The 126,294-nt window shown below is 44.2% G+C and overlaps 7 protein-coding genes across 12 annotated transcripts in view; 4 read left to right on the top strand and 3 right to left on the bottom strand.

Annotated features, from left to right (window-relative positions):
* Positions 1–7,610: 7,610 nt before the first annotated feature.
* LOC129817796 (gephyrin-like) lies at positions 7,611–17,152 on the top strand. The gene is made up of 12 exons (XM_055873362.1): positions 7,611–7,721; positions 8,120–8,175; positions 9,040–9,159; positions 9,602–9,660; positions 9,917–10,070; positions 11,905–12,026; positions 12,238–12,325; positions 13,420–13,493; positions 13,596–13,663; positions 13,812–13,915; positions 15,184–15,280; positions 15,757–17,152. The coding sequence occupies exons 1-12, from the start codon at positions 7,634–7,636 to the stop codon at positions 15,888–15,890; spliced, it is 1,164 nt and encodes a 387-aa protein (XP_055729337.1). The 5' UTR covers positions 7,611–7,633; the 3' UTR covers positions 15,891–17,152.
* A 997-nt stretch (positions 17,153–18,149) lies between these two features.
* Positions 18,150–44,809, top strand: LOC129817792 (protein PALS1-like). The gene is made up of 14 exons (XM_055873353.1): positions 18,150–18,332; positions 21,893–22,470; positions 23,995–24,206; positions 29,457–29,534; positions 35,053–35,181; positions 35,685–35,846; positions 36,124–36,201; positions 36,316–36,499; positions 37,016–37,084; positions 37,421–37,492; positions 37,971–38,138; positions 39,261–39,463; positions 42,060–42,170; positions 43,059–44,809. The coding sequence occupies exons 2-14, from the start codon at positions 22,059–22,061 to the stop codon at positions 43,233–43,235; spliced, it is 2,055 nt and encodes a 684-aa protein (XP_055729328.1). The 5' UTR covers positions 18,150–18,332; positions 21,893–22,058; the 3' UTR covers positions 43,236–44,809.
* Positions 44,810–45,210: 401 nt separating this feature from the next.
* Positions 45,211–51,474, bottom strand: LOC129817795 (V-type proton ATPase subunit D). Its single transcript, XM_055873361.1, has 9 exons — positions 51,229–51,474; positions 50,475–50,592; positions 50,095–50,174; positions 49,911–49,978; positions 49,775–49,819; positions 46,694–46,797; positions 46,543–46,609; positions 46,344–46,422; positions 45,211–46,203 (listed from the first exon to the last, which is right to left on the bottom strand). Exons 1-9 carry the CDS (start codon positions 51,267–51,269, stop codon positions 46,059–46,061), a joined length of 747 nt encoding a protein of 248 aa, XP_055729336.1. The 5' UTR covers positions 51,270–51,474; the 3' UTR covers positions 45,211–46,058.
* On the top strand, positions 51,043–59,698 carry LOC129817794 (eukaryotic translation initiation factor 2 subunit 1). 2 transcript variants are annotated; one of them, XM_055873360.1, is made up of 8 exons: positions 51,043–51,114; positions 52,438–52,680; positions 52,800–52,879; positions 53,323–53,474; positions 55,471–55,577; positions 56,235–56,332; positions 56,477–56,620; positions 59,102–59,698. In XM_055873360.1, exons 2-8 carry the CDS (start codon positions 52,440–52,442, stop codon positions 59,225–59,227), a joined length of 948 nt encoding a protein of 315 aa, XP_055729335.1. In that variant the 5' UTR covers positions 51,043–51,114; positions 52,438–52,439; the 3' UTR covers positions 59,228–59,698. The 2 variants fall into 2 exon arrangements, with proteins under 2 accessions (XP_055729335.1, XP_055729334.1); XM_055873359.1 differs by lacking the exon at positions 51,043–51,114 and adding an exon at positions 51,540–51,685.
* A 232-nt stretch (positions 59,699–59,930) lies between these two features.
* On the bottom strand, positions 59,931–75,795 carry LOC129817791 (RNA-binding protein 25-like). Of its 2 annotated transcripts, none has more exons than XM_055873351.1 (17): positions 75,647–75,795; positions 74,953–75,046; positions 70,199–70,404; positions 69,826–69,898; positions 69,329–69,498; positions 68,692–68,874; positions 67,606–67,692; positions 64,132–64,415; positions 63,942–64,053; positions 63,771–63,860; positions 63,453–63,526; positions 63,027–63,177; positions 62,136–62,790; positions 61,484–61,794; positions 61,074–61,172; positions 60,935–60,982; positions 59,931–60,770 (listed from the first exon to the last, which is right to left on the bottom strand). In XM_055873351.1, the coding sequence occupies exons 2-17, from the start codon at positions 75,026–75,028 to the stop codon at positions 60,678–60,680; spliced, it is 2,712 nt and encodes a 903-aa protein (XP_055729326.1). In that variant the 5' UTR covers positions 75,029–75,046; positions 75,647–75,795; the 3' UTR covers positions 59,931–60,677. The 2 variants fall into 2 exon arrangements, with proteins under 2 accessions (XP_055729326.1, XP_055729327.1); XM_055873352.1 differs by having other exon boundaries at positions 69,841–69,898.
* A 575-nt stretch (positions 75,796–76,370) lies between these two features.
* LOC129817793 (breast cancer metastasis-suppressor 1-like protein-A) lies at positions 76,371–85,642 on the top strand. Of its 4 annotated transcripts, none has more exons than XM_055873356.1 (11): positions 76,371–76,628; positions 76,905–76,995; positions 77,140–77,267; positions 77,398–77,421; positions 77,608–77,687; positions 80,335–80,431; positions 80,653–80,742; positions 80,860–80,924; positions 81,014–81,053; positions 83,464–83,590; positions 83,804–85,642. In XM_055873356.1, the coding sequence occupies exons 1-11, from the start codon at positions 76,493–76,495 to the stop codon at positions 83,919–83,921; spliced, it is 996 nt and encodes a 331-aa protein (XP_055729331.1). In that variant the 5' UTR covers positions 76,371–76,492; the 3' UTR covers positions 83,922–85,642. The 4 variants fall into 4 exon arrangements, with proteins under 4 accessions (XP_055729331.1, XP_055729329.1, XP_055729333.1 ...); XM_055873354.1 differs by having other exon boundaries at positions 76,372–76,628; positions 80,860–80,925; positions 81,006–81,053; XM_055873358.1 differs by lacking the exon at positions 77,398–77,421 and having other exon boundaries at positions 76,373–76,628.
* Positions 85,643–112,301: 26,659 nt separating this feature from the next.
* The window catches only part of LOC129817789 (calmodulin-1), a 16,733-nt gene continuing 2,740 nt past the window's right edge, over positions 112,302–126,294 (bottom strand). Inside the window, exons 2-6 of the mRNA XM_055873350.1 lie at positions 124,140–124,170; positions 123,193–123,336; positions 116,922–117,028; positions 116,244–116,379; positions 112,302–113,346 (exon numbers count right to left, since the gene is read on the bottom strand). Coding sequence (XP_055729325.1) covers positions 113,318–113,346; positions 116,244–116,379; positions 116,922–117,028; positions 123,193–123,336; positions 124,140–124,170 — 447 coding nt within the window. The 3' untranslated portion in view covers positions 112,302–113,317. The remainder of the gene's footprint in view (positions 113,347–116,243; positions 116,380–116,921; positions 117,029–123,192; positions 123,337–124,139; positions 124,171–126,294) is intronic.

Raw genomic sequence — 126,294 nt, 5'->3', positions numbered from 1 at the left:
TAGGCCTTAGCAGCTGCCAGGCCCTCAACACCGCAGAGTAAAGATCAGAGAGACCTGCTGTACTCAGCCTCTCCAGCCTCATGCGGAACAACTGCCGGTCCAACCCTAATCTGCCAGCTCTCCTCAGCAGCGTGCATGCTGGTTCCCTCCAGCCGACATCAGTATGGGTACAGCAATCTCTGCACCGCCTTTAGTCAGAATGCAGCCACCCTGCTCTCCAGTTCCCCCAGGCCCTGTCCTCCTTCGTGGACGGACATGTACAACACTGCCGCCTTCAGCCAGTGATGGCCGAACCAGAAAAAATCCACCAGCTTGCGTTGCGAGTCTGCGAGCAAACCGGTGGGGGGATTGAGGACAGCCAGTTTATTCCACAGGGAGGTTGTTGTTGATTTTCAGCACCGTCCCTCTAGATGACACTTGGGACAGGAGCCACCACCACCTGGCCAGTCTTGACACCACTGCCTGTAGCAGCCCCTCCCAGTTCTTCCTGACCCACCTCTCCGAGCCCAGGTACACCCCCAACATTTTAAGCCCTTCACAACCCCACTGCAAACCCCCTGGAAGCATAGGGGGGCCCTATTGCTCCATGACCCACATAACAGAGCTTTGCTCTTGCCCCAGTTCACCTTAGCTGACGAAGCTCCTTCGTACACCTTCAGACTAGTCTCTAGTGCCGGAATATCCTGCCGGCCCCTGACCATCACAGAAACGTCATCTGCATACGCCGACACAGCTATGCCTGTCAACACATCCATGCCTGGCCATGCACACTCCCTGTAGTCTTCTGCGTAGCAGGCCCAAAAAAGGCTCAATGGCTAGTGTATATAACTGCCCCGATAAAGGGCATCCTTTTCTAATGCCCCGTCTCACCCAGACTGGCCTACTGAGCCCCCCTCCAACCTTGACCATACATGACACCCCAGCATACAACATCTTCACACAAGTCAAAAACCTTTCCCCAAAAAACAGACATCACATTAAACAGGTACTCATGGTCCACTCTAATAAAAGCCTTCTCTTGATCTAAAGAGACCAGTCCAAAGTTCACATTAGAAACTCTCGACAAGTCCAACATGTCCCGGATTAAGAACAAGTTGTGCGTGATTGAGCATCTTGTACACAATATGTCTGGTCCTTGTGTACTATAGAGTCCAGATGAGACTTCAGTCTGTTAGCGAGGACTTTGGCAAATATCTTGTAGTCCGCACAGAGCAATGCCATAGGCCTCCAGTTCTTAAGTTCACACAAGTCCCCTTTTTTGGGCAGGAGAGTGAGAGCCGCCCGACGGCAGCTCATCGGCAACTCCTACCCCGACGTCCAATCCAATTATTCCCCCGAATTTTTTATAAAACTCCACTGGGAGTCCATCGACCCCCGGTGCATGGCCGGGGGACATCTGGGTTACGGCCTCTGACAGCTCATGGGACAACAGGGGAATCCCATTTCATCCCTCTGTGCCAGAGAGAACTTAGGAAGTTCTGCAAATAAAACCTGAGCACACATAGGATCACACAGTTCTGGCCTATACAACTCAGTATAAAACTCCACAGTCCGCTCACGCATCTCCCCCACCACAGAGGTCACCTGCCCATCCGACAGCTGCAAACAATGCATACCCTTGGCTTCACCGCTCTGTCTTTCCAAACCACAGAAGAAGGAGCTGGGAGCATCCATCTCCTTAACTTCTTTGTGATAGGGGGCAGCATTTTCACTTTTGGATGAATTGCGTGCCCATAGTGAACTGCCTCCTACTCTGTCCCAGATGCTAATATATGCATATTATTATTACTATTGGATATAAAACACTCAGAAGTTTCTAAAACTGTTTGAATGATGTCTGTGAGTATAACAGAACTCATATGGCAGGCAAAAACCTGAGAAAAAATCCAAACAGGAAGTGAGAATTCTGAGACTGGTCAATGTTCAACTCATCGACTATTCAATTCCCTGTAAGATATGGATCTGTTTGCACTTCCTACGCCTTCCAATAGATGTCAACAGTCTGTAGAACTTGGAATGAAGCCTCTACTGTGATGTTGAACCGGATGGGAGGTGTTTCAGTCATTGGTCTGGCAAAATGGCTGTTTTTCTGTGGCTATGTACTGAGCTAACATAATCATGTGGTGTGCTTTCGCCGTAAATCCTTTTTGAAATCAGACATGTTGGCTGGATTCACAACATGTGTAGCGTCCCACTTGGCCAAAAGCCAGAAAAAATGTAGCGCGCCAAATTCAAATATATTACTCTAAAAATCAATCTTTCATGAAATCACACATGAAAGACACCAAATTAAAGCTACACATGTTGTGAATCCAGCCAACGTGTCTGATTTCAAAAAGGATTTACGGCGAAAGCACACCAAACGATTATGTTAGCTCAGTACAGAAAAACACAGCCATTTTCCCAGCAAAAGATAGTAGTCACAAAAAGCAGAAATAGAGATAAAAGGAATCACTAACCTTTGATGATCTTCATCAGATGACACTCATAGGACATCATGTTACACAATACATTTATGTTTTGTTCGATAATGTGCATATTTATATCCACAAATCTCGGTTTACATTGACGCATACATTTACGTCATAAACTTTGATGAAAGATACATGTTTTACATAGAATTAAAGATACACTTGATCTTAATGCAACCGCTGTGTCAGATTTCAAAAAAACTTTACGTAAAAAGCACACCATGCAATAATCTGAGACGGTGCTCAAAAATAACAACATTTCTCCTCCATTTTGGAGTCAACAGAAATACGAAATTACATCATAAATATTCCCTTACCTTTGATCATCTTCATCAGAATATACTCCCAGGAATCCTAGTTCCAGAATAAATTGTTGTGTTGTTCGATAATGTCCATTACTTATGTCTAAGTAGCTACTTTTGCTAGCATGTTTAGTGCATATGTACAAACGCTCGCGCAGATGCAGGCGAACTCGGACGAAAACTTCATCTACACCACCATCTATAGCATAACTAGACCCAGCCTCATCTACACCACCATCTATAGCATAACTAGACCCAGCCTCAGCTACACCACCATCTATAGCATGACTAGACCCAGCCTCATCTACACCACCATCTATAGCATGACTAGACCCAGCCTCAGCTACACCACCATCTATAGCATGACTAGACCCAGCCTCATCTACCCCACCATCTATAGCATGACTAGACCCAGCCTCTGCTACCCTACCATCTATAGCATGACTAGACCCAGCCTCAGCTACCCCACCATCTATAGCATGACTAGACCCAGCCTCAGCTACACCACCATCTATAGCATGACTAGACCCAGCCTCAGCTACCCCACCATCTATAGCATGACTAGACCCAGCCTCAGCTACACCACCATCTATAGCATGACTAGACCCAGCCTCTGCTACCCTACCATCTATAGCATGACTAGACCCAGCCTCATCTACACCACCATCTATAGCATGACTAGACCCAGCCTCAGCTACCCCACCATCTATAGCATGACTAGACCCAGCCTCTGCTACCCTACCATCTATAGCATGACTAGACCCAGCCTCTGCTACCCCACCATCTATAGCATGACTAGACCCAGCCTCATCTACACCACCATCTATAGCCTGACTAGACCCAGCCTCAGCTACCCCACCATCTATAGCATGACTAGACCCAGCCTCTGCTACCCTACCATCTATAGCATGACTAGACCCAGCCTCTGCTACCCTACCATCTATAGCATGACTAGACCCAGCCTCTGCTACCCCACCATCTATAGCATGACTAGACCCAGCCTCAGCTACACCACCATCTATAGCATGACTAGACCCAGCCTCATCTACACCACCATCTATAGCATGACTAGACCCAGCCTCAGCTACCCCACCATCTATAGCATGACTAGACCCAGCCTCAGCTACCCCACCATCTATAGCATGACTAGACCCAGCCTCAGCTACCCCACCATCTATAGCATGACTAGACCCAGCCTCAGCTACACCACCATCTATAGCATGACTAGACCCAGCCTCTGCTACCCTACCATCTATAGCATGACTAGACCCAGACTCATCTACACCACCATCTATAGCATGACTAGACCCAGCCTCAGCTACCCCACCATCTATAGCATGACTAGACCCAGCCTCAGCTACCCCACCATCTATAGCATGACTAGACCCAGCCTCATCTACACCACCATCTATAGCATGACTAGACCCAGCCTCATCTACCCCACCATCTATAGCATGACTAGACCCAGCCTCAGCTACACCACCATCTATAGCATGACTAGACCCAGCCTCTGCTACCCTACCATCTATAGCATGACTAGACCCAGCCTCATCTACACCACCATCTATAGCATGACTAGACCCAGCCTCATCTACCCCACCATCTATAGCATGACTAGACCCAGCCTCAGCTACACCACCATCTATAGCATGACTAGACCCAGCCTCAGCTACCCCACCATCTATAGCATGACTAGACCCAGCCTCATCTACACCACCATCTATAGCATGACTAGACCCAGCCTCATCTACCCCACCATCTATAGCATGACTAGACCCAGCCTCAGCTACACCACCATCTATAGTATGACTAGACCCAGCCTCTGCTACCCTACCATCTATAGCATGACTAGACCCAGCCTCATCTACACCACCATCTATAGCATGACTAGACCCAGACTCATCTACACCACCATCTATAGCATGACTAGACCCAGCCTCAGCTACCCCACCATCTATAGCATGACTAGACCCAGCCTCAGCTACCCCACCATCTATAGCATGACTAGACCCAGCCTCATCTACCCCACCATCTATAGCATGACTAGACCCAGCCTCATCTACACCACCATCTATAGCATGACTAGACCCAGCCTCATCTACCCCACCATCTATAGCATGACTAGACCCAGCCTCATCTACACCACCATCTATAGCATGACTAGACCCAGCCTCATCTACCCCACCATCTATAGCATGACTAGACCCAGCCTCAGCTACCCCACCATCTATAGCATGACTAGACCCAGCCTCTGATACCTATGTCTCATGGCACCCTGCACGTTGACCTCGAATTCCCCCACTGGCGCTTCTTTCCTCACCTTGTCTATGGCCTTTGTGTGCATGCAAAGCTCTTATTCCCCAAACCCCCCCACTCAAAGCACCCTACCCGAGCATCACTTTAAAATACACATTTAACTGTTACTCATTGTAATTCAGAAACAAGAAGTCTTGAACGAAACAACCAAATGGCATCTGCCTGAAAGCCTGCCGACAGTACACGAAAACCGATAGCAAACTTACCAAACCGACTCAGCTCTTTCCGGATTTGATCATCCATAATAAACAGAGGTAGATTCACAACTACCACCCTAGTCGAAGGAGTCGAAACAGGGAGACCCAGAGACTCACAGACATAAAGTGAGTGACCATTACCTCACTTAGCACTACATGATCAGTAGTGTGGTCCTAGGATGGTGGGTTTGACTCCCGGGACCAACCGTATGTAAAATTGGATAAAAGCGTCTGCTAAATAACATTATTCATATTACAATAGAATGTCGGTGGTACAGAACAGACTTGTAGCACCGTGTCAGGCTCAACCACCTCACTGACAATATGAACTACACGTGACAGGGTTTAAACTGACTCTGGCTCTTGTCTGCAGGCTTAGATGTTACACACATACTCGGAATGTCAAGTTACAGTGTAGAGACACATCCAGAGGAGTACAAACACACTGGTCCTGGAGCATGTCTGTCCCCCTAGCTCTTCCTAGGGCACTGCCCTCAGGGCCTTTGTCAGAGTGCCTTAGGGCCGTGGTCACCCCCCTGGCTGTGTGACATCAGTGTGGTGGTGGTGACACAGACCTGACATGGGGGCAGGGCACACGACACACATTTACACACTCACACACTTCTGATTCAGCTCTGTGCTCATCATGACTAATAGAACAGCTATGGTGGTGTGTTCTCTCTCTTTTCTCCTAGTAAAGTGATGTTTCATGTTGTTTTGGGGGAGGGTGTTTCAGGATTGAACAGCTCCCGTGCTGGTGGGGGGAGGGGTGTGTGGTGGGGGGAGGGGATGGAGAGGGGGGTGTGGTGGGGGAGGGGAGGGGAGGGAGAGAGATAGGTGTGTGGTGGGGGGGGGGGGGGGGGGGGGGGGGCATGGTCCGTGTGTGTGCTTGATGGAGCTTGTCTTAGCTTGTCTAAGCTTGCCTGGCACAATACTATCAATTCATTGAATAGTCCCAAAAGTGCAAATCCACTCACGTCCCAACATCTGGCACTCCAGGCTCATTCAAATGCTTGAAGTAACATTATTTGAACATACTCTTATGTGTGTGCGTGCATATGTGCGTGCTTGTGCGTGTGTGTCCCAATCCTCAGCTCTCCATCTCATGTAAGTCATTGATATCATAGCTCAGATTTCACATTAACACCCACTTAATAATCACAGAAAGACACACACATTCACACACACACAAGAGTGTGTGGGCAAGAGTGTTTGTGTGTGTCTGTGTATGTTTGTTCCGGTGTGTGTGTGTTTGTTTGGATGTGTGTGTTTTTTAGGTTCGGGTGTGTGTGTGCATGTGTGCGTGTGTGTGTGTTTTTCTGGTCAGGTGGTGAGTCACCCACAGAGATCCTGATGAGAGGTGTCACACTCTCTCTCTAACACACACACCTCTGGCACATATGTCTCTCCGTGTCTTCATCTGAAACAGATGCCCTCTCTCCCTCTTCTCTCTCTCCCTCTCTCCCTCCATCTGTCCCTCTCTCCCTCTGTCTCTCACACCCTCTCTCTCCCTCTCTCTCCTTCTCCCTCTCTCTCTCCCTCCCTCTCTCTGCCTCTCTCCCTCTCTCCCTCCATCTGTCCCTCCTCTCCCTCCCTCTCTTCATCTCTCCCTCTGTCTCTCCCTCACTCTCTCTCCCTCTCTCTCCTTCTCCCTCTCCCTCTCTCCCTCTCTCTCTCTCTCTCCCTCTCTCCCTCTCTCCCTCTCTCTCTCCTTCTCTCTCTCTCTCCCTCTCTCCCTCTCTCAATTCCATTCAATCCCTCTCTCCTTCTCCCTCTCCCTCTCTCCCTCCCTCTCTCTCTCCTCTCCTTTTCTCCCTTCCTCTCTCTCTCTCTCTCCTCTCCCTTTCTCCCTTCCTCTCTCTCCCTCTCTCTCCCTCTCTCTCCTTCTCCCTCTCCCTCTCTCCCTCTCTCTCTCTCTCTCTCTCCCTCTCTCCCTCTCTCAATTCCATTCAATCCCTCTCTCTCTCCTCTCCCTTTCTCCCTTCCTCCCTCTCCCTCCCTCTCCCTCTCTCCTTCTCACTCTCTCCCTCCCTCTCCTCTCCCTTTCTCCCTTCCTCTCTCTTCCTCCCTCTCTCTCTCCTTCTCCCTCTCCCTCTCTCCCTCCCTCTCTCTCTCCTCTCCCTTTCTCCCTTCCTCTCTCTCATGCCCTCTCTCTCTCCCTCTACATTTTTTAACTTTCTTTCTTTTTTCTTTTCCCCTTCGTCTCTCCCTTCCTACCTCTCTCTCTCTCTCTCTCTCTCTCTCTCTCTCTCTCTCTCTCTCTCTCTCTCTCTCTCTCTCTCTCTCCCTGTCCCCCTTCTCCCACTCTCTTCTCCTCCTCCATCCTCTCTCTTTCTCTCTAGATGGGATGGGTCGAGTCCTGGCTCAGGACGTTTATGCCAAAGACAACCTGCCCCCGTTCCCCGCCTCTGTCAAGGATGGTTATGCTGTAAGAGGTATGTATTCAACTGTAATATATTGCAATGTAGCCTACACAACCACACACTACACAACACACACACACACACACACACACACACACACACACACACACACACACTGATATATACTGTATACCACTCTTATGTCATATTGTACTGTACTGCTGAATATTACACAGTACAGTATCCCTCTCTCTGTGCTGATATGCCCTTTCTGTTTGTGAAGTCAGGTGGCACTACCCACTGAAACACGAGTCAGCTAAATGACACTCCTCCACAGTCACGCACTCACACACACATATCGTAGATACACACACACGGCATAGACACACATTGATAAACACGCAGCAGCATATACACACAATCATGCAAACATACACACAGATGTATTACATTTTATTTCATTTTTTTAGCGGCTGACGGTCCAGGCGACCGTTTCATCATCGGAGAGTCCCAGGCTGGAGAACAGGTTCGCCCCCTTACACACACACACACACACACACACACACACACACACACACACACACACACACACACACACACACACACACACACACACACACACACACACACACACACACACACACACACACCTACAGACAAACACACACACACACACCCTTACACTTTACCCTTTCTATAACGTGACTACACACACAGCTACAAGCAACTGGCTGGAAACCCCCTTCATGTAGAGAAATATCGAAACACACACACACACACATACAAAGTTCTACAGAGCAGAAGTGTGTGTGTGTGTGTGTGTGTGTGTGTGTGTGTGTGTGTGTGTGTGTGTGTGTGTGTGTGTGTGTGTGTGTGTGTGTGTGTGTGTGTGTGTGTGTGTGTGTGTGTGTGTGTGTGTGTGTGTGTGTGTGTGTGTGTGTGGGTGGGTGCGTGTGTGTGCGTGCGAGGAACATGCCCCCGTAGCGTAGGGATACAGTACTGACTCAGCATACTGAATTACCCAGCAACCCACTCACTCGCAGGTGGGCCGCCTGCCTGGCCTCATTATACACGGTATCACACACACACACTGATGCATGACACGAGATCACACACACAAACACACTGACACATCAATACACCTCCTGCATGTCTGATGCGATATGTTGTTGTGCTGTTGCTATGTGCCTGCCTGTGACTGGGAAACACAATAATACGTTACGCTTAGACACATACCAATGTTTTAGGATTCTAAGAGAGCCTAGGGGGACATTCTACAGATACGTTTGGAATGTCTGTGTATGTCCGAGTGTGTGTCCGTTCATTTGCATGTGTGTGTGTGTGTGTGTGTGTGTGTATTTGACACCAGTCTCTTTCTCTCTCCCTGCAGCCCACCCACACAGTGATGCCAGGCCAGGTGATGAGGGTGACGACGGGGGCTCCTATCCCCTGTGGGGCAGATGCTGTGGTGCAGGTGGAGGACACAGAGCTGCTCCGCGAGTCTGAGGACGTGAGTCTCACCTTTGACCCCTAGCTTCTTCTAAGGGACTAGCAGTGTCTGTCTAGTACCTGGGTATAAGGTCTAGATCCGGGGCAATATAGTAGAAACTTACTAGGCCAGGGTCTAGGTCTGGGACAATATAGTAGAAACTTACTAGGCCAGGGTCTAGGTCTGGGACAATATAGTAGAAACTTACTAGAACAGGGTCTAGGTCTGAGACAATAGGGCCTAACTACTTCCAACAAAAGACTTGGGCTAGTACCAGGATATAGTGTCTAGATCCAGGGGTGGGTTAGACAAAGGTTAGACAAAGCCTAGTATCAGGTAGAGTGTCTAGCTGCTGAAGGCTGATTCCCCAGGAACAGAGAATAGTGTTTCGTAGGGAGTCTTCTAGATTAGGGGACAGTTGTAGATGGTTGTGATGATGGCTCCTTACAGAATGTTTTCTCAGGGCACCGAGGAGCTGGAGGTGCGAATCCTCGTCCAGGCCCGCCCAGGACAAGACATCAGGTGTGTGTGTGTGTACGCGTGTGCGTCAGTGGAGGCTGGTGGGAGGAGCTATAGGAGGGTGGGCTCATAGTAATGGCTGAAATGGAATGAATGGAACGGGATCAAACCCATTACACATATGGAGACCACACGTGTATGTGTCTTTCTGTATGAAGTGTGGGAGTGTCTGTAGTTATTTGTCTGTAAAATGTGTCAACATATGTTTCAATGGTGTCCCTCTGAATCCTATCCCCTCGCTGTCTCCGCTTCTCTCCAGGCCCATAGGTCATGACATCAAGCGTGGGGAATGTGTCCTGTCCAAGGGAACTCACATGGGCCCCTCTGAGATTGGCTTGCTGGCCACCGTAGGGGTCACCGAGGTGGAGGTGCAGAAGTTCCCCGTGGTGGCTGTCATGTCCACAGGCAACGAGGTGAGACAGACAGACAGACAGACAGACAGACAGACAGACAGACAGACAGACAGACAGACAGACAGACAGACAGACAGACAGACAGACAGACACACTCACACACACACACACACACACACACACACACACACACACATACACACACACATTGGCTGTGTTCCAAATCTCTTCAATAGCACCCTCTACTCGATGCCTTTTCTGTTGGATCACTAAGCAGAGGCATGTCTAAGTGGGGTGTCCTCCATCGGTCTTTCACTTCTTTATCCAGCAATAGCACCCTTTTTCCCAACCATGTGACCTGACCAGGAAAAACTCTTGGCCTCAAGTTTTTTCCTGGTCAGGCCCTGTGGTCAGCCCAACATCCAGGCCCTAATCATAGATGGAATGACATGAGGAAAGGAAGCTGTTCAAGGTATTGTATTCAGGCAGTCAACTTTGCCCAGGCATAACAGTACATGAGTGTGCTGACCTGCACCAACCCAGGCTCCTGTTTTAAAGGCCGAGTGCAGTCAAAATTATGTTTTTCCTTTTTTGTATCAACAGCTGATGAAACTAACACTATAAAAGTGTGAAAACATTTAATCAGGGTTATTCCCTAATAGATGCTGGTTGAAAATAAAATGTACACAGGACTTTCTAATCAGCAGGTTTTGCATGGGGGGAGTTTTGACTTGCCTGGTGACACCAGGGTAGGGTTGATTGGCGGGAACCCGGCATTTACTGATATATAACTGGATAAATAACTGTGTGAACGCAGTACATTATAATACATTATTTATATCAACAGCAGTAGCCTATATATCATAATGTATATGTATTGGATAACGGCACAATCATTTGGGCTTTTTTGGGCTTGGGCTCATAATGTATGGCTCATGAAAATGTATTTAATATATGGCTTATCAGGGTCAGGTAGCATCAGGCTTGAATTTTCGATCAAAGCTCTTATCAAATCTGTTTGATAAGAGGGGGCTCCCGAGTGGCACTGCAGTCTAGGGCACAACATCTCAGTGCTAGAGGCGTCAACACAGACCCTGGTTCAATTCCAGGCTGTATCACAACCGGAAGTGATTTGGAGTCCCATAGGGCAGCGCACAATTGGCCCAGCGTCATCCGGGTTTGGCCGGGGTAGGCCGTCATTGTAAATAAGAATTTGTTCTTAACTGACTTTATTTATTTATACATTTTTATTTAACCTTTATTTAACTAGGCAAGTCAGTTAAGAACAAATTCTTATTTAATATTACGGCCTACCCTGGCCAAACCTGGCATGCTTTTGAATGACACTTCCGGTTTTGGAAATACCAGGTTACCAGGGAGAAAGTGATTTATTGTCAGGATGGAACATTTGTAAAATAGCTGGAAAATATTCAACCTAAACCAGGGGGTATATGTTAATAGACAAATAAGAGAGTTCCAAACCTCTCTGCTAATAACAGCTAGTTTTCAGGTCACATATCCCTCCTATTAGGCCCCTCCGCTCTAGTGGATTGATCCCCGCACCACAATCCTGTGGTTAGTGCATCACTTTGGTGACCTTCCTCGCTCCACTCTGATCACTCCCAGACAGTCCTAGCAAAAATCCTGCTAGAGAAATAGTTTTTGCTAAAAAGCTAATTTTGTTCACTTTTGACCATTTAAAAAATTACAGCAAGTTACTTAATTGCTACCCCAAATGATTTGATATTGAGATCAAAACAGCCGCACTGGGTCTTTATTAAAACAGAAACCGACAATGAGTGTTTCTTATTGGACAAATCCAGGTTGTCCCTTCCTGTTGCAGTTCGTTTTTTTCCAATTGGTGCCTAATGAACACGTCCCCTGGTGTCTCTAGCTGTTGAACCCAGAGGACGACCTCCATCCAGGGAAGATCAGGGATAGTAACCGCTCCACACTGCTCGCTACCATCCAGGAGCACGGATATCCCACCATCAACCTGGGCATCGTGGGAGACAAGTAGGACTTCACACTCCTCTTCCTGTTCTTGATGCTCCTCCTCCTTCTGTTCCTTTTCCTTTTCCTCCTCCTCCTATCCCTTCTCTTCTTCTCTGTCTACTCTCCTTCCTGTTCCTAGTCCTCTTCCTCCCACTACTTTTTCTCCTCTCTTCTCCTCTTCTGTGGTGTTTGATGGTAACTGGTAACTGTTCTCTGTCTATCGGCCCCACAGCCCAGACGATCTCCTGAACGCCCTGAACGAGGGCATCAGCCGTGCTGACGTCATCATCACCTCTGGAGGGGTGTCTATGGGAGAGAAGGTATGTGAGCAAATAGTGAGTATGAATGGTCATTGGTTATGACATTGCACTATGCTGACACCTTGTGGTTGGGATGGGGAACTGTTTAAAAATATATAGTAGATAATATTTCAGCCTGGTCTCATAGACTAGATGTAACAAATTAGTATGATATGTTATGTTTGGTAAGACATAGTTATTGAAGGCAAAAAAAATAAGTAGGATGGATGGATGGGAGTATAAGGCAAACGTCTAGCAACCCAAAGGTTGTGAGTTTGTATCTCATTACGGACAACTTTAGCATTTTAGCATTTTAGCAAGTTTTAGGTATTTTTTTTATTTTAGCTAACCTTTCCCCTAACCTTAACCCTTTAAACTAACTTCTACACTTAACCCTACCCTTAACGCTAACCCCTAGCCTAGATAACGTTAGCCAACTAGCTAACGTTAGCCACCTTGTGCAAATTCGTAACATACATTACATTTTGTTAATTCGTAACATATAGTACGTTTTGCAAATTCGTAACACATAGTACATTTTGCTAATTCGTAACATATAGTACGTTTTGCAAATTTGTAACATATAATACAAATTGTCATTCGTCATCTATCATACGAAATGGGTGATGGACATCCACGAATTAATACATACCATACGAAACGTAACATATCATACTGAATGTGAAATCTCAAATTTACTTACAAAATGATACAAAACGCTCTGAGACCAGGTTCTTAATTTGCACATCCCTCTTTGGAGGACATAATTGTTCTTTTTTACAGCTATTTCATTACCTATACATTCGACATAAATGTTACATACATACATGTAATTGTGGTGTTACTATTATGTGGAGAAATGTAGAATTTCCCACAGCACAGGGTCGTATTCATTAGGGCCCAAAACGAAAACAATTTTGTGATGAAACATTTCTATCTAAGTACTCCCTTCCTGTTTCAGTCAGTTGTCTTCCGTTTTGTGCCTGCTGAATATACCCCAGTGGTGCACAAGACTTATCTGGGTTTTAAGTACAGCTGAATGTACAGCTGAATGTTTTTGTCTAATGTTTATATGTACCTTTGAAGACTCCAAAATGTGTGATCCTCTTTTTCAGGACTATCTGAAACAGGTGCTGGATATTGATCTGCATGCTCAGATCCACTTTGGACGAGTCTTCATGAAACCAGGGTATGATGGATGGATGGGTGAATGGCTGGCTGGCTAGGTGGATGTGTGGATGGTTGGTTCCTTGAACAACCATGTTGTTCTTCTCTTCTCCCATCGTTTCAGTCTCCCGACAACATTCGCCACGTTGGACATGGACGGTGCTCGCAAACTCATCTTTGCCCTCCCAGGTAGTGTGTAAAGTAAAGAGAAAGAGGGAATCAGACAATCGTTTCCAGACTGGTTTCTAACACACTCTTCTTTTCTCTCCCCCCCCCCCCCCCCCCCCCCGAACCCCCCCCCCCCCACCCCCCACCCAACCCCCCACCCCCCCGGGCCCAGGTAATCCCGTGTCTGCTGTGGTGACATGTAACCTCTTTGTTATCCCCGCCTTAAGGAAGATGCAGGGGATCCTGGACCCACGGCCCACCATCATCAAAGCCAGGGTAAGAAGGCACAGGACTCCATGAATCTTTCTCAATTTGTCTTACCTCAATTGCTTGCGTTCTCTATCTTGCCTTCCTTTCCAAATTCATTGGAGGAGAAGGTCAGAGTGGAGGAATCTGTGATCTTCTCCTCCAATGCGTTTTGAGAAGGAATCGAGAAAGAGCCCGCGTACCTCGAAGTAGGATCAGTTCCATGCAAACTTTATACTCTGCGTATGCACATTTTGTAGTGGTTGATGTATTGTATTGCAAGCAGGTAAGTAAGTATTTTGTGCATAGAGGGGATATGATGACATGCTTATTCTTATTCTGATTTATTTTTTTAACAGGAGCCATTTGACGTTAGTGATAAGAGTGGATATCTCAGTGTTTTATTTTTAGAAAGTAAAATAATTTGACATAGAAATCTATTTCCGATATTTATTTTATTTTCATAAACATTGCAGAATAAATTCCTCACCTCTTCTGGCTGTGATGGGTTCATATTCCCGAAGAAGTCATACAACAACATACCATGCCCAAATCTAATTTAATTGGGCCTAGTAGCCTAGTAAATAGATAGGCTGTGTATTTAGGCAGTGTGGTTTATAATAGGTTACACAGTCGAATTTCAAAGACCAACGCTTTATCTTTTACATTGAAGTATGCTACTGTATTTTTTGTTGTTGAGTAGTCCTAGACAATACAATGTTTCAGTCCAGCATATTTAGGTTGGGGGAAAAGTCGATGCAAAACATTGTTGAATTCAAACGTTCTGCTGACAGGTCCACAACAATTTGCCATTTCAGAAACTCACATTCCTTTGCCAAATACAGCATAAGTTACTGCAAAAGATTAAAAGATTCTGCCATCTCCAAAAACATTATAACATTTGCCATTGCTCTTTCTTTTAGAAACTGCCATTGCCTAATTCCAATAGTTCCAAATTTTACAGCAAAATTGTGTTATTTTCACCATGAAAGCTGAATGGAGGGTGTTTTCCAGGCGCCGTTATAATGCTTGTTCAGGTGCACACAGTTTGACGACAGGTCTGATTTACAACGGGAAGCATGCGTATGTATGGCGTGTGCAAAGTTTGAAATATCTATATTTTTGGGCACAAGTACTCTTTTCAGAAATGGTGCACTCAGATATTTAGTATGAAATGTATGCAACAGTTATAAATGAGGTAGCTGGGCCCTACCTATGAGCGCTTACATTTTTGCATCCCAATAATCTGTCCTTACTCCTGAAGTGTACACTAGTTTACTTCCATTCATGTCTCGTAGTTGTCATGTGACGTAAAGTTGGATCCTCGCCCTGAGTACCACCGCTGCATTCTGACATGGCACCACCAGGAGCCTCTGCCATGGGCCCAGAGCACAGGTAATAATAGAATGCCGTTCTATTCTGTTCTGTTTTATTGTGCACTGCGATACGGAGCAATACGCTGCTATACTACACTGCATGTGTAGTCACAGGCTCTATAACGGACTATCAATGGACTGTTCATTGATTTTGTTCATGGGCAATTGTAGAGGGGTTAGCTACAGTCCTCTAATCTAACAAAGCCTCCCGCTGTGACTATTTTTACTGTTTTGTATTCCATGTAGTGCCTAATTGATTCAGTGTACTGTAGAGCTCAAGAGCATATAGAGCTACAATTAGATTGTGTGGTATTAGTAGCCTCTCACCCCATTGCATGGTGTGGTACCGAGGTCATCCTGACTGTCATGGGTTAGATCCTCCTTGGACTTGTGTGGTTGGTTAGGGCCTAAAGTGCATGTATTCTCACCATCCATCTCTTTCTCTCTCCTCATTTCCCCCCTCCTTTCCTCCCTATCCTTTCCTCCATCCTGTAGGTAACCAGGTGAGCAGCAGGCTGATGAGCATGCGCAGCGCCAACGGTCTCCTGATGCTACCTCCAAAAACAGAGCAATATGTGGAGCTGCACAAGGGAGAGGTGGTCGACGTCATGGTCATCGGCCGGCTATGATGTCATCAAAGGGGGACGTTGAGATGGCTTCATAGAGAGAGAGGGTTCAAATGGGTGTTTCACGGTGCATGTCCACATATCATTGACTATTCTGTAATATGCAACGGCACAGCTAGTTTTTATTGATTTGGATAACGTTGAGGTATAGTCAACATCTCGATCACAAACCTAGGTACATATGATACAAAAAAATATAATTACTTTAAAAAGATTATAATAGTATTTCAGACAAAGAAAAATATAACTTTTAAAGAAAAAAATCTAATTATCAAAAGAGATTTATTCTGTAATATATTATTATGATTATTCCGTATTATTGTTATCATTATTCTTCTTATTATCATTATTATATTATAAGTCAACTTTATTCCTTTCATTGCAATTGCTTTGTGTGTTCAATGCTAGATCTTATCGATATCGGTAGCATTTTAATAGAGCTGTAGGTGCCTGCCAGGACAAAAAAAGAAATATATATATATATATATTATTTTCTCATCTTTAGTGGGGGGAAACTTTTTCTTTTTTTAAAATATAAAGAAAAACAATGAGGAAGACTCCAGATTTCCCACGGTGCTCGGCTAAGAGGAAGGAGGGAGGGCATAATCTAGGTCTACTTCCTCTGTGGTGTGACGCTTTAACGGTGACGCCACACACTTCTATTTTTCTCTCGTTAGTATGCATCATAATGGCTTCACAAAGAGCTTTGCTTGTTGTTTATCTTGTGAGTCTTGTTTATGTGCGCAGTGCCAAATGCCTGGGCAGGGACGATGGGAGGGAGGGGGGGCGGACAGTCACCCACCAACCTGCCCAGACCCTGAAGCTTCCTTATTTATCATCTGACCAGGTGCAACTCTGCGCCAGACCCCCTGGGGGCGTGGTCACCCGTGAAAAACAAAACCTTTTATTTGATCGACTAAGAGTAAGGGGGGGGAAAAAACATGAAATAAAAGAAACAGCTTCTTTAAGTGCTGACAGCCTTTTTAACTGACTTCACAAAAAAATGTACAGATTAAAAAAATGCGAAGAAGATGAACCATATTGTACAGATATATGTGACCAGCACTCCTAATGAAATTATTATTATTAAGCAATGAAGAGACATTGAACAACGCTGTACTATAATACATTTTCTGTAATGATATGAAACTGATGAAAGAGACTACGATAATAAAAATCCTTGATCATTATGTAAAAAAAGAAAATTACAAAAATTGTTGGGTTTCCTTTTTTCAATAAAACCTATTCAAAGAAAAAAAAAGTGTTCTTCTTTGATGCGTGCAGTGACACCTAGTTTTAGGGTGGACCATTAACATGATCACGTTGATCAAGTTTATTAGCAGTTCCGGGGCCTGTAGAGTAGGAGTGCTTATTCAGGATTCGTTTTGCAATTCAGATTATATTCCTAGTTCAGCACTGCTACACTGAGACGCTATTTGAATAAATTCTGCATCCTGACGTAGCCTATGAAGAAGCCTAGGCCATTGAAAGGTTGATTAAATACACGTGTCACTGAGAGATGAGTGCAGATTACCCTCATAGAAAATACAGTGGAAATACTTCTGAAGCTGTGTTTGGGCAGACAGATACAGTGCAGGTGCCGTTGACTGACCCTACCTAGAATCATCAATTGCTTCCTTTTTCGGTCCCACGTTCAACTAAGTACAACTTTAAAAGCTTTATATAGCATACGTTAAACGCTTCATAAGCACTACATAAATGCTTCACAAATAATATATAAATGGTGTATAAGCGTACATAGTGCATTACGTCGCATTTGGCAATTCGCCCTAAAGTGGGAATGGTTATGCCACACTTTATAAACCATGTATAGTATTACATACTCTTAAAGAAGATCTGTGATGCAGTTATGTAGTGTTTATGAAGCCTTTATATATCCTATGTAAAGCCTTTATAAATTGACGGCTACTTCATTTAAAGTGGGACCCCTTTTTCATTGACTTCATGCACACTGCCACGTGATATTACAATATAATTCTACTAGTCATATATGATCGTGAGGTGCACAGTCTATTCTCCATAACTCCACTAATTCTGACCAAACTCTTCTTATTGTAAAATGTAGCCTTTATGTATGTATGGTGCTAAAAGTAACCTAATGCATTGCTTGAGGAATAGGATGTCAAGGTATTTCAGGCTGTTGACAGGTGAACACTTTGGCGCATGACCATTTAAATGGGCAACACAACGCTGTGGATTTGCCTGGGAGATGCCCAAACACCATGCGCAGTTGCACCACAATGATGTGAGCTGACCCAACTCGCCACAGACCCGCTAAGTACGATCATGAGAGACCAGGCCGAAGAATAAAGACGTTAAAGCTACGCATCTTGGAAATGTTATGTACGCAATAGAACCGACATTTCAGAACCATCGCATGTTAAGGGATTACGGGATTACTTCTTCTGTAAAGACTTGGAAGCGGTGAGTAGATTTCTCTGTGTAGTGAGAGTTGAGTGCGATCGATTGACTACTCTAGAAACATTCATTGAATACCAACTTCACCAACAGGATCAGCGCACTCTTGAGTATGCGTGTAGAATGCAATGACTGTATGGTGTGGAATGTTGGCCACCCAACGGTATTCCAACTATTCAGTAAAGAAAATCACAAATTACAAGCCTACAAATGCATCAATTTAACTTGTATAAAATGTTGCTGTATTTCACAATTTAAGTGGCTGTTTATCACAATTAAAACGGTACATGACAGATCGGCACTCCAAATGTAATGCTATAATTGTTGCATTAACGGTGTTACTATGTAACAGCTATGTAGTGCCATTATGAAACAATAACTGCGTGCTCCCAGTATTGGCCCCACTACTAGACATTTAATAGGTTTTGCTGTTGGCAGCAGTGAAACAAACCTCTAAACTACCTAATCTAAGTAGGTCTAACAATAACTTACTTTTAAGCAAGCATAGCTGTCCTGTCCTGCTTCTATACATTTGGAACCCTTTTGACTTATGAGTCCACGTGACATTTAAAAGACATTTAAAACAGAGTTGTACAATATACTCCCGGGCGTAGTCCTGTGAACAGAAGCCCACATTTTTTAGACCGGTTTAGACAACCAAGACACACATTATGATCTGATTATGATCAGATAATCCTGCCCACCTCCAGAGGAAGTCAGACACGCATTGTGTCTGGATATCTTACAAGTGTAGACAGATCTGGACAAAAAAAAACTGTTTATACCTGCTGTTAGCATGTGTCCTTCATCCTGATCTTGTCTGTTTACACTTTTAAGATCTGATCACAAAGCATCTTTTAATCTTCTACACTTGTCAAAAATGTGGGCAAAATCAAAATGTGGACAAGATCAGCACAAAGGCTGCATGTTAGAACACAGGTATAAACACAGGACTAAACAGTGCTAAATCATCATTATTCCGCCCTCTAAAATCACTGACAGGTAGCAAGCACCATTATGTCTTACAATACATAACTAAATACATATTATTTAGAAAGAATAGCTGTGAAATAATTGGCATACAGGAAGGGACCAGGAAATGTGGTCACAATGCAGACACCGTGGATGGATAACAGACACATTTTAACACCATGTGTAGACACATTTCTGGTCATCTGGTCACAATCAGAATGTGGACAAGATCAAGACAACGGACCCATGTTAGCACCAGGGATAAATAGGGCTATAGACAGTGCTGCATCCCAAATGGCACCCTATTCCCTATTTGTGCACTGCTTTTGAGCAGAGTCCATAATGCTGGTCAAAGGTAGTTCACTATATAGGGAAAAGGGCGCCATTTTGATACACAAGCAGTCACTCTGACAAGTAGTCTAGCCACCAGCTGTAAGGAACAGTATTTAATTAGCCACCAATTTGTACCTGTTTACCCAGAGGGGCACCTCTTATCAATGTCCTCCTCAATGAATCAATTAGCTATGATCTAGTGTAGTTAAAGCTAGATGACCCTTGAGCCCTACTGTCTACTGTAAAGCTTACAGTTAGTGAATTGATTTTATACACTTCTAAGTTATACAAGTGAAGATAATCCTACTTAGGCCTAAATTTGGATAAAGTTACCCCTACAAAGTGTGTGTGTGTACATTCATAGTTGAATTTACATACAGTCGTCTCATCAGAACCAATGCCAGCTCCCAGATCTCTCCTCAGTCTCACGCTGCTGACAGAGATGAAGCCTGGAGGAGTATAGTAAGCCAGATCTCTCCTCAGTCTCACGCTGCTGACAGAGATGAAGCCTGGAGGAGTATAGTAAACCAGATCTCTCCTCAGTCTCACGCTGCTGACAGAGATGACGCCTGGAGGAGTATAGTAAACCAGATCTCTCCTCAGTCTCACGCTGCTGACAGAGATGAAGCCTGGAGGAGTATAGTAAACCAGATCTCTCCTCAGTCTCACGCTGCTGACAGAGATGAAGCCTGGAGGAGTATAGTAAACCAGATCTCTCCTCAGTCTCACGCTGCTGACAGAGATGAAGCCTGGAGGAGTATAGTAAGCCAGATCTCTCCTCAGTCTCACGCTGCTGACAGAGATGAAGCCTGGAGGAGTATAGTAAACCAGATCTCTCCTCAGTCTCACGCTGCTGACAAATGAAGCCTGGAGGAGTATAGTAAACCAGATCCCTCCTCAGTCTCACGCTGCTGACAGAGATGAAGCCTGGAGGAGTATAGGAAGCCAGATCTCTCCTCAGTCTCACGCTGCTGACAGAGATGAAGCCTGGAGTAGTATAGTAAACTAGCAGATCCCTTTTCCCAAGGCTTAACCAACCCCACAGGAGAGGAACAGAGGAACAGATGGCCTTGGTGGCTGACTGTGACTGTCTGTACTGTTTGTCAGCCTCACCGCGCTCTAAACGGGGCTAAATGAGAGTAGACCTGCCAAACATGATTAGCTGGTGAGGGGGATAGGGAGGTTTACCATGTGGGACGTGTTGTGGGTGGCTGCATCTCTGACAGGATCCTTCCAGGTTTCTGTCCAAGAAAATGCAGAGAAAATGTCCAAGATAATCTTTCGTTATTACATTGATGACGTTCTCTTGTTATTTCCTGTTATTCCCTTTCACTGGGTTTTCCTTTTTTCTCATGTTAGTTCGAGATAATTACATTGTTTGCGTCATTTTCATGAGGTTTTCTCCAGTTTCCCACAGCATCAGGTCTAACTGGGTCTTGACTGGGTGGACATTTTGAGAGCCAGCTGATTTTTATAGTGAAGTGCCCCAAACACTACCTGAGTAATGGTCCTAGCTTTCTGCTTCTCCATTCTACTACATCCTGAAATACTGTACTTCCGTCCCTCACACACAAAGCGCTTTCTCCTCATCCATTCTCATCTCTTTCTGAAGAAAAAAATACTCACATTTGGCCCTGTAAAAAGAACTTGAAGTTCAGTTGTCTATTTCCCAAGAGAGTGAACATCTAATAGTCATACAATCATATAGTTGGCTAATCCAGATTAATACTGGGTAACATCCTTAAAATAGATTGTAATCCACAGCAGCAATAGCAGATCAGGTTGGTTGTATACCCGTAGTAGAACAGTACTGGTTGAGTGCAATATCCTATACTTATTGTCTCATTTTGTATCCCTTTTATGGCTGTAGATGGATAAGATCAGCCTGAAGGACCCAGAGAGCAAAGAGTTATGTGCTAAGCGGGTATTATATGAAGAATAGATACTCAGAAGGAGAGATACTCAGGCTAGGACAGGTGGGGACAGAGTGACAGACAAGGGTGGATGAACCTGCTGGACTCAAGGGATTGCAGCAGGCAAAGTGAGGGCAGGCCAGGGAGGTTGCCATGTTAGGAGTAAGATTAGCTCTTCCTGTGATTGGAAACCTGTGAGGAGGAAGGAGAAAATGGTGGTTCTTGTAGTAAGGTAGGTGATTAACAAAGATCAGGGTGAAGCAACCAGGTTGGCTATTATTGTCGCATATGGCTCACAAGACTAAAACAGTGGTAACCTTGCTGCTCTATCCTGATTATCTGTTTCAGGACCTGCTGCCCCACTGAAGACAGATAAGAGCCGTTCCCAACTGAAGTGCTATGGCCCCTGCTGCAGTGAGGAGTCCTAGCCTCAGGCCTTCCTAGTGGACATTGAGCTATCATCGCACACGTGTGTAGGCCAGGGCCAGGCCAGGGTCAGACTCCCGGAGCTGGGATGATCACCTCCCACATGAACGGAGGACCCGGATATGTAATAGAGGACCCAATGGGGCCTGTGAGTGGCACAGAGGGTCCTGGGAGTGGAGCCAAGCTGCAGCAGAGGGAGAGGGCTGTGGACTGCCCCCCTGGGGACAAGGTGGTGGGGACTGGGAGCAGCGTTGTGCAGGGTTCCCGGTGCAGCGCCCAGATGGAGAGGATCCAGCGGTACCAGGAAGAGCTGAGGAGGAAGAGGGAGGCGGACGCCAACAAAGGGAAGCATGAGATCGATCTCAACGCCTCGCTCAGGCTCAAGAAGTTGGCCCAGAACCCAGCCAAGACGGGTATCGACAACCCTACGTTCGAAGCGCCTAAGGCGGGCAAGGAGACCAAGGATGGGAGCCCCCCGCTTGGCAGGGACACGGTTGTGGGTGAGTAGGGTCATGTGGGACTGAAGGGAGGAAGTGGGGGAGGTGGAGGCGAGGGGTAGCTCTGAGAAGAAGAATAGGAGAGTTGGGAACTTTCGTGACAATTCTGTGAAACAAAGAGTGAGTGTTTTTAGGGAGGGGGCTGAGCGAGGGGTATTGGTGGAGAATGGGGGATCAGAAGTGAATGTCAATGCAGAGGCTCTCTCCATTTAGTCACATTAAAGTCACTCACTCCCCCTCACCTCTGGATTCATTTGGAGTTAAAACACTTCGTTTTTTTTGTCGGAGGTGTTCTCATTCCTGCATAGGCGATCTTAATATGATTTGTGACGTGAAAATGAGTTAATTTAAATAAATAAAAATTCAGAGTATTAGCTTTCGTGTCAGTTGGATAGATTTAGAGACAGTAGGCTGTAGAAAATGTTGTTGCTGCTGACCAGTTTTAGCAGACTCTTGTGAGCATAAAACTCAAGTCTGCCTCAAGTGCCTAAAATATAAAGGCCATTAATAAAATATAATCTTATATCTGCACAGACCTTTCAAAACACACACACACACTCAACATGGGCATACACTCCCCTACTTATTTGGACAGTGAAGCTAAAATGTTTTATTTGGCTTTGCACGCCAGCATTTTGGATTTGAGATTTAAAAAAATAATAATATGAGGTGACAGTAGAGAATGTACTTTTATTAGAGAGTATTTTCATACATATGTTTTACCGTTTAGAAATGAAAGCACTTTATGTATCTAGTCCCCCGTTTGAAGGTGTCATAAGTAATTCAGACACATTCACTTATATGTGTATTAAAGTAGTAAAAAGTTGAGCATTTGGTCCCATATTCCTAGCACTCAATGACTACATCAAGTTACCAAATGGCCCACACACACACACACACACACACGTACATACTGTGCACCCTCCCTGCTTCTTCTTATCTCAGGTATACCCCCTGATGAGATCACTATCTTGATAACATTAATCAGGTCGTAATCAGTAATCAATACACCTGGTCACTTAAACAGACCAGCTTCTGGTTCATAACAATAGATTGGGCTGTGTAAGAAAGGTTTTACCCTCCCTTTCCCCTGGTGCTGTGTCTCTGTGCTCCTCAGAGTTGCTATGTGTAGGTGGTACCCTCATGCCAAACTTGATGCACATGCCAAATCCTATCTGGGAAGTGCAGAATCCCACGGTTGCGCAACCTAAACCGACTTTGGCATGACAATATCCAATTAGTAGCATGGTTTTCACATAAACACACTGTCTCCATGCAAGCCAGTGCCTTCTAGCGCCAGAGAGGTTTGCGATTACCTTCAGATAAAAACCTTCCCATTGACGGTAGTCTGAATCTTTAGGGTCACGAGCGTTACAGGAAGTAAATGTATGTTGAGTCTCTCGGTTTTAAGCCTCTCTCTATGGCACTAGTAAGCAAGGGCTCGCATGGAGATCGAGTGTTCCTGGAAATTAGGCAATTGAACCTAACCAACCTCTTTGTCTCTCCCCCTCCCTCTCCCCTCCCCAGAGCTGGAGGAGCTGCTGGAGGCCCTGCGGCGGGTGCAGAGCTGCCTGGTGGATGCCCAGTCGCAGGCCGACGTGGCTCTGGTGCTGGGCCTGCTGCACAAGGAGGACTTCCAGAGCGCCTTCGCCATCCACAGCGCCGTGGCCCAGCAGATGCAGCCGCGTGGCAGCCCGGCCTTGCCCCTCACCGCCCAGGCCCGCAGCCTTTATCAGGAGGTAGAGTGAAGTAGAAAATAAACTACAGCAGACTAGTGATCTTGATGGATCTAGAAATTGAATGGATCTTTTTTTCACCAATGTATCGGTCAAGAGGTAGGGGGGAGATAAGAGGAGAACGAAGGGATGGTGTTAGGCAGAAGGTGGAGAAGTGTTGGGAGAAGGGAGAAGAGGATTTTGGGGATGAACAGATGGAGATAAGAATATGGAAAGGAAGAACGGTACAGCAAGGTAGGGAAGAGAAGTGGAGAGAGGTGGATGGAAGGAGATAAGGATGAGAGGATGGTGACAGAGAAACTTAAAGAAAGGAGGGTAAATGGGGCCAGGGACGAATATATCCTTGGCACTGGCCTTAGTGTGTTGGAACTGGATTAGAGTTTTGGCTGGATGGAGTGCAGCTACAGACTGAAGTGACTTTAAGTAGCAAGTAAGGAGAACTAACGCAGCAGGATAATGTCGCAGGTTAGGATAGTTCGGTTAAGGTTAGGGTTAGCTTAAACGCTACAGTTGTCCCCGACGCAACTCGAACATGCGACTTCTGGACCATAGCTTTATTCTATCTAGCCACAATCCTGAATTCCACCTCTCACTTGTCGTTTCTTGCGTCCGTGACGTCACCATTGAACACCTCACGACATTTCCCTGCTGGGAGTGGTGCTACTCACTGTGCCAAGATGACAGATGCAACATGAACTCAGATGTGGACATGCACCCTGAGCTATCTGAAGACGGGTGTATGGCTCCACTGGACCTTCCCACACATTCCATGCAACAACATCATTCACTGGGTTTATAAATCCACGCAGTCTGTCATATAGCCAGCCATGCTGCAGTCTTGAGAGAAGGAGTTGATCTAGCTACACTGTAATATATTTGATGGGATCCTCCCACAATATACAAGTTCTCGGGATTGATGTCAAGAACTAATATGACATGATGGAATTTAACACACGCTGGTCAATATTGATCAGCGTTCGAATAGTATTAACTTTTCTTCCAAATCTTTCAGCTGCGCTTGATGGAGCTTGCCTGGCGCATTGGAATCAATGGAATAGTCCCAAAAGCAAACTTCTCCCATTTGGCACTCCGCGGCAGGCTCAATAACACACTTAAGAGTTTGAATGAAAACAAATACTATTTGGACCCAGGTCTTGATTTCTATAGGAAAGCTGCCTGTCAAACAGTTACAATCACGCTCACGCTCAGCCCCGCTCAAGGTCCTAAACGATATTATAAGCGCCGTCGATAAGAGACATTACTGTGCAGCCGTATTCATCGACCTGGCCAAGGCTTTCGACTCTGTCAATCACCACATTCCTATCGGCAGACTCAATAGCTTGGGTTTCTCAAATGACTGCCTCGCCTGGTTCACCAACTACTTCTCTGATAGAATTCAGTGTGGCAAATCGGAGGGCCTGATGTCTGGACATCTGTCAGTTTCTATGGGGGTGCCACAGGGTTCAATTCTCGGGCCGACTCTCTTCTCTGTATACATCAATGATGTCGCTCTTGCTGCTGGTGATTTTCTGATCCACCTCTACGCAGACGACACCATTCTGTATACTTCTGCCCCTTCTTTGGACACTGTGTTAACTAACCTCCAGACGAGCTTCAATGCCATACAACTCTCCTTCCGTTGCCTCCAACTGCTCTTAAATGCAAGTAAAACTAAATGCATGCTCTTCAACCGATCGCTGCCCGCACCTGCCCACCCGTCCAGCATCACTAGTCGGACAGTTCTGACTTAGAATATGTGGACAATTACAAATACCTAGGTGTATGGTTAGACTGTAAACTCTCCTTCCAGACTCACATTAAGCATCTCCAATCCAAAATTAAATCTAGAATCGGCTATTTCGCAACAAAGCATCTTCACTCATGCTGCCAAACATACCCTCGTAAAACTGACCATCCTACCGATCCTCGACTTCGGCGATGTCATTTACAAAATAGCCTCCAACACTCTACTCAACAAATTGGATGCAGTCTATCACAGTGCCACCCATTTTGTCACCAAAGCCCCATATACTACCCACCATTGCGACCTGTACACTCTCGTTGGCTGGCCCTCGCTTCATACTTGTCGCCAAACCCACTCGCTCCAGGTCATCTACAAGTCTCTGCTAGTCAAAGCCCCGCCTTATCTCAGCTCACTGGTCACCATAGCAGCACCCACCCGTAGCACGAGCTCCAGCACTAGTCACCCCCAGAGCCAATTCCTCCTTTGGCCGCCTTTACTTCCAGTTCTCTGCTGCCAATGACTGGAACGAACTGCAAAAATCACTGAAGCTGGAGACTCATATCTCCCTCACTAGCTTTAAGCACCAGCTGTCAGAGCAGCTCACAGATCACTGCACCTGTACATAGCCCATCTGTAAATAGCCCATCCAACTACCTCATCCCCATACTGTATTTATTTATTTATCTTGCTCCTTTGCACCCCAGTATCTCTACTTGCACATTCATCTTCTGCACATCTATCACTCCAGTGTTTAATTGCTATATTGTAATTACTTCGCCACCATGGCCTATTTATTGCCTTAACTCCCTTATCTTACCTCATTTGTACACACTGTATATAGACTTTTTCTACTGTATTATTGACTGTATGTTTGTTTATTCCATGTGTAACTCTGTGACGTTGTTTGTGTCGCACTGCTTTGCTTTATTCTTGGCCAGGTCGCAGTTGTAAATGAGAACTTGTTCTCAACTAGCCTACCTGGTTAAATAAAGGTGAAATAAATGTTAAAAAGCAATAGGATAACTGACAAAGAGACTGCTTTAGGCTGGTAGGGTTAGTTTGAAGAGAACTGTGTGACATTAAGAAAGAGGTCGTAAGCTACAGTTGAGGGCCTCGATCAGTGCGATGATGATCTCTCTCACACACACACACCATCTCTGTGCGTACAGTAAATAGATGTATACATTTGCGCCAGGAGATACTTAGCAATGTGGTAATAGTTTGAGCCGGTGAACTGTGTCTAAACTAAGTGGCTGTTACCGTGGGACTTCCTGATTGGCCTTCAGGGCGAGGTAATCTCCCTGCTGCCCCTGGGCCTGGCAGGAAGTGGCTGGGGATCTGAACTGCCGTGGCCAGAAAAAGAAACTCCAGCGGCTTACAGGCTAGAGGGGCAAGGGCTGGAGGGAGCGAGGAGAGGAGGGCTGGAGGGAGGGAGGAGAGGAGTGCTGGAGGGAGGGAGGAGAGGGGACTGGAGGGAGCGAGGAGAGGAGGGCTGGAGGGAGGGAGGAGAGGAGGGCTGGAGGGAGGGAGGAGAGGAGGGCTGGGAGAGGAGGGTGGAGAGTAGGGCTGGAGGGAGGGCTGGAGGGAGGGAGGAGAGGAGGGCTGGAGGGAGCGAGGAGAGGAGGGCTGGAGGGAGCGAGGAGAGGAGCGCTTGAGGGAGGGAGGAGAGGAGGGCTGGAGGGAGCGAGGAGAGGAGGGCTGGAGGAAGGGAGGGAGGGTGGAGGAGAGGAAGGCTGGGAGAGGAGGGTGGAGAGTAGGGCTGGAGGGAGGAGGAGAGGACGGCTGGGAGAGGAGGAATGGAGGGATGGAGGAGAGGAGGAGAGGAGGGCTGGGAGAGGAGGGGGAGAGGGGAAAGTGCGTCACCTCGTTACCGACACCTTTGATTAGTTGAATGGATGAGCTAAGCTAGAGCCAGGGACCCGGATTTAGGGAGACGGAGTAGAGGGGGAGGAGGGAGGATACAAGGGTGGAGAGAAGGAGAGGATTGGGATTCTCATTTTGAAATGTGAAGTTTTTTTTATGGTGAAGTAGTTTGTGGATGTTGATAGTTGTGGGTGCTATGGAGTTGTTAAAGACATGCTATAGAAACACCAACGTGATGACAGCACAACCAACTTTTCATGCTTCTATTGGACCTCACATGTTGAGAGCTTCATTCAGTGTCTTTATTTTCCAACGCAACAGCCAGTGAGCAGAATAAGTGTCCGTCTCAAGTGACAACCTATCCCCTATATAGTGCACAACTTTTGACCAGAGCCCTATGGGCCCTATGGGCCCTAGTCAAAGGTAGTATACTAGGGGATAGGGTGCCATTTGGAATGGAGACTGTTATAGTAGTGTGACTTCCCTGTCTGGAATGTGAAACCCCACTGTGACTCATTGGAGAGCTGCCAACTCTCTCTCTGTGTGTGCGTGTGTGTGTGTGTGTGTGTGTGTGTGTGTGTGTGTGTGTGTGCGTGTGTGTCTGTCTGTGTGGAGGTATCCAATCGATTATGTTAAACAGCAGAATGGCGTATGACATGACCTTCACGTAAGAACAAATTATTTGCAGACTGAGACTACATCAATTATGAGGCAAACATATTTACTGTTATGGCCTTCATATGAGGACAAAATACCTCTGATATCATGAGCCCTCAGTCATAACGCATGCACTACACGATGACAAGCATAGCAGGATGAACCATCAGTGGTTTTAACAATAATATACTAAGAAGTCGTTTCTGAGTAATGACTAAAGCCTTGGCTATATTGAGGACGGGGTGATTCTTCAACCCATGACTTGTGTTCAGGAAGTTGTATGATTCAACTGCGATGTTAAATCACACGTAGAGTCTCAAGGAGTATTCAAGATGGCCATGTCCCTACTGGTTCCTGGCTGGTGATGTTATTAACTCATGCACACTTTGAACTGTATGACGATTCCAGATGACCAATGCTGCTTACTTAGTGGTACTTATACAGCTCACGATAACCTGACCCCTTCTCTTGCTCTCTCTCTTTTCCTTACCATCCCTTCACCTCCTGTCTCCGACTCTCTCCCCCTCTTTCTGTCATTCCCTCCCCTCTCTCTCTCTCTTTCCATCCTCTTCCCTCTCCCCGTTCTCTCTCCCCCTTCCTTCCCTCCTGATCTCTCCCTACTCTCCCCCCTCCTGATCTCTCCCTACTCTCCCCCCTCCTTCTCTCCTGATCTCTCCCTACTCTCCCCCCTCCCCATCTCTCCCTACTTTCCCCCCTTCCTTCCCTCCTGATCTCTCCCTACTCTCCCCCCTCCCCATCTCTCCCTACTCTCCCCCCTTCCTTCCCTCCTGATCTTTCCCTACTCTCCCCCCTCCCCATCTCTCCCTACTCTCCCCCCTTCCTTCCCTCCTGATCTCTCCCTACTCTCCCCCCTCCTTCCCTCCTGATCTCTCGCTACTCTCCCCCCTTCCTTCCCTCCTGATCTCTCCCTACTCCCCCCCCTCCTTCCCTCCTGATCTCTCCCTACTCTCCCCCCTATCTTTTTCAAGGTGCAATGCATCCTACAGTCCAGTCACCAGGAGGAAGGTGTAGAGCTCAGGAACCTACTCACCACCCCCCACTTCCAGGTAAGAGACCTGAGACACACCAGAACATAACCTGTAACCTTCAAACAACAATTAGAAAACATCAGAATAACCTCTAATAACATCTAGAAAACATTATTTGGTTTGCGGGGTGTCCATGTCCCCCACAATCTGTCAGTGTTCCTGAGCTGGCCACCTGAGACGTACTATGGATAAAACCCCAATTTCCAAAACCCCAATTGTCACTTAGATATCTGTGAATATGCTCCATATACCTTGTCCATAGATTCCATATACTGTATGTCTATGCAAGACCCTGAGTCATCCTCATGTGTCCGACTGTATCCAATCCTGACTTCAGCCTCAGAGGGGCTTAGGAAAGTCACTTAGTGGGTTTTAAGTGGCTTGGCACTATAAGGGCCTTGAACTTTACTCTGTGTCTTGACTAAAGGTACACATGACTATCCTCGATGAAAGGTGGCTATCGGGTAGGGGAGGACACTTCTATTTGCCTACGAACAAATTGGCACGGTTTTCAGGTCACGGATGAGAGAGGACAGAGGAGAGAGGGTGGAGAACGGACTTTTTCCCAAATGAGAAAAGGCCATTGTATAGGTGATATTACAGGGCATCGTGGGTTTTGGAATTTGGAAGGTTAACATGATACATACAATTAGGATGATACTTACAGTGTATGCATCTCGGACACTGAAATTTCTTTAGGTTTATAGCCGAGCATGTCATCGACAAATCCTTAGATCTACGAAGTAGCCTAAGAGTTGCCCTTTGACACTTGACCCAAGCTTCTTTGCTGGTCAGTGTCCAACTCAATGGCATGCCCATATGCGTGCCACACAGGTACAGAGAGGTCACTCAATATAGATGGCTTACCGCTGACGTTTACATGATTGACCCCAGGGCTACGTGCCAGCCTGGTGTTGGCACCGCTGAGATGTGCTCTCTAAAGCCTGTCGCATGCTTCCCAGTCAAAACAGTTTGCGTATATATTAGGACTACATTTTGTGACGTTTTGTTCGTTTCGGTGTTCGGCAGCGTTTGTTTGTCTGTTCGCGCACACTAAATGTTTTCTTGGGCCACGTCAAAGTTCGGTAGCCGTAGTCTACGCCTCTTTGTCAGTGAACAGTACTACCCCTAGTGGCAGTGGGATTTATGGACAGGATTCTTCAATAAAGTGTTTGTTGTCATTCAACGAGAGACTAGTTAGATGTTAAATTGCGTGACTAACCCTCCTCTGCAAAAATGTACAAATGTATTACAAATGACTTGATTTATCTTAGATTTATTCAGACTATTTTGAGGAAGTGGCTGTTGCTGTTGCTGCAGCGTATCAAGAGGGACAAACAGCAACATTGCTGCTTTTTTCTAGCTTTTCAAGCGAATGTCTTTTAAGGGAGTGTGCGAGGCACATACGTTTGCTTCGCCTAGCCAAGTTCTGCTAGGAGCAAACCTAACCTTCTTTTTCTTCTTGTTCTCTGGTATTATGGCGGTCTGCAAACAAACGTTAAAGGTGCATGCCGCCACCTACTGTACAGGAGGCCACCCCATTGCGAGAAATGGGAAAAACCCAACATCATACACAATTAAAAAACAAAACAAAAAAAACGTTCCCCACCCTTCAGATATAGTCCAAATCACATCCCTATACAGCCGCAGGGGTCTGTGAGGACGGAACATTCGTCCACAGAATTCCTTGTAATGCCTGTGCTGTAAAATCCCTCACAACGATGCCTATTTCCTTCTATTTCCACTTTGTTTATAACCAATGCAATAAATTATACAAAGTCCACCTTTTTATCATGCGACATGTCAGGATACTGTCGGCGAGTAACATTTACTGGGGTCTCTTACCCAACTACCATGGTTTCTTCAACGTTAACCCCTTATTCCACTCTCCTTGACGCCTCCAGATAGGAGACAGGCTGGACAGCCTCTCACCTGGTATCTCACTTAACCCAAAATACACTGTACAAAACATTAAGCCCCCCCCCCTCCTTTTGCATTCAGAACAGCCTCAATTCGCTGGGGCATGGACTCTACAAGGTGTCGAATGCTGGCCCATGTTGACTCCAATGCTTCCCACAGTTGTGTCAAGTTGGCTGTATGTCCTTTGGGTGGTGGACCATTCTTGATACAGACGGGAAACTGTTGAACGTGAAAAACCCAGCCGCGTTGCAGTTCTTGACACGAACCGGTGCACCTGACACCTACTACCATGCCCTGTTCAAATGCATTTAAATCTTTTGTCTTGCCCATTCACCCTCTGAATGGCACACATACACAATCCATGTCTTAATTGTCTCAAGGCTTTAAAATCATTATTTAACCTGTCTGCTCACCTTCATCTACACTGATTGAAGTGACATCAATAAGGGATCACCTGGCTTTCACCTGGATTCACCTGGTCAGTCTATGTCGTGGAAAGAGCAGGTGACCTTAATGTTTTATACAACCGGTGGGTCTAATCCTGAATGCTGATTGGTTAAAAGCGTACATGCGAAGGGAGAGACTCTTCTTCAAAGAACAAAATAACACGGGCGTGCACCAACCGTGGAATCTATACTGAACAGAAATATAAACTCAACATGCAATCATTTCATTGATTTTACTGAGTTACAGTTCATATGAGGAAATCAGTCAACTGAAATAAATAAATGAGGCCTTAATCTATGGAGTTCACATTACTGGGAATACAGATATGCATTTGTTGGTCACATATACCTTTAAAAAAAATGGGCCTCACAATGGGCATCAGGATCTCGTCACGGTATTTTAGTGCATTCAAATTGCCATCTATAAAATGCAATTGTGTTTGTTGTCCGCAGTTTATGCCTACCCTACCATAACCATAACCTACCCTACCATAACCTACCCTACCCTACCATCTCCCAGATAACGCCATTGGTCCAAAACCCTCACTCCAACAACAGCAACAAAAGAGTCAGAACACTTAGATTTACTAGATTCCACGACTACTTTACTTCTCTTGTTTCCATTCTCGTTCGCCACTGTAATCCATTCCTTCTCACGCTCATCTTCGCTCAACGTGCCATCAGTTTCAAACAAAAAATCCCCGCCTTCGCCATCTTCCTCCTGCTTCACCTTTTGATGTCAAGCTTACAATCTCATGCCATTCGAAAACCGAACCTCGTATGCGGGTGCCTTAATTAACAAGCTCCAATTGAACAGTGTTCCCTTAACTAGGGTGTGGCAGCCTTCTAATTGACTGCCTAAAGACTTTAAAGGCCCAGTGTGGTCAAAAAGGATTTTGCTGTGTTTTATATATACAGTTGAAGTCGGAAGTTTACATACACCTTAGCCAAATACAATTAAACTCACTTTTTCACAATTCCTGACATTTAATCCTAGTAAACATTCCCTGTCTTAGGTCAGTTAGGATCACCACTTTATTTTAAGAATATGAAATGTCAGAATAATAGTAGAGAGAATAATTTATTTCAGCTTTTCTTTCTTTCATCACATTCCCAGTGGGTCAGAAGTTTACATACACTCAATTAGTATTTGGTAGCAATGCCTTTAAATTGTTTAACTTGGGTCAAATGTTTCGGTAGCCTTCCACAAGCTTCCCACAATAACTTGGGTGCATTTTGGCCAATTCCTCCTGACAGAGCTGGTGTAACTGAGTCAGGTTTGTTGGCCTCCTTGCTCGCACACGCTTTTTCAGTTCTGCCCACAAATGTTCTATGTCATTGAGGTCAGGGCTTTGTGATGGCCACTCCAATAGCTTGACATTGTTGTCCTTAAGCCATTTTGCCACAACTTTGGAAGTATGCTTGGAGTCATTGTCCATTTGGAAGACCCATCTGCGACCAAGCTTTAACTTCCTGACTGATGTCTTGGGATGTTGCTTCAATGTATCAACAAAATTTTCCTTTCTCATGTTGCCATCTATTTTGTGAAGTGCACCAGTCCCTCCTGCAGCAAAGCACCCCCACAACATGATGCTGTCATCCCTGTGCTTCACGGTTGGGATGGTGTTCTTCGGCTTGCAAGCATTTTCCCTCTAAACATAACGATGGTCATTATGGCCAAACAGTTCTATTTTTGTTTCATCAGACCAGAGGACATTTCTCCAAAAAGTACAATCTTTGTCACCATGTGCAGTTGCAAACCGTAGTCTGGCTTTTTTTATGGCGGTTTTAGAGCAGTGGCTTCTTCCTTGCTGAGCGGCCTTTCAGGTTATGTCGATATAGAACTCGTTTTACTGTGGATATAGATACTTTTGTACCTGTTTCCTCCAGCATCTTCACAAGGTCCTTTGCTGTTCTGGGATTGATTTGCAATTTTCGCACCAAAGTACATTCATCTCTGGGAGACAGAACCCGTCTCCTTACTGAGCGGTATGATGGCTGCGTGGTCCCATGTTGTTTATACTTGCGTACTATTGTTTGTACAGATGAACGTGGTACCTTCCGGCGTTTGGAAATTGCTCCCAAGGATGAACCAGACTTGTGGAGGTCTATAATTTATTTTCTGAGGTCTTGGCTGATTTCTTTTGATTTTCCCATGATGTCAAGCAAAGAAGCACTGAGTTTAAAGGTAGGCCTTGAAATACATCCACAGGTACACCTCCAATTGACTCAAATGATGTCAATTAGCCTAACAGAAGCTTCTAAAGCCATGACATCATTTTCTGGAATTTTCCAAGCTGTTTAAAGGCACAGTCAACTTAGTGTATGTAAACTTCTGACCCACTGGAATTGTGATACAGTGAACTATGAGTGAAATAATCTGTCTGTAAACAATTATTTGAAAAATTACTTGTGTCATGCACAAAGTAGATGTCCTAACCGACTTGCCAAAACTAGAGTTTGTTTACAAGAAATGTGTGTAGTGGTTGAAAAACGAGTTTTCATGACTCCAACCTAAGTCTATGTAAACTTCCGACAGAGGTCACAAAACTGCCTCCCTCTCTCCCTCTTCCCCTTTTTCCTTCCTCGTCTCCCTGCCAACTTCCTTCCTTCCGGGGAATGCCGAGATCGAGGTGTTTTGATGATTGATGGAGGGGAATCCTGCCTCCTAAATGCAAGGCAGATTAAGACGGATTGTGTGTACGCTGGAAGCTTAGCCAGCCCTCCTCTCTGGCTCCTCAAGTCTCTTTGCTGCAGGATAGAGACACTAATTTGGCTCGACGGTTATTAATTGAGTACGGAGCGCCTGTCACCTTAAATGAAGTGGGGGAGTAATCTTTGTATTCTTGTTGGCTTAGAGGTGGAGACTGCTGACGGCTTGTGTTAAGGAGGGAAGAAGGGAGAGAGAGAGACACAGGGTGGGCTTTGGGTAACAGGTGCATGTTTAAGCATGGGTTGGGAGCAGAGTTTAACTTTCCCCCTTGACCTTTTACAATAACTGGTGAATATGAAAGGATATGCGTGTGGCTCAAGATCAAGAAGCTCCAATTCACCTTAGTCATTAATACAACAATCTAATTCAAACAAATTCGCATACACACACTTCCCAGTTCTCATGGCACACACACTACCTCTCATCCATGTGCCTGTGTGTGTTGTGTCCATCCCAGGCTCTGATGCAGGCCCATGACAGTGTGGCGGAGCAGGAGTTGGAGCCGGACCCAGAAGAGAGATTGATTCAGTACCTGGGTGAGACCGTCAAACTGGTGCGGCTGGAGAAGGCCAGCGACATTCCTCTGGTGAGCCACTCCCCCACCCCCACTCACACACGCACCCATCTCTTCTGATACTCCAAGACATTCTAATTGCTATCCCTCACAAACGACCGGTTACCGGTTGCTGAATCCCCGAGCTGACTGGGAGGAAGTCTGCAAGGAGTGAGCCAGCAGCTGGAGCGTTACCGGCTTCAATATCCTATATACTACAGTACATGCTGTTGTTGTGCACTTGATCAAGGCACCCTAATTGTTCCAGGGGTGCTCGTGTGCTGCCTGTGCTACTCCCAGCCTTTGATGTGTGTTTTGAGTCAGGTTGGGTACTGCGACAGCAATATATATATATATCTACTGTATATATATATACTGTATATCAATATCAATTTCTGTAGACCAATAAAGCATGTCATGTATTGTATTGTGTGTCCCCGATGCAGACTTGTCTTTGTGGTGGATCTTTGTGTCTTTGTGTCAAGTACGTGTAGGTGGTTTGCACTGATAAGCATGTCTGACTGGTATTTGCCCAGGGCGCCACGGTTCGTAACGAGATGGACAGCGTGGTGGTGAGTCGTGTGGTAAAGGGCGGGACAGCCGAGCGGAGCGGTCTCCTGGCTGAGGGAGATGAGATCCTGGAGATCAACGGCGTGCCTGTCCGTGGGAAGAACGTCAACGAGGTCCACGACCTTCTGGTGAGGAACGGGTTAACAAGTCAGGAACGCTCACACTGGATATCACATCTGTCATATTTCAATTGACTGGTGTTAGTGGCACATTGATGCCGTCAGATATAATGGATAACATTTTACATAGGCCGCTCCCATCTTACCTCAAGCCATTCTTGAACCAGAATATGTGTTGAGGTCTGGTCCCTCGAGACTTATTGTGTGATTATTACTTCATTTCAATCAAGCTGATTCCATGTAGATTCTACTCACTGTGTGTTACCGTGTTCTCCTCTCTCCTCAGGTGGAGATGCAGGGTACTCTGACCTTCCTCCTTATCCCCAGTTCTCAGAACAAAATACCCTCACACAGGCAGACTGTGGTAAGGTTTTCCTTCAGAGTGTGTACGTGTGTGCACAGAATGTGTGTTCGATTATTCAATTCTAATCAGTTAATAAACTCTTTGGAGAGATGATGATGTCACCCATGTCTTCAGATGCACGTGAGGGCTTACTTTAACTACGACCCGTCTGATGACCCGTACGTGCCGTGCAGGGAGCTGGGCCTGTCCTTCCAAAAGGGAGACATCCTCCACATCATCAGCCAGGATGACCCCAGCTGGTGGCAGGCCTACAGGGACGGGGATGAGGACAACCAGCCCCTAGCCGGGCTAGTACCAGGTACACAACCCTAACCACCCTAACCCCAACCCTAACCCCAAAACTAACCTTAACCACCCTAACTCCAACCCTAACCACCCCAACACTAACCTTAACCACCCTAACCCCAACCCTAACCACCCTTACCCCAACACTAACCCTACCACCCTAACCCCAACACTAACCTTAACCACCCTAACCCCAACCCTAACCACCCTTACCACCCTAACCCCAACACTAACCTTAACCACCCTAACCCCAACCCTAACCACCCGTACCACCCTAACCCCAACCATAACCCCAACCCCTACCCTGACCCCAGCTGGTGGCAGGTCTACAGGGACAGGGATGAAGACAACCAGTCCCTGGAAAGACTTGTCCCTGATATGAGGCTTATCAACCTCCTCCTTGGAGAACTATAAACTATGACAGTCTATGGGTTAGTCATAGTGCAGAGTTAGGCTACATCAACACTTTCATTGAAATACACTTTTTTCCCCCAAGTAAATGTTTCTGTCTCCCTTCTCCCTCTCCCAGGGAAGAGCTTCCAGCAGCAGAGAGAAGCTATGAAGAAAACCATTGTGGACAGGAATCCTGACAGCCCAGGTAAGGGTTTATATACTCCCTGCACAGTTACACACTCCGGCCGCCATCACAAGTGTCTTAACACACACACACACGCACACACACACACACACACACACACACACACACACACACACACACACACACACACACACACACACACACACACACACACACACACACACACACACACACACACACACACACACACACACACACACACTCAACATGGGCATATGATCGCTGTCATTATGATCTGATAAGCTGCATTGTTAGTTAGGGGCTTGTAGGTAAGTGATTTGATTTGATAGGCTCCAAATCAGCCTTTGATAACATTCCACATCTAATTTTCTCCAGGGAAGCTTTGGTGTGCAAAGAAGAACAAGAAGCAGAGGAAGAAAACCATGTACAACCCCAATAGGAACGTTGGTAAGGCTAGTTCTTTTTCCCAGCTCTTTTTGGTCCAATCCCAAATCGACCCCGAGACCCCTATGCATTTGTGGAGATTTGATAGGTATGAGCAATATGGTGAAACTTCCACCTAGCCTATCAGAGGACAAGGTGGCACTTACACCTGTCAAGTCCTCTCGGATATTCACAAAATAGATTGGGCATAGGTCATAGACATACTACATAGGCATAGGAGTTGATTTGTCCCTATGTACATTCTAAAACTTGATAAGCCTGCTGGTTCCTGAGCCAGACTTGCTGTTGGTGTGACATGTACCCAGGAATCATGCCTGCTCTATCCATTAAATTTCTATCGGCAACATTTACCCTCAGCTCAATATTCAGATAGGCATATCTGTTCGACATGACATATTTCTATCTGATAGAGTAACATTTCTATGACAACATTTCACCTCCAGTACACCCCCACCTCTCTACCTACCTCTGTCTTGCCCAGACTACTACGCCGATGAAATCCTGACCTATGAGGAGATGGCACTCTACCACCAGCCGGCCAATCGCAAGCGACCTATCGCCCTGATTGGTCCGCCCAACAGCGGGCAGGACGAGCTGCGGCAAAGGCTGCTGTCCATCGAGCCGGACAGGTTCGCCGGCGCCGTGCCACGTAAGTAGACCAATGAGAGGAGGGGATTGGGGAATAGAGGGCGGGGCAAGACTTGAGATGGGTCTAGGCTACACAGTTATTGTGTGATGTTAAGTTAGTGGCCTGTTAGGTATGATTTTCAATATATTTTATTGTGTCCATTTTCTATAAAGTGTTGTGATTATTCAATGCACTTTAAATCAAGTTTGATGGAGTTTGATAGCTTGGAGCATTGACAAATTACCACAGGAATTCAATCAGGCAGGTTAAATGTTACCAATACATACAGCTTAGCTTCTACCAATTTCTCATGTATTATTTTATGTTAAACTGTTTATTATAATAGACTAGACACAAACCTCCAGGCTGTGGAAGGGCTATTTGACCAAGAAGGAGAGTGATGGAGTGCTGCATTAGATGACCTGGCCTCCACAATCACCCGACCTCAACCCAATTGAGATGGTTTGGGATGATTCGGACCGCAGAGTGAAGAAAAAGCAGCCAACAAGTGCTCAGCATATGTGGGAACATATGTGGGTTGAGAGAATGCCAAGAGTGTGCAAAGCTGTCATCAAGGCAAAGGGTGGCTACTTTGAAGAATCTAAACATATAAAACTATTTTTTGGTTACAACATGATTCCATATGTGTTATTTCGTAGTTTTGATGACTTCACTATTATTCTACAATGTAGAAAATAGTAAAAATAAAGAAAAACCCTTGAATGAGTAGGTGTGTCCAAACTTTTGACTGGTACTGTATAATTTAGTTTATGTCTAGTCTATTATAATAAACAGTTAACATAATATAATACATGAGAAATTGGTAGAAGCTAAGCTGTATGTATTGGTAACGTTTAACCTACCTGATTGAATTCCTGTGGTAATTTGTCAATGCTCCAAGCTATCAAACTCCATCAAACTTGAAGTGCATTGAATAATCACACACTTTATAGAAAATGGACACAATAAAAGACATTGAAAATCATACCTAACAGTCCACTAACTTAATATCACACAATAACTGTGTAGCCTAGACCCATCTCAAGTCTTGCCCCGTTGGAATGAGTAACTGTGTCCAAACATTTGACTGGTACTGTACATTTTAAAATACCAAATTCTCATTTCACAATAATTATCACTCAGATACAACTAGAAACCCACGCATACATGAGAAGAACGGGAGGGAATACCACTTTGTAAATCAGCTGGCGTTTGAGGCGGATGTGGCAGCGGGGAAGTTCATTGAGTCTGGGGAGTACGAAAGGAACCTGTACGGCACCAGCAGTGACTCGGTTCGACAGGTCATAAACTCAGGCAGGATCGGTCTGCTGTGCCTGCACACTAAGGTAGGAAAATACAGATCTTTAAGCACTGCATAGAACTTCATAAGCACTACATATAACTTCTTTAGTGCTACATAGAACTTCATAAGCACTACATATAACTTCTTTAGCGCTGCATAGAACTTCATAAGCACTACATATAACTTCTTTAGCACTGCATAGAACTTCATATGCACTACATATAACTTCTTTAGCACTGCATAGAACTTCATAAGCAGTACACATAACTTCTTTAGCGCAGCGTAGATGTTTCATCAATCACGTGGAAGCAAGTCATTCTACGTAAAGGATGATAGGTCCTTACATCTGGTGCTTTGCCAAATGTGGCATAGCCCTTGTGCCACACATTTTAGAGCATGACATTTTTAAGCATCTAAACAGGCCTTATAAAGGGTTTATTAAGGCTGTATTACCCTATGTTATGTTATGTTTAAAGTGGGACTCTTCTTAGCCACTAGTTGAGAATATGTTGTGGAGCAGTAGTGTAAAGTACTTAAACTTCTTACGGCTGAAATCCCGTTAACGGGATCGATATGACAACAGCCAGTGAAAGTGCAGGGCGCCAAATTCAAACAACAGATATCTCATAATTAAAATTCCTCAAACATACAAGTATTATACACCCTTTTAAAGATAAACGTGTTGTTAATCGAACCACAGTGTCTGATTTCAAAAAGGCTTTACGACGAAAGCATACCATGCGATTATGTTAGGTCAGCACTTAGTCACAGAAAAACAGAGCCATTTTTCCAGCCAAAGAGAGGAGTCACAAAAAGCAGAAATAGAGATAACATTTATCACTAACCTTTGATGATCTTCATCAGATGACACTCATAGGACTTCATGTTACACAATACATGTATGTTTTGTTCAATAAAGTTCATATTTATATCCAAAAATCTCAGTTTACATTGCCGCGTTTTGTTCAGTAATGTTTTGCTTCCAAAACATCCGGTGATTTTGCAGAGAGCCACATCAATTTACAGAAATATTCATAATAAACATTAATAAAAGATATAAGTGTTATGCATGGAACTTTAGATAAATTTCTCCTTAATGCAATCGCTGTGTCAGATTTCAAAAAAGCTTTACGGAAAAAGCACACCAGGCAATAATCTGAGTACAGCGCTCAGAGACCAAAACAAGCCATGTTGTGGAGTCAACAGAAGTCAGAAATAGCATTATAAATATTCACTTACCTTTGATGATCTTCATCAGAATGCACTCCCAGGAATCCCAGTTCCACAATAAATGTTTGTTTTGTTCGATAAAGTCCATAATTTATGTCCAAATACCTCCTTTTTGTTCACGCGTTTAGTTCACAAATCCAAATTCACGATGCGCAGGCCAGACGAAAAGTCAAAAAGTTCCATTACAGTTTGTAGAAACATGTCAAACGATGTATAGAATCAATCTTTAGGATGTTTTTAACATAAATCTTCAATAATGTTTCAAACGGAGAATTCCTTTGTCTTTAGAAAGGAAAAGGAACGCAGCTACCTCTCACGGGTGCATGCCTGACTGAGCTCATGGCATTCTGCCAGACCTCTTACTCAATCAGCTCTTATTCTCTCCTCCTTCACAGTAGAAGCCTGAAACAAGGTTCTAAAGACTCTTGCCATCTAGTGGAAGCCTTAGGAAGTGCAACATGACCCCATAGACACTGTCTATTGGATAGGCAAAGACTTGAAAACCTACAAACCTCAGATTTCCCACTTCCTGGTTGGATTTTTTCTCAGGTTTTTGCCTGCCATATGACTTCTGTTATACTCACAGACATCATTCAAACAGTTTTAGAAACTTAATTGTTTTCTATCCAAATCTACTAATAATATGCATATCTTAGCTTCTGCACCTGAGTAGCAGGCAGTTTACTCCAAGCTACTCAATACTGCCCCCAGCCATAAGAAGTTAAGTAAAAAATACTTTCAAGTACAACTTAAGTGGTGTTTTGGGGAATCTACTTTACTTTACTATTTACATTTTTGACAACTTTTAATTTTACTTCACTACATTTCTAAAGACCTAGTGTACTTCTTACTCCATACATTTTTCCTGACACCCGAAAGTACTTACATTCTGAATGCTTAACAGGACAGGAAAATGGTCCAATTCACATACTTATCAAGAGAACATCCTTGGTCATCCATACTGCCTCTGATCTGGCGGACTCACTAAACACAAATGCTTCATTTGTAAATTATGTCTGAGTGTTGGAGTTTGCCCCTGGCTGTCCATAAATAAAAAATGTAATGGTGCCATCTGGTTTGCTTCAAATAAGGAATTTGAAATGATTTATACTTTTACTTTTGATAATTAAGTGTATTTAAAACCAAATACTTTTAGACTTACTCAAGTAGTATTTTACTGGGTGACTTTCACTTTTACTTGAGTTATTTTCTATTAAGGTATCTTTACTTATTACTCTTTACTGTTACTCAAGTATGACAATTGGGTACTGTTTCCACCACCGTTGTGGAGGGTATTTCATAAGCAGGTTTTGAAAGCATACTAACCAGGTTATTACTCTCTTCTCTATTACCTACCTTTTCTCTAACCTTCTCTCCTCCTGCTGCTGTTTTCATTTGTTCTCTGTCAGTCACTGCGGGTCCTGCGGTCCTCCAACCTCAAGCCCTATGTGATCTTCATTGCGCCTCCCTCTCAGGAGCGATTGCGCACCCTGCTGGCCAAGGATGGCAAAAACCCAAAGGTATTTCCTGCTCTGCTTATCTCACAAAAAAAACTCTTTATCAGCATCAGCAAGTATCGTTGATAAATTCATATCCACAGTGAATGTGTTACTACCATGATCACACGTATCATATAGATTATATATACCTGTGAGAAACTATACTCCCTTTTGTTGGTGCAATGCTTAAGCACTGTTTTGATCAACTTCTCTGCTAGTATAGTAATAGTTCTGCCTTGCCATCTACTGGTCTAGGTGGAATTTTTGCCACATTGCTTGTACATTTGCAATCTTTTCCGATAGGAGGTAAAGGCTTTGTTTCTGGACATGGCCTTCTTCTCTCCCTATCATCCCTTCCTTTTGGAATGGATATCCCTGTCTAGTGTACCTAGTGTCTACCTACGGACATTAACAGTGTGAAAACAACATATCAATTTCGCATAATTTAATCTCTCCAGGATATCTGTAACTCCTGTCCTTCACTACTGTGATTTCCTTCATCTAGCCAGGATATCTATAACCACTGTACTTCCCTACTGCGACTTCCTTCATCTAGCCAGGATATCTATAACCACTGTACTTCCCTACTGTGATTTCCTTCATCTAGCCAGGATATCTATAACCACTGTACTTCCCTACTGTGACTTCCTTCATCTAGCCAGGATATCTATAACCACTGTACTTCCCTACTGTGATTTCCTTCATTTAGCCAGGATATCTATAACCACTGTACTTCCCTACTGTGATTTCCTTCATCTAGCCAGGATATCTATAACCACTGTACTTCCCTACTGTGATTTCCTTCATCTAGCCAGGATATCTATAACCACTGTACTTCCCTACTGTGTCCCTACATCTAGCCAGGATATCTATAACCACTGTCCTTCCATACTGTGTCCCTACATCTAGCCAGAGGAGCTGAAGGAGCTGATTGAGAAGGCCCGGGAGATGGAGCAGGCCTACGGCCACCTGTTTGACGCGGCCATTGTTAACGGCGAGCCAGACACGGCCTTCCACGAGCTCCTGCGGCTCATCAACAAGCTGGACACGGAGCCCCAGTGGGTGCCCTCCTCCTGGCTGTGCTAGGGGTAAGAGGTCAGGGTTGAGGGGTCAACCTAGCGTTCAACTCCAGGGAGCCACAGGAAGGAGAGTTTGGCCTGGGTTGTGATCATTAGGCACCAAATGGAAGAAAACGTATTGAAACAGGAAGGGAATACCTGGACTTATCCAATAAGAACCATTTGTTTTAGTTTTTCCTAGAAAAATGTTTTAACACATTTGACAACGGTGTATCCTAATGAACATGACCCATAACACGGCTCTGGAGGAACGACCCTGTCACGATCGTGTGGCGGATTGACGGACCAAAATGCAGCAGTTGGAAAATAAGCCATCTTCTTTTATTTTAAAAGATGACAAACAATAAACACGAAACACTTAAACAAAATAACAAAACGACCGTGAAGCTACAAACGTTGTGCACATACATACAGGCTACAAACGTTCTACATAGACAATTACTCACAACCAATGAGAGCCTATGGCTACCCTAAATAAGGCTCCCAATCAGAGACAACCGAAATCAGCTGTCTCTAATTGGGAACTCATTCAGGTAACCATAGACTCTCCTAGACAACTAAACATACATAGACAACGCTAGACATCTACACTCAACACAAACCCATATACTACACCCCATAACCCCTTTACCATATAAACACCCAAAACTAACAAAACATAAACATTCCCCATGTCACACCCTGACCTAACTAAAATAATCAAGAAAACAAAGAATACTAAGGCCAGGGCGTGACAGACCCTAAAAGGAAGGATGGACAATGATGATTGAGGCCACCGTTAGACCATTGTGGAGCCTCGCAGACACAAAATAGAGGGCCAATTCATTTTTGCCAGAAAGGGTAACTTGTCCTTTATCTAGCCATCTTGTGAAAGTTGGAGTTTACTTCATTTGCAGGACGGACTTTTTATTATAAGTGTTTTTTTCTGTGTTCGTCTTTGTGAATGTTCTTTTGGGTTTTTGTCAATGTCGGCACCATTCCAGATTCCAGTAGCATATGCAAAGACATTTATACAAAACTGTAGAAAACATATTTCCATTTTATTCTACTCTAAATAGCTATTTATGATTGTAAATATCTATTTTTAGATGAAATGGCAAACAAATGTGATTTACCATTACCTCAGACCCAGTCTAATAATGTATGGTTTGTTTGTATGTGGTATACAAGACTGGAACTGTCTGTCTCAATTGAGGACCAATTTGCTCCTGGGGAACTATGTAACTTTCTCCTAGAAGTAGGAACCAAAGAGAAAGCCGTTGTATTCTAAAGATGGGTAAAGGTACTTGCTGTGTATCAATGATAGTATTATGTTGTGTTATCTTGAGTTGCTGCATTTGTACATCAAAAACAGACCTCAAGAATCATTGATCATCAGTAAAGATGACCCCAGTATCCATTGTCTAGTGTACCTAGTGTCTACCTACAGACATGAAGTGTGAAAACAACATATCAATTTAGCATCATTTAATCTGACCAACTTTTATTTTCTTTGGTACTTTATAAGCACAGCTCAAAAGAAGCCATCTTCAATATAATGAATATTCCTGATGAGAATTGTTTCAAAATGGTGGACATTAAAGTTACATGAATACTATTTAATCAGGTAAATGTATGATTTTGGAATATACTTGATACATATTCATTGTGTATGAGGGTAGGCATAGTCAAAACATTTGAGTAGGAAAAAGAACGAGAGCGAATATAAAATGTACATTCATTACATGAATTCATTCCGTGGCACCACATAATACAGCATGTTACATTTAGCGCTTCAATGCAAAATGGCTGCCATTTCACATACAGGTGTGCCCCAGATACATTTAGGATGTTGTACCTTGTAATAGCTTTCTCAGACATTACTTTGTTCAATGTTTCCAGCACAGCTTTGTCAACAGACATCAGCAGCTGAGGGACAAATCGTGGCTGAAACACCTACAGTAACACTCATTTGAGATAAGAATCGCAAAGTGACACTTGGAGAATATTCAGATCATCTTTATTTGGATGAATTGTTCCGACATAAGTGGGGTTGCACTCAGGGTGCCACTGCGGATGGTTATAGGGGGTCAGCAGTACATTGTCATTTAGCAGACACTCTTATCCAGAGTGACTTACAGTACTGAGTGCATACATTTGTCGTATTGGGGCACCGTGGGGGACCCCACAACCCTGGCGTTGCAAGCGCAATGCTCTACCAACTGAGCCACACGGGACCCACATGTTAGCCATCCTCCTGTAAAGGGTCAATACAGTACCATAGAAATAGAATGAAATTGCACAGAAACAGAATGTCATTATTTTATGGTCAATACAACCCCACTGATATGTGGTGACCATGGAAGGGATTAGCATCCACAGCACAGACACTTAGGGGGGTAAAGAACGACCACCCTGTTTTAACTGTACAGAACGACAGCATGCATTGACTGAGTGTTCTGATGGAAGCATTGCCATTAGCCATCTATGTCCTAACCCAATCAGATGGAATGCTCAATACAGTTCACATTTGTAAACCATGTCATTTAACTCAATGTACATATATTATTTGCTACTTAAGCATTCAGAAGATAACTCATCATCAACAAGTTTGACACTCTAGTGAACTGATGTGATTGCTGTTAGCTGCAAAGTTCTGACAGTTCTATACAGTGCTAAATCTGGACACTAATCTCCAATACTGTAAACGACAACAAAACATCACCAACGTGTACACAAAAAAATACAGACAATTCTTCTCTTTCGCACACAAGAAGAAGACATCAACGTGGCCGGAGAGGCACAGAATAAATAGGATGTGGGTGACGGAGTAGCCACGGGTGACGGCATGTCACTCAAACAGCAGGTCCTGGTCGGTTTCCTCCATCATCATGTTGGATGGCTCGGCGATGGGGCCCAGCTTGGCCAGACGGGCGGCGATCTCCTTCTCCGTCCTCTCCCTCATCTGCTTCTTTTTCTCCTGGATCTTCTTCAGCCTGAGGAGGTGGGACTCACCATAGAATTTGAATTAGAACACTCGATATCGCTACGAGACACGCGGACAGTGATCCTCCAGTCAGCTGGGGGTGTAGACTTGGCGTTGAGGATGAGGAGTCTGAGGGATGACGTAACTTACCTGTAGAACTCTTCTCGTTCCCTCTCATCCAGCTCAGTGATGATGTAGCTGAGGGTCCGCTCAATGCGGGGGATGATCACTGCGGACAGGTCAAACCACATTTTATCCTCTCCACGCTGTCTTCCAACCATCTCTTTTGACTGCCATTATCGATATGTAGTGCAGGTTTAGTTACTGTGCCAAAGCGGTGCAGACTCACCATGCTCAATGGCGTTCACACGACGGTTGGTGATCTTGATGGCCTGATCCAGTGTGACAAAGGAAGTCTGTAGATCAAAACAGTGAGACCATGAGACTTTGTTGTTCAGTCACACATGCTCTGCATGGTTTACCAGTCTCGCAAGACTTACCTGTAAGGAGGCCAACTCCACTAGCAGCTCCACTGCTTTGGCATAGTTCCTCTTCAGCCTGGAGAGCTGCTCTCCTCCCCTGGCCAGACCAGTCAGCTCATAACCTAACAAGGAGAGGATAGAGGGAAGCAAAGAATACAGTGAGCAGTGACACAGAAACACACTACAAGTTCAATAGAAGGGCATAGCTTTCTATAAGTTGTTAAACTAAATTTGGCCATAAATGCAGCCATGCCAATATTTGAGGAAATAATAATAATAAATGACATTTGCAGACGCTTTTATCCAAAGCCATACAGGACCACAGGGTTGGGGTTAATTCCACAAACTAAATTAGATTCCCTCTCCCTGTAAATTCCATTTAATTCTAATCAATTTCTAGGTCTTTGAATTCAGAACAGTGTTGGGGAAGCTAATCTGAAAATATAGTTTGCCAAGCTACAAATTACTTCACACTGGAAGAAGTTAAACTAGACCACAAAAAAAGTGTTTACTTAACTAAAGTTACTTTGAAAAAGTACTTCACCACATACACACTACTTAGTGAAAGACTATCATATATAAATCTGAAATGTCATAGGCTACTTTGGGGTAATATGTTAACAGAATGTATAAAAACAAAATCTCACCCATCTACATAAAATAAGTGTTTCTAGACATTTTTGCAAATGTATTGAACATGAAATACAGAAATATCTCATTTACACACCCCTGCTATGACGCTACAAACTGAGTTTAGATGCATTGCATTTCCTTTGATCATCCTTGATATGTCACTCCAACTTGTGGCCAATTCAATTGTTTTTGGATATGATTTAGAAAGACAACACACCTGTCTATATAGTGCATTCGGAAAGTATTCAGACCCCTTGACTTTTTCCACATTTTGTTATGTTACAGCCTTACTCTAAAATTGTTTTTTTTCTTTCTCAATCTATACACAATAAAGCAGAATGACAATGCAAAAACAATATATTTTTTGAGATGTTTGCAAATTGATAAAGAATTCAAAGCTTAATTATTCACATTTACATACAGTTGAAGTCGGAAGTTTACATACACTTAGGTTGGAGTCATTAAAACTCGTTTTTCAACTACTCCACAAATTTCTTGTTAAACTATAGTTTTGGCAAGTCAGTTAGGACATCTACTTTGTGCATGACACAAGTAATTTTTCCAACAATTGTTTACAGACAGATTATTTCACTGTATCACAATTCCAGTGGGTCAGAAGTTTACATACACTAAGTTGACTGTGCCTTTAAACAGTTTGGAAAATTCCAGAAAATTACACCATGGCTTTAGAAGCTTCTGATAGGATAATTGACATCATTTGAGTCAATTGGAGGTGTACCTGTGGATGTATTTCAAGGCCTACCTTCAAACTCAGTGCCCCTTTGCTTGACATCATGGGAAAATCAAAAGAAATCAGCCAAGACCTCAGAAAAAAAATTGTAGACCTCCACAAGTCTAGTTCATCCTTGTGAGCAATTTCCAAATGCCTGAAGGTACCACGTTCATCTGTACAAACAATAGTACGCAAGTATAAACACCATGGGACCACACAGCCATCATACCGCTCAGGAAGGAGACGCGTTCTGTCTCCTAGAGATGAAAGTACTTTGGTGCGAAAAGTGCAAATCAATCCCAGAACAACAGCAAAGGACCTTGTGAAGATGCTGGAGGAAACAGGTACAAAAGTATCTATATGCACAGTAAAATGAGTCCTATATCGACATAACCTGAAAGGCCGCTCAGCAAGGAAGAAGCCACTGCTCTAAAACCGCCATAAATAAAAGCCTGAATACGGTTTGCAACTGCACATGGGGACAAAGATCGTACTTTTTGGAGAAATGTCCTCTGCTCTGATGAAACAAAAATAGAACTGTTTGGCCATAATGACCATCGTTATGTTTGGAGGAAAAAGGGGAACGCTTGCAAGCCGAAGAACACCATCCCCACCGTGAAAAACAGGGGTGGCAGCATCATGTTGTGGGGGTGCTTTGCTGCAGGAGGAACTGGTGCACTTTACAAAATACCTGACATCATGAGGATGAAAATTATGTGGATACATTGAAGCTACATCTCAAGACATCAGTCAGGAAGTTAAAGTTTGGTCGCAAATGGGTCTTCCAAATGGACAATGACCACAAGCATACTTCCAAAGTTGTGGCAAAATGGCTTAAGGACAACAAAGTCAAGGTATTGGAGTGGCCATCACAAAGCCCTGACCTCAATCTCATAGAACATTTGTGGGCAGAACTGAAAAAGCGTGTGCGAGCAAGGAGGCCTACAAACCTGACTCAGTTACACCAGCTCTGTCAGGAGGAACTTATTGTGGGAAGCTTGTGGAAGGCTACCCGAAACATTTGACCCAAGTTAAACAATTTAAAGGCAATGCTACCAAATACTAATTGAGTGTATGTCGACTTCTGATCCACTGGGAATGTGATGAAATAAATAAAAACTGAAATAAATAATTCTCACATTCTTAAAATAAAGTGGTGATCCTAACTGACCTAAGACAGGGCATTTTTACTAGGATTAAATGTCAGGAATTGTGAAAAACTGCAATATATTGCTACTGCAATATGTAGTTAAATTACTAGTTGAACTACATGTAGTTAACTACTGCCAAACACTGATTCAGAGATAATTAAATTCCTCTCAATTACAATGTTGGGAATTTAATTATTGGATATAATATCCTCAACAATTGCATAAATTCCCATTTGAATTCAACACCCCTCAGGCTTTAAGGCTGATCATGTCACTGTTCAGACAGTCTAGCTATACTGGAAATATAGAAATACAAGTTATTGACTTCAAACAAATCCTGCAGTCATTTCATTTACTGGACAAAGTAGAAATATTTAATATGAATTATTAACTGTTTTTATAATTCCAATTCAATCCATCCAAAAAGCCTAAATCCAATTCCATAACTTGAAGATTGTTATAATTCTAATTGAATTCAACTTAAATTCTCCACTTCATGAGTGAATTCAAGAATTGATTTGGAATTTAAACTAAATTGGAATTGACCTCAACCCTGCATGACCAGATAAGAACACTACTTACTGTCCCCTCCTTCGTGGTAGTGCTCAAACACAGGTAGAGTGACACCTGTGAGGAAAAGGAGAATCACACAGGTGAGACATTTAGGAGAGACATGCTGTTGTTCTAAAAAGATACAGAGAAGTCCAAAGGTGTTGACCTGCCACGTTATCCTTCTTAGCCCGAACCTTCACCTGGGCCTTGTTCACATTCTGGATGACAGTGGTGCTGTGGGAACATGATAGTGTTATGAGAATATTGACAAAACATTAGCAAAATATTGACATCAGACAAACACCTAAATAAAGGCCTCAAATGGCTCATGATGAGGCCCATCCTCTCACCTGAAGTCCCCAGCGGCGAATTTCGCCTCAGCCAAAGAGAAGGCCGCCTCCCTCATCACTTCACCCATCAATGTCTTTGTCTAGAAATCGGGAGAGGCAACAAAAGGACAGGAGCCAACGCAACATGCCCTGATGACAGGATTTTATACAAAGAAATAATACAACTGACTTATATTAAATCAGATAAGAAACAGACAATGTTTTAATCATAGAAACAGAACTACTAGAACAGATATTCCCATTCAAATATCGATGGTCGGTGATGGGTGGGCCGGCAGACATATTGAGTTTCCTCATCGGCGCACTGTCAAATGTCCATGGTCTGAGGGGCTTTTTCCATTCTAGTCATTCTTGTTTCTCTTTAAACCTCCTTGAATTACCTCGATGATCTTGCGGAGGATCTGACGGAAGCGCATGGAGAGGGCATCAGCCTTCTTCTTCAGTAAGTTTCTACCCGTCTGGGCCCCCTTCAGACGGGCCTTCATGATGGTCTGGGCCCTTCACAGACAAGTCATCAGGTGTCAGAGAGGACTTCCATCATAAACATGCATGGCCATTCAGATTTGAATCATGTTGAAAGATATTGGTGCTTTTATGCAGGTCACCACAATATCAAAAGTGCCTGTTATTGACCCATCATTATGATGTTCCAGACAAATTAACATAGTAAGTAGTTAGACATGGCATAATCTGTGCCATAGACTGTGTGAGTAAAGTTAGGGCACATCAAAATCTCCCAGTGGTTGTTTGGAAATGATGGACAGTCATCACATGACAGTGACAGTCCATTTCCTCTTTTAGATGTTCATCATGAAATGGCAAAGAAATATAACTATTGACTCGAAATAATAACTAATGCCATTGCAAATTGTTGCAAAAATGCAAAGGTTGAGTTTTTTCATAATTTATTTTAAAGGGCTCACAATTGACTGCGCTTGGCTAACTAGCTGACAGCTGGCTAAGCTTACTGATCTGTAATTTCCTTCATTTCAATTTGGCCCAACCTAACACAACTAAAAGGTGATGTATTAATTGGGGGGCATAAACTTGCTACCCTAGATTGAGTGAACTAGCTTGCTAGAAATGTCAAACTATGCTAGCTAAAATAACAAGCTGCCTAGACTTGCTACTTACATTCTAGAGGGGAAGACGTCGATTCTCTCTTTTCCTGACATCTTGTCCTTCTTTGGCTGCAAACGGTCTTATGTACTTCAATTACGTCTGGACGGCGATTAAATAACGAGACAGCACGTAAATACCTAAAATATTAAAGAATAGGTATTGCACAGTTGTTATTACTTGGAGAATAACAGCTTTGTAACCGATGTCGTGTTATTCATGATATTCTATTGCAAAAATCCATCAGCTGGGTAACAGTCATGTGACTGTGTTGTTAACCGTTATTGCGCTTGCGCGTGTCAACCCGGGCGCTTTCTCTTCCGAGTCGAAAAATTCGCACACCACGGATGAATTTGAAGTTGTAGCATTCGGGCCTAATTCGATAGCTACGTATTTGAATAAATATTATAACGTTTAAAAAAATTCAAATACAGGACATTCAACAGTATTGTTCTGTAACCATACGATACAGGTAAGGCTCGAATCACTGCGAACACAACAGCTGTTTGCCGGAGTTGTGAATAACTGGCTAAGTAACGTAGCTAGGTAGCTAACTAGCTAGCTACTGGTGCTATAGGTGCATGTGCCGCATGTATGAGCTAATTGGTTAGCTGGGTGGCTAGCTAGCTAAATTATCAGTTTTGTGTGTGAATAAATGTGGATGCGTTGACGTCTCTACATCAGACTGAAGACATAGATCCATGTTGACAGTTGTTTAGTCTTGCAGGTGTATATGGCACTGTGTTAGTAATATCTTCAGCTCTAGCCAGCTAACGTTACAGTAGCTAAGTTAGTTAACGGTAAGTAAGATGATGACGTTGAGTGAGTACAAGGATAGCTACATGACTATGAGGGATGACTGGCATTTTGTTCTGATATTGCAATCTAGCGGCACCAGATCACTCCTCCTTGTCTGCCCCCCCCCCCCCCCCCCCCAAAAAAAAGAGAAGCTATTTTCAATTGTTCCAGTACTGTTACCAAGAAGTATTGACAAAAGAGAACTGCCACTGTATATCATGAGAATGTAGTCCATATTTTCCTGATGTGACTGTCCAACCAAATCTACATCCCATTTCCCTCTTTTCAACCTAATGACCTCTCATTCAGTTGCTCTCTAGAGTTTAATCAAAGCCTGTTTAAAACCCTTTGAAAGTATATGGAATAGCATATCTCTCGGTTTTCATTATATTGGCCTCTGTCCTATTGTCTCCCTAACCTCCCCAGTGATGCCGAACCTTAGCTGTAGGTTCTACCAGCACCGGTTCCCTGAGGTGGAGGATGTGGTGATGGTGAACGTGCGCTCCATTGCCGAGATGGGCGCCTATGTCAGCCTGCTGGAGTACAACAACATTGAGGGCATGATCCTGCTGAGCGAGTTGTCGCGCCGACGTATCCGCTCCATCAACAAGCTCATTAGGATCGGACGCAATGAGTGCGTGGTGGTCATCCGAGTGGACAAAGAGAAGGGTGAGGCGGGGTTTGAGTGTGTCCGGTCAAGAAATGTAGACCGTATGTGTGTGTGTGTGTACACATTGTGTTATAGGTAAAAAATAAATGAAAAAAAACATATTGTCAACTCTTTGCAGGGTACATTGATTTATCAAAGAGAAGAGTTTCGCCTGAGGATGCTATCAAATGTGAAGACAAATTCACCAAATCTAAAACCGTAAGTCAGGTTCACCATCAACACTCAGCCACGTGCCGGAGGATGCTGTAATATACAAAATTCTATTTATCATTCCGTTCCACCGATGTCATAAACTCTCAGACGTTTGTGCAGCCTGGTCCCAGATCTGTTTGTGCTGTACAGCCTACTACTGTCGTCGTTGGGATGACTATGACCATAGGAGTCCGTAAGAAAGCACAAACAGGGCCGTATTCATAGAGCATCTGAGTATGAGTGCTGACCTAGGATCAGTGTAGCCTTTTAAGTCATAATGAATATGATTACAAACAGGGGGCACCTGATCCTAGATCAGCACTCATACTCTGAGACACATTATGAATACGGGCTCAGATCTTGGACCAGGCTGACATTTGTGAGTCTTCCCTCTTGACCAGAGGTGATATCGAGGTGTAAATGTTTTTATGGTGTGGCGTCCGTGGCAGGTGTACAGTATCCTTCGACACGTGGCTGAGGTGCTGGAGTACACTAAGGACGAACAGCTGGAGAGCCTGTTCACGCGCACCGCCTGGGTGTTCGATGAGAAGTACAAGCGTCCGGGATACGGCGCCTACGACGTCTTCAAACAGGCTGTATCGTGAGTATCGTGACTCTTCTTCCTAAATACAGTACCAGTCAAAAGGTTTGGACACACCTTCTCATTCAAGGGTTTTTCTTTATTTTTTATATTTTCTACATTGTAGAATAATAGTGAAGACATCAACTATGGAATAACACATGGAATCATGAAGTAATGAAAAAAGTGTTAAGCAAATCAAAATATACTTTATATTTCAGGTTCTTCAAAGTAGCCGCCCGTTTCCTTTGACAGCTTTGCACACTTTTGGCATTCTCTCAACCAGCTTCGTGAGGTAGTGACCTGGAATGCTTTTCCAACAGTCTTGAAGGAGTTCCCACATATGCTGAGCACTTGTTGGCTGCTTTTCCTTCACTCTGCAGTCCAACTCATCCCAAACCATCTCAATTGGGTTGAGGTCGGGTGATTGTGGAGTCCAGGTCATCTGATGCAGCACTCCATCACTATCCTTATTGGTCAAATAGCCCTTACATATTCTCACTAAGCGCAAACCAGATGGGATGGCGTTTCGCTGCAGAATGCTGTGGTAGCCATGCTGGTTAAGTGTGCCTTGAATTCGAAATAAATCACAGTGTCAACAGCAAGCACCATCACACCACCTCCTCTATGCTTCACAGTGGGAATCACACATGCAGAGATGATCCGTTCACCTACTCTGCGTCTCACAAAGACACGGCGGTTGGAACCAAAAATCGCACATTTGGACTCATCAGACCAAAGAACAGATCTCTACCGGTCTAATGTCCATTGCTTGTGTTTATTGGCCCAAGCAAGTCTCTTCTTCTTATTGGTGTCCTTTTAGTAGTGGTCTCCTTGCAACAAAACCATGAAGGCCTGATTCACGCAGTCTTCTCTGAACAGTTGATGTTGAGATGTCTGTTACTTGAACTCTGTGAAGCATTTATTTGGGCTGCAATCTGAGGTGCAATTAATTGCTGATTTCTGAGGCTGGTAACTCTAGTGAACTTATCGTCTGCAGCAGAGGTAACTGGTTCTTCCTTTCCTGTGGCGGTCCTCATGAGAGCCAGTTTCATCATTGCACTTGATGGTTTTTGCGACTGCACTCAAAGGACTTTACATTTTCCGTATTGACTGACCTTCATGTCTTAAAATAATGATGGACTGTTGTTTCTCTTTGCTTATTTGAGCTGTTCTTGCCATAATATGGACTTGGTCTTTTACCAAATAGGGCTAGCTTCTGTTTACCAACCCTACCTTGTCACAACACAACTGATTGGCTCAAACGCATTAAGAAGGAAAGAAAGTCCACAAATTAACTTTTAACAAGGCACACCTGTTAATTAAAATGCATTCCAGGTGATTACCTCATGAAGCTGGTTGAGAAAATGCCAAGAGTGTGCAAAGCTGTCATCAAGGCAAAGGGTGGCTACATTGGGAAATATAAAATATATTTTGATTTGTTTAACACTTTTTTTTGGTTACTACATGATTCCATATCTGTTACTTCATAGTTTTAATGTCTTCACTAATATTGTACAATTGAGAAAATAGTTTTAAAAAACTGAAAAACCATGGAATGAGTAGGTGTGTTCAAACTTTGGACTGGTACTGTACACATGACTGAGCCAAGCTGTGTTAGGCTGGCTTGGTTACGTATTCTCCATAGTTGCTGGAACCATGCTGGAAAGGACAATGTGAAAATAATATATCCGAGCCAGCACGGTGTGGCTGAACTACCCTGTAGTGTGAATAAGGTTTACAATGAGACTAAGACCTTTTATGTAGGTCTGCCCTTGTGCTGTCGTTGTCTATTAATGGTCTGTATTATGTCATGTCTTGTGTGGATCCCAGGAAGAGTCACTGCTGCTTCTGCGACAGCTAATGGGGATCCTAATAAAATACCATCTGTCATTCTTAGTAAGAGATGGACGCAGATATTGTAGGCGGGTGTGAATTGGGTTGTAGTGTTTGCTCCCGATCTCCTCATATCATTTAGTCAGATATCCATGCTCCAAAAATGTTTTATTTTTCCCAGTGACCCTGCCATGCTGGATGGGCTAGACCTGACCGAGGAGGAGAGAGCCGTGCTCATTGACAACATCAACAGGCGTCTCACTCCACAGGCTGTCAAAATCAGAGCAGGTCAGATCACAGCACACTCAACATTAACAGTGCACTGAATATGTACTAGACATGTTAGAGAAGATCAATTGGGGGGGGGTATCCATAAATGGCAGGTAGATTACATTGCAAAGATATGGGGGGGTAGTTTTGATGCTACTTTCCTGCATTTCTAGACATTTTGTTGTGCGGCTGAGAGAAAAGGTTGCAGATTTACTGCAATTCTATGCATTTTGCCATGGCTAATGCTGTGTTGTTTTGCTCGAACATAATACGAAAATCTATACTGCTAAATTCATTATTTTAGGAGGCTAATTTATTTAGAAACATTTTTCCCACACTGTTTGGACTTAGGCGAGCTGAAAAAACGATTAGGCGGCCCACCCAAGGATTTCAATTGCAGGAAAGTTATTGGCTAACTGATGAAGTCTTGTTGGGTCCGTATTTCCATATTTGATGTGTGTAGTTAAACAAATGTGTGGAGTTAAAATATATATATATATGTGCCTACACAATTATGGAAATTAGAGACATATGCTACATAATGTTCATTGATTCGTTCTCCAGAGTGGCATGTTGATGACACTATTGAACTCCTCTGAAGTTTTCAAATTAGAAACATGGCGACTTGACACTTTATTTTCTTTAAACAATACATTTTTACTATCGTCCTTGCAGACATCGAGGTGGCATGCTACGGGTATGAGGGCATTGACGCTGTGAAAGACGCACTGAGGGCAGGGCTTAGCTGCTCGACAGAGGCCATGCCCATCAAGGTAGGTTGCATCAAGGAACTCTCATACTAAATACTTCTAATCTATTTAATTATATTTCTATATCTATTTCCTTTTGTCGTTCTGTGGTTGACCTCAACTTTCTCGAAGGCGTTGTATGACCACTCGAGTGCATTCTCTCCCTAGATTAATCTGATTGCACCGCCACGCTATGTCATGACCACAACCACTCTGGAGCGCACCGAGGGCCTGTCGGTTCTCAACCAGGCCATGGCAGCCATCAAGGAGAGGATCGAGGAGAAGAGGGGCGTCTTCAACATCCAGATGGAGGTGAGACTGAGGATATGCAGTGACTTCAGAAAGTATTCATACCCCTTGACTTATTCCACATTTTGTTGTGTTACAGCCTGAATTCAACATGGTTTAAACAGGTCCATCTATACACAGTACCCCATAGTGATGAAGTGAAAATGTTTTTAGAAATGTTTGCACATTTATTGAAAACAAAATACAGAAATATCTCATTTCATTTACATAAGTATTCACACCCCTGAGTCAATACATGTTAGAATCACCTTTGGCAGGTTATTGTCCTGCTGAAAGGTGAATTTGTCTCCCGGACCCTGTTAGAAAGCAGACTGAGCCAGGTTTTCCTCTAGGATATTTCCTGTACTTAGCTGTATTCCATTTATTTTTTATCAACAACAAAAAACTCCCTAGTCCTTGCTGATGACAAGCATACCCATAACATGATGCAGCCACCGCCATGCTTGAAAATATGCAGAGTGGTACTCAGTGCTGTTTTGTTGGATTTGCCCCAAACAACTCGCTTTGTATTCAAGACATAAAGTTTATTTCTTTGCCACATTTTATGCAGTTTTACTTTCGTGCCTTATTGCAAACAGTATGCATGTATTGGAATAATTTGTATTCTGTACAGGCTTCCTTGTTTTCACTCTGTCATTTAGGTTAGTATTGTGGAGTAACTACAATGTTATTGATCCAACCTCAGTTTTCTCCTATCACAGCCATTAAACTCTTTAACTGTTTTAAAGTCAACATTGGCCTCATGGAGAAATCCCTGAGTTGTTTCCTTCCTCTACAGCAACTGAGGAAGGATGCCTGTATCTTTTATAGTGAAAAAGTGTAATTAATAACTTCACCATGCTCATAGGGATATTCAATGTCTGCTTTTTATGTTTACCCATTTACCAATAGGTGCCCTTTGTGGTGTTTAAAAACTTTCCTGGTCTTAATGGTTGAATCTGTGTTTGAAATTCACTGCTTGACTGAGGAACCTTACAGATAATTGTATGTGTGGGGTACACATTCAAAAATAAAGTTAAACACTATTATTGCACATAGTGAGTCCATGCAACTTATTATGTGACTTGTTCAGCAAGTTTTTACCCCTTAACTTATTGAGGCTTGCCATAACAAAGGGGATGAATACTTATGGACTCAATACAGTTCAGCTTTTCATTTTTAAATAATTTGTAAACATCATGTTTTTTTGTACTTTTTACACCTTTTTCTCCCCAATTTCGTGATATACAATTGTCCCATTGCTGCAACTCCCGTACAAACTCGGGAGAGGTGAAGGTCAAAAGCCACGACCCTGCCAAGCCGCACTGCTTTTTGACACACTGCTCGCTTAACCCGGAAGCCAGCCGCACCAATGTGTTGGAGGAAACGCCTTACAGCTGGTGAGCGAAGTCAGCGGTCATGCGCCTGGCCTGCCACAAGAAGTCGCTACAGCGCGATGGGACAAGGACATCCCAGCCGGCCAAAATCTCCCCTAACCCGGATGATGCTGGGCCAATTGTGTGCTGCCTCATGGGTCTCCCGGTCTTGGCCGGCTGCGACACAGCCTGGGATCGAACCCGGGTCTGCAGTGACATCTTTAGCACTGTAATGCAGTGCCTGAGGCCCGTTTTGTAAACATGTCCAAAAACATAATTTTACTTTGACATTATGGGGTGTTTTGTTATAGGCCAGTGACACAAAGTCTCAATTTAATCAATTTCAAATTCAGGCTGTAACACAACAAAATGTGGAAAAAGTCAAGGGGTGTGAACACTTTCTGAAGGCACTGTAAATACAGTAGATGGTTGGGTGAGAAAATGATGCAGAGATGGGAGGTCAGTTTGCCAGTAGTATGAGGGAATACCAAAGTACTTATGCGAAAGGTGGTTTCTCTCTTCGTGGCCTTTGATGCTACTTCCCATGAAGTGCATGTGTCATGTCCATCATACAAAAGAGCCCAAACTCTGATGTTTCAAATGTTGACTCGGCGAATATGTACCACCTGAATACGTCCATTCAATACAGTGCAGTGTCCATTTACACCCGTAGCTCTCATCCGCTCCCTTCCACAAAGATGTACTTCAGTACTTTTCGATTTTCATCGCCCAGGATTTCTCCATGCATATCTTATCAGCCAGGAGGCCTTTATTTATTTGAAGTGCATTCCTTCAGTCCCCTGCAATCCACTAAATAATTACACTTCTCATACACAGAGCTTAAACCTAACACTACTTTCAATCTCTGGGGATATATAAAAAAAAGTAATTTACAAACTATCAGTAAATAACAACTTGACTGTTGTGCCTGTTCTTCCTAGCACCAATGTTTTGTTTTACTTACCTTTACTACAATAATTAGGTGGGTGCTTATATTTGTCCTATTTGTGAATTGGATTCTACATTTTTGTTGTTGCATATCCCACTCCCCTTGGGTGAATTCATTTATTACAAGAGCATCTGCTAAATAACTAAATGCGGTGTAATGTTCGTTATACCCCCCCCTCAGGCAAAGGTGGTGACGGACACGGACGAGACCGAGCTGGCCCGTCAGCTTGAGAGGCTAGAGCGGGAGAATGCAGAGGTGGATGGAGACGACGAGGACGGAGAGATGGAGGCTAAAGCGGAGGACTAGTCCAGTCAGCCCTGAAAGGGATGTTTGGAAGAAAACAAAAGGATGGACAGACTTGGCCATAGTCCCACAGATGTATTCACTGGCTAATAACCCTCTAAATTGATAATTAGGGACTTCTCAGAAGATGGAAACTTACATTGCTATTCTCTCAAGTCTAGAAATGGATAGACGGAAATGTTTTAAAGCAAGTAAGACAAACTATACCAGTAACCATTTTACAGTACAAACACCAATTTGGATATATATATGCAGGAAACTGTTTACAAGCAGTGGCCTTTTACTTTCTTGGAAAAGAGCCCCCAGTGTCCATCGCAAATTCACAGGAAGTGATGTGTGTAAAGAGGTATAGGCTCTAGTTTTGTTTGATACTGGCTTGGGTTACTTGTGCTGTTCCTCTTCCAGTATGGATTTTTACTGGCAGGATCTTGCTCGTGTGTAGCTCATGACATCAATAAAGTTCTGCAAGTTTGATCTTAGTGGTTTTGGGTTTGAATTGCAGCTGTGCTCCGATTGATTGTGTAGAAAAATCACGTTTTTAAACTTTAATAGCACAATGAATAGCTATCCTAAAGCGCTTGTACCATGGCACAGTGGTTCTTCATACCCCCAGACATATCTAGTAAATACCAATTATTTAAACTATTGGTGTTCGAAAGACTCACTGGGCCACCACATTTCTATTGACAAAACCCAAGTATACAAATCTTTAAAAAAAATCTTTATTCAAAACAAAATTTCCACTGGTACAAAAAGAAAAAATGGAAACAATGTTTACACAGATCAGTATCCTTTCCAAACGGTGCTGTTGCCTGTGTTACAAGACCAACCAACCACAAGTCAAATGTTCAATAGCAGAATTTATAGAAAGTATTGTTTGTAATACAAAAACAAAAATACCTTTTAAGGTTTACCCTTCGCATAAACAGAAGTTTCACTCAGCAGATGCCACGTCGAAACAGCAGTCAAATAACTTTTATGATATAGAAGTTGTGAATGGTTCCGAGTACTAACGTCACAAAACTATAGAGAAACAGAACGGTGAACTTCTTTCCACAGCTTAGTAGCTATGTTCTCTTCATCAACCGTTAACCCCTAATCCGCTACCTCCACTGTCACCCTCAGAACATCCAACTCGAGCCAAGAGACTGTAGTAGGGTCATTGTCCAAGTGGTTGCTTTCATGCATCTTCAATAAGCACGTCGTCAGTCATTCAAGCACACACATGTAGGCTATACACCAATACAAAGTCAGCAGCTGCAGTAGAGTAACATGACATGTACCAGAGTCTATTGGAAGAATGAGAAACCGGGAGCTCAACGTGGGAATGCTGTTGGGGTATTAGGTCGAGCCCATTTGATTTTAGGCCGCTCAAATTGAGAAGTCTTTTTGGTGACTGACAACACAAGTCAGATTACTCTATTAGAAAAAGTTGGATTCATTTAGTGCTTTCTTATTTCACCAGCCCAATCTTCTTGGCTTCCGTTTCGTAGATCAGCAACCGCCACATCTTGACGATGAAGACCTCTGCTTCTTCATCCAAAACCTTGGTGTAGAGAATTGCAGTTAGATTAATGACAGTACTTTAAAATCAGGAGACCAAAAGCAGTTCACCAAGGCTCTTTTAAGGCCTGTTTAATATTTTGATCAAAACACAGTTAAATCTGTTTTAGCTGGACAGACAACTGAGAATGTTCCCGGGATACTCACCATGGCAACATCATCCAAGATGCCCTGTGGTGTACCATGAGCCATCACCTGGGGGAGGTCAAAATGAAGGAATCAGAATGAAACTCATATTGCAAAAACACCAGCTCCCCAGTAAATTGCGTCAATCACGCGTACACACCTTTGAGCAGACAAAATCTACTAGCGTAGCCTCCTCTTCTCCAATGTACTCGATTATCTTTTTGTTGATCCAGGGGCGTATGCGTCGATCCATCAGAGTCTGGGGAGGACAGTCAGCAGTAGTTTAGTCACTGCACCAGATATTATTCATATAGGTCTGTACCAGTTTTGTAGGGAAACACATTTCCTACTTTGACAAAGAAGGGCTACATCAGCAATTCCCTTGGACTACAGCTTCTAGTTGTTGAATTATCAAAACCAACCAGTGTTATATGTATGTCATATTTCCTCTGGTCTGCCCACCACTAGTCTGGTTTCCAGTCAGTTTCTGCGCTCTTGCTAACAAAGAACTAGTTGGCAAGAGAGCAGAAACAGACTGGAAAGCAGGGTACTGCCACATCCTATCCTCACCGAGTCCACGGCGGACCAGTCCAGCGGGTAGGAGAACAGCTCCGTCTTGCCCGTGGGGATCTTCTCGATCAGGCTCTTGATGTGCTTGCGTTTCTCCTCTGTGTTGGCGCCCTTGATGGCCGCCAGGCCCGAGGCGCCGTCTACCACACTCTGGAGGTTCTTGTCGTCGTCGCCGTAGTCCAGGGGCACCAGCTTGCGCTTGCGGGGAGCCTCGTCTGCCTCCTCGTCTTCGAATTTGTTAAAGACGCTGTCCACAGTGAGCTTCTTGCGTTTGATGGCCACGTTGGGCTGGCTGGGGCTGCTAGTGGCTCCTAGAGAGATATTTAGACATACTTTAAGCCTTTCTTCATGGAGTCTGAACCAGGACAGTTACATTTACTTGATATCTTAAAGCAGTTTGAGTGACATCCCTCTCAAAGAGTTTGTCAGGCCCAAGGCATCTGTGCAGATACAGCTATATGCCTAAATCTAAAAATGAATGGTAAAGATAGGCAGTCTTACTTCATTATTTTAATTATCCTGATATTTCCCCTTCATTAGTGATTGAGGAGCTTAATTGGATATACACAACAGATCATTAGTTAGTTAGCACTATAGTTGTCATTATGTCCAGATGATTCTAGACCTAGCATGTCCCACCGACCGAACTCACCCAGTTTGAGACTGAGGCCGATCTTGGGGCGGAACTCCTGAGAGGGGGTCTCGTGAGGGGGAGAGTTCTCGTGGGGGATGATGATGCCGCAGGGCGACTCGTCCCCGCCACAAGGCGTGTTGGGGGTGGCACCCCCACTGGCTGACGAAACAGAGGGGGCTGCCGTGATTGGCCGCAGCGTGGGCTTCAGGCAGGGCTTGGACACCAATTGGTCGTCGTCATCAAACTCCTCCCCCCCCTCTTCCACATCAGAGTGGGGGTGGTGATGGGGTACATGGTGGTCCCCTCTGTCCCTCTCCCGGTCTCTTTCCCCTCTCTCCCGGTCTCTTTCCCCTCTCTCCCGGTCTCTTTCCCCTCTCTCCCGGTCTCTTTCCCCTCTCTCCCCCCTCTCCCGGTCTTTTCCCCCCCTCTCCCGGTCTCTTTCCTCTCTCTCCTGGTCTCTTTCCTCTCTTTCCTGATCACCTCGGTCTCTTTCCCCTCTTTCTCTCTCCCGATCACCTCGGTCTCGATCACCTCTCTCCCGATCACCTCGGTCTCGATCCCTGTCTCCTCGGCGATCCCGGTCCACCCGTGGGGCCTTGTGTACCTGCTCCTCCTCAGGGTCGGGCTCTAGCTTCACCGGAGGCTGCCGCAGACGCTCCGCCTCCTCTTCCATCTGGACCAATCGGTAAAGAGAAGCAGTGTGAGACAAGGGGCTTACACAGTCAGGAAAGTGGACACACTCGTCTAATGTTATTGTGTAGCCAAGATAGCCAGATAGATAGACCCACTTACAATGCAGACATACAGACAAAGGGATCCGAGGACAAAATGACCTTCAGGCATAAACACCGTAAGGCAGATACAGTCACACACACACACTCCCTCTCTCTCTCTCTCTCTCTCTCTCACCCTGCGTATCTCGGCTTCGGGGTCTGGGTGTCCCTCGGCCAGCAGCCTTTGTCTGATCTCCTCCAGCTCTTCCTTCTCTCTCTTCCTGTCACGCTCATCCACCTCAGTCTCCTTCTCCCGGTCTCTCAGACGCTTCTGCAGTGCGCTGCCCCTAGGGGTCGCACACGGAACAACACCTTTATAACAATGGCCCTGACACTCATCAACAGTCTTCAAGTTTGTTTTTGTCTTTTTAAGAAGGGAGATTTCTCTTCCCAAATGTCGAAGCCAAAAACATATGTTGTCATTTCAGACCGCCATCATCTTGACAGCTTACATTATCGACATTAAAATGGTCTCAATTATATCTTTCATTCCATTTATCTTCTGTAGTATGTAAACCTAGCGGATCAGCATCATAAATGAATGAAATGTGCTGGTGGTCACCTGTAGTACTTAGGGTCATCTCTGTCATCATCATAGTCCTCCAGGAACTCCTTCAGCCGTTTGCTTTCTTTAGTCTGTAGGACACAATGATGAATGGAAACATACCAATTATGTCTACGGTAGGACATTTCACGCCCAGATCAGTGGTAAACCTGGGGCACAGCGTAGCAAAACGTTTCACAACGGACAATGAAAATCATCATTCCCATTGGAAAATTTCAGGTAGTCCCGCCCCTTGTTTCAAAAGGTTTTCTCCCTGCTTAACGCGACCCTGGAATGCCATGCGAGGGTGAGAACGGGGTTTGTATTTCTTCCTACCATCTCTCTCCTGCGCTCTTCCTCCCGCTCAGACTCCTTGGAGTAGTCTCGAGCCTTCTTCCTCTCGCGGATCTCCCAGTTTTTCAGACGCTTCAGACAGACACGAGACAGAAATTAAGCAACATTTCATAGCCAACACACACACACATGATTCTCACGCCACTAAGCTACCTCTTGATAGGCTGCCTCCTTGTCTCGGAGTTTCCTCTCCAGCCTTCTCCGCTCGTAGACCTCCTCCTCATCCTCCTGGTCACGCTTCTTGTCCTTGTCGCGACTCACCTCTCTACAACATAACATCGACCTAGTTACCTCCCAATCATTCCTTACTTCACAATTCATTGCTTTATTTAAAAACACACACCTGGAGTGGCTGCGGTCATTGCTCCTGTCGCGGCTCCTCTCCCTTTCCCACTCCCGCTCTCTCTCTTTCGTCCGATTGCGATCACGGTCTCGGTCACTCCTGTCCCGTTCACGCTCTCTCTCGCGCTCGCGCTCCCTCTCCTTCTCACGCTCTTTCTCGCGCTCCTTCTCCCGCTCGCGATCCCGGCGCTCCCTTTCGCGTTCCCTCTCCTTGTCCCTCTCCCGTCGCTCGCGATCAAACTCTGCACGCTCCTTCTCTTTCTTGTCCTTCTCCTCCTCCAGTTTCTGCAAAGAGAACAGAGGAGGTTGATAAATTGGAGGCTCCGGGGAGGACAGCCATGCAACAGAACAGGAGCACAGTCAGGCTGGGTCACACGCTTCTCTATAAGTGCACAGAAGTGGATCTAGAAGTGGCTTCCAGGCTCTGGGGGCGGAGGGGACTACTGTAACAATGTAGATTCCTGTTATCTAAGGATGAAGTAGTTGAGTTAGAGGCTGACGTTTTGGCCCAACAGCCGCTCCTTGGCAGGGCTAAGAGTTTCTATGGGAAAATAACAACAAGCTGTCATGAGACACGGCACTCCTTGATCCATGTATAGCATGATTTCGTTTATTTTACTGAGAACCTTGGGGACCAAATAAAAAAATGTAAATCGGCTTGCAGGACGGATTTGGCATGCGGGCCACCAGTTGCAGACCACAGTATCAATATAGTACAATGATTGTTTAGCACAAGCAAGGCGACTTACAAGTTAACTAAAAAAAGACACTGGAAACCACTTTGAGGTCAAAGACGACATCTTGTTGGCCATGTCAAAGGCATTCAAAACGAGAAAAAGGAGCTGCTTGATAGACAACGCTTTTTCTCTCCCAAGTCAGTGTCCTCATTACAAGAGAAACAACAAAACAAAAAAAGGCGTCAATCCTTTTGTGAAACTAGTTGTTGGTGACTTACAGGTGTTGAGCTACGGATTTCAGCCCGTCGCAGCCCCTACATGCCTATAAAAGTTAGGCCTGGAAGGAAAAGCAGGTCAAACAATACACAGGGGGGAGATTCACTTTCCCTCAAGCAAATCATCAAAAACAACCGTTAACTTCTATGGGGTACATTGGTAAAAACAGAAAGCCGTGAAACATCCTGGTACATCTTTTCTTTTAAACATTTTCTGGACAGGTAAATTAAATCGTAGAGGCTCTTACCCCTGCTTCGGTCTTCTGTAGTTCTCCCGTGACTCGATTTCCCAGACACACGCTAAGAGACAACTCCCTCCTAGCACTACGCCCATGGCTCCCCATGTACTCAACTGATTTACAGACAATTACAAACCATGCATTCTAAATACACTGTGGGGCTCAAGTTTGTGTTGGGGTTTTTGTGAAATACAGTGAGACCACAGGTTACCTATGGGCCTTTCCCACAAGGTCAGACCGCTAAAAGCAGTCCATTACAAACAACAGATGGTTGTCCTCCTGGTCTGATCCAGACTACAGAGCCACGGGTCTAGTGCAGCTTAAGACGAAGAGCAAGGAAAACAAACAGGCAGAAAAGAAGAGATGGGGGAAATAGAGAAGAGAGCACACAGGTACTATGGGCATGGGTGGAAGGGGTCTGATTGGTTAAGTCTTCCTACTTGAACTTACCTTGCTCTGCACTCCATTGGTGACCGCTTGGGCATAGAGTAACTGCAGGTAGGCCATAGGTACATGACGTTCCCCTTCTATATCAAGCATAGGCCTTACCATTTGTGCTTGAGAAAGGATCTCATTACGTATTACTAGTACCTCCTTTACCACAAGTCTACTGCCGTAGATTATGAACACCACAAACAATGGCCGCGTGAAAATGAAGATGAAGGCAGTGAACGGCAGTTAGAAATCAGGAAGGGGACAGACAAGTTCAGAGAATAAAGGGAGAAAGAGCTAGTGACAAGAGGGAGAGAGAGAATCAAAGACAGAAATAGAGGGACTGACAATTGGACACAGGACGAGGAGAGATGGGCCTTTTCTCTAACACACACACACTTATCCACAGGGTGGGTTGGAACTCACCTGGCTAGTCTTCAGAACGCAGAGTGCTGTGGAGGGGCGCCCCCCCCACTGCTATAACAGTACAATCTACAGCCCAAATCACTGCAGTGGTTATTGACCGAGTCTCAGTGACTTGATTTTTACACATACATTATGTAGAATGGTCATCATTTACAGAGGACTCACACAGGTTCACTGGCCTCTCTGGCTTGCGTACAACATGATAAATAGATGGAAATCAACAACAACAAAACGGCGTGGTTCTCTCCACATATGGCAAATAACTGGTCTAACAGCAAGACCAACATTCTGTTCACATGTATCTAATGGGTGGGCTGTGTGTTGAGAGGTTCTCATTAAGTTCCACAACCTCAGCCACCACTGTAAGCCAGAGTGCCTGTGCAGTTGCCCCTATGCGAATCCTCGAGGGGGGAGCGCCCAGTATATGTACAAAATAAAGGAAAGCTCATACTTACATGCTATCCTCGACAACTTTTTCCAAAGCTCTGAGATTCATCTTGCTTTAGTCACCATATGATCTCTATCATAATGGCGGGGTTTAATGAATAGATTAGCTTTAAGGTAACTTTACATTGTCGCCATGCATTTTGTTTGTGTGTGATGAATGAGCTATGGATCTAGCCAGCTATATTATCACACCTAAATACCCTAATATATACAAAATAAAATGTCCCGTCGACACGAGTCAAATTAGGTTTGAAAACGGCGACAATACTACAAATCCAGATATTTCACATTGAGATTTTTGAGCAAGGTATGCAATATTTTGATGTAAAAATTCAACTATTCTCCCATCCTAAATTTAGACCAGGGATGGGCAACTGGTGGCCCGTGGGCCTTTTGAATTTCAAAATTTGGTTGTACATCTGCAGTTTTACTCTTGTTTTGTCAGTCACTGATAGTCAATTTGCCCATGTCAGCTAAAATGTTTTAGATTGCCAAGTTAGTTTAGCGGCCAGCTATCTAAACGTGTTATCATGGAGGAATTACCGGCCGGGGGGCCCCCCATTGATTTTGTTAGTTAGTCTCAGTCAGAAAAAAGAAAAGAAAAAAAACTGCAAACCTTTTTCCAACCGCATGGCAAAGTGAATAGAATTGCACAAAAAAAAATATATATATCCAGTCAAAAGGGGGGCCACCAATATGTTTTGCTCGCAGTGTGTGTGTGGGGGGGGGGGGGGGGGGGTATGGATGTGGGTACGCAGACCCGCGAGCAACTGCAGCCCCTCATGATGAGTTCAGATTTTGTGGCCCCCACCCCCAGCAGAGTTGCCCATCCCTGATTTAGACTATATAAAACAGGTCCTTGCACAAAATGTCCACTAGCAGTAAGTGTGAAAACCCAAAAGGAGTGTACTACTATCGTGTGTAGCTTCTTTTCCAAAAACCTGCAATGTGAGTGAGAGAGATGAGTAAGGTAATATACCTTGTGGGTGTCGCGGAATTTACTGATCTCTCTAGAAATCAGGTCTCTCTTGTCATCCTCCAATCCGTCAATTGCGTTGATATCCTCCTAAGGGACGATGGGAGGCAGGAAGAAGGGATAGTGTTCAGGGTCATGCTGTCAACCAGAATGACAAAAAAAACAACTACGATTTAATACAAAATGTTGAATCTGTAGTCTTCCTCAAATTAAGGGGATTGGTCCTCAAGTCATGGCACAGTCATTTTATTTAGGTTAAATGGAGTTAGCCTGAACCGGACCAGATTAGTGCTGAAGGATTCATTGCCATAGAAATGGACCTGGCTAAAAGGTGAGACACTTTCGAATTACCTGTTATCCCGAGTTGAACTCAGAGTTGACCAACGTTATCTCACCAACTCCTCACACCAGGTACGTAGGATACTCCTCAGGACTAGACTTAATCCCTATCCAGATTTTCGTATACCATCAAATACAATGTAGGCAATTGGATAAATATAAAATAATTTCCCCATTTTTTTGAACATACCATTTTGTTCAGTCCATTTTATTTCCCTTTTTTCGGGATATCCAATTGGTAGTTACAGTCTTGTCCCGTCGCTGCAACTCCCGTATGGACTCGGGAGAGCCGTGCGTCCTCCAAAACACGACCCAGCCAAGCCGCACTGCTTCTTAACACAACGCCCGCTTAACCCAGAAGCATACACCTGGCGATCGTGTCAGCGTGCATTGTGCCCGGCCCGCCACACGAGTCGCTAGAGCGCGAAGGGACAAGAACATCCCTTGCCGGCCAAACCCTCCCGTGACAACGCTGGGCCAATTGTGCGCCGCCCCATGGGTCTCCCAGGTCGCGACAGAGCATGGACTCAAACCAGCATCTCTAGTGGCACAGCTAGCACTGCAGTACAGTGCCTTAGCCACCGCGCCACTCGGGATGCTTTATCCTGCCTTTTCATTTGTTCATCTTCATCAAGGGTGCCAATAATTTCGGTCATGACTGTATATAATGTGCCCAAATACACTCACAACCCCCAACCAACGTCTACCAGGTAAATCTAAAGTGAGATAAGAGAAAGTAGCCCTAAATACCTCTTCTTTCTTCTCTTTCTTCTTCCTGCGGTGGGGGGACTCATCATTCGAGGCAGCATTGAGCTCGCTGCCATACTCGCGGATCAGACCGTCGATGGCGCCCTTGACGACCTGATCCCGCCTCTTAGTGTCCTCGTCGATCACCTCCTCCTCTCCCTCCGCCTCCTCGTTTCCACCCTCTGCCTTTAAGCAGAAAGAAACAGAGACCGCGAGAGAGACAGGCGGGTTAGTATTACATCCGAGTCAAGTCATCTTCAGCCTCACTTGTTTAAAAAAATTATTTGAAGTATAAGGAGCTATTTTGTTTCAGGCCTTTCGCCAGAGTTCCCCATTCGTTTAGCCAACCCTGCCTCCGAGAGCTGGGTCCATCATAGTCTCCACTGGATGTCACTCAGACCGGCATACTGGCAGGAGGCTGAAGGTTTTAATTTCATTCAACATTTAGGACCAGTTTCCCAAACACAGATTAAGCCTAGTCCAGGACTAAAAAGCTAATTCAATAGAGATTCCATTGAAATAGATTAAGCCTAGTCCTTGACTAATGTGTCCTAGAAACTAGCCCATAACCTACATGGTAATGTGACGTTCCCCTCTCCCATCCTTCCAGCTCGGAGTGTCCCCCTTCCCCACTACCCACCCCATTGCCGTTGGTGCTGCTCTTCTTCTTGGCCTTGAACTCATCCAGCTGGGCCTTGGTCTTGGCGTCCACCTTCACCAGCAGTTTTTTCACCCCGATCTGCAGCTCGTGGAGCAGCCTCAGGGCCCGCAGCGTTGACTCAGGCTCTTTGTACTCACAGAACCCAAAAGCTGGAGAGAATAGAGAAGGAAGGATTGGCACCGAGGGTTTATATCAATACACGGCCATCTGAGTTGCGACCAGGAATGAGGAATAGCTTCAGCAGGGTCGTGTTCATTAGGGCCAAGGAATGGAACATTTAAACGGGTGTTTCTTATCAGACAAGTCCATGTAGTTACAACCTTTTTTAATCTGCTTTCTTCTGATTAATGCCTACTGAACAGGAGCCTACACATTTTTTTTTCACTAAATAGTAGTTGCTTCACCTTGGCAAAGCACGCCTTGGTGAGGGTGACATTGGACTTACATGGTGGTAGAGTACTTTAGAAGTGTTGTACCTGTTCTGTTTTTACCTTGAAGTTTTCCAGAGGCTCCTTGGACTCTCTTCCAGCTTAGGACCAGGCCACATTTCTGAAGAGTGAATAATTGCTTGCTTTACTACAGGGACCTACTAAAGGACATTGCTTTTCATCAGAGTATCAGGGGGAAACATTGTTGGTCAAAAGGGAAACAGCTTTTATAAATCAAACCTAAAAGGCTGCACCGCCATAAGCAAAAAAACAGAAGCAAAATGAACAACTATCCTGGCTCAGAAAGGTGGTTTCAATTGTCCATTCCAAAAGCACGACTTGACTAAATTCACTGTTTATAGCCTAAATAAAGCTTAATGTCTCTTTCCAAAGCATTTGCATTCAAGTTCCCCTTCCTCACCGCCAGCAGCTGTCGAATCAGCATGTCCGAGGCTTTCTCTGAGATGTTCCCTACAAACACAGTGGTGGTGGGGCCACTGTTCTCGTCCGTCTCCTTGGCCTTCACCAGGGCGGCCTCCTTCCTGGGTGCCACAGGCATGGAGGTGGGCACCAAGACCGCGGGGGTTTGGGTCATAATACCCATGTGGACTGGTATCATTGGGGTACCTGGAATAGAGACAATGCAATAATGTATACTAGAGCTCGACCGATTAATTTTGGCTGATTTCAAGTTTTCATAACTAAAATCGGCAATCGGCCTTTTTGGACACCGGTTACATCGCAATCCACGAGGAGACTGAGTGGTAGGCTGACCACCTGTTACGCGAGGGCAGCATCAAAAGGACCTTGTGGCTGCAAGGAGCCATGGTAAGTTGCTAGCTAGCATTAAACTTCTCTTATTAAAAAAAAAAATCTTCACATAATCACTAGTTAACTACACATAGTTGATGATATTACTAGGTTAACTAGCTTGTCCTGCGTTGCATATAATCAAAGCGGTGCCTGTTAATTTATCATCGAATCACAGCCTACTTCAATTTTGCCAAACGTATGATGATTTAACAAAAGCACATTCGCGGGAATAAAGCACAATCGTTGCACAAATGTACCTAACCATAAACATCAATACCTTTCTTAAAATCAATACACAGAAGTATATATTTTTAAACCAGCATATTTAGTTAAAAGAAATACATGTTAGCAGGCAATTGTGTCACTTATCTTGCGTTCAGTGCAAGCTGAGTTAGAGTATATGCAGCAGTTTGGGCCGCCTGGCTCGACATAACATTGAAGGTTGTGCAATGTAACAGCAATATTTAGACTTAGGATTGACGCCCGTTCATTCGATAAAATACAGAACGGTTCCGTATTTCACTGAAAGAATAAACGTTTTGTTTTCTAAATGATAGTTTACGGATTTGACCATATTAAGGACCAAAGGCTCGTATTTCTGTGTGTTTATTATAATTAACTCAATGATTTGATAGAGCAGTCTTACTGAGCGGTGGTAGGCAGAAGGAGGCTCATATGAATTCATTCAAACAGCACTTTACTGCGTTTGCCAGCAGCTCTTAGCAATGCTTGAAGCACAGCGCTCTTCATGACTTCAAGACCTATCAACTCCCGAGATTAGACTGGCAATACTAAAGTGCCGATAAGAACATCCAATAGTCAAAGGTATATGAAATACAAATGGTAGAGAGAGAAATAGTCGACGGGTCAAAATTCCAATAATAACTACAACCTAAAACTTCTTAACTGGTAAAATTGAAGACTCATGTTAAAAAGGAACCACCAGCTTTCATACAGTTGACGTTGGAAGTTACATACACTTAGGCTGGAGGCATTAAAACTTGTTTTTCAACCACTCCACAAATTTCTTGTTAACAAACTATTGTTTTGGCAAGTCGGTTAGGACATCTGTGTGCATAACAAGTAATTTTTCCAACAATTGTTTACAGACAGAATATTTCATCGTATAACAATTCTAGTGGGTCAGAAGTTTATATACGCTAAGTTGACTGTGCCTTTAAACAGCTTGGAAAATTCCAGAAAATTAAGTCATGGCTTTAGAAGCTTCTGATAGGCTAATTGACATCATTTGAGTCAATTGGAGGTGTACCTGTGGATGTATTTCAAGGCCTACCTTCAAACTCAGTGCCTCTTTGCTTGACATCATGTTAAAATCTAAAGAAATCAGCCAAGACCTCATAAAATAAAATTACAGACCTCCACAAGTCTGGTTCATCCTTGGGAGCAATTTCCAAACGCCTGAAGGTACCACGTTCATCTGTACAAACAATAGTACGCAAGTATAAACACCATGGGACCACGCAGCCATCCTACTGCTCAGTAAGGAGACGGGTTCTGTCTCCTAGAGATGAAGCTCGTCTGGAGGTTTGTTAGCACAGTGTCCAAAGAAGGGCCAGAAGTATACAGAATGGTGTCGTCTGCGTAGAGGTGGATCAGAGAATCCCCTGCAGCAAGAGCGACATCTTTGATTTATACAGAGAAAAGAGTCGTCCTGAGAATTGAACCCTGTGGCACCCCCATAGAGACTGCCAGAGGTCCGGACAACAGGCCCTCCGATTTGACACACTGAATTCTGTATGAGAAGTAGTTGGTGAACCAGAAGAGGCAGTCATTTGAGAAACCAAGGCTGTTGAGTCTGCAGATAAGTACGTGGTGATTGACAGAGTCGAAAGCCTTGGCCAGGTCGATGAATATGGCAACACAGTATTGTCTTTCAGTGGCAGTTATGATATCGTTTAGGACCTTGAGCGTGGCTGAGGTGCACCCATGACCAGCTCAGAAACCAGATTGCATAGCATAGAAGGTACGGTGGGATTCGGCATGGCCGGTAATCTGTTTGTTAACTGGGCTTTCGAAGATGTTCTGAGTAAGGAACTTAAACTTCAGCTTTTTTTACATGGCACATATTGCACTTTACATTCTTCTCCAACACTGTGTTTTTGCATTATTAAAACCGAATTGAACAAGTTTCATTATTTATTTGAGACTAAATTGATTTATGTATAATATTAAAACTTCTTATGGCTGCAAGCCCGACGTCGGTACACTTATGACAACAGCCAGCTCAAGTGCAGGGCGCGAAATTCAAAATATATTTTTTAGAAATATTTAACTTTCACACATTAACAAGTCCAATACAGCAATTGAAAGATAAACATCTTGTGAATCCAGCCAACATGTCCGATTTTTAAAATGTTTTACAGCGAAAACACCACGTATATTTATGTTAGCTCACCACCAAATACAAAAAAGGACAGACATTTTTCACAGCACAGGTAGCATGCACAAAACCAACCTAACTAACCAAGAACCAACCAAACTAACCAAGAAACAACTTCATCAGATGACAGTCTTATAACATGTTATACAATAAATCTATGTTTTGTTCAAAAAATGTGCATATTTGAGGTATAAATCAGTTTTACATTGCAGCTACCATCACAGTTACCGTCACAAATAGCACCCGAAGCAGCCAGAGTAATTACAGACACCAACGTGGAATACCTAAATACTCATCATAAAACATTTCTGAAAAATACATGATGTACGGCAAATGAAAGACAAGCATCTTCTGAATCCAGACAATATTTCTGATTTCTTAAGTGTTTTACAGCGAAAACACAATATAGCATTATATTAGCTTACCACAATAGCCAGAAACACAAGCCATTAACCAGCTGCAGAAGTTAGCGATCGTAACAAACCAGCAAAAGATATATAATTTTTGACTAACCTTGATAAGCTTCATCAGATGACAGTCCTATAACATCAGGTTATACATACACTTATGTTTTGTTCGAAAATGTGCATATTTAGAGCTGAAATCAGTGGTCATACATTGTGCTAACGTAGCATCTTTTTCCCATTATGTCCAGATATTTTTATGACAATCACCTATTCTGACCAAATAGCTATTCATAAACGTTACAAAAAATACGTGTTGTATAGGAAACGATAGATACACTAGTTCTTAATGCAATCGCCGTGTTAGAATTCTAAAAATAAATTCATTAGGAAATCCAGCTTACGTTATAGCGAGAGAGTGCCCAAAATCTGGGCGCAAACTACTAGTACACATGTTCGACAGATATATGAAATAACATCATAAAATGGGTCCTACTTTTGATGATCTTCCATCAGAATGTTGTACAAGGGGTCCTTTGTCGGGAACAATCATTGTTTGGTTTTAGAATGGCATTTTTCCCTCTTGAATTAGCAAGCACACTAGCTAAGTGGCGCGAAGCTCTCCATCGTCAACAAACACAGAACGCAACACGCCTAATGTCCCGAAAAAATTTCCATAATCTAATAAAACTATATTGAAAAAACATACTTTACGATGATATTGTCACATTTATCAAATAAAATCAAAGCCGGAGATATTAGTCGTCTATAACGACAGCTTTTCAGAAGGCAATACCGGGTCCCTTCTCGCGCGTTCCAGGAAACAGGAAATTGGTGTCATGCCAAGAGCTTTTATTCGACCTCAGATCAAGTTATACACTCCATTTCTTCTCTCACTGCCTGTTGACATCTAGCGGAAGGCGTATGAAGTGCATGTATACTAATACGTATCAAGCACATTTATAGGCAGGCCCTAGAACAGAGCATCGATTTCAGATTTTCCACTTCCTGTCAGGAAGTTTGCTTGCTGCAAAATGAGTTCTGTTTTACTGACAGATATAATTCAAACGGTTTTAGAAACTAGGGAGTGTTTTCTATCCAATAGTAATAATAATATGCATATTGTACGAGCAAGAATTGAGTACGAGGCCGTTTGAAATGGGCACTTTTTATCCGGGCTACTCAATACTGCCCCTGCAGCCCAAAGAAGATTTTAAGTTAAAATAAGTGTTCATTGTACATTCAGTATTGTTGTAATTGCCATTATTACACACACACAGATATATATATATATATATAAAAAAAACAATAGGCTGATTCATCGGTATCAGCTTTTTTTGGTCCTCCAATAATCGGTATCGGTGTTGAAAAATCCTAATCGGTCGACCTCTAATGTATACAAAATGTATTTTAAATGAATGTCTCCCTCTCTCTCTCAATACAAAGCTCACAAAGTATTAGATATCCTTACAAATCAGTCATGTTAACAATCTAGTTGCTGTTTAATTCACATACAGACAGGCCCATAGGATGGGATATCTGTCTCTGATGACTCACCTGAAGGAAAACCAGCAAACTGTGGAGGGGGTATGCCCGGTGGCAAAAGGGTTCGGTTGAGATGAGGGAACGACATCTTGTGGAAATCACCCACCTAAACATTGGACCAAAGAAAACCAGTCAGAACTGTAATAAGAGAGTAGTATGAATTAGACCCTGTCCATCTCTCAACACAAGATAACAGCACGTGTTCAGTTGGCTTTTTTGTACTTGTGGCTACATATGTCAGCTGACAGATACCCACCCTTAAAATACCCGCCACAGGTCGTAAGTTAGATCTGTGTGGTCGAATGAAGGCCTGTTACTAACGTTGGCCAAGTTAGTCAGATGGCTAGCTAACTGGATAACAGTAACGTCGTCAGGTCATATCCATGACTCTGGGTAACGTTAGCAGGCTAAGTTACTTATGAAACACATTAACTTCACCTTGTTTGTCATATTTGTCGTTAACGTCAGATACAACGTATTCTAATTAGTTAACGTTAGCTATACACGCTAAGTAACAGAGGTTTTAGGTTATCCTCCACAATAAACCTGGCAAGGCTAGCTTGTGTGTTGTAACTACGCTAACTAGCAGCTAACTACCGTACCGGGAAACCATTCTCACAGTTTGTTAGTTACACTTAGCCAGCTAAATACCGTCGATAATACTCAGACAATGAAGTGAAAAACTACCGAATCAGATTTTACTTACCCACAACCTGTCGGTTTATCGGTTAAGACGGGCTACTTCGCTTCTGTGTACCTCCGTTTAGGTGGCTAAATGTGATAGCTAGCTACTGTACATCAACCCCGCAAAAAGTCAGCGCACCAGAGATATTACAGAAAGGAAGAGATGGGACTCACATTGGACAACGAATACGTATAACGCCCCACCCAGCAGACTGTCGACAAATCGCATTAAAGTTGTAATCATACGTCACGCAACTGCTAAACTAATCGTCAAGCGTTCATGCGCTAGTCGGAACTAGGAAACGGGTTGTAGTTACACACTTGCAGCGTTCAACGAATCAGCAAGTCCGAAATGTCCGCGTTTCCTTGTTCCGATTAGCATTTTCGTCGAGAAATCTTAAGTCTGCCTATTTTCCTCGATAGGACGTAATGTCACGATTACAAAGCTACACGGTATTACACCGAACAAGTCAATTATCTCAGTTAAGATTTGTAATGTTGTACTTCTTGTTCACAACATACATGCTAATGTTGGGTTTTTGAGCTAGCGCCCAATTGACACCCATTCGCCCCTTATCACAGAATGCCTTGCACGGCCCATTGACAACGCACAAACGGTGTTTATATGATTATAATAGAGTTTCCCATCTCCTCAAAATTGGCTCTGAGCGCACGCAGCAGGAGATGGATATTTTTTGTAAAAGAGCATCTGATTGGTCGATTCGGTAGCCATGTTTTTAACCTCCAGTTCCCTCTGTTGTTTTAGCTAGCTAGTTGTTTTTCCGGTTAGCCGTCGTCATTTTTATTGCTATTTTTTTTAAGTCAGTTCGCAAACCCCTTCCTCTAATTTTCCAAGAGAACTAACGTTATGCCGGTGCACGCTCGCGAAAAGAAAGAAAGCAATCACGAAGAAATGGAGGTTGATTTTCCCGATCAAGACGCTAGCAGCACCGACGAAGAGGACACTGTAAGCTCTTCTGTATCCGAAGATGGAGACAGCTCGGGTAAGGGATAGGTACATTACAATTCTGTAAATATTATTGCTAGCTAGGCAAAATGCAGCTGGCTGCTATGCATAATGCAATGTAGTTCCTAAATGAATGTGTGTTTGCGCTGTAATGCAATGTAGGTCCATTTTTATGATGGTCTCCTTATTTCTGGCCAAAGAAAGTGATGTTGATGCTGCGTGGCCAACTAGCTAGCTGACGTTAGTTAGTATCAAGCTACCGCTAGTTTGTTTACTGTATTAGATGTGTCTGCATGTTTATTATTGCCAACAGATATGGACGATGAGGACTGTGAGAGAAGACGAATTGAATGCATGGACGAGATGACTACCCTCGAGAAGCAATTCGGTGACTTGAAAGAACAGTAAAGACACTTTTTCTACTTTTCACATTTAAACACAATTTCCACATAGTTTTCTTTCTGGTCCATGTTTACATGCATGATTATAAGCCAACCAACTACTAATGCTGCTGTATTGCTCACCACTGTCTGTCTCGTTGTGACTAGGTTGTACAAGGAGAGGCTAAGTCAGGTGGATATAAAGCTGAAGGAAGTGATAGCTGGCTGTGCCCAAGAGTATCTGGAACCACTGGCCAACCTGCAGGAGAATATGCAGATCAGGACCAAAGTAGCTGGTAAGTTTAAATGTAATTTTAGCCTACACTAGATTAGATACTAACGTCCCACTTTGTAACTTTAGTTGTGGCAGATGTCAATGTCAAGAAGATCAGTGGTTTTCTAACATTTTAGTTGTGTGTTCCTCAGATGACCTACCTACCAGCTCCCTGGGTAGGCTACCTCCAAATATAAGAAACACACATCTGTTTATATATGTTGTCTCTATTCTCATATGCAATGTACTGTTATAACAATGTTACAATGTAATATATGTCTCTGTTCTCAGTGATGTCAAACCTTCTGAAGGGTGCCGACTGAGGCTAAAAATATGTTTTCCTTGTCTTGTATCTTCTCCAGGCATCTACAGAGAGCTGTGTCTGGAGTCTGTGAAGAACAAGTATGACTGTGAAATCCAGGCTGCCTGCCAACACTGGGAGGTCTGATGGCAATTCAATACAATAAAACTTTATTTATCCCCAAGGGGCAATTGTTGGCACAGTGAGTAATAACACAGTGGTCAAGCATAAAGTGCATCCATTGTTTATCTCTGGCCCTGTCTAAATACTGTAGGCTCTGAATGACCAAGGCTCTGAATCTGTCCTCGTGCTCCTAAACCTTAGCGCCGCTTTTGACACTGTCAATCACCACATTCTTTTGGAGTGATTGGAAAGCCTAATTGGTCTAGATTGACCAGTTCTTGCCTGGTTTAGATCTTATCTTTCGTAAAGATATCAGTTCGTGTCTGTGGATGGTTTGTCCTCTGACAAGTCAATTGTACGTTTCAGTGTTCCTCAAGGTTCTGTTTTACGACCACTATTGTTTTCACTATATATTCTACCTCTTGGTGATGTCATTCGGACACACAATGTCAACTTTCACTGCTATGCGGATGACACAGCTGTATATTTCTATGAAATATGGTGAAGACCCAAAATTGCCTACCCTGGAAGCCTGTGTTTCAGACATAAGGAAGTGGATGTTGGCAATTTTGTATCTTTTAAACAGAGATTCTAGGTCTCAAGAAACAAAGAGATCTGCTGTTTGATCTGACAATGAATCTTGATGGTTGTACAGTCGTCTCAAATACAACTGTGAAGGACTTCCGTGTTAATCTGGACCCTGATCTCTCTTTTGACGAACATATCAAGAATATTTCAAGGGTAGATTTTTTTTCATCATAACATTGCAAAAATCAGAAACTTTTTGTCCCAAAATAATGCAGAAAAGCTCATCCATGCTTTTGTGACTTCTAGATTAGATTACTGCAATGCTCTATTCCGGCTACCCGGAAAAAGCACTAAATGACCATCAGTTAGTGCTAAATAGAGCTGCTAGAAATTTTACTAGAACCAAAGAAATGTATCATATTACTCCAGTGCTAGCCTCTACACTGGCTTCCTGTTAAGGCTATGGCTGATTTGAAGGTTTTACTGCTAACTTACAAAGCATTACATGGGCTCGGTCCTACCTATCTCTCCGATTTGGTCCTGCCTTACATACCTACACGTACGCTACGGTCAGAAGACACAGGCCTCCTTATTGTCCCTAGAATTTATAAGCAAACAGCTGGAGGCAGGACTTTCTCCTATAGAGCTCAATTGTTATGGAATCCATGTGAGAGACGCAGACTCGGTCTCAACCTTTAAGTCTTTACTGAAGACTCATCTCTTCAGTAGGTCCTATGATTGAGTGTAGTCTGGCCCAGGGGTGCGAAGGTGAACGGCAAGTCACTGCAATGATGAACCGCTCTTGCTGTCTGGCTGGCCAGCTCCGCTCTCCACTGGGTTTATCTGCCTCTGGCCCTATTACGGTGGCTAGATCACTGGCTTACTAGGGGTTTTCCACTCCGTCCCTAGGGCGGGTGCGTCATGTCATGCCAGGCTTTTCTGCGCTGTACTCGACTTGAGTCAGTTGAGCCACTGACGGGATCTTTCTGTCCGGTCTTGCACCCCCTCGGGCCGGTGCGGTGGAGGAGATCTTTGTGGGCTATACTCGGCCTTGTCACAGGATAGTAAATTGGTTGTCTGTAGATATCCCTCTAGTGGTGTGGGGGCTGTGCTTTGGCAAAGTGGGTGGGGTTATAGCCTGCCTCGTTGGCCCCAGGGCTATCGTCGGATCTCCCCCGTCTCAGCCGCCAGTATCTCTGCTGCAAGAGTCTATGTGCTGGGTGTCTGTTATATCTGGTGTAATTCTCCTGTCTTGTGTTTTTGTGTGTGAACTTAAGTATGCTCCCTCTAATTCTCTCCTTCCCGGAGGACCTGCGCCCTAGGACCATGCCTTAGGACTACCTAGCATGATGACTGTCTCCAGTCCACCTGGTCGTGCTGCTGCTCCAGTTTCAGCTGTTCTGTCTGCGGCTATGGAACCCTGACCTGTTTCACCGGACGTGCTACCTTGTCCCGGACCTGCTGTTCTTGACTCGCTCTCTCTCTCTACCGCACCTGCTGTCTCGACCTCTGAATGCTCGGCTATGAAAAGCCAACAGATATTTACTCCTGAGGTGCTGACATGTTTGGTGACCTGTACATCCACTGTGATTATTATTTGACCCTGCTGGTCATCTATGAACGTTTGAACATCTTGAAGAACAATCTGGCCTTAATGGCCATGTACTCTTACAATCTCCACCCGGCACAGCCAGAAGAGGACTGGCCACCTCTCAGAGCCTGGTTTCTCTCTAGGTTTCTTCCTAGGTTTCTGCCTTTTCTAGGGAGTTTGTCCTAGCCACTGTGCTTCTACACCTGCATTGTTTGCTGTTTTAGGCTGGGTTTCTGTATAAGTACTTTGTGACATCTGCTGATGTAAAAAGGGCTTTATATATACATTTGATTGGGCAGGTGAAAGCAGTTGGATCAAATCCTTGCCTTCACTTGTACATTCACATACAGATCATCAATATGGCTACCTCAAGGAAGGGAGCAATGAAGGATGCATGGAAAACTACTGGGATATTACCTTTGTCTAAGTAGAATGCTTTGCAGTTCTGCAATCAGCAAAGGTGCATTTTGTATGTATTGGACCAGGGTCTCTCTCCGTGGCTTTGGTACTACAGTAGGCGTCTGTTTACTGTGTTTCTCCTCCCAGAGTGAGAAGCTGTTGCTGTTTGACACGGTGCAGAGTGAGTTAGAGGAGAAGATCAGACGCCTGGAGGAGGACCGACACAGCATCGACATCACCTCAGGTACTCTGCACACATGACCTCTAGTGATCTGGAAGTTTTTGTTCCAGCCCTGCACTAATATAACAAACCTGGCTTAAGTAACGGGGGAAAAGTTGAACAGTTGAATCAGGTGTTTTAAAAGCTGGGCTGGAACAAAAGCCTGCACTGCCTGTAGCTCTCCAGGGTTTGCTTTGCCCTCTTTTTAAAAAAATGATTTAAAAATCTGTCTCTCTACATTCCAGAACTTTGGAATGATGGTTTACATTCACGGAAGAACAAGAAGAAGGATCCCTTCTGCCCTGCCAAGAAGAAGAAGCCTGTTGTTGTCTCCGATATCCTTTCTTTCTACCGGTCTTCCTCTATCCATCCTCTGATACTGTCAGTGGCAATAAAAATGTCTCATTTCAATACTGCGCCAGAAGTTTTCGTTTTTCTTAACCCCTTCTCACGTCCATATATTGTTTATATGCTGCAAGACCTGGATATACTTGAAGACTGGACAGCAATACGAAAGGTATTTGAGTTAACCAAACGTAAGCCTTTGTTGTGGTTTTGTTTAGGGTTGGAATTTAACCTTTTGATCTTGTTCTGTATGCACCACAGGCGATGGCGTCGTTGGGGCCTCACAGGGTCAAGGTTGACGGTAAGAATCTCTCATATCATTGTGTCACTGTAAAGCCCAGAGGCCTCATTTATTAACGTTGCCTAATTTTCCCCTTACATTTCTGTGTGCGCCAATTCTGAAAAATCTGCCCACAAAGAAAAATATTGAGATTTATAAACCTGGCGCACACCATGTTTCCCGTTATAAATCGGTCCTGTCATAAAACTATGCGCGAGCGAGAATGTCTGGAATGGAGGGGTGGCTTTGTATATGCAGGGATGGCTTTGGGGACAAGTCTCTGAATGTCCTTTAGTGGCCCAGCCAGAAGGATTTGCAGAAAATATTGGGAGAAACTCCCCAAATACAGGTGTGCCGAGCTTATTGCTTCATACCATAGAAGACTCGAGGCTGTAATCGCTGTCAAAGGTGCTTCAACAAAGTACTGAGTAAAGGGTCTGAATACTTATGTAGATGTGATATTTCAGTTCTAAAATTATTATTTTTATCAACTGTTTTTGCTTTGTCATTATGGGGTATAATGCACTCAAATAGCGAATGGATGTTGCTTTTCCCATGGTTCATTTTCATGCCAGGCAGGTAGGCTATACTCCTGTTATAAAGTAATGTGCTTCATATTAGGTAAGTTTGTAAATAATTATAGTAGGCCTAGCCTATAGAAAGCTGATGGGGTCCTCCTCTTTCTGAGGCCATCAAATTAGTTTTCTCATGCAATTGCATAGCCTGATTCAGAGGGGTTGGGTTAAATGTCATGACTCGTGACCGTCGGTGTGGCGGTAATACGGTCACCGTACCAGTCCTACCCATACTGTCAAGTATTTTACATAAGCCACCGGCCTATTTAGTGTTGTGGCCGAATGTTTTAATCTTCAGCAGTCATTTATGCTGTGTCTGGAAAAGGACTGTCAGTTTCTGATAGAGGAAACAATGCTAAATTGTTGACCTGTCAGCAGAACGTTTGAATTCAACAGTGTTTTGCATTGACCTTTCCCCCAACCTAAATATGATGGACTGCATGCGAATTCTGAAACATTGTAGGGCAGACAAAAAAAGAAAGTTACAGTTCTATTTCTTGTGTGTTTTTTGTTCTACCTGACTTTTTAAAAACATTTTTTATAGTGCTACTGGTATTCACTACTGCGTTGTCGGGAAAGAGCACGCAAGAAAAGTATTTCACTGTATTTGTGCACATGACAATAAAAAACGTAACTTGCTGCATAGTCCTACTTCAATGTAAAGGATCAGCTGTTAAATGCAACTCTATACCGGTATTATAAACCACATTGCATATGATATAGCAACACTTGACGTAAACAGCCTATCTATTTACTAGACTACTAGGGCCCATTTAAATGAGAGATGTGCATGGTCATTTCCTGTATGTCTCCTTTGGGAAAATGAACCCATCATGGCTAGAGAAGGTGAGGAATATATTCTGCAATGTTTAGGAAAATAAATATGAAAAAGATTCCTGTCTAATTATTTGACTTTCTAAAAATAAAACATTGATTTTCGCTCTTATCACTCGTGGCAAATGGTTGCATGCTTGTTTTTAGATGTTCATGATTAAGCTTCTCATATCACCCATTTGCACAAAATATACTTGCCAGCTTACAGTACAATATTTCAACCACTAGCAGATGTGCTTACCCATGGTCTAAAATTTGCGAGGAGGTGAGCACATTCTCACATCAAGTACATTTTGTATAAATGCCAACTTTTGCGTGAACTAGTGCACGGAACATTTTGGGGTATATTTTGTACCTACACATGGTTTCTAAATGATCTATTAGTGTCCCAGATGATATTAAGTGTCTCTAATATCTAAATACATAGATTTGATTATATATACCCAGAGTGTACGAAATATTAGGAAACATTTCCTTTTGCCTCTCAGAACATCCTCAATTCGTCGTGGCATGGATTCGACAAGATGCCGAAAGCGTTCAACGGGGATGCTGGCCCATGTTGCCTTCAATGCTTCCCACATTTGAGTCAAGTGGGCTGGATTTCCTTTTGTGAGGGAATCATTCTTGATACACACGGGAAACTGTTGGGCGTGAAACACCTAAACTGCCACCTAGTACCATACCCACCCTCTGAATGGCACACGTATACAAGCCATGTCTCAATTGTATCAAGGCTTAAACCTTCTTTAACCCGTCTCCTCCCCTTCATCTACACTGAATTTGAAGTGGATTTAACAAGTGGCATCAATAAGGGATCATAGCGTTCACCAGGATTCACCTGGTCAGTCTGTCATGGAAATAGCAGGCTTCCTAATGTTTTGTACACTCAATGTAGACTGGTACAGTGTAACTGCAGTGCAGCTATTGATACATAGTAACGTTAGTAGTTAAACTGTTGGACCTACCCTTATGACCGATGTTTTGTGGTATGTGTGTGTGTGTGTGTGTGTGTGTGTGTGTAGTCCCTACCAAGGCTGACAGACACCACCATGTGGCGAGGTCTGAGGAGGGCAGACTGTTCTATGACAGCCAGTGGTATTGCAGAGGACAGGCCATATGCATCAACAGGAAGGACCAGTACCCCACCAGGTGTGAGTCTGTGTATGACATGTATGTTTTTAAATGGTGTGTGCGCTTATGTTGGAGTACTTGAGTGAAGGGCGTGTATATTTGCATGTGACGCAATTGTATGCTGCTGTCGTTCATAGACTAGATCCAAGTGTCGCTGTGTGGTGAGGCGTGTGTATATAATGGACGTTCCTATATTTTATTATCCAATCCTCTTCCACCTCTCCTCCACAGCGCCATGATAACCACCATTAACCACGACGAGGTGTGGTTCAAACGGCAGGACGGCAGCAAGTCCAAGTTGTACATCTCTCAGCTGCAGAAAGGCAAATACACCATCAAACACTCCTAATGTCCCTCACGGTTTGCCGTACTTTCTCTCCCTGGATAACAAATAGTGAACTTCAGTGCCACAAGATCCCGTCCCTTACTTTCATTGCCGTAGGGGGAAACTACATTATGTCAATGGTCTTCACCAGCTGCTGGAGAGTTGTAGGTCAGGGTGGGTAGGGGTTGTACAAGGTTGGTGACGAACTACTGCTTTCTCTTAATATGTATGTATGTTATTAATATCTGCAAGGCGTCCAAGTGTCGTTCCTCCTGGAAGAGAAAGAAGCAAGTGCTGCTAAGAAGGGATGAGTTGCTGTTGAGAGTAGTGGTGGTGTTGTAGCGTGCCTTTTTGAACAAGATGCCTACAGTCCTGAACCAACTCAGTGCAGTGAAGCCTTAATTCCTACGGCCTGTGAGAACAGTACTAGGATCAAGTCAAAGCGGGTAATTTTTTTTGAGCGGGTGAGTAAATGGAAACATACAGTGTACCATCCAGGTTAAGAATGAACTATTCAAATTTCCTAAACATTGAGTTTGCATCTTTTACGCCGGCAGGCTGGCACAGCCAGTAGTATGTTTGCCCTCTGTACAGAACCCTTGTTGATTATGATGAGGGCCAGAAGATCTCTGAGGCCTGGTTTGAGACTAGGGCTTGAGAACTCTGTTGGACACATTGTCGGGAAAAACTCCTGGCCCTAATTCTGTGTCATGTCTTAACTTCACTGTGAACTCAGTAGCCATCTGCCTCTTGTAGTGTACCTTTGGAGAATCTCAATTGCCTATTCCTTGCGTCCTTTCACCTCACTTCCCCCTCAAAACCGATTGGAGAAGAAAGCCAGAGGTCCCTCCCCTCTGACCTTATCCTCCAACGGGTGTTGAGGAGTCGTCGGGGAGAGTGGACACGAGGAGTACGCAATTGAGATTTCCCCCTGTGTTTTTCTGTGTCATCCTTCCTCCTCTGTGAAGAACTCCCTGTGTCTCTGTTCGAACTATGCTCTACCTTTTCTCCTGTAGTGCACACTTGTGCACTCTTGCCTACCCATGCCAGGGGGATCTGATGACATTGAGAAGGGTCAACGTATCTGGTTGTCGTACAATCCCGTCCATGCAATCCCATCCACTCTTTTGCACATTATTGGATAGAGGGGAAACCATGTGTGTGTGTATATAGTAACGTACTGCTGGTTCAACCTCTACGTGGTCATGTGGTGCTTTACATTCACAGCAGCATCACATCTGTATAAAAGTATCAACTGCCAACAGTATTGCATTGAGAAGATTCTCAACATGTTATGAATTGTGTAGAGATGTTACAAGCTGTAATGTCGGGAGTATTTGCAGTGTTGTGTTTCTATTTGATTTTTTTGCAGCTCACGAAGAAGGTCTGTCATAATACGATTAGGCCAAATGTTACAGTGCCATGAATTGAAAAGTAGTATTGCTTTTGTCCTCGAGTTTTATTTGTCAAGTATGGATTGTTATTTTGTGTTGTTTTTTTGGTTTGTAGTAAGTCATAACGCTCAGCCGCTACACTACGTTATCTTTTCATATCATGCGGGAGGGAAATATGAATACAACTCTTGTCATAGTGCCAATGCATGTACAGCAAATTAAATGTTTAATTTTGTAGTAAACATGTCACTTGCCTTCATTTGTAACGATTGAAGTCCCATGAAGCGTTCATAAAAATGTAACACGATTTGTAGCCTTTGATTAAAGCGAAATATGCTTGATGGGATGTTAGGGCCTTTCATAAGTCATTTTTATATTGTGTCAGAAATATATGATGTATAATGTGCTTGTTTGAAGTTGGTGCTCGGGTTGAGCAGTATCTTGATTTTCATACTGTTTCTGTAGGGAGTATACGATATTACCAGAAGTGCACACAAAATATGCTATTTAAAAATTCAAAATAAACATTTACAAAAATTTGTTGGGGCTCAACAATTTAGGCAACATGGGGATCTTGATCCAGGAGGGTATTGATTGTCTCTGCTGTAACCAGGAAGCTTGATCTAGCCACTTAGCAAGTTAGCTAACCAAATGCACATCTGGAGCCCTGAGCTGCATATCATTTATTTAGAAAATCTTAGATAGTTAACTTATAGTTACAAGCAGTGGCGTAGCATGCATCCCCGTGAGGCGATGGGGCCCCCAACCACAATTGTATCTGCTTTTCTACGGTATTGACAATCATACCGTCAATATGTCTAAATACCCCGGTATACGGTATATCGCCCAAGCCTAGTTAACAGCATGTCTAGCTATAACTAAATCAACTTGACATGTAATGGGCAGTCCGCTGTGCTCAGCATAAGCCAATCTTTATTGCTCTCGGTCCATGGTGAAATGAGAAGCATTAATTACCACAGCCAAATCACTAGATAGAATCTGAATAGCGCCAGTCTGGCTGACAATGCTGTCAATTCCAAGGTTTATGCAACCTAACCCTCTTCATTTGAAAATGACTTGCTTTGAAAATAGTGAGCGTGGCTAGTTTGATAATGGCTTAAGTCCGCTGTGCTGTTCAACCTTTTAGCCAGTGTTGTCTGCCACTCACTAGATTAACACACTGTGTTGGGATCGATTCAGGATCCACTTAAATATTTCACTCATCCCCTTCTCCATTCTCTACTTATCTCCTATGCAGAGCACAATCTAATACACTAATTTACAAAGTAGCCTACTGAATAGGAGTTGACCTTAGACACAGATCTAGGATCAGTTTACCCTGCCCCCAATCCTACCCACAACCATTAGAGGTATGAAAGATATCTGAACCTGTATCAGTGGTTAGAGGTGATTTTTCTCCCAAAAGCACATGCAGTACTACCAAAATCTAATTTCTCACTGCAGAGCTCCCTTCTGACCAGGTAGTGTCAGTAGAGCTCCACTGTGGCTGTGTTGCAGCACTGCACTAGATTGGAGAGGAAAGTGGTCCCTGTAACTGAGGCACCCTCTGGAGAGAAGCTTCCCAGCTGATGATGGTTGGGAGGGAGGGAGGGAGGGACGCAGGTGGGCGTCTGCTGTGGAGGGACGCTTTCATCACAGCTCGCTGGCCATGTCTGCTGCTGCCAGAGAGAGAGAACAAGAGAAAGAGGGTAATACAGAGAGATGGAAGGAGAGAGAGAACTAGAAAGTGAGAGAGGAAAATCCCCATCACAGCGTCAAAGGCAGGCAGGACTGGGCCCCGGCTGTCTGTCTCCACACAATCACATCTCTCTAGAGCCTTCTCTCTGAGCCGGAATCTGTTCAAACATGCATAACAAGAGGAGATTCTCACTCTGTCTTTTGCTCTCCCCCTCTCATGTTCTCTCTCTCTCTCCCTATCTCTCACTAATGTCAGAAGGTCTGCGTTGCTGTATTAGCCAGGTTGTTTGGAGCTTTGTATGATACTAGGTCCTGTGACTGCAGAGGTCTTGAGGTGTTGCTGGATGAGAGCGAGGCAGAGGCTAGTTTCGGTCCCATCCGTAGTTGATGAGCCACCAGACTGTGAGGGTCATTTGGATGTGTTTAAAGCAACACATGGGGCTGATCAGACCGTAAAGTGTGACACTGCACTAAATAACCTATAGTTCTCTGTCCCTGTGTGTGTGTGGGTTGCAGTGTGTGTGCGTGCGTGTCTGTGGGTATGTGTGTGACGACGTAATATGCACACATAGGCTGAACAGGCAACTTATCAGCAGCGGAAGCGCTCACCACGATGACTGCGCCTTCGAAGGGCAGTTTATTTTCAGCATGGCAAGAAAGGCATTCTCTCAGGTATCTGTCTCACTGTGTGAGATACAGAAACCAGGTATGCCTCGCCTGCCCAGTGCAACCAAGTGTCACCATCACACTTCAGCTGTCACCTGGGTTGTGTTCACTAGGGCACACAACAGAAAACGTTTTAAAATGTTGTGCAACGGAAAACAAAAATGTGTCAGGTAGTCCCTCCCTGCTTCAGTCTGTTTTCTTACGTTTGGTGCCTAATGCATACAACCCTGGCCTGGTTAAAGACTATGAACTGTCATGGTGGCTGTGTAAATAAGGTTCCTCGTCACTGTCTTTCCTCAAACTCATATCTCATAAAAGAAGTGAAGGGAAGCGCATGCTTGTACTGTTAAGTCATTTTGGATAAAAGGAGTGTCCTCAAAGTGGCATAATATAATGTCAAAAGTAGGATATGGAAAGCAGCAGCTGTAACTTCCCTATGAAGGTGGGCAGGGCTGTAGGCTGGCAGTAGTTTGGGCACAAGCACAGAGCTGGGCTGATATGGAAACGTAGTCAAATTTTCAGTTGGTTTTGGTCGTCATTGGGAGACTGCAGAGCCCGTGCTGGAGTAGCCAGTGCTAGAGTAGTCATGAATTCAACTGTTTTTGGCTTTTATTTACAGATGTGTGTGCACGGCGGTGCATGCATACGTGTGTTTGTGTGCACATGCATGCAAGTGCGTGTGTAGTACTGTCAGTGTGTGCAGACTGGTCTCAGAGTAAATGTAAATCTGGGACACTCAAATTCGTAACATATCATACTAAATGGAGAATGGACATCCACAAATGAATACATACCATACGAAATGTAACATATCATACCAAATGGAGAATCCCAGATTTCCGTACAAAATAATACGAAATGCTCTTCAGACCAGGTTGGCGAGTGTATGTATTTTTGTGGCGGTGTATGTATCTGTATGTGCGCGTGTGTGCGTACTGGACACCGAAACTCAGACTCAGTGGAGTGAGGAGAAAGCTCAGCCAGCCATTTGGCTCTAGTCCTAAGTGGTTGAGTTGACAGGATGCTGACAGTGCATCTCAGACAGGTAGCTACTTAACTGTGTGTGTGTGTGTGTGTGTGTGTGTGTGTGTGTGTGTGTGTGTGTGTGTGTGTGTGTGTTCCTCCACCCTCCACCCAGGAATCCCCCGCTGTCCTAATTTTCACCAAAGAACACAGCAGCAGCCCTTCCTGTCTTCTTAGCCGGCCTTTGAAGAGTACTACTTAGTTTTCTCTGATATTTCGCTACAGACAAAAGGGGAACGTGCTAGAGTGGAGCCAAGCCTAAGAAGATTTTTTTCAGCTCATCAGCCAGTTTGTTCTACTGCATAGTGACCCAGTCCAGCCTGGATACACACACACACACACACACACACACACACACACACACACACACACACACACACACACACACACACACACACACACACACACACACACACACACACACACACACACACACACACACACACACACTAATTATCTCTGTACTTCAGACAAATTGAGCCAGACATCCTGGGCATAGATAATCAAACTCCCACACGTACAGTTTGCACACTTGACTCTATGGGACAACACACATACTTGCTTACCGCGGAGGGCAGAAGGGTGTGTCTAGTAGGAAGACTGCAATTTAAACCCAACATTATGTAAATGTTCAGGTGACATCCAAACGTAGAAACTAGGAGTTCCCCTTTGGTCAGTTCACCTGAAATAGACAGCATCATGTATTCCACTTGTGGACTATGGAGTTGACAATTCATCCGCAATATCACCCAACTCTATTTTGTGGCAATTTGTTTGTTGTTGACACATAAACAACTACTACAAGATTAAAGCCCAGGGTCAACCTCAGTCCAGTGCCCCCAGAGAAGGTTTCAAAGGAGCCTGAATAGACCCTGGTTACATATCTTTCTAGGAACCTTCCAGAAATGAGGGAGAGCAAAATAGTCTGACCTCAGAGCAAGCAACATTGAGAAGAAGTGAACTGTGGTTAATTCCTTCAACAGAGAGGCAGAGTTAAGAGGAGGGAGAGTTGTAGCCGGCGTGCCAATTGCCACTCTATTCCATAGTGCATAGTGTAATCTATTCCTTTGACCAGGGCCCATAGGACTATATAGGGAGTAGGGTGCCATTTGGAATGCAACTGTAATGTTGAGTGTCCAGGCGTCTCAGAGCCTACTGTCAGGGGACGACTGCAGTGGAGGCATGGTTAACTCGCTTATACTCACTCCTCACGGTCTCCCTCTCAATATCCCTACTCTCTCTTTCTCTCGCCCTCTTTCTCTCCCTCTCTCTCTCTCTCTCTCTCGCCCTTTCTCTCTCTCTCACCCTCTCTCTTTCTCTCCATCTCGCCCTCTCTCTTTCTCTCTCTCTCTCTCAGCTTACAGTCTCTCCTCACTGTCTCCCTCTTCAGCATCCATCCCTTCTCTCTACTACTATCTTTCTCTTCTCACCCTCTCTCTCTCTCTCTCTCTCTCTCTCTCTCTCTCACTCGCTCTCTCAGCACAAACCCGACATCACACTGTTTCCTTTCCCAGCACCCCTCCCCCTCAACAGTCCTGCAGCACATGTTCGCTTCATAAAAGAACAGCTTTATGATACAAAACATGTGAGGTTGCAGCGGCTACAAGTGTTACTGATTTCCACACGTCTTAATAGTAAGATCTCATGTTAGTCTTCTTCCTATAGGTCTCCATCTTTTTAGGAATTTAAATCTGGCTTGATTAAGATCATTGAGGTTTGGGGAAAGAAAGAGAACTTGCACGCTTGTACATTTGACCGCTGTCTAGGCTATTCAGGGTTGTCTTCGCTTCAGCTTTTTAATGAGAAGCGACACGCAGAATGAGAGAAACAGTCTCTAAAAGTTTTTGTTTTTAGCTTTGTTCTCTAGGTTGAAGACACTACTCCGCTGTGTGTGTGAATGTTTGACCGCGTGTGAAAGTGTGCACTGCTTTACTGTTCCCCCTAGCTGATTCCTTCTCCATTTATGATGCTCTGATGTCGATTCATTCTGTTTCGTGTCCATATTATCATCCCTGAGTCACAACGAATCTCTGATTGATGTTGTACAATTTCCAATGAACAAGAGAAACCTTTCAGCTGTGCTACAGAGATCTCCAGGGCATTGCGGAGGAGTTACAGTAAACCTGTTCCACTTATCAGGAAGCTGTTTTAGTGCTTAACTCTTAACATTGGTTCATCTATCTATAAGCCAACATTGCCTGCAACATTCTGTATGAGACACACTGTATTGCCACCCTAAGGAAGGAACCGGACATAAGAGGCAGACCTGGGTTAAAATACATGATGCATTTGATTATTTCCAAATACACAGCCCAAATCAAGTACTTTTAATGCTAATTCTACACACTAATGCTAATGACATCAGTGTGATCCGAATGAATGATCCCAATTGTGATTTATTTTCTTTGATAAGACATATGCATGTCATCACACACACACACGTTGCACGCGTGTACACAACCCCCCCCCCCCCCCCACACACACACACACACACACACAATCACGTTCACTGTGAATACTCTTCTGCCCTCCCGAGCTCTTTTAAAAAAACAAGTTTACAGAATAGCTCACTCTGACCGACCAACCGACCGACCATTTCGCTCTTCTCTGTGCTGCTGTGCTGTTCATTCATTCGTTCATATGGCTATGTCTTCCTACTGGGCTGTAACACAACACAGCTCTAACACCCCTTCAGCTTAACAGCCCTGCTTTCACCTCCAGGCTCTTTCAGCCATGCCTGGGCTCTCTGCATCTCTCTGGCCCTCAAACCATCATGGTCACCTAATAATCCCCAGTTTACAATTGGCTCATTCATCCCCCTCCTCTCCCCTGTAACTATTCCCCAGGTCGTTGCTGCAAATGAGAACGTGTTCTCAGTCAACTTACCTGGTAAAATAACGGTAAAATAAAATAAATAAATAAAATCTGAGATTTACCTTCACTTCTTAGAGAGAGAGAGAGAGAGAGAGAGAGAGAGAGAGAGAGAGAGAGAGAGAGAGAGAGAGAGAGAGAGAGAGAGAGAGAGAGAGAGAGAGAGAGAGAGAGAGAGAGAGAGAGAGAGAGAGAGAGAGAGAGAGAGAGAGAGAGAGAGAGAGAGAGAGAGAGAGAGAGAGAGAGAGAGAGAGAGAGGGAAAAAAAGTGGTTGGATAGGGTGTTGGGGATGTTTTGTAAAAGTGGTTGGATAGGGTGGTGGGGATGTTGTGTAAAAGTGGTTGGATAGGGTGGTGGGGATGTTTTGTAAAAGTGGTTGGATAGGGTGGTGGGGATGTTGTGTAAAAGTGGTTGGATAGGGTGGTGAGGATGTTTTGTAAAAGTGGTTGGATAGGGTGGTGGGGATGTTGTGTAAAAGTGGTTGGATAGGGTGGTGGGGATGTTTTGTAAAAGTGGTTGGATAGGGTGGTGAGGATGTTGTGTAAAAGTGGTTGGATAGGGTGGTGGGGATGTTGTGTAAAAGTGGTTGGATAGGGTGGTGGGGATGTTGTGTAAAAGTGGTTGGATAGGGTGGTGGGGATGTTGTGTAAAAGTGGTTGGATAGGGTGGTGGGGATGTTGTGTAAAAGTGGTTGGATAGGGTGGTGGGGATGTTTTGTAAAAGTGGTTGGATAGGGTGGTGGGGATGTTGTGTAAAAGTGGTTGGATAGGGGGAAGTAGTCCACTTGGCTTTACAGGGAGACGTTGGGTTCCCTTTATTCTGTCAGAGACCTAATGCACAGGGCCACAGTGTTACAGCATGTCTGTGGTGAAAGGGCTTTTGTTGTGAAAGCGTTCTTATCGCGAAATGGACAATGATGTAATGGGTTTGGGTCTATGGTTTGGGTACAGACAGAGGCAGACGGACCACAGCCAGAACAACAACCACTAATGGAGTGAGTCCCTGAAGGTCTAATAATTTCCTGGTCAGACCAACCAAATGGGCTTTTATATTGAATCGCTAGTATTTTCCTTGCTTGTTCGAATTAACCAAGAATGAGTGAGCCTCATAGTAAATGTTGAAACCTCATCGTTGCGCTTTGTTCGCTAGATAGATTGTGGTTGTCAAGGTTGTCTAGAATCTGTCCCAATATCCATACTTGCGCACAGTGTCTTTGCATACTATATAGTATGACAAGACATTTTATGGACCTTAGGAAAGTGCTCTGTATTACTGACCTAAGCCCTAGGTAGTGCCACTTGCAGGACTGGGTGTGATGCCCAAAGGCCTGTCTCTGCTCCCTCCATGGTCTGTTCCCCTCTCCCTAACCCCCTCCCGGCCAGGCCTTCCTGGTGGTGCTCCAGCGGGACTGAGCTCTGACTCTGACCCCAGGCAACTGGCCATAAACCTCCATTATTAAAGAGGTACCACATCTCATGTGGCCGCTGATAAACACTCTGTCCTCATGTGGGATCCAGTATCTCATTAATACACCGGGGTTAAGGAGTTATTACCTCCATGACTTCAGCTCAGCCGCAGTCTGTCAACCAGCCAGCACAGTTTGGAATCAGAATACCTGGGTTGAAATACTATTTGAAATCATTTCAAATACTTTATCTAGGCTTGATTGAGCTTGCCTGGCGCAATAGAACAAATTGGTGGCTAAATGGGCAAACCTCACCCATTTGGCTCCCCAGGCAGGAGAAAGCAAACACTCAAAAGTATTTGAAAGATTTCAAATAGTATTTGAACCCAGTTTTACTAGCCAGCCCGTTTGTCGTCCAGTCTCAGGGAGCCAACTGATTGGGCCCAGGCAGGGAGAGCAATCTGACAAGCTCCACTCCAGGGTAAATTGAAGCCGGGTTGGTTAGGTGGTGGTGAGTTTCATTGCAGCGCTTCACTGTGCTGTGTCCCTGCACTTCTCAGGTTCTTCATCCATGTTGAGTCCCCGCTGTGTCCCCGTAGCAACGCTGGATGGACCCTCTAATTTATCTATCCACTTTAGTGCTCGTTCAGTGACAGAGAAAATAAGCAAAGCTGTGTGTGGGTGTGTGTGTGTGTATGCATGTGTGTTGAAGTGAAAGAAAGAGGTGTACTCAGACAGACAAAGGAACACTCCATAGCCTAGAGATGTGGTACGGGGAATGTCTTTCTCTCTTAGTCTGGCACTCCATACATTTCTCACACTACAACTTCGTTGTTCACCCCCCACTTCACTTAATCTGTCTCTGAAGCTCTGCATCAGCTAGGCCCGAGAAGTTAACATTGGCCTGTATGACCCCTCTATTTTCCACAAAGACCTATTAGAAAAGTCTGAAGGTATAATGCTTTATAACTTATAAGCATGTACAGTTGACGTTGGAAGTTTACATACACTTAGGTTGGAGTCATGAAAACTAATTTTTCAACCACTCCACAAATTTCTTGTTAACAAACTATAGTTTTAGCAAGTCGGTTAGGACATCTACTTTGTACATGACACAAGTCATTTTTCCAACAATTGTTTACAGACAGATTATTTCACATATAGCTCATTGTATCACAATTTCAGTGGGTCAGAAGTTTACATACACTAAGTTGACTGTGCCTTTAAACAGCTTGGAAAATTCCAGAAAATTAAGTCATGGCTTTAGAAGCTTCTGATAGGCTAATTGACATCATTTGAGTCAATTGGAGGTGTAACTGTGGATGTATTTCAAGGCCTACCTTCAAACTCAGTGCCTCTTTCCTTGATATCATGGGAAAATCAAAAGAAATCAGCCAATACCTCAGTAAAAAATTGTAGACCTCCACAAGTCTGGTTCATCGTTGGGAGCAATTTCCAAATGCCTGAAGATACCACGTTCATCTGTACATACAATAGTACGCAAGTATTAACACCATGGGACCACGCAGCCGACACACCGCTCAGGAAGGAGACGCGTTCTGTCTCCTAGAGATGAACGTACTTTGGTGCAAAAAGTGCAAATCATCCCAGAATAACAGCAAATTACCTTGTGAAGATGCTGGAGGAAACAGGTACAAAAGTATCTATATCCACAATGAAACGAGTCCTATATCGACATAACCTGAAAGGCTGCTCAGCAAGGAAGAAGCCACTGCTCCAAAACCGCCATAAAAAATCCAGACTACGGTTTGCAACTGCACATGGGGACAAAGATTGTACTTTTTGGAGAAATATCCTCTGCTCTGATGAAACAAATATAGAACTGTTTGGCCATAATGACCATCGTTATGTTTGGAGGAAAGGGGGGAGGCTTGCAAGCCGAATAACACCATCCCAACCGTGAAGCACGGGGGTGGCAGCATCATGTTGAAGGGATGCTTTGCTGCAGGAGGGACTGGTGCACTTCACAAAATAGATGACATCATGAGGATGGAAAATGATGTGGATATATTGAATCACCATCTCAAGACATCAGTCAGGAAGTTAAACTTGGTCGCAAATGGGTCTTCCAAATGGAAAATGACCCCAAGCACACTTCCAAAGTTGTGGTAGAATGGATTAAGGACAACAAAGTCAAGGTTTTGGAGTGGTCATCACATAGCCCTGACCTCAATCACATAGAATATTTGTGGGCAGAACTGAAAAAGCGTATGCAAGCAATGAGGCCTACAAAACTGACTCAGTTACACCAGCTCTGTCAGGAGGAATGGGCCGCAATTCACCCAACTTATTGTGGGAATCTTGTGGAAGGCTTCCCGAAACGTTTGACCCAAGTTAAACAATTTAAAGGCAATGCTACCAAATACTAATTGAGTGTATGTAAACTTCTGACCCACTGGGAATGTGATGAAAGAAATAAAAGCTGAAATAAATCATTCTCTCTGCTATTATTCTGACTTTTCACATTCTTAAAATAAAGGGGATGATCCTAACTGACCTAAGTGTAACGGTTGTCCTCCTCTTCTTCATCCGATGAGGAGGAGCAGGGATTGAACCAAAATGCAGCGGAGTTTGAAGACATGATTTATTAACGAAAACACGAAACGAAATACACTTGACTAATTAACAAAAACAACAAACGGTGTAGACAGACCTGGACGACGAACTCACATAAACACTAAGAACGCACGAACAGGGAAAATAGCCTACACATAAAAATGAAGAATAACAAAACAAACCGAACAGTCCCGTATGGTGCGACAAACACAGACACAGGAGACAACCACCCACAACGAACACTGTGAAACAACCTACCAAAATATAACTCTTAATTAGAGGAACGCCAAACACCTGCCTCTTAATTAAGAGCCATACCAGGCAACCCATAAACCAACATAGAAACAGAAAACATAGAATGCCCACCCAAACTCACGTCCTGACCAACTAACACATACAACAAACTCACAGAAATAGGTCAGGAACGTGACATAACCCCCCCCATAAGGTGCGAACTCCGGGCGCACCAGCACAAAGTCTAGGGGAGGGTCTGGGTGGGCATCTGACCACGGTGGTGGCTCAGGCTCCGGGCGAGGTCCCCACCCCACCATAGTCAATCCCAGCTTCCATTTCTATTGTAAAGTGGCTGTTCCACTGGATGTCATAAGGTGAATGCACCAATTTGTAAGTCGCTCTGGATAAGAGCGTCTGCTAAATGACTTAAATGTAAATGTTAAATGATTTCCCCCTATGAATGACCACCCTCGTCTTACCCCCACTAAATCCTTTTGGTAACATCGACACCAGGGGCAGCACCGGGACAGAGGGATAGCTCAGGACAGAGGGATAGCTCAGGACAGAGGGATAGATCAGGCTAATGAGGTAACTCAGGATAGAGAGGTAGCTCAGGATAGAGGGGCAACTCCGGACTGAAAGGCAGCTCCGGACAGAGAGACAGCTCTGGACTGAGGGGCAGTTCTGAATAAATAGCCGCTCTGGGCTGAGGGACAGCTCATGACTGGCTGACGGCTCTGGACGCTCATGGCTGGCTGACGGCTCTGGACGCTCATGGCTCACTGACGGCTCTGGACGCTCATGGCTGGCTGACGGCTCTGGACGCTCATGGCTTGCTGACGGCTCTGGACGCTCATGGCTGGCTGACGGCTCTGGACGCTCATGGCTGGCTGACGGCTCTGGACGCTCATGGCTCACTGACGGCTCTGGCAGATCCTGTCTGGTTGGCGGCTCTGGCAGATCCTGACTGACGACTGGCTCTAGCGGCTCCTGACTGACTATCGGCTCTGACGGCTCGGGACAGACGGGCGGCTCTAATGGCTCGGGACAGACGGATGGCTCAGACGGCGCTGGGGAGACGGATGGCTCAGACGGCGCTGGGGAGACGGATGGCTCAGACGGCGCTGGGGAGACGGATGGCTCAGACGGCGCTGGGGAGACGGATGGCTCAGACGGCGCTGGGGAGACGGATGGCTCAGATGGCGCTGCGGAGACGGATGGCTCAGATGGCGCTGCGGAGACGGATGGCTCAGATGGCGCTGCGGAGACGGATGGCTCAGACTGCTCCTGTCTGGCGGAAGGCTCTGGCTGCTCCTGTCTGGCGGAAGGCTCTGTAGGCTCATGGCAGACGGGCAGCTTTGCAGGCTCATGGCAGACAGGCAGTTCATGCGCCGTTGGGCAGACGGCAGACTCTGGCCGGCTGAGACGCACTGTAGGCTTGGTGCGTGGTGCCGGAACTGGAGGCACCTGACTGAGGACACGCACTTCAAGCCTAGTGCGGGGAGCAGGGACAGGGCACACTGACCTCTCGAAGCGCACTATATGCCTGGTGCGTGGTACCGGACTGAGGGCACGCACCTCAGGACGAGTGCGGGGAGAAACAACAGTGTGCACAGGACTTAGGAGACGCACAGGTGGCTTAGTGCGCGGTGCCGGAACTGGAGGCACTGGGCTGGAGACACGCACTATAGGGAGAGTGCGTGGAGGAGGAACAGGGCTCTGAAAACGCACTGGAAGCCTGGTGCGTAGTGTAGGCACTGGTGGTACTGGGCTGGGGCGGGGAGGTAGTGCCGGAAATACCGGACCGTGCAGGCGTATTGGCTCCCTTGAGCACCGAGCCTGCCCAACCTTACCTGGTTGAATGCTCCCCGACGCCCGACCAGTGCAGGGAGGTGGAATAACCCGCACCGGGCTATGTAGGCGAACCGGGGACACCATGCGTAAGGCTGGTGCCATGTAAGCCGGCCCGAGGAGACGCACTGGAGACCAGACGCGTTGAGCCGGCCTCATGACACCTGGCTCAATGTCCAATCTAGCCCTACCAGTGCGGGGAGGTGGAATAACCCGCACTGGGGTATGCACTCGTACAGGAGACACCGTGCGCTCTACTGCGTAACACGGCGCCTGCCCGTACTCCCGCTGTCCACGGTAAGCCTGGGAAGTGGGCGCAGGTCTCCTACCTGCCCTTGGCCCACTACCTCTTAGCCTCCCCCCAAGAAATTTTTGGGGTCTCCTCTCGGGCTTCCAGCCACGTCTCCTTGCTGCCTCCTCATACCACCGCTCTTGGGCTCTCGCTGCCTCCATCTCCTCACGAGCGCGGCGATATTCCCCAATGTGAGCCCAGTGTCCTTTACCATCCAGCTCATGCTCCCAAGTCCAGTAGTCCTGTGTATAATCCTGCTCAACTTCACGCCGCTTGGTTCTGGATCGGTGGGTGGTTCTGTCACGGTTGTCCTCCTCTTCTTCATCCGATGAGGAGGAGCAGGGATTGAACCAAAATGCAGCGGAGTTTGAAGACATGATTTATTAACGAAAACACGAAACGAAATACACTTGACTAATTAACAAAAACAACAAACGGTGTAGACAGACCTGGACTACGAACTCACATAAACACTAAGAACGCACGAACAGGGAAAATAGCCTACACATAAAAATGATGAATAACAAAACAAACCGAACAGTCCCGTATGGTGCGACAACCACCCACAACGAACACTGTGAAACAACCTACCTAAATATAACTCTTAATTAGAGGAACGCCAAACACCTGCCTCTAATTAAGAGCCATACCAGGCAACCCATAAACCAACATAGAAACAGAAAACATAGAATGCCCACCCAAATATATATATATATATATGTGTGTTATCATATCTTCCCGAAATGTTTGACCCAAGTTAAACCATTTAAAGGCAATGCTACCAAATACTAATTGAGTGCATGTAAACTTCTGACCCACTGGGAATGTGATGAAAGAAATAAAAGCTGAAATAAATCATTCTCTCTGCTATTATTCTGACTTTTCACATTCTTAAAATAAAGTGGTGATCCTAACTGACCTAAGACAGGGAATTAAATGTGAAACATGGATTAAATGTCAGGAATTGTGAAAAACTGAGTTTAAATGTATTTGGCTAAGGTGTATGTAAACTTCCGACTTCAACTGTATATATATATATATATATATATATATATATATATATATATATATATATATATATATATATGTGTGTTATCATATCTTATAATATGGATTTAGATGCTTGCTCTTTTCTCTGTATTTTTGTTTTTAAACAAGTAAACGTTTGTTAATTAAAGGCCAGGCAGGCATTTGATTCCCCCTCATTAGATAAAGTCAGTAGTTAGAAAACAAGACCCTTAATCTAATCCTGACTCTTCACTATCTTACGAATTTGCAAAACTTATGATATGTTACGAATTCCAATTTGTTGTGGCTAACATTAGCTAGGTGGCTAACGTTAGTTTGGTTAGGAGTTAGGTTAGGGTTAGGGGAAGGGATAGCTAACATGCTAAGTAGTTGCAAAGTAGCTAAAAAGTAGTAAGTAGTTCCAAAGTTTCTAATTAGCTAAAATGATCTGTGATGAGATTCAAACACGCAACCTTTTGGTTGCTAGGCGTTCGCGTTGTACCCATCCACCCCGACCAACCACCCTACTTTGTTTTTGCCTTAAGTGAACCATACCAAACGTAACATATCTTACTATTTAGACTGTTTTACGTTTACTATGTTACGTCTAGTCTATGAGACCAGGTTGGTTTAACACTCATGGCTACTTTATAATGATTATGATGATAATATGGTATTAATACACTTAACAGATGCTTTAGTACATTATGCATTTATCCAAATTGAGTCATGCATATATCCAAACTTGAGTATAGGTGACCCATCGGGAATCCAACCCACAACTCATAACCACAACACTTGGTTTTGTACACACCATGCTTCGTCATCAATCTGATTCATCTGACATGTTATCTGTTCCTAATAATACATTTTTTCATATTGGAAAGGTTGAATTGCTCATCCTTTGGTATTCACTGCAAAAATGATTCTAAAAACCTTATGAAGGTTTTGTGTAGGTAAATGTTGACTTTCATCCTGAAACAGCCCTACACATCTCTGCAACGTGTGTGTGCGCGCTACATGCATGTGTGTGTGTATGTGTGCGCACGTTTATCATAGATGGAAACTATTTTTCTTTGGCTCGGGAAAGCGATCTTATTTGCGTTTCCGTCGCTGTGAGCCTAGATATGTTCAACTGAGTCCAACCTGGTGAATAGACCTCTGTGTGTGTGTGTGTGTGTGTGTGTGTGTGTGTGTGTGTGTGTGTGTGTGTGTGTGTGTGTGTGTGTGTGTGTGTGTGTGTGTGTGTGTGTGTGTGTGTGTGTGTGTGTGTGTGTGTGTGTGTGTGTGTGTGTGTGCGTGCGTGCGTGCGTGCGTGCGTCTGGTAGGACGTGGCACTATGGACGCTCAGTGCTCAAAACCATCAGCCTCTCTGTGATCAGAAAGGCAGTAGTCTGATGACATAACTAGCAACACATCCATTCTCTAGTCTACCAGATGATCTTTTTATTAAATGGGCGAATCGACGACCGCAACAACATTGATTTGTTATTTATTTGGTACTGACACTTGTTGCCTGTCACTACTGTATCAGATACATATGTTAGATAATGCTATGTATCTTTACAAGATATATTCTGTTGTGTGTTAGCTACTGTAGTGTATTGCCTGTATGAGATTTGTCCTGGTCTATTTGGTGCCATTGTCTATTTGAACTGTTATGTCACACTGGCTTAATTATGCGTTATAAAGGTTTTGTATAATTCCAGCCAGTATTTCTGAAAGTAGTGCTCACGAGCAGGGGTGAAAGTAGATAAAAAATGATTGTCGGTACCGCACCTGCTATCTGTGCACGAATATTTTTGAATGTCCCAATTCATATAGATCCGTCTTTTCACTCTTTTCACTCATAGCGTTTTCATCTGATTGTCAAACAAATCACTTCTAAGTAGGCTACCTGCGCACGTTGATCCACTCTAAATAATTCCAGGAACCAACTAAATAATTCCAGTCTAGTAGTTAGAGCATTGGGCTAGTAACCGAAAGGTTGCAGGTTCGAATCCCCGAGCTGACAAGGTACAAATCTGTCGTTCTGCCCCTGAACAAGGCAGTTAACCCACTGTTGCTAGGCCGTCATTGAAAATAAGAATTTGTTCTTAACTGACTTGCCTAGTTAAATAAAGGTAGAAAATCAAATAAAAAACAGCGAACCAGCCATCATCTCTGCCTTGGCAAAGTTTCTGTGTACTCCTCACACACACACAATAAATACCCCCCACACAATAAGCCAATGGAAAATTAATATAGAAAAGGAAGACTGGAATAGACTTTATCAAACAAAGGTTTAATGACATAACTCAAGTCCTGTCAACATAACAAATAGGCCAAATAGTCATCGTTACTAATCATACAAACAAATTAATTAACAAAAGCTATTGCCTATAGAAATGTGTCTGTGGGCGGCGGCTTGGCGCCGTGGCGAGAGAAAAGACGTGGACAGCGCCCTGTTGCTGAACATTAGATCAGATTCAAAATGAATCATCGTGAACATTAGAAACATTCAATATATCATCTTTCCATATATAAGCTTTAAAAATGAAATCAAAATAGCTAAGCTAATCATATAACTTATTAGTTCCATCCCACTTCACGTAGCCATTAATGACATCAAAACATAGCCTATCAAACAGACAAAATGTTGTTCGTTCCAAATATTAAATTAGGTTGACTTTTTAAAAACACGTTACATCATAAATCAGTCATCTTCCTGAACGGAGACTGGTCTATCAGATTCAGAGATGAATTCCAATCAGGATGGCGAAATAAAAATTTGACCAACAAATAGGGTCATTGTGCGGCCTGCCGTGCTGTAGCGAGAGATAAAATAGTTGGACAGCGCAGTGGTGCTGAAATGATGTATTCCTGATCCGAGTCATCAGACACACAGTATGTGACACCCGTTTCTCCCATCTAAAAACAACATCTTGAACATAATACAAAATTCAATACATCTACTTTACATATAACCGTTGAGACTAAAATCAAAACAAATAACTTATTGCATCCACTTTATCAATAGCTTATAATGACACCAAGACAAAACCGTCCATTCCAAATCATTGTGGGGTTTTATTTCAAAGGCACGTACAGAGATGCATTGACTCACGAGCCAAAACAGGTCGTCGAAAATGTTGCACAATTGTGTACTTCATCTATTTTGTATGTTTTGTCCTACAAAAAAATTGTGCAATTTGTATGATATGCTGCAAATTCCAATTGCTAGAATATGTTAGGAATTTGTAAGTGCTTACAAGATCCTGTTAAATTCTTTATGAGACCCCTAGAGTTGGTTGACACGCCTGTGCATCACATGGTGACATGTTGAATATTGAATACCTCCCTGTGTGTTTATGCTATTTATGCTGCAACTCAATCCACTCTTTCCACCAATATAACGTTTGCGCCTGTAATAACCCGAACCGTGTGAGTTACAAACAAAGAGTTGATCAGGCTGTTGATTGTGGCGTGTTGAATGTTGCCCCACTCCTCTTCAATGTGTAAAGTTCCTGGATATTGGTAAGAACTGGAACGCGCTGTTGTACACGTCGATCCAGTGCATCCCAAACATGCTCAATGGGTGACATGTCTGGTGAGTATGCAGGCCAAGGAAGAACTGGGACATTTTCAGCTTCCAGAAATTGTGTACAGATCCTTGCGACATAGGGTTGTGCATAATCATGCTGAAACATGAGGTGATGGTGGCAGATGAAAGGCACGACAATGGGCCTCAGGATCTCCTCATGGTATTGAAATTGCCATCGATAAAATGCAATTGTGCTCGTTGACCGTAGCTTATGCCTGCCCATACCTTAACCTCACCGCCACCATGGGGCACTCTGTTCACAACGTTGACATCAACAAACTGCTTGCCCACACGACGCCATACACGCTGTCTGCCATCTGCCCGGTACAGTTGAAACCTGGATTCATCCATGAAGAGCACACGTCTCCAGCGTGCCAGTGGCCATCGAAGGTGAGCATTTGCACACGGAAGAGTGTAACGACGCCGAACTGCAGTCAGGTTAAGACCCTGGTGAGGAAGACGAGCAGGCAGATGAGCTTCTCTGACACGGTTTCTGACAGTTTGTCAAAATCAAATGGCTAAATGATCCATTTTATGACCATCTTAGAACAACTCCATATGTTAGCTTAGTAGATATTGATATCTAAGGGCTTAGACCTACAGGGGGTTTTAAGAGCGAAGAGAGCTCTGACAGATCACAGTCTGTTATTCAACTGTAGCTTTGCCTTCACTGGTGCTTGACCTATCCTGGGAGGGAGCAGGGAGGGAATATGCTGCCTACTGCCTGTCCTTTTAACACCACTGTCTGTCAGCATCTTTCACAGAATATACCAGGCAGTCTCCAAACCACTCTCCTCTGATCTCACCCGTCACATCCTTCTCATCTCTCTTCTGATAGGGTGTGTTTGTGTGTGAGCGTGCATGCATGCGTGTGTGTCTGTGTGTGTGTGTGTAGCTCTCTTCTCCGACAGAGCTTTTCCCACAGCAGAAGGAATGTGTGACTGGACCTCAGCCTGTCCATCGCTATAAAAACCTCTGAGTCGACTGATTGTTGTTGCAACTCAAGTCGACACTCAACAATAGTGAGGGAAACAAAACATACATTTGAATAACCGCGCATGCATAAACAACACTGTCACAACACATTGTGTAGCTAACTCAATAAACAACACTGTCACAACACATTGTGTAGCTAAGTCAATAAACAACACTGTCACAACACATTGTGTAGCTAACTCAATAAACAACACTGTCACAATACATTGTGTAGCTAACTCAATAAACAACCCTGTCACAATACATTGTGTAGCTAACTCAATAAACAACAGTGTCACAATACATTGTGTAGCTAACTCAATAAACAACAGTCATATCAACACATTGTGCAGCTAACTCAATAAACAACAGTGTCACAATACATTGTGTAGCTAACTCAATAAACAACAGTCATATCAACACATTGTGTAGCTAACTCAATAAACAACCCTGTCACAATACATTATGTAGCTAACTCAATAAACAACAGTCATATCAACACATTATGTAGCTAACTCAATAAACAACAGTCATAACAACACATTGTGCAGCTAACTCAATAAACAACACTGTCACAACACATTATGTAGCTAACTCAATAAACAACAGTCATAACAGCACATGATGTAGCTAACTCAATAAACAACAGTTATAACAACACATGATGTAGCTAACTCAATAAACAACATTGTCACAACACATTATGTAGCTAACTCAATAAACAACAGTCATATCAACACATTGTGTAGCTAACTCAATAAACAACACTGTCACAACACATTATGTAGCTAACTCAATAAACAACAGTCATAACAACACATTATGTAGCTAACTCAATAAACAACAGTCATATCAACACATTATGTAGCTAACTCAATAAACAACAATAATAACAACACATTATGTAGCTAACTCAATAAACAACACTGTCACGACACATTATGTAGCTAACTCAATAAACAACAGTCATAACAACACATTATGTAGCTAACTCAATAAACAACAGTCATAACAACACATTATATTGCTAACTCAATAAACAACAGTCATAACAACACATTATGTAGCTAACTCAGTAAACAACACTGTCACAACAACACATTATATTGCTAACTCAATAAACAACACTGTCACGACACATTATGTAGCTAACTCAATAAACAACAGTCATAACAATACATTATGTAGCTAACTCAATAAACAACAGTCATAACAACACATTGTGTAGCTAACTCAATAAACAACAGTCATAACAACACATTATGTAGCTAACTCAATAAACAACCCTGTCACAATACATTATGTAGCTAACTCAATAAACAACAGTCATAACAACATATTGTATAGCTAACTCAATAAACAACAGTCATATCAACACATTGTGTAGCTAACTCAATAAACAACACTGTCACGGCACATTGTGCAGCTAACTCAATAAACAACAGTCATATCAACACATTGTGTAGCTAACTCAATAAACAACAGTCATATCAACACATTGTGTAGCTAACTCAATAAACAACAGTCATATCAACACATTGTGTAGCTAACTCAATAAACAACAGTCATATCAACACATTGCTTAGCTAACTCAATAAACAACACTGTCACAGCACATTATGTAGTTAACTCAATAAACAAGAGTCATAACAACACATTATGTAGCTAACTCAATAAACAACAGTCATATCAACACATTGTGTAGCGAACTCAATAAACAACAGTCATAACAACACATTATGTAGCTAACTCGATAAACAACACTGTTACGACACATTATGTAGTTAACTCAATAAACAACAGTCATAACAACACATTATGTAGCTAACTCAATAAACAACACTGTCACAGCACATTATGTAGTTAACTCAATAAACAACAGTCATAACAACACATTATGTAGCTAACTCAATAAACAACACTGTTACGACACATTATGCAGCTAACTCAATAAACAACAGTCATTACAGCACATTGTGTAGCTAACTCAATAAACAACAGTCATAACAACACATTATGTAGCTAACTCAATAAACAACAGTCATATCAACACATTGTGTAGCTAACTCAATAAACAACAGTCATATCAATACATTATGTAGCTAACTCAATAAACAACAGTCATAACAACACATTATGTAGCTAACTCAATAAACAACAGTCATTACAGCACATTGTGTAGCTAACTCAATAAACAACAGTCATATCAACACATTGTGTAGCTAACTCAATAAACAACAGTCATATCAACACATTGTGTAGCTAACTCAATAAACAACAGTCATAACAACATATTGTATAGCTAACTCAATAAACAACAGTCATATCAACACATTGTGTAGCTAACTCAATAAACAACAGTCATATCAACACATTGTGTAGCTAACTCAATAAACAACACTGTCACAGCACATTGTGCAGCTAACTCAATAAACAACAGTCATATCAACACATTGTGTAGCTAACTCAATAAACAACAGTCATAACAACACATTGTGTAGCTAACTCAATAAACAACAGTCATATCAACACATTGTGTAGCTAACTCAATAAACAACAGTCATACCAACACATGATGTAGCTAACTCAATAAACAACACTGTCACAACACATTGTGTAGCTAAGTCAATAAACAACACTGTCACAACACATTATGTAGCTAACTCAATAAACAACAGTCATATCAACACATTGTGTAGCTAACTCAATAAACAACAGTCATAACAACATATTGTATAGCTAACTCAATAAACAACAGTCATATTAACACATTGTGTAGCTAACTCAATAAACAACAGTCATAACTCATAACTTGTGTAGCTAACTCAATAAACAACAGTCATATCAACACATTGTGTAGCTAACTCAATAAACAACAGTCATAACTCATAACTTGTGTAGCTAACTCAATAAACAACAGTCATATCAACACATTGTGTAGCTAACTCAATAAACAACACTGTCACAGCACATTATGTAGCTAACTCAATAAACAACAGTGTCACAATACATTGTGTAGCTATTTCAATAAACAACACTGTCACAACAATGCATTGTGTAGCTAACTCAATAAACAACACTGTCACAACAATGCATTGTGTAGCTAACTCAATAAACAACAGTCATATCAACACATTGTGTAGCTAACTCAACAAACAACAGTCATAACAACATATTGTATAGCTAACTCAATAAACAACAGTCATAACAACACATTGTGTAGTTAACTCAATAAACAACACTGTCACAGCACATTGTGTAGCTAACTCAATAAACAACAGTCATATCAACACATTGTGCAGCTAACTCAATAAACAACAGTCATATCAACACATTGTGTAGCTAACTCAATAAACAACAGTCATAACAACATATTGTATAGCTAACTCAATAAACAACAGTCATAACAACACATTGTGTAGTTAACTCAATAAACAACACTGTCACAGCACGTTGTGTAGCTAACTCAATAAACAACAGTCATATCAACACATTGTGTAGCTAACTCAATAAACAACAGTCATAACAACACATTTTGTAGCTAACTCAATAAACAACAGTCATAACTCATAACTTGTGTAGCTAACTCAATAAACAACAGTCATATCAACACATTGTGTAGCTAACTCAATAAACAACACTGTCACAGCACATTATGTAGCTAACTCAATAAACAACACTGTCACAACACATTATGTAGCTAATTCAATAAACAACAGTGTCACAATACATTGTGTAGCTAATTCAATAAACAACACTGTCACAACAATGCATTGTGTAGCTAACTCAATCAACAACACTGTCACAACAATGCATTGTGTAGCTAACTCAATAAACAACACTGTCACAACACATTATGTAGCTAACTCAATCTTCCTTGACAGCCCAGAGAGAGCACAGACCATTTGAAGTTGAGTTTTATCACATTTGTTAATCAGAAGAGAACATTAACATTTAATAAGAACTTGTTCAGAAGAAAAAGGGGAACAGTGTTGCATCTTGCCATACGTACATACTTACAAGACTAAAGCAAGATTTCTTTTGAAAGTTGTATAAGATGCCTACGTTGTTGTTTTGCTGTACTATGTCGAGATGACCAAGATCTAGGTTATGGTAGTAACAGGCTGCTCTGCATGGGTGGAGTTGGGTTGAGCTGGGGATTTTTATTCTGATAGTGAAAATGATAGATTTGACTAATTCACACCTGTTGGGTTCCTGGATGGGTGTAGTAGCGTATAGGAAGGGGTGAATATTCAGTCAAAAATGTAATAAGATGTCCCCTCAAATTGACTCAACATATCTGGTAACGTCAGCGGATGGGGTTCCAAATACAATTCACACCGAGTCAGTGTGCTATAGTTGTCATGAAGAGCAGATATTCTAGGTCGTCGTTTGTTTAGTTACACAGCTCTACATAGACCCTTGACACTGGTTCAGAAAGGCATCGGTTCTAATCATCATCACGGAGGAAATCAGATATTCCCAGAACATCCTCGATGCCGAATCACGTCTGCAATGCTGCTCCTCTCTTGTCTTCTACTGCATTATGTTGTGTAATGTGTAGTACTGCCAGTGAGTGTGTGCAGAGGGAGAAAGTGCTGAACTAGGATCCTCGTGACAGGGATTTCCACCCTCTAAAGTATTCCCCTTTTTTCCTGCACAGTGAGGCAGGGGATGGAGAAGGGGCAGGGGATGGAGAAGGGGTTGAGGCAGGGGATGGAGAAGGGGCAGAGGCAGGGGATGGAGAAGGGGCAGAGGCAGGGGATGGAGAAGGGGCAGAGGCAGGGGATGGAGAAGGGGCAGAGGCAGGGGATGGAGAAGGGGCAGGGGATGGAGAAGGGGCAGGGGCAGGGGATGGAGAAGGGGCAGAGGCAGGGGATGGAGAAGGGGCAGAGGCAGGGGATGGAGAAGGGGCAGAGGCAGGGGATGGAGAAGGGGCAGAGGCAGGGGATGGAGAAGGGGCAGAGGCAGGGGATGGAGAAGGGGCAGGGGATGGAGAAGGGGCAGGGGCAGGGGATGGAGAAGGGGCAGGGGATGGAGAAGGGGCAGGGGCAGGGGATGGAGAAGGGGCAGGGGATGGAGAAGGGGCAGGGGCAGGGGATGGAGAAGGGGCAGGGGATGGAGAAGGGGCAGGGGCAGAGGATGGAGAAGGGGCAGAGGCAGGGGATGGAGAAGGGGCAGGGGATGGAGAAGGGGCAGGGGCAGGGGATGGAGAAGGGGCAGGGGATGGAGAAGGGGCAGGGGCAGGGGCAGAGGATGGAGAAGGGGCAGTGGATGGAAAAGGGGCAGGGGCAGGGGATGGAGAAGGGGCAGGGGATGGAGAAGGGGCAGGGGCAGAGGATGGAGAAGGGGCAGTGGATGGAAAAGGGGCAGGGGCAGGGGATGGAGAAGGGGCAGGGGACGGAGAAGGGGTTGAGGCAGGGGATGGAGAAGGGGCAGGGGATGGAGAAGGGGCAGGGGCAGGGGATGGAGAAGGGGTTGAGGGAAAGGGGCCAGTCTTGCAGAGGCAATAGAATGCTAATGCCAACACATACACACACACTGACAGTACTGCACATGCACGTGCACTTGCATGCATGCGCACACAACTGCTGACACTGCCACAATTCTATGCCACTAAGTCATCCCCCCTCTGTGTGTGTGTGTGTTCAGTCAACTGTATTATGTAAGGGGAATAGGGAGTGTTTGAGGGGGAGGGGGGAGGGTTTTCCCCACACAGCTGTGTAGGTGCACTGCAGACTGTGTTAATGTTATTACCGTAACTCCATGATATACATAAGCTATCAAAGTGAGGGAAGGCCCCATTGTGCAGATATGCACCCAGTGATGGTAGGCCCCATTCTGTAGGTGGGCCCCATGGCGCAGGTAATCCGTGTGCTGCAGATAAGCCCTGTGACGCTGTTGGACCCCACGGTGCAGGTTATCCCCACTGTTCCAGGGTTCTTAACAATGTTTGGGCTCTACAATGCAGGTGGGCCCCACAGGACTGAGACTCTACACCACTAGCAGCCATAGATGGCCAGCTGATCTATGCCTGCACTCTTGCACGTACGCACATTCACACGCACATACGTGCACAACACGTACACACACATTCACACGCACGTACGTATATACGTATACACACACACACACACACACCGCTAGGAGGGAGCAAACTGTTCCTGTTCTGCCAGTCCGTCCATTATTAAAGGTTGTTTGTAATGCCTGGCCTGGTGAGGGAATCGTATATTATCGCCTGTGAATACTGCATGAGTTCAGAGGCCCTGTTGTCGTGGCACTGTAGTAATATTTCCCAACAATAAAAGATGGATCAGAGTGTTGTCTCATAGGTACATGGAGGGGGAGAGAATAATGAAACGAGGAAAAACCCCAAAGACGAAACCAGACTGAAGAAATCAAGTTGAAATGAAAGAGATGACTGATGGGGAAGAATAAAAATGAAAAATGCTGTAAACAGAACGGGTAGGGAGACAGGAAGGGGGGAGCAATAGGGGGGACGGAGAGAGAGCAATAGAGAGAGGAAGATATATGGAGAAATAGAGAGATGGAGAGAGAAGGGGGCCCTAGTGATGAAGGGTGCTCCTTGTGGTCCAAACTCCAGCGCCGCAGAGAGAGAGAGAAAGAGAGAGGAGAAAGAGAGAGAGAGATGGAGAGAAAGGAGAAAGAGCGAGAGGTGGAGAAAGACAGACCCAAGCTGAAAAGACACACAGGTTGATTCAGTAGGCTATAGGTTGGGATGACTAGGAAATAAAGTGGCTGTACAGCGAAGTGAAAGATTACTAGAGAACCCTGTGGCTCAGCTCTGTAAGACTGCACCAATACTGCAGTGATCATTATAGGCCAGAAGTTGTTCAGTTTATGGCCAGTTCATGCTGTCAGGAAAAACTCCTGGCAGGATCCTATGAGTCGGTGTGAACCCAGAAAGAGATAAGTGCCCCCCCCCCCCTCCACCAATACACACACTTGCAGACCTGTAATTCACAGGCCTGTCTCATCAGTGTGCCTAGTTCTTTCCCGCAGTAGCAGCTGTGATACGTGATCTCTCCCCTGCTCCGTCTCTCCCTCCCTGGCCAGTGCTTCTCCCCTTACTACCACCGCAAAGTGCTGCTTCATTTACACCTAAAATATTGACGTTCTTAATTTAACCCCTGGGGGGCTCTGGTGTTACTACAAAGAGGGGATGTCTTACTGGTATGCAGTGTGTGTGTGTGTACGTGTGTAACCCACCAGTGTCACACAAGAATAGAGGGGAAGTCTGGTCTCTCTCTTCTCCTCCTCCGCCCTCCACTTCAACCATGCACGTCTGTGGAGTCTGGTCATTGGCTGACGCGGTGCTCCGGCTCATTGGCCGGTTGTCAGTAGTAGGGTATTGTTCATTGTCACGCCCACTGGTTTTGTTCACGGAACAAGCATACGTAAAATGGACGCACGTATGACTGTAAGCCGCTTTATATGAAAGCATCTGCTAAATGGCATGTATTGTCAGTACCCCACCTGTCCACAATCAGTATTGGACTTTAGAGTAGTGTGACAGTCCTGTGTGTTATAGGTATCCCCACTAGCATCGAGCTAACCACGAGAGTGTCTGGCAGGTTGCAAAACACAACCATGAAATGGAGCCTTTGGTTAACTGGTCCCCATGGGCTGAAGGTGGGTTGTCAACCTCATCAATCGACTTCACTGCTGGTGTTCCTGTGGCGTTCCATGTCAGCGAGAGTGAGTACTTCTGTGGTGAGAGTACCTCCACAGGGTAAAGGGTTCCCGGTGCACATTTTCATCACGAGATATGACTGCGTATATAAGATGTTTACAATGCCTGGCGATGCGATTTATATATCACAGAACCACAAAAAAAACATTCTGCAACGATCCTATAGGCCTCGTCCACGCAGAACTGTGCAGAACAAGTGTGTATCTGGAATGCACATGAAATGAACGCGCACATGCTATAGCCTATAGAGATGTGACATTAATGGTAAAGGATAGCGTGTGTATGTTCTCCGTTTCGCTGACCGGAAGCAGAGCCACTCCACTCTGTGGAGAAAGAGACATGTGCTTCTGGCTCTCCTATCAGTACTGAGGGAAACGCTAAAACAGAAGGTCAGAATGGAGCTGGGCTAGCTAAGGGTGGACACTGTACAGACAGCCAAAACTCTACCCCTCACCAAATATGGTCAAACCGTGACCCAAATATAGTCAGACAATGTGGTTCCGTCTTCATGGACTTTTAGGTAACACCATAGAGTGGTCAAACTCGTTTCTCTACTGGTGTGTTTGAAACATGATGACCGGTTTTAGCCTGGGTTTGCCTGGCCTTACTAGGACACGGCCACATCATGGAAGCTTCCCTCTCCAGCTGAGGCGTATTAAAACTCCCTCCTGCCTTTTCCAAACCCCCAACATCCTAGTAACAGCATGCAGCTGTTGCCTAGCAACAGAGAGCCAAAGCACAGCCATAGATGTTTATCTATGGCTGAGTGAGAATGCAAACAGTGGTGTCTTTTTCCCTTTCCCCCCCAAGCCTCTAGCTAGCTAGTTTGCTGACAGAGCAGGAGCAGATATTCAAATGTTGCCGCGACTGGTTGGGCTATGGTTTGGCTAAATTGAACGACGTCGATATACAGTGTACAACACGGCAATCTTGAGTAATTGAATAAGCTAAGACTATAATTCAGTCTTCTATGTCAGAGATATGCATACTTTGTCTTTATTTTTTTGTACTATCATCACAGTTGATATTTGACAAAGGATTCAAAATCACTGCCACGTGACATCAAAATGACATCTCAGCAGCATCCTATAAAACACACAATAACAACAGCGATTAAGTTCATGGTCTTTTTTTTATTTGAAAAAAAAAAATGAAAGACTAGCATGTACAACTTGGAATGAATGTAAACTGAACTCAGATGAACAGTTGAAAAGACTTGTGCTGCAACTCTTACCTACAGAATGCATATACAACGTACACAACAATTCCGCCACACTTGTCCGAGTCGAGAAAACAGAAGAAAGAAAAACATGAAGGCCAGTGAATCTCCCTTAATGCCAGAAAGAGATACACTCCATCTCAGCAAAAAACAAAGCTCCACCGTAAGACTTTTAATATCCCTCCTCTTCAGGGCAGGGACGCACAAATACCTAAGATGGCCGTCCAAATAACGTAAAAAAAAACAAAAAACATGCCAAACATTTTGAAAATGTACTTTATCTAACATACAAGTAAATTCCATTCCACTTTCAGCTTGAATTATAAACCTTCTATCCTTTCATATACCATATCACTAGGGATCCTCTCCAAATACAAAAAACTGTACCAAACCAACGACACCATACCAACGACACCCCTGTGGAATCAGCACGCTCGGATTGGCTGGAGGGAGTGCTCCAGTCACAAGCTGCATGCATGAAGAACAGGAAAGAGAGAGAGAGAGAGAGAGAGAGAGAGAGAGAGAGAGAGAGAGATGGCCAGCCCAAACATCACCAGCAAATGGATGGAACTTGGAAGGGGTTCCAGACGATCCAAATGCCTTGCTTCAGTTTGAAGGTAGTTATTACAGGGTTGTTGTATGTGTCTTTAAAGTACTGATGCTAAACTCGTCTTTTTTTTTGGGGGGGGGGGGGGGGGGGGGGGTCACTAACCATATCATGCAGATATTTTTTGTATCTTTTTGTTTTCTCTGTGTGGATGGACAGAAGGATATTTTATTTTAACATTCAATTATTTTCTATACAGAAACAGTATGAATAAATGAACATTTTTTTCCCCAAGAGGTAAGTAAAAATTTTGTGATCTTTTTTTCCGTCTTCTACAAGGGGACAAGGCAGGTTGGCCGAGCTTCACTTTGCAGTCATCATCTGTACAAACTCTGTTGAAAGGAGAGAGAGACAGAGAGAAGAACACAAAGACAAGATAAGTAAGGTACTGTAGCTCATTAAGCCCCATTGGCAAAGCGCCAGGCGAGGCAGTCACCTGCTAAATTGTTAAACTGTTTATACATTTTTTTTTTTTTTAAATCGAGCAGTGGAGGAACAGAATGCACATCATTCTAATTAGTGTCCCGTTTCCAAACGGCTTTCATGCTCATCTCATTAAGCTTATTTGATTAAAAAGTCACCGCACTGTGAAAACAACGATGACGTCCAACCAAAATAAAGAGAAGGCTTTCAAATGCTTAGACTACATATGCTTTTTATGGCACAATGAGAGAGTGAGGAAGTAGGGCCATTTCCAGCCAAGACATATGGACTGTTTATTGTGTCAATAGCTCCTTCTAAAAAAATAAGCGCAGTGTCTTGTGTAATGCACTTAGGGAATAGGAGTGACAGTGGGTGGAGGGGAAGAGAGGGTAGAAAACTGAAAATGATCGACGTCGACCATACCGGTCACTTATCGCAGGCATTTTGCTGATATCGTGAAGTTTGAAATTAAATGCATTTTCTAATGTGGGTGATTGTTAAAATGGGACAATTGACAGATACAACCATCAAACTAGTAGAAGAAGTTTAAAGGATCATAAAAAAAAAAAAAATGTGGTGCACATTAATGTTAGAAACTTATCATTCTATTTATTGTTATCGCATCAATTTAGGCAATTTATCACAAAATAGATTTTTGTCCAGCTCTGAGAGAGAGAGAAGACAGAGAGGGAGAGAGAAAGAAGAAGAGACAGAAGGAAGGAAAGAATGACGGAAAAGAATAACAGAAAAAAAGAGAGGAAGCACAAGAGAGCAAAAGGCTGGTTACGCCTGCTACAGGGCTGCTACAGGGCTGCTACAGGGCTGCTACAGGGCTGCTACAGGGCTGCTCCAGGGCTGCTCCAGGGCTGCTACAAGCCTGCTACAGGGCTGCTACAGGCATGGTATATGTAGCTGGTTCAGCCTGCTGTACAGTGCTGGAAAGGCGGCATAACCAGTAGTAACCACTACATGTAGCTGGCTATACCTCTTACATGTCTGTTACATGCCCATTACAGGGATAGGACTGACTGATGCATGTACAGTGCCTTCAGAAAGTATTCATAACCCTTGACTTATTCCACATTTTGTTCTGTAACAGCCTGAATAAAAAAGGTATAAATGTCATTATATATATATATATATATATATATTTACCCATCTACACACAATACCCCATAATGACAAAGTGAAAACATGTTTGAAAATGAAACATAAATATCTCAATTACATAAGTATTCAATACTTTGTAGACGCAAATTTGGCGGCGATTACAGCTTTGCAGATCTGGATTTTCTCCCATTCTTCCTTGCAGATTTTCTCAAGCTCTGTTAAGTTAGTTGAACAGCAATCTTCAAGTCATTCTACAGATTTTCAATTGGATTCAAGTCTGGGCTTTGACTGGGCCACTCAAGGACTTTCACATTCTTGTTCTGAAGCCATTCTAGCGTTGCTTTGGCAGTATGCTTGGGGTCATTGTCCTGTTGGAATGTAAATCTTTACCCCATTCTAAGGTCATTTGCACTCTGAAGCAGGTTCTCATCAAGGATTTGCCTGTATTTGGCTCCATTCATTGTTCCCTCTATCCTTACCAGTCTCCCAGTCCCGACCGCTGAAAAGCATCCTCATAGCATGACGCTGCCACCACCATGCTTCACGGTAGGGATGGTGTTAGATGGGTGATGAGCTGTGCCTGGTTTTCTCCAGACATAGGGCTTTGCATTCAAGCCAGAGTTCAATTTTTGTCTCATCAGATCACAGAATATTGTGCCGTATGATCTGTCTTTCACGTGCCTTCTTGTAAACTCCAGGCGTACTGTCATGTGCCTTTTTCTCAGAAGTAGCGTCCGTCTGGCCACTCTCCGATAAAGCCCAGATTGGTGAAGTGCTGTAGAGACTGTTGTCCTGGCAGGTTCTCCAATCTCAGGCAAGGAACTCTGTAGTTTTGTCAGAGGTCATTGGGCTCTTGGTCACCTCCCTGACTAAGATCCTTCTTGACCGGTTGCTCAGTTTGGTTGGACGGCCAGCTCTAGGCAGAGTGTGGGAAGTTCCATATTTTTTTAATTTTCCAATGTTGAAGACCACTGTGCTCTTGGAAACGTTCAACACAAAATGTTTTTATACCCTTCCTCAGATATTTGCATCATCACAATTTGATCTTGGAGTTCTACACAGTTCTTTGGACTTCATGGTATAGTTTCTACTCTGACATGCACTGTCAACTGTGGGGCCTTATATAGACAGGTGTGTTTCTTTGTAAATCATGCCCAAACAATTGAATGAGCCACAAGTGGACTCCAATAAAGTTGTAGTGACATCTCAAGGATGATCAAAGAAAATTGGATGCACCTGAGCTCAATTTGGAGTGTCACAGCAAAGGGGTGTAAATACTTATGTAAATTAGATATATTTCTATATTTCCTTATCAATACATTTTCCCCCCAAAACCTCAGGCTGAATTCAGGCTGTAACGCAGCAAAATATGGAATAAATCAAGTGGTATGAATACTTCCTAAAGGCACTGTAGCTGGATATGCCTGCTGTACAGGGTCATGTTCATTAGGTACCAAATGGAAGAAAACGTACTGAAACAGAGGGGGACTTCCTAGACTTATAAGAAACTCATTTTGGTTTTCCATGCAAAATGTTTTGAAACGTTTTCTGTTTTGTGACCCAATGAACACTACCCAGAGCTAGCCTGGAACAACTACTGTCGCCCTCTTACCTTCATAGTTCGTCTACATTATATTAATCAATAATATCCACTGCCACATGTAGCTGGTTAAGCATAGGTGTACTGTCGTCTTACCTTCATAGTTGACCTGCCCGTCTCCGTCAATGTCTGCTTCTCTGATCATCTCGTCTACCTCCTCGTCTGTTAACTTCTCCCCCAGGTTTGTCATGACGTGACGGAGCTCTGCAGCGCTGATGTAGCCATTTCCGTCCTGGAGACACAGGAGTGAAGGAATCCCATTGGGTGAGAATAGACGGAAAGGCATTGCCATTGGGGAGCAATCAGGATAAAAAAAGAGATGCAAATCCCAATTGGGCAATGATGAGTGGAGAGGTGAATCCCCATTAGGTAATGAACAGAGAATCAAATCCCCATTGGATGGTTAATGATATATACACTCTTAGAAGAAAAGGGTTATCTGGCTGTCCCCATAGGAGAACCCTTTTTGGTTCCAAGTAGAATCCTTTTTGGTTCCAAGTAGAACCCTCTAGGGAAAGGGTTCTACCTGGAACCAAAAGCGGTTCTTCAAAGGGTTCTCCTATGGGGACAGCCGAAACACCCTTTTAGGTTCTAGACAGCGCCTTTCTTTCTAAGAGTGCAGCATCACCATAACTGGAAGTTGAGACGATGTGTTTATCAAAGGTGGACATCTCTTATGAACGACGACTGTTTACTAGTTCATTACAAAGCAAAATTGTCATTTGAGGATTACTCTCGGAGGATGTGTTAGATAGTAAAAATGCAGTCCTTTACCTTGTCGAATACCCTGAAGGCTTCACGGATCTCCTCCTCACTGTCTGTGTCCTTCATTTTTCTGGCCATCATGGTCAGGAACTCCGGGAAGTCAATGGTGCCATTGCCTGATTGGAGGTAGGAAACACCCTGTTTAGTTCATTATAACACCCCGTTTAGTTCATTATAACACCCCGTTTAGTTCATTATAACACCCCGTTTAGTTCATTATAACACCCCGTTTAGTTCATTATAACACCCCGTTTAGTTCATTATAACACCCCGTTTAGTTCATTATAACACCCCGTTTAGTTCATTATAACACCCCGTTTAGTTCATTATAACACCCCGTTTAGTTCATTATAACACCCCGTTTAGTTCATTATAACACCCCGTTTAGTTCATCATAACACCCCGTTTAGTTCATCATAACACCCCGTTTAGTTCATTGCAATGATAAGATGCTGATATTAGTAAACATACAGTAAAAAAATTGAACTGTGTGTAAATTACAAAAAGACTTGTTTGTTGACTAGCAATTCTTCATCATCCTATGATGCTGAAAGACGCTGAAAAGCCTTTGTGAAATCACCTGTTATGGCCTTGCATACAACTCCATTCACTTCCTGCTATAAAAAGCAGTGCACATTGCACAGTGTCCTAGTACTAGACTGGGTGTCTTTCCTCTCTACCTCAGGGTAGCCCTGGGAGGAGGTTGTAGATGTCCAGCTACAGAGACCAGAGGAAGAGGGAAAATCCATCCTCAGTCATCTCCTACTGTATACTGGACAGGAGTCTAGGCCAGGCCCCAGAAAAATCACCTCGTTCTGCCTGGGGAGTCAGTCCCCAGGGAGCCTGTCGCCTCCTCCACCTTGACATAGCCTCTAACCCTTCTCTCTAACCAGGCCTCACAGGATGTCGGTCACAGGGGGCTGCTGAGGGGAGGACGGCTCATAATAATGGCTGGAACGGAGTAAATGGAACGCCATCAAACACATGGAAGCGTTTAATGTGTTTGATACGGCTCCATTTATTCCAGCCATTCCTATGAGCCTGTCCTCCCTAATTCAGGTGCCACCAACCTCCTGTGGTGTGGGTTCATCTGTGGTGGATGAATAGATGGACGTTGGTGGCAGCCGTGGAATCTCTCCCACACAGCCTCCAACCAACTCAGGATGTGTGAGTTTACAGTGAAATGGGTGGAGGATGGTGGGATGTTGGTGGCAGCGGTGAGATCCCGAGCCTTTCCCTGACATAGGCTCTAACCAGCCTATTCTATGGATGGACATGCAGTACGTTGGTGTCAATGGTGGGATCAGATCCATAACATGTAGCCTGTTAGGTTGGGATTACCCAGGGATTATAATGGTACTCTACGGGGAGGGGAAAGGCTCTGGGATGTACTACTGTACGAGGATTGTGTGTGTGTGCGTGGGGGGGGGTTAGGGTTAGAATTGGGGTTAGGGAAAATAGGATTTTAATGGAAATCAATTTTAGGTCCCCACAAGGATAGTAAAACATATGCTGTGTGTGTGTGTGTACAGTATGTGTTTGTGTGTGAATGCCTTTCAGCAAGAGAGGGAGCTGGGTGGATGGGCGGACTGGGATGTGCAGGGGTGGCGGAGAGAGGGGGAAGGTCAGAGGAGAGGTCAGAGTACCCGCTGGATTAACCTCGCATGGAGTAGTGTGTGTGTGTGTGTGTGTGTGTGTGTGTGTGTGGAGCGGAGGATGGGTGGGGCTGGTGGTACTGGGATTAACCAGGGAAGAGCAGATCTCCCTGTAAGCAGGGCTGTAACAACAGCAGAGTAGAGAGCATAATGCGATAAGGCAGATGGTGATCTAATGGCCGCGGGCTAGTGATCTCAGGGCCTAACACACAGAGACACAAACAAACATGGAGACACACACAGAGACAGAGAGACATAGACGCACATAGACAGAAAGAGACACAGACAGAAAGACAGACAAGATACAGAGAGACGCATACAAACACAACACACTGTTGGCCGGGCCAGCAGCACAAGCACAGCAGCCATCAAAAGGAACACATGCCACGGGGGAGCCCCAATCAGAGAGCAGACAGCCTTTGTGCGTGTGTGTGTGTGTGTGTGTGTGTGTGTGTGTGTGTGTGTGTGTGTGTGTGTGTGTGTGTGTGTGTGATGAGCCCCTTTGCAGCCAGGCAGGGCCTGAAAACATACCACTGGAAGAACAATCAAGAGGAAGAAGAGGCCTGGAGTAATGAAGCAGCCTGATCACAGCAGTTTCGGATGTTTGACAAGGTCCTGAGAACGTCGATATGCTTTCCTCAGTGCTCACAAAAAAAAAGACAAAAACGATCGCCCAGCACTGGGCTCGATCACGTGATGCTCGGAGCCGGAGCGTGCTGCTTAGGCTACCTAACCACCAGTCTAAATGCTCTAGCAAGCCTTGAGAATAGTTGATGTTTTTCATGATTTTGTTTTAAGCCTTCCCTGACACATAGACCTAACCTTAAGCACTCGGGAATGAATACCTAAACTTAACCCTTTGAATTGTTTCTGTTTTAACCCTGTAAGCATGCGGAATTAACCCTGTAACCACTGAAATACATGTTCATCCATAACACATTTGAATTTCAAAGGGAAACTATGGCTGTTTCTCAAAATGCATACTACCGTGCTCTGAGCAAGCACATTGGCGCACGGAAGGGTCGGAGTAGGAATCCAAAACAAGGTATGCGAAACGGAGCACATATCTCGAATACGTACTCTTTTTGTACATATTTTTAAGCATGCATCGACGCGGATGCGTCATATTTCTGTGCGGAAAGTATGCACAGAAATATGACGCATCCGCGTAAACATTTTTTGCTACATTTCTTGAAATCAATGGCGCCGTTGTTTGAGCTAAAGCGAGGGGAAATACATTCTGACTTCAGAATGAAATGTTGCCCGTTCACATCTCATATGTTGCCTGACTACAATATTACCCGATGCATTAATAAATACATGATATGTTCATTTTGGCATGTTTACCTGCCTACCAATACCCACTGCAATCGGGCTAACTGGCTAGCTACTACTGTTAGTTAGCCACGAATAATTGTTAGCTAGCTACCTACAAAGAATTGACGTCTACGTTGCATAACATTAGTTTTAGCCTGTTAAACTATCTGTTTAGCTAGATTATTACTAGTCACATGCAGCTGATCGTTATAGTGCCCCCAGAAATGTTTCATACCCCTTGACTTATTCCACATGTTGTTGTGTTATAGCCTCAATTCAAAATTTATTAAATCGATTTTTTTAGTGCAAATGTATTAAGAATGAAATACAGAAATGTCTCATTTACATAAGTATTCACACCCCTGAGACAATACTTTGCAGAAGCACCTTTGTCGGTGATTAAAGCTGTGAGTCTTTCTTGGTAAGTCTAAGGGCTTTCCACACCTGGATTTGTTCATTATTCCTTTTTACATGTTTTTCTTCTTCAAACTCTGTCAAATTGGTTGTTGATCATTGCTAGACAACCATTTTCAGGTCTTGTCATAGATTTTCAAGTAGATTTAAGTCAAAACTGTAACTCAGCCAATCAGGAACATTTGAATTCATGACTAAAAGTGAATTGCTTTGCCACATTTTTTGCAGTATTACTTTAGTGCCTTGTTGCAAACAGGATGCATGTTTTGGAATATTTGCATTCTCTACAGACTTCCTTCTTTTCACTCTGTCAATTAGGTTAGTATTGTTGAGTAATGTTATGATCCAATGATCCATCCTCAGTTCTCAGCCATTAAACTCTGTAACTGTCTTAAAGTCACCATTGGCCTCATGGAAAACTGCTTGTATCTGTGTAGTGACTGGGAATATTGATACACCATCCAAAGTGTACGTAGTAACTTCACCCATCTATCAATAGAAGCCCTTCTTTCCGAGGCATTGGAATACATCCCTGGTCTTTGTGGTTGAATCTGTTTGAAATTCACAGCTTGACTGAGGGGCTTTAGAGATAATTGTATGGGTGGGGTACAGAGATGAGGTAGTCATTCAAAAATCATGTTGAACACTGTTATTGCACACAGAGTGAGTCCACGCAACTTATTATGTGACTTGTTAAGAACATATTAACTCCTGAACTTATTTAGGCTTGGCATAACAAAGGGGTTGAATACTTATTGACTCGATACATTTCAGCTTTTCATTTTTAATTAATTCGTAAAAATGTCAAAAACATAATTCCACTTTGACATTATGGGTATTGTGTGTAACACAACATTTGGAAAAAGTCAAGGGGTGTGAATACTTTCTGAAGGCACTGTATGAAGTAAAATGTTTGCTCTGTGTACATCTTGTTTCGTCTCTTTTGCCACTGTTCTGGCTGTAAGAAGGTTCCATGAATGGGTAAGTCCATAGTAAGTCAATAGGCCTAGCTAGCTAGCTAGCCATGAAGAATTGGTAGCTAGCTACCCACGAAGAATTGACCTCTACATTGCATAACATTAGTTTTAGGTCGTTTTGTCCTGTTAAACCAGCTGGTTAGCTATATTATTACGATTCGCATAGCTGGCTGATAATAATTAAGTCAATTGTTTGCTTTGCGTGTACCTTGTTTTGTCTCAATTCTTGCCATTGTCCTGGCTGGAAGAAGGTTCAGTGAATGGGGAGGTGCAGCGTGAGGCAGCAGGGGGAGTGCGAGTGCTTCTGAAATGTAATATTTTAAGCGTTCTCCACACTCTTGTCTTCACAAGAATGAACTCAAGAGAACGTCCTCGGAGAATGCACTCGGAGCATGAGAATATGGAGTCCTGTAGTATGCATACTGAGAAACACCCGGTGAGATCTTTCTGCAGTGAGAGCTGGCTGTGACTCCAGGGCCCGACTCTGCCGGGCTTGAAGTACAAGAAGGAGCAATGGAGTGGGTGGGAGAGATGGAGAGAGGGAGATGTGGAGGAGAGAGGGAACGAGTGGGAGATGGTACGATTATGCTGTATATAAGAGCCACTGCTGACGCAAACTATAGGAGGAAGACTCATTCTACGATCTATGAGGACATTCATTCCTTAGGCTAGTACTATTTCCCCATAGCTTTTCCTAGGCAAGGCGGACCAGCCCCTAAGACAACATCCAAAATGTTCCATTGAAACCAATGAAGTCCAAATATTTTTCATACGGGGGCAACAGAGATTGGTGGGGAGGGATCAAACCCGGAAAACCAATGATAGGGCAACAGAAAACACCACTTCAGAGCCCAAACAAGAGACCTCCTCCTCTCTCAGAGACCAACAGCACACCTCTCTGGGGTAAAGCTAACCTCATTCTCTCCCTCGGGCATCCACTCTGCTTGTTTAGTAAATAATCTGTGGCCCTGCTGTTGACATCACTAGGAGGGACCTGAATGTACAAAGCGGCGAGGGGAGAGAAGAGATACTGAATGTACAGAGCGAAACGCAGATCAGAGGTTATGTAATTAGTTTTCTTTTCCATTACTAGCTTCATCGCTGTCTGACCCAGATTGCCTAAACCAGAGAGGAAACGCTGTACAGATAACTAGACAGGATAGAGAGAACAGAGAGAGGCGGGGACTTTGGATAGATACAGCGAGCCGAGCCAAACAGTGGTGAGATCTAGCAATATGTCTGCAATTGATAAGGCCCCATTTACCAAAACCCTTTACGCTGACAGGGCATCATCTTGGTATAGGTGGCCTTGCCTGGTCGCCTAGACGACTGACAGCTTTAATTCCCAACATCGTTAACATTCTCACTGACTCAATGTGTGTCCCAAATGGCACCTCCCTTTTGGCCCTGGACAAATGTAGTCCACTGGAAAGGGAACAGAGTGTAATTTGGGATTAAACCTCAAGAGTCGCCGTTGATTCAGCCATATCTATTTAATCAGGAGACAGTTGTGTTGACAAGTTGACAGGGGTCTTGAAGACTTGTCACTCACCATAGTGCTCTTAGTTGCGAAAGCTGACACTGTGACAGTAATCTGCCTGGCCTTCAGGCAGGTAACAGTGAAGTCATAAAACACGAGGGACTGTTTGACAGGCAGTGAGTGACTGAACTGCTGAAGGCACATTCCCAAACAATTGTATAGGCTAAACTCTAAAGGGGACAGACCGTGCTAAACCAATACTTTGAGATCATGCAAGTGCATTCTGCTTTGGTCAGTTTATGGTGTGGAACTCACAATGACTTCAGGTTTCATCACCTTTTGATGACGCACGTGTTTGCCCAAGTTTCCCCCGTCTGAACTTCCTTTCCCCATTAATATATATATATTTTTTACCCAGCTTCAGGTGTTTTACTCACCATCAGCATCGACCTCGTTGATCATGTCCTGCAGCTCCGCCTCTGTTGGGTTCTGTCCCAGCGACCTCATCACGGTGCCCAGCTCTTTGGTCGTGATGGTGCCGTCGCCATCCTTGTCGAATAAGGAGAACGCCTCCTTGAACTCTGCGAGGGGGGAGGGAGGAGAATGAAAGGTGGGGTTACGTAAAGTCTCTATGGTTAAGTCAGTGTTTCCTACTGGTGGGTGGGTCACAGACTCAGTCAGGGCTTCTTGGGCTGTGGCTCAAGCTTTGGTTGTGGGATGGGTAACACTTTACATTAAGATAGACTTAAGGGAGGTTGTGAAGGGTTCATATAGAGAGTTAATTACTGGTTTGTAAGACGTAGTTCAAGAGAGACCTTCAGTCAAAGGTCTGTGTTTTAGGAAGTTTGGTGTAGACGTGATGGTGTTCAATAACTTGTTCAAATCAATATACAGGCAGATCTGAGGGATTTTAATATCGAAGGGCCAGAAGAAATCCCTCCAGAGTAAGATGTTTGAAGTGTACTGCTGAAGACAAGACCGAATTAGCCTGGGACCCAGTAGCATTGGCTAATTAGCCACCCAGGGGTTTAGAGATCTAACTGAGGAGAATAACACAGTGTACTAGCTAGTTATCCCTGGCCCAAATCACACACACACACATCAAATGAGAAGATGATATTTCATTCCACTTATTTCAGACAAGAACAAGGCTGAAGTCAATGGACAGCGAGAAAATAAACTCCTGTATTTTTTTCCTTACAGTATGTTATATGTCGTCCGCGTTTGGCCGGGGTAGGCCGTCGTCGAAAAAATATTTTGTTCTTAACTGACTTGCCTAGTTAAATTAAGGTTAAATAAAAGATATGTAATGTGTGTGTACGGTTCACTAATTAGTCAAACGTGTTAAACATGCTAGAGAGCGGGATTACTCAGTAATTCCTACCTGCAATCTGTTCCTCTGTTAGTTGATCGGCCTGAGGGTAAAAAAATTGAGGGAGAAAAACAAACAGTCATTCACTCAGTCGCTAAATACCAAATACCAAACGACTTAGTCATGCTCTCCAGGCTGCCGCCTGCCTCCATGATTTCCCAACACCCCACAGTGAGGACGTTGTTCAGGGAAGAGACTCCCCCCACCTTGTTCCAGAGACTACCTTGGGTCATTTTCAGTGGCCACAAACATGTTTTTGAAACAGAAACAGAGTACTCTCTCTTATTGGCCCAAGGTCATGTACCACGTCTGTTTTTAAACGTGTTTCTTCCGACTGAACACTACACAGGTAGAAGAACCTGTTCTGTGCCTACTGGCCAAGGCCTGCTGTTAGCTGAAAATGCTAAAACGGCTGTAGGGGTGTGTTCAGTTGATCTGGTCTCCCTGACTCCCTCCCAGCATGTTCCCTGTTCTCTGTTAGCCCTATTTAATGACGCCGGTGAGTCAGAGGCGCTTTAATGAGTGTGTGTGTGTGTGTGTGTGTTTAATGACTTGGCAGCACTCCTCTACAGTGGGCCCACAGATGGATGAAGTCTTGACACACACACAGGGCCTCAGGTTTCAAACAAACAGTCACACACAGCAACAGCACCGTAGGTCTTACAACACTGTGTGTGTGTGTGTGTGTGTGTGTGTGTGTGTGTGTGTGTGTGTGTGTGTGTGTGTATAAATGGTAAATCCCGCGGTACCCTCCCAGATTGGCAAAACATGCTTATGATTACGGCAACAAACCACTGACGTAATGCTGAGTGCCTGCTGCTGGCAGGGGGGGGAAACAGGAACACACTCTAATTGGCATTTCCCTCTATGCCATTAGTTTCCATCACCAGGTTTCCTGTGAATTAGTCACATAGCAACCAGGTCAGTTCTGTCCCAAAGCAGACCAGATATCCTGCAGTACAGTAGATATGTGTAGGCTTTATAGACGTCTGTGTAACTACAACACCAAACATAGACCACTATAGTGTTGATTCTGTCTCAGTCAACCATATGAAATGGACATGTGCAAAGGCCACTCCTTATACCACAGTGTGTATGATGGGTGAGGTTCTTTCCTAGCGATACGGTCTGTTGGTTCGGATAGATCAGACGCAAAGTAATGGAGACGGCCGGGGGAAGGCCTAGACCTCAAATTACATGGTTGATAGCAAAATAGGCTGATCGCAAAATAGTCTCTACATGGCTCCGGTGCTACATCGGTGGCCTTGGTTGATACGTCCAGTGCGATGGTTAACTTCACCAGGATAAATTAAATTAGCTGATGTGATTCAATAAGCGTCAGACAAAAGCCTTTTCTTCCCTCTCCTTCTTCTGGCCTCCCTGTTCCCTCCATCTGCGAGATTTGTGAAATGTCCAAGATAAATGATTTTACACTGACGGGTGGGGTTAATGAACGAATGGACATCGGCCACGGCCTCTCTTCCCGCCCTACAACTCATGTTTCTCTCATCCCTCACTCCTGTTATCTTTCTCGCTCCTATTCCTCTCTCTCTGTCATCCCTCTCTTCTTCCCTCTGAAGGGCGGGGCGTCAGGTGGGTTCAGTGGCAGAGCTCCTGTGGCTGTTTCCCAGACAGCTGGGTCTCACCGTGCTACTGCGCGACCAGGCCTTCTCCAGCACTTCCGTTCCCTTTGCATGACTGGGCCTCACAGTGCTGCTGCGCGACCAGGCCTTCTCCAGCACTTCCGTTCCCTTTGCATGACTGGGCCTCACAGTGCTGCTGCGCGACCAGGCCTTCTCCGGCACTTCCGTTCCCTTTGCATGACTGGGCCTCACAGTGCTGCTGCGCGACCAGGCCTTCTCCGGCCCTTCCTTTCCCTTGGCATCACTGGGCTGCCTGGAACCAGGCCCACGCTCCTAATACAGGCCTTTCCCCTCTGGGGCACCCTCTCACTCCCTCTCTCTTTTGGCCAGTCTAGCTGGAAGGCAACGGGGGCTTGGTGGATGTAGCAACCTGCTGGTAGGCAGCAAAGTACTGCTGAATTAACACAACACAGAACCACTCCACCCGCTACACACACACACACGTCTGTGCCCAGGAAACTCCCTCTGAGTCAACATTTCCTATGGAAGTGAGGGTGTTGTTGGGCTAGCATTCAGGCCAGCTT

The sequence above is a fragment of the Salvelinus fontinalis genome, chromosome 20, assembly GCF_029448725.1.
Source record: "Salvelinus fontinalis isolate EN_2023a chromosome 20, ASM2944872v1, whole genome shotgun sequence".
NCBI classification, from domain to species: Eukaryota; Metazoa; Chordata; class Actinopteri; order Salmoniformes; family Salmonidae; genus Salvelinus; species Salvelinus fontinalis.
This window is presented reverse-complemented; position numbering and strand designations above follow the sequence as displayed.

Excerpts from the sequence above, each read along its gene's own strand:
- LOC129817791 (XM_055873351.1), bottom strand. The coding sequence starts at position 75,028 with ATGTCGTTCCCTCATCTCAACCGAACCCTTTTGCCACCGGGCATACCC. Across the intron at positions 69,899-70,198 it reads TGATTCGACAGCTGCTGGCG|AAATGTGGCCTGGTCCTAAG; the intron begins GTGAGGAAGGGG and ends TTCACTCTTCAG. Across the intron at positions 67,693-68,691 it reads AGAAAGAGAAGAAAGAAGAG|GAGGATATCAACGCAATTGA; the intron begins GTATTTAGGGCT and ends ATCGTCCCTTAG.
- LOC129817793 (XM_055873354.1), top strand. The coding sequence starts at position 76,493 with ATGCCGGTGCACGCTCGCGAAAAGAAAGAAAGCAATCACGAAGAAATG. Across the intron at positions 76,629-76,904 it reads CGAAGATGGAGACAGCTCGG|ATATGGACGATGAGGACTGT; the intron begins GTAAGGGATAGG and ends TATTGCCAACAG. Across the intron at positions 81,054-83,463 it reads TCACAGGGTCAAGGTTGACG|TCCCTACCAAGGCTGACAGA; the intron begins GTAAGAATCTCT and ends GTGTGTGTGTAG.
- LOC129817795 (XM_055873361.1), bottom strand. The coding sequence starts at position 51,269 with ATGTCAGGAAAAGAGAGAATCGACGTCTTCCCCTCTAGAAT. Across the intron at positions 50,593-51,228 it reads GACGTCTTCCCCTCTAGAAT|GGCCCAGACCATCATGAAGG; the intron begins GTAAGTAGCAAG and ends TTGTCTGTGAAG. Across the intron at positions 46,798-49,774 it reads CTACCACGAAGGAGGGGACA|GTTATGAGCTGACTGGTCTG; the intron begins GTAAGTAGTGTT and ends TCTCCTTGTTAG.
- LOC129817792 (XM_055873353.1), top strand. The coding sequence starts at position 22,059 with ATGATCACCTCCCACATGAACGGAGGACCCGGATATGTAATAGAGGAC. Across the intron at positions 24,207-29,456 it reads CCCGCAGCCTTTATCAGGAG|GTGCAATGCATCCTACAGTC; the intron begins GTAGAGTGAAGT and ends ATCTTTTTCAAG. Across the intron at positions 29,535-35,052 it reads TCACCACCCCCCACTTCCAG|GCTCTGATGCAGGCCCATGA; the intron begins GTAAGAGACCTG and ends TGTCCATCCCAG.
- LOC129817794 (XM_055873360.1), top strand. The coding sequence starts at position 52,440 with ATGCCGAACCTTAGCTGTAGGTTCTACCAGCACCGGTTCCCTGAGGTG. Across the intron at positions 53,475-55,470 it reads GTCTTCAAACAGGCTGTATC|TGACCCTGCCATGCTGGATG; the intron begins GTGAGTATCGTG and ends TATTTTTCCCAG. Across the intron at positions 56,621-59,101 it reads TCTTCAACATCCAGATGGAG|GCAAAGGTGGTGACGGACAC; the intron begins GTGAGACTGAGG and ends CCCCCCCCTCAG.
- LOC129817796 (XM_055873362.1), top strand. The coding sequence starts at position 7,634 with ATGGGTCGAGTCCTGGCTCAGGACGTTTATGCCAAAGACAACCTGCCC. Across the intron at positions 9,661-9,916 it reads CGCCCAGGACAAGACATCAG|GCCCATAGGTCATGACATCA; the intron begins GTGTGTGTGTGT and ends GCTTCTCTCCAG. Across the intron at positions 12,326-13,419 it reads GGGTGTCTATGGGAGAGAAG|GACTATCTGAAACAGGTGCT; the intron begins GTATGTGAGCAA and ends CCTCTTTTTCAG.